At 51.6% G+C, this 101,377-nt stretch overlaps 1 protein-coding gene and 1 pseudogene across 1 annotated transcript; one reads left to right on the top strand and one right to left on the bottom strand.

The window, feature by feature from the left end:
- Positions 1-39,531: 39,531 nt before the first annotated feature.
- Positions 39,532-100,548, bottom strand: UMODL1 (uromodulin like 1). The gene is made up of 22 exons (XM_060149464.1): positions 100,473-100,548; positions 96,776-97,018; positions 89,481-89,642; positions 88,593-88,714; positions 85,765-85,951; positions 83,953-84,093; positions 77,859-78,113; positions 74,935-75,047; positions 73,300-73,519; positions 67,864-68,001; positions 66,520-66,765; positions 66,172-66,390; positions 64,855-65,112; positions 63,174-63,286; positions 60,390-60,603; positions 57,644-57,781; positions 55,779-56,098; positions 47,959-48,104; positions 47,225-47,461; positions 46,809-46,968; positions 44,703-44,787; positions 39,532-39,713 (listed from the first exon to the last, which is right to left on the bottom strand). Exons 1-22 carry the CDS (start codon positions 100,546-100,548, stop codon positions 39,532-39,534), a joined length of 3,975 nt encoding a protein of 1,324 aa, XP_060005447.1.
- Positions 48,122-49,722, top strand: LOC132520783 (ubiquitin carboxyl-terminal hydrolase 1-like; annotated as a pseudogene).
- Positions 100,549-101,377: the final 829 nt, after the last annotated feature.

Raw genomic sequence — 101,377 nt, 5'->3', positions numbered from 1 at the left:
CGGCGGTACTCACCCTGAAGGCGGGGGAGGCGTGTGCCCTGATCGCCAGCTCGACAGTAGCCTGCAGAGTAGAATGTAAACATATAAACATGCACTTCTGGTCGGCTGGCCTGTTTATAATCCCTGATCTGTTTGGTACACTAGATTTTAATATTTCACACTTTCTCTCAAGTAGAAGATGTTTGCAGTTTCCACTATTATGAAAATAATAATTTCTTTTCACCAAGTGTCTTACACATGCCTGGCAGTTCTTGGGCTGCTTCCATGTTTCCTGTACTTCACTCTTTAGGACAAGCTAGAGGTGGGGTATTATTTAGGGTGAGCAGCTGTTGGGTTTTTCCAGGACTGGGGGAGGACGGCAGAGGAGTTCCTGGGACGTGGGACTTTCAGTGCTAAAACCAGCATGAATTGATCACCTATATTAGCCCCATCTTATGGATGGGGCAACTGAGGCTCAGAGGAGTCCACGGCTTGTCCAGGGCACACAGCGTGTGGGGCAGCTGGATCCTCATCATCTTGGTCCCAAGGCCACGGCCTGTGCTCCTGGCCACCCACCACAGGCATGTTCTTATTTATACAGAACCATCAGGACATCTTTCCTAACGAGTTAGACTCAGAGTGGGCTGAGAATGTCTGTTTCCAAGCCTTAAATGAATCCTGAAGACACAGGAGCAGAAAGTGGGATGGACTTGCATGGAGCAAAGCTGCACGTGCAGCCTCCCGCCCCGAGGACACTCCCACACCTTGCTCTGGGCCCCGCGCCCCACGCCATGCCTCCCATCTTGGGGAATGGCCCTTGTCCTGCTCAAGCCCCAGTCCCTGCTTCTGAACCCTGGCACTGGCCCCACTCCAGGGGGCCTGCCCTGCTCAGCCCACCGGAGGACTTTCGGACAGAATTTTTCAGAAGGGGAAAGGAAGAGGAAGACCAGCTTTTAAAACTAAGACAAAGTATACATACTTATTATAACAAAATAGAGATAGATGAACAAATACTTATCCCCGCTTTACCCGCATCACACACACGAGACACGAGTGTAAAAAGGTTGGTGTATATCTGCTATGGGCTGAACTGTGTCCCCTCAACATTTGTATGTTGAAGCCTTAACCCCCATGTGATGGTTTTGGAGGTAAGGGCTTTGGGAGGGAATTAGGTCATGGGGGTGGGGTGCTCACAGTGACATTAGTGCCCTTGTATGAAAATACTCCAGAGAGCTTTCTCCTTTCTCTCTGCCTCTCAGTCTCTCTGTCTCTCTCCCTCTCCCTTGGGCGGACACAGTGAGAAGATGCCATCCGCAAACCAGAAGAGGGCTCTCATCAGAACCCGACCATGCCAGCACCCCGGTCCTGGGCTTCCAGCCTCTAGAACTGTGAGAAATACATTTCTATTCTTTATCAGCCGCTCAGTCTATGGCATTTTGTTACAGCAGCCTGAGCAGACCAAGACAATATCCTTCCAGAACTTTCTCTTTAGTCATAAATTAAGCAACTGTCTGTGTGCACCTGTGTATATGATTTACGTAAAGTATTTGTTTGCTTTTAAATAGATATGGAACTATACTAGACACATTACTTTTTTCCTCACATGAAAGTATTCCATGGCAATATATAGATATCTCCTCAAAGCTTATGCTAGAAAAAAAGGAGAGGCTAAATTGATAATAAAATTTTCCAACATGAGAGATTAGAAAAAGAACAAGCAAATAAACCCAAGGAACACAGAAGGAGGGAACTAATAAATGCAGAACAGACATTAATAAATCAGAAGACAAATTCCATCAGATGCCTTACGCACAGCTCAGTTCAGCCTGGACTCTGTCTGATGTCAGCTGTGGCCTCAGCTTCCGGTTGACGGCCCTCCCCTCATCCCTTCCCAGACCTACACCTCTTGTGTCTTCTCTGATGCCATCAGGATCCCACCCAGCACTTGGAAGTACAGGAGGCTACCGCCCCATGGAGTAATTTCCCCTGTGGGAAGCAGGAGTCCTGGTCCTTCATTTCTTGGGCAGAAAATGATGGGACTGAACACAAGTAACAGGTTCCCTTGCCCACTCCACCCCTAAGGGGAGGTGAGCTGGGTTGAGGGTAGGGGTGTGTCCAGGGGTCAGCCGGAGGGGTGGCTTAGGTGATTTGCCCACCCCTTTGGTGGTGTTGAGTGCAGGGGCCATGCCCAGTACCCTGTTTTTGCTCCCCGCTCTTCAGAAGTGGCAGTTGGGGTTTTTTGGTCTTTTTGTATCTTTGGGGGTTCTTTGGTCTTTTTGTACCTTTTACCCAGAATTTGCCCCTAACTGCAGATTACGCAGTTGTTTTTAGTCCCATAATGTTTCTTTGTATTTTGTTGCTGGAGGACACGTTTGTCCAGGTACAAACATTGCAGCAAAGAGTCCCGGGTCCCAGCCTGTCTCACAAAGTCTGGGAGAATTCTACACCCATCTCAATAGGTCCCAGATGGGCCAAGCTCCAGTTGCGCATAGCAGTGGCCAGCAGAAAATGTTCATTCCTTCAAGTGCACCTGGAACTATGTTAACAATAAGTGAAGTGTTGTTGTTTTTTAAGTTTCAACATGTTTTTAAGATTGCCATCACGCAGAGCACATTCTTAGACCTCAGTGCGATTAAATTACGAACCAACAGTACAAACACTTCAAAAGTGTTTAGAAAATTTCAGTGTTCTCCTAAATGACTCGCGTTAGGAAATTGTAATAGAAATTGTAAGACGCTGGCTCCACCAGAATGGATGGCTAGAAAGAACACATGATTTCACCATGTCATCCAGTCCAAGCTCATACTGCTAACCAATAAGTCTAGAGACGAGGTGTTGGGGCAGGAATCGTGACTTTATTTGGAAAGCCAGCAGACCAAGAAAACGCTGGACCTGTGTCCCAGAGAGCCACCTTACCAGAGTGGGGTTAGAACTCAGGCCTCTTTTATACTAAAATAGGAGGGAGTGTGGTTAATTGTTGCAGACTTCTTGGAGACGGAATCCTCTGTTCTTGCAGCTGTTCAAGTAGGTCTGGTTGTGATGTTTCTATAAACGTCCAACGAGACAAATGTTATTCTCTGTTCTGCAACTTTTTATCTCTATGTGAATAGAAAAGTGTTATACTCTTAAAGATCAGATCCTATATACTCTTTTTTTTTTTTTGCTGTATGCGGGCCTCTCACTCATGCACAGTCTCAGCGGCCATGGCTCACGGGCCCAGCCGCTCGGCGGCACGTGGGATCCTCCCGGACCGGGGCACAAACCCACGTCCCCTGCATCAGCAGGCGGACTCTCAACCACTGCGCCACCTGGGAAGCCCAGATCCTATACTCTTAAAGGTCAGATCCTTTAGAATGGTCTACCCTGTATATTTCAGGCTCTAGGCAACATTCTTAACTTGTAGCAAAAGCAATAGAATACAAAGGTTAAAGTAAAAGAAACAGATCCAGTATGGAGTCAGATTTGTTCTTGCCTATTACAAAAACAGTCAAATAACCCTGGAAGCAAGAACAACAAATCAACAAACTTAAAAGTGAGTTCTTTGTAAAAACTAAGAAAACAGAGAAACCTATAGCCAGAATGCTATAGGAAGAGGCGAGGGAGGGAGGGGGGAGGAGGGAGAGAGGGGGGAGGAGAACAAATTATGGTTCATAAGAATTAAAAGTGGGATTGAATTGCAGTGCAAATTAAACACACATTTAAGAGATTCTATGAAGAACTTTATCCAATGAATCTGAAAACAGCAATAAAATGGATAATCTTTGGAAAAGCAAAAATCATCAAAATCGAATTAAGAGGAAAACAAAAGCCTGAATAAACCTATAAACGCTTTTAGATTGAGGCAGTAGCTAATCTTCCCACCTTCCCAGGTGTCCCAGACAGATTTTCAGGTGAATTTTATCAAATATTCAAGAACTAGATCATCTTCACCTTATGCAAATTGTTTCAAACAATAGAAAAAGAGGGAATGCGATACAGTTCATTTTAAGATGCTGATACAAGTTTGATAAAATCAGACTAGGAAACTACATATGTGCAAGCCAACCACAAAGAGTACGTGGACTAGATAAAGAAATCCTACACACTAATAGCAAAAAAAAAATCCAAACAATCTTAACATTTAAAATGTGCAAAGTAGATGAACAAGAAATTCACAGAAGAAACTCAAGCATCAGATAAACATACGAAAAGATGCTCAAATTTCTCAGCCGACACGGAGCTAGAAAGTAAAACAATGAAATACCATTTCACACTCGTCAGCCTGGCAAATGTTTTAAGTCTTTAGATAACAAGTGTCCCTAAGCATGTGGAGAAACAGGATTTCTAGCCCGTTTTCACGGTGGTATAAAATAGTACAACCACTTTGCAGGGCGAATTGGCAGCATTTGGTGAATTTGAAGACTCCTGTCCTCTACAACATGGCCCTTTTGAAGCTAAAGGTCCAGGTACATCGTCAGCTCAGGGCAGGTCCAGGCTCTGTCCATCAGACCATCTGCCTCTCAAATCAGGGGGTTCATGCCGTGTGGTGATCAGTGTCTAACGGCACTGCGACATTTTAATAAGGCAAGGTTTTTGCTCACTCTAACCATGTCTCATAACTTAAAAAGAAAACAAACAAACAAAAAAACCCACTTCCAAAGTGTTTAATCCAAATAGAAGATCTAACCATCAAATGCCATAGTGTGTCAATATAAAGGATGTCAAAATTGCAAGTGGAGAAAAAAAAAAAACAGTGGGTGTGGTTTTAGCTTTAATGCTGACAGGAAGCACCCAGTGCAATCATGTGAAAATGTTTCCAAGAACATTTGAACCCCTTAAAAAAATGGCCTGTTTTCTAAAAGGAAACCAAGGCTGTTTTGCTGGAGGAGATCCATGTTTCTAAGAAGCCGAATTGGATTTTGGGTGAAGGGCATCACATAAGGGACCGCTTTTAGGAATTATCTTCCCAGATCCTGCACCCATAGACTGTGCTCTTGAGAGTCAGACTTTTTAGCTGGAAGGAACGTGGGGAGCCTCTGGCCCGGGCTCTTTATCTTACAGATAAGGAACATCACTGAGGCATTTCTCCTGATTCACTGTGAGTTCTTGGGGAGACTTTGGAGAGTCTCCCCAGCTACCTGGTCATCTTTCTCTACTTTGGGGGAGCATAGTGTCCCTGGGAGGAAAGGCACCAGTAACCCTGAGCTCTTCCAGAGACGCATGGATACCTCACTGTCCTTGGGTTTTGTACGTTCAGATATTGGACCTTAAAGTCGGCGCCACATCGAGGTTCCAGAAAGAATCACGAAAGCAGTTCTATCATTGCCCCTCTGTGTCTGTGCGGTTCTGGGGGCTGAGAGGGCGCGAGAGCAACCTGATGGATGGGGACTGTGGGCTCTGACCTGTCACGGTGACGTACAGAGCGGGGAAACAGGACACGGGAAGGAAGAGACACATTAGTAAATGCTGAAATAGGGCTTGAGTTCATTTAAAAGCACTTCTCAAGCACCGGCTCTGATGTAAGCTGTCTTCCAAGGCAGGCACCGTGAGGATACCGAGCTGGGGGATACCTGGTCCCCAGCCTGGAGTTTTACAAACTCACTGACAGTTACACTCTGCAAACACGTGACAGATACGAAAACACATGCACAGGTGCCCACGTGCATCCAAAACGTAACACATCTTTAACCCGCCTTTGCTCACGCATCAGTGTTTTGTAGAGGCCCAAAGAAGAAAGTACTTGCTGTGAGGTGGAGTAGCAGGATGGCTTCCAGAAAGAAGTGGGAGTGTGGCAGGTGTGTATCGGAGTTAAATTCGCAGGAGTTAGACAGCCGTCGTGTGCAGGGAAGCAGGCTCTGGGCGGAATCACCAAACGACACAGGGTAGGGTCCCTGGCTTTGGTGATCCAGAGCAGCTCATCCCTGCTTTACAAAGCCAACTTCACAACTGCCACTGAGCTATGCGGCTGCTTCCCACTAGCTATCATCTATTTTACGCACAGCACAGGGAGATCAGCTCGGTGCTCTGTGACCACCTAGAGGGGTGGGATAGGGAGGGTGGGAGGGAGGGAGACACAAGAGGGAAGAGATATGGGGACATATGTATATGTATAACTGATTCACTTTGTTATACAGCAGAAACTAACACACCATTGTAAAGCAATTATACTCCAATAAAGACGTTAAAAAATAAAAACAAAAACAAAAACCTGCCACTGAGGTCATTGCTTATAAAAACACATCAGATTAAAATATCTAAATGGCAGCTAGAAGAAGGCACAAGGAGCTAAGAAGCTCTGAGAAGTTGTGATGGGGAGGTGATCACGAGGTCTCTGCAGTGCGCAGACGGCCCAGGATGAAGGCGTGCACGCAAGGGCTTCACAGCTTTGAGAAAAACAAGACTTTTTAAGAACATTGCCAGTGGTGAAATAACATTTATATTTTAAAGCAGGATGAGAAAAACATCCAATTCTCCCTCTGTTTGTTTGGGCCTCCCTCCCTCCCTCCCTAATGTGTAGGATTCCTCTGCATTACACATTGACCGACCTCCTCGAAGGTGGGAAGGTCTGCTCAACTGTAAAGGTCCACTTTTTTCCTTTCTTCTGACACCAGCAATGTAACTTCTTGAAAGAATTTAGTTCCTTCTCAACTCCACAGGGGGTCCTGGTGACCTGCTTGTTTTCTTGGTACGAGTTTAGCTGGGCTATGTGTCCTTGGTAAACTTGATGTAAAATATCAATATGTCATCTTTTTTTGTTTTTTTTTTTGCAGTACGCGGGCCTCTCTCTGTTGTGGCCTCTCCCGTCACGGAGCACAGGCTCCGGACGCGCAGGCTCAGCGGCCATGGCTCACGGGCCCAGCCGCTCGGCGGCATGTGGGATCCTCCCGGACCGGGGCACGAACCCGCGTCCCCTTCATCGGCAGGCGGACTCTCAACCCCTGCGCCACCAGGGAAGCCCCAGTGTGTCATTTCGATGGGCGATCCTTTGACTCGAAAGTGTTTATGACTGTGCCTTGACTTCTAACAGACAGAACCGTCCCCAGAGATTATACTTATAATCTGGCTCGAATAAAATTCCCTTTTTTTTTCTTCTTAACTTGTTGGTTAATTGAAATTTCACCGGGAAGAACAGGAATACCCCTCCCGGCAGGATGCAGGTGGTGTGGCAGGGAATTCAGGTAGCCAAGGGGAGCAGGGGGAAAGGTATAAGCTGCAAAGACGTTCCAGAGCTACAGCTCCCTCCTTGGACGTGTTGCTCAATCTCTCTGAATTGAAATCGAGGTTGAGAGGATGTGGCCAGAACAAGTGGGCTCTACCTGCAGCCAGACTGAAAGTGAAATAGGATTAAAGCACCGGCAGCAAAGACAGCAGGCAACAAGGTTCCTACCGGAAACACAATGTGTATTTACACACATGTGGATGGGTTCCCAGACTCGCTCCAGAAAGTGAATGGTGCTATTTGTGGGCCTGGACAAACCAGGGGCTGAAAACCAAGCTCTAACTCTGGCAGACGTTGTGTGTCCAGCACCCTTCCTGCCTCCCTTCAAGTTACCAGCCCCTGTCCTGAAAGGAGTCCCTCCGTCTGACTTCTCTTTTTTTTTTTTTTTGGTACACGGACCTCTCACTGTTGTGGCCTCTCCCGTTGCGGAGCACAGGCTCCGGACGCGCAGGCTCAGCGGCCATGGCTCACGGGCCCAGCTGCTCCGCGGCATGTGGGATCTTCCCGCACCGGGGCACGAACCCGTGTCACCTGCATCGGCAGGCGGACGCTCAACCACTGCGCCACCAGGGAAGCCCTGTCTGACTTCTTGCAAGCGTGTGGTCCAGCTCTGAGCAATCAGAGCCCCTACCTCTCGGTGATTGGTTGGAACGTGCTCATGTGACTCAGCCCAGCCAATCAGAGTCCCTCCTGGGCCTCTGCCACTGGAGCCAGTGGGAAAGCTGTCTGTGTGTGCCCTGATGATGAGCCCAGGCTCTGCCAGCCTTCGCCCCAGCCCAGCCTTGAGAGAGGACATCATCAGAGCCCTCCCGGGCCCTGCGTGCCCCTGGACTTGCCACTTCCGGGAGCCAGGAAGCGCCCTGTTTTGCTTAGGCTAGTGTGATGTGGTTGCAGCTCAGAGAGAGCCCTGAGCAACACAGCCTTTTATAAAATGGCATTTTAAGGGAATTACAGCTAATAATTGCCCAAAATAGAATCAGAACTGGCTGTTAATTAAGGCCATCGAGAGAGGAATGTTCTACATTTTAGACGTACAAATAAACCTTTGCGTTATACATTATTTCCCCAAACACTCTCTCCTTCTCTCTCTCTTTCTCTCCCTCTCTCTCTCTCTCTCACACGCTTAGAGAGTGTTATGAGATGAAATCAATTTTCCCAGGTGCTAGGATGTCATTAAGTACTAGAGAGTAGTAATTTACTAAATGGTACCGTCTCGCTTTGGAAGAGTTGATGGAACTTCTAGAACAACACCTGGCTCACTTTCTCAGAGCAGGGGGAGAGCTCTGAAAACAAGGCAAGAGCGGCCCAGGAGTGACCAGACCCCACATCCAGACCAGCTCTGCCACAGGGGGCTGTGCAGCCTTGGACAAGTCACTGAGCCTCTCTGGGCCACAACTTCCCCATGGAGAAGTGAAGGAATTGGACTAGGTCAGTGCTTTTCCAACAGTCACTGCCCAAGGCTGGGGCCAGGTGGCAGGGCTGGAGAGCAGGGGGCAGAGCCGCAAGTCTCCTCCCCGCTCTGCAGCCAGGCGGCTACTCTTCCACCAGAATCGCTGGGCCGTGGGCTCCTGGGCTGAAAGCAGTTTGAAATCCCTCACAGTACATTATTCTCAAAGGCCTTTCCAAGCTGTGATGCAGTGAGTGGGGAAACTGACGGCTTAACCGTCAGTGCACCGGAAGACAGAATCAATCCAGAGAGAGTCGGTGATCAGCTGGGGGGCGTTGGTCCCTGCCTGTCTCTGGCCTAAAACACAACCGCCTGATTCCACAGTAACGTCATCACCCCATCCATGAGTGCGTCGTACATATGTGCTAAATAAAATACGAAACAGGAAGCCTTTGTTTTCTGCTTGTTTGGTTTTAGGAAGCTTGTTGAATTTAATTTCACATTTGAAAGAGAATTCTTCAGCTTTATAAAAAAATTTAGGTATGCATTAAAAATCCCTCTTGGGGATAAGTTTTTTTCCTATAATAGAAGGTTAAAACTAGCTGGAAGGGGGAAATATTATTTCAGGGGTTTTATTTATTTATGTGGAAATTTTTTTAAGCACAGTGTTAACATTTGTATAATTCTCCCAACATTTTAAGAATTAGAAAATTACAGAAAGGTCAGCAAACAGGGTAAAATCCATAATGCCCTGATTGTTCTATCAAAACATGAGCAGAGAAATCTTTCCACACCCTCATTTTTGGAAGAACTCCCTGTAAGCCAGCTTTGTCTGTTCCTGGGTCACCCAGCCGCTTCGGCAAGTGCTCAAGATACAACTTCGAATCTGCAGGCGTGATTCCACATCCCAGACCACTATACAATCTGCACTGTTAAGCAGCCTCTGCTCTAGCTCAGCTGCAGAGAACTCTCTGCATTGATGAAGCTGCTCTGGGCCTCAGTTTCCCCAATGAAGTTGGGAGCGTTCAGGGCCACAGAGCCTTGAGCAGCAGGCATGGCCTCCAGGCCACTTCCCAGGCCGACTAGAGCTCATCTCAAAGTGACCCGCTCTCGCTTCGCATACCCACCCACGGGCACCTTTGCTCACAACACAAACACATCTGAGGCCTCCAGACACAATGACGTATCCAAGGGGGTCCTGGAAGGTAGCCAAAGCCTGATTCCACCCTGAGTCCTGACCTGAGACCTGTTAAGGTCATGTCTCTGTTTTTTGTCGTTTTTGTTTTTTGTATTTTTTAACCAAGCCCAAATGGTTTTATTGGTGAATTCTACAAAATATTTAAGGAAGAAAGAATGCTCACTCTCCATAATCTCTTCCAAACAATAAAAGTGGAGGGAAGACTTTCTTTGTTGTTTTATTTTTTTTCCAGTTTACATATACATGTATCTATTCTTTTTCAAATTCTTTTCCCATTTAGGTTATTACAGAATATTGAACATCATTCCCTGTGCTATACAGTAGGTCCGTGCTGGTTATCTATTTAAAATATAGCAGTGTGTGCACGTCAATCACAAACTCCTAGATTGGAAGTTTGGGAGGTCATGTCTTTTTGAAGCGAGCTTCGGAAACCCATGTTTTCCTTTTCCCGCCTGTCAAATTTTGAATGGGAGGCTGATGGTGAGAGTGAGGGTAGCGGGGAGAAGGTATCTGTATAAGTAGTTAGAAGGTGGTGTGCACACCTGTCTACCTGCTAAAGTGTGCTCCACCTCTGTTCAGTGTCTGTATGTCAGCCATCTCGTCGTTCCTTCATCCAGCAGGTCAGTTGGGAAATTAGCTAGTGGTAGAACGTTTGTTGAACTCCTCCGGAGCCGCCACAGGCACTGTGCTAAGGTTACCAGATGAATAGATACTCTTTCGGCTCTCAAGGACTTTATTGCCTAAGGTGGGAGAAGGACAAATAAATAATAACAGTGTAAAAACCCTGCAATCACAACACAAACTGTACATTCTGGAAGCAAGAAAAGAAGCAATGCACTTGTGTCATTTTGACATTTTGCATGAATGATATTTTTATTTGAAATGTATTTTTTTCTTTAAATTGTGATTTTAAAAGATCTGCTTTAGAAAATGATGACCACTTATTGTGGGATTCCTAATATGTATGCAAGTTAAAGGTATGAAAACAGTATTATTACAGAGGAAGGGACGTGGAAAGGAAAGCACACAGTTGTAGGTTCTCACACTCTGGGCAAAGTGGTGTAATGTTATCTGAAGGTTAGACAGTGACAGATTAGAGATACAAGAGCGTGTAACACTAAAAACAGTAGCGTGAACAAACAGGGGAGCACAACTAAAAAGCCAGTAGTGGAGAGCAAATGGAATTCTAAATAGTACTCAGTTTAAAATGTTATGTATAATTTACAACAATTTAAAAAAAATACCCAATGCTCAGCTGATCAAATAAGGTAGGAAAAAAAAAAGAAAAAGGAAAAAGATGATAGATTTAAACCCAACTATATCCTAAATTATCTCAGCTATAAGTGGGCAAAACATTCGCACTTAAAAAGGCAGATATTGTCAAAGTGAATCAAAAAGCAGAACCTGAATATACGTTTCTACAAGAAACCCATTTTAAATATAATGACATAGATAGATTAAATGTAAAGGAATAGAAAAAGATATACCGTGCATATGCTATACATGAGATTAGCTGAACTAGCCATATTCATATAAACAAACTAGACTTCAGAACAAGAACTACCACCCGACACGAAAGGTAAATTTCAGAATGATGATGGAATAAGTTCATCATGAGGATATAACAATTCTAAATGTGTGCATACCTCATTACAGAGCTTCAAAAATACATAAAGGAAAAGCTGACAGACCTAAAACGAAACACAGACAAACCAACAATTATAGCTGAACATTTAAATGTTTCTCTCTCAATAATTGATAGAACAAGTAGAGAGAAAATTAGCGACAATATCACCTTTGCTCTAGAACACAGTAACAATGCACTTCCCTAATTTACAGTTTCAGACACTCCACCCAACAACTGCAATATGCATTTGTTTCAAGTACGCATGGAACGTTCACCCAGAGAGACCATGTGCCAGGCCATAAGTCATAATAAATGGAGTGGTTCAAATTAGGTAATCTCCATTCTTTGACCATAAAGGAGTTAAACTAGAAATCGATAACAGAAAATTATGTAGAAACTCTCCTAATAGAAAAAGAAACTCTCCTAGATACTTGGAAATGAATAATGCATTCCTAAACAGCCCATGGGCCAAAGAAAACCTAACAGAGAAAATTAGAAAACATTTTAAATAGAATGAAAATAAAATTATAGCATATCAAAATTTGTAGGATGCAGCCTAATTAGTGTCTAAAAGGAAATTTATAGTTTTCAAGGCTTTTATAAGAAAAGAATAAAGGCCTCAAATAATTGATCTAAGTTTGCAAGTCAAGACTCTAGAAAGACAACAGTGAATTAAACCCAAATTAAGAGGAAAGGAAATAATAGGTGGAAATCAATGAAACACAAATAGAAAAACAATAGAAAATTCAATGAGAGCAAAAGTAAGTTTTTTGAAAACATCAGTGTAATTGATAAATCTCTAGCCAGAAAAATCAGAAATAAAAAAGGAGCAAAGACGTAAATCACCAACATGAGGAATTATAAAGAGAACATCAGTATAAATACTACAAACACTAAAACAATAATACAGGAATGTTATGAACAACTTATGCCAACACGACTGATAAGTTACTTTAACAGATTTCTTGAAAAATACAAAGTATCAAAGTAAATAAATAACCTGAATATTCTCATATCTATTAAAGAACTTGAATTTGTAGTGAAAAAACTTTCCTTAAAGAAAACTAATTCCAGATGGCTTCATTAGTGAAATCTACTAAATATTTTAGGAAGAAATAATATTAACTATGTATAAACTCTTTCAAAAATTACTAGCAGTCTTTTTTGGAGAAATTGGCAAGCTGATTATAAAATGTCATAAGGAAATGCAAAGCACCTAGAACAGCCAAAAAAATTTTTTTAAATGAATGAAAGCAGAGGACTTAGACTACTTGATTGTAAACCTCACTAAAAAGCCACTGTGACCAGGACACTGTAGTTGTGTTGATATGAGGACAGGCGTAGACTCACGGAGCAGAATGCAGAGCCTATAATGTACCCTCACATATTCAGTCGATTAATTTTCAACAAAGATGCCAAGGAAATACACTGGGGGATGGGATAGTCTTTGCAGCAAGGGATGATGGGACAACAGGATGTCCATATGAGGGAAAAAAATGAACCTCAAACCTTACCTTGAATCATGTTTATCGGGTGTACTGTTGGCTATGTAAATTATGCCTCAGTAAAGTTAAGTGTTTAAAGAGCTGTTTATTTGTAACTGATTGTGTCAGGATTAAAAATTATCCATCCTACTGAATCCTTAGTCTTACGGACTAAACAAACAAATGTTGATACACAAATTTTTACCTGGCAAAAAAATCCATCTTATTTTTTTAGTTGATATAGGAAGATATATGAAGGTCTAAAATGCACATGAAAAAATGTCATTAGTCATTAGCATGAGTCATTGGGAAACTCCAAATAAATCACAAGAGATCACTGCACGCCCACCAGAATGGCTAAAATTTAAAAGGATGGCGACACCAGTTGTCGGTAAAGATGTGGGACCACTGGAGCTCTCATACATTGGGAGGTGAAACAGTATAACCGCTATGGGAAGATGCCCAACAGTGTCTTATAAAATTAAATGTACATCCACCCCATGAGACAAACTCCCCCTTAGATATTTACCCATAAGAAGCAAAGGCATCAAAAGGATTATATAAGAAACAGTGGGTTTGTCCTAATGCTGGAATCAGCTTGGGAGCCCACCATCAGGCCCATGCACAAACAAATGGTGGTACCTTCATACAGTGGAATAATGCTCTTTAGGACAAAGGTCCGCATCACTAGTACATACAACAGAGTGGCTCTCAGAATATGATGTAGGAGGAAAGAACCCTTACACACAAGAGCACACACCATGCAGTTCTGTTTACATGATGGTCTAGAACTGGCAAAACTATCTATAGTGGAAAAAATCAGAACTGGGTTGCCTCAGTTGGGGGGATGGGCCTGGGAAAGACCATGAGGAAACGTTCTCTGTTTATTTTTTTAGATGTAGGGATTTTTAAAAATTTTATTTTATTCAAGTATTTTATTCAAGTTGATTTACAATGTTGCGTTAATTTCTACTGTAGAGCAAAGTGATTCAGTTACACATCTATATACATTCCTTTTCATATTCTTTTCCATTATGGTTTATCACAGGATATTGAACAGAGTTCCCTGTGCTCTACAGTAGGACCTGGCCGTTTATCCATCCTATATGTAATAGTTTACATCTATTAACCCCAAACTCCCAATCCATCCCTTCCCCACCCCCCTCCCCATTGGCAACCACAAGACTGGAAATTTATTTTGATAGAGGTTTGGATTAGGCTTAAATTTGATACACTTGGCTGTTTAAAAATTTATCTTAAAAAACCCATAAACTAATAATGAACTCTAATGAATGTTATACATGCTGAAGCACTTAATGTACTGATATCTACCACTTGAAAATGATCCCCAAACAGTCTGGATTAATAGATGGATAGAGGGATGGACAGATGTGTGATAAAGCAATTATAAAAAATGTTAATTTTAGAATCTAGGGCAAGGCTTGGTAAACTTTTTCTGTAAAGGGCCAGATAGTAAATATTTTAGACTTTATGGGCTGATCTGATCCATGCACTCAACTCGTTCATTGGTGCAAGAAACCCGCCATAGACTATACGTAAATGAACGCATGAGCTTGTGTTTCCATACAATTTTATTGAGATGCTGAAATTTGAATTTCACATAATTTTCATGTATCACAAGATAATTGATACTTTTCTTCTTTTGATTGATTTTCAGGCTTTTTTTTTTTTTTTCCTGTGGTACGCGGGCCTCTCACTGTTGTGGCCTCTCCCGCTGTGGAGCACAGGCTCTGGACGCGCAGGCTCAGCGGCCATGGCTCACGGGCCCAGCTGCTCCGCGGCACGTGGGATCTTCCCAGACCGGGGCACGAACCCGCATCCCCTGCATCGGCAGGCGGACTCTCAACCACTGCGCCACCAGGGAAGCCCCCAGAATTGGGTTCTTAATGGTTAAGTTTATTCCATTTATATTTAATGACCCGACGTCCGTTTTCTCCTAGTTCTCTCGTATGTGTGTAGGTTATGCTTTCTACATATTAACCTACACACAGGGGTACCCGCGCAGAGGTTCCTCATAGTGTGGGCTGCCAGGTAATTCCTCACACAGCCCCACTCGCTCTGCTTCTCGGAACCATAGTGGGTTTGGGGAAGCTCCCCTGCCAGCGCGTGGACCTCCTTTCCCTGCCCCTGTGAGAGGCCTTGCCTCTGCCACGCGTGCTTCCCCAGCCTTTTCGAAGACTTGCAGCTACCGGAGCCTCTCCTGTTTCTCCTGCACCATTGCTTTCAACATCCCTTCCACCTGTGATGGCCTGAGGCCTCATGTGCGGCCTCGTCTCCTTAGAGATGGAGTTTGTACTTTTGCCCTCTTTTCCCTTGTCCTTTGTGGCTCTCCCTGGACAGCAAGGCGGGGCGTGGGGGGTTGCTGACTTGGACCACTTTTTTTTTTTTTTTTTTTGGTAATGTATTTATTTTTGGCTGTTTTGGGTCTTCATTGCTGTGCGCGGTCTCTAGTTGCGGTGAGCGGGGCTACTCTTGGTTGCTGTGCACAGCCTTCTCATCGTGGTGTCGCAGAGCACGGGCTCTAGGCGCGCAGGCTTCAGTCGTTGCAGCACGCGGGCTCAGTAGTTGTGGCTCACAGGCTCTAGAGCGCAGGCTCAGTAGTTGCGGTGCACGGGCTCAGTTGCTCCACGGCATGTGGGATCTTCCCGGACCAGGGCTCGAACCCGTGTCCCCTGCATTGGCAGGCGGATTCTTAACCACTGCGCCACCAGGGAAGTCCTCGGGCCACCTTTTTTGAACCGGAAGTCTGGCGGTGCATTTCGAAAGTATATGAGCTCTAATCACCATTCACATTTTCACTGCATTTAAATTTTTTTTTAGCTAAGAAGAAAGACAGTGTTTCCTTATTCTGAGAAAATCTAAAACCACTTTTTCGTATTGCCGCTTAGGTTATTAAAACAGGATGATCTGTAGGTTAAACATGATAAGGTTCGTGAGTCAATCCAATTTTTGATAATGAACAAAATATGACTAAATATAATCTCTCAGCACGAATAAGTAAAACAAACATCAGAGTCTCCGAGTGAAGAGTGAGCTAAAATAAACCATCGTAGTTTAAATAGCATTGCACAAGGAAGCTCCTTGCTCGTAGAGACTCCGTTTTACGACAGCAAGACACAGACTAAAAGCAGATTTAGTTTTAAGCACGACCTCAGAGAGCTACAGTTCTTTTTGTTCACAATTTGTACATGTTTCCTGCTTGTCTACCCAACACCAGACGGTGTCCATCCAGGACATTCTCGAAAACACATATGTCCGCCACCTCTTCTCCCAAGGTTCTCATCGGTGTTGCGACCTGTGGCCTCTGGTTTCACCTGTAATTCTGCCCACACGAAACCAAGGTCTGGGGAGTCAAACTAGTCAGTTTCTTTCCCCTTCGTCTGGTCACAGCTCCTTGACTTTGGAGGGATGCCCTTGACCACTGACCGCTGTGGGCAGGAATAAGGGGCCATCGTCAAAGAGCTCTGGCCCCTGGCCAGGGTGGGGCTTGGACACAAGCTGGCCAGTGGAACTCTCAAGCCTGGGACCCTGACCAGGGTGATGGAGGGGTGGGCACAGTTCCTCCCAGGGGCAGTGGCCTGGACCCCTGGGGCCGCCTGGAAACTGCCCCTTCTAAACTTTATTCTTTGGCTGTCCCACCAGTTCTGTGAGTCCCTGTATCCTGACCAGGCTGGCTGATCGCTAGCTCCGTCCTTGGTCCCAGAGACCCACAACAAACACCAGGGCCGGCCGTTAGGTGTCCTCCTGGGCGAGTCTGCAGATGGTGGCTGGGTTTCCTTCTGGGTTAAAGATGGCTTAGACGCCAAGGACTGGAGGGTGGGGCGGGAAGGGGGCTGGCGGAGAGTACTAGATGCTAGCTTTAGGGGAAATGGGTGGGTACATGTGAGATCTTTCTGAGTTACTTCTCATAACTGCAAGTGCATCTACAGTTATCTCAAACGAAAATTTTTTTAAATAACAGAAGGTCATCGCCCTCCGTCACTAACTGCCCACCAGGCTGCCCAGCCCCGCTCTGAGCTGTGGCCTCACCTCTACTGCGCTGGGCAGCGGGCCGGGGGCTCGGGCTGCTAGCCCAGCTTCCAGCCACACTCCCCTGAAGCCTCTTCCTCCCTCCCCCCTCCCCGCCCCCCTTCTCAGTTCAGAAGCTGGCAGTGCCCCCTTGTTCTTGCCACTGCCCAGGAGTTGCCTCCACTACCCCCTCAGCACCCCTCCCCTCTCCCCACTTCCTGCCAGGCAAGCCTGCTCCTTGCCCCACAGGCTGAAACAAAACCTTCCTTTAAACTGAGAACATCTGTAGCAGCTGGTTTTTCCTTTGTCTTTCAAGGCCAGACTCCCTATGAAGCAATCCCCCTGCCTCCACCCTCGATCTAACCCAGCCACCTGAACGCGCCCCCTCAGCTCAAGGCCCCTTTGCAGAGTCCCAGCTGCCCCTCTGTTCCACCTGCAGGGCAGCCTCCCCCCTCTCTCCCTCCCCTCCCCTCTCCCCTCCCCTCCTCCCCTCCCCCTCTCCTCTCTGAACCCTTCCCTGCCCCTCCCTCCATCTCTTCTTCCTGCCCTGTCCCCTCCTCACAGGGCTGTCCTGAGTCTTTATTTTTCATATGAAAAACAAGTGGGAATAATAGAGGCTTCCTGCAGAGACGGTTGGAGTGAGGCGATTATAACCGCAAGTATTTTGAAAACTCAGAGGGGTTGTGTTTGGTAGTGTTTATGCAAATGGAAGCAGCCTTGTGAGCAGGGTGGCAGTTCAGCTGTCGTGGCCGCGGGGGGTGGTGTGCGTGCCCGTGTGTGTCTGTGTGCGTGAGAGGTGCCCCGCTGAATAAACAAACAACCGGGTAACCTCTGCCCATGAGCTGGTGCTTCCTCAAGCCCATCGCGTCTCTGATTGGAAGCAATTCGAGTTACATTTGCAGTCGTGGAAAAATCCGGCACTGTTCCCAGCCAGAGCTGCTCCAAGAATGCTTCTTGCCCCTACTTACGACCCTGAATTTCTTTGGATTGTAAGAGAATGTAGCTCCTGTGGCCACAGGAATCTGGTCTCACCCCGGAGACGCGTGAGGGCGTCTGGGAGAATCCTGCAGCCACGCAGAGCGCTGGTGCCGAGGCTGCTGTGCCTACGACTGGCAGGCCTGTCCCCCCGCTGTCTCCCCACCTGTGTGTCTCCCCACCTCTCCTTCCTGACTGCCCCGGGTCAGCAAGTTTTCCTGGCCTAAGGAGAACTGCTTTCCCGCCGCTTCCCAAGTCCAGGAAGAAGCCGAGAGCCCTGCTCCTCGTCAGTTACCTAAATTACCACCTGCCTCGCTGCTGGGCTGGCATTTCATGGGTCCGTCCTGATGGGAGGATGGACAGACGGCAGGGAGGCCCACAGCTGGGAAGTGGGTCCTCAGGGACCCAGTGGTCCTGCTGGCCGCCCCGCCCTTTCCAGGTGGGTGCCTCCGCCTGGGTGTCAGGCAGGGACAGTAGAGGAGCCCCAGTGAATGACAAGGACAGAGCAGGTTACAGGGCGTCCCTTGGGAGCTCTGCAGCCTCAAGCCAGGCCAGTAACTTGCAAACGGCACCATGGTCAGGAAGTATTTGGCGGTGGTCTCAGAGGCTGGGTCTACAGGCTGTCCTGGCGCCGACGTTCACCAGAGACAAGCCTCAGGCTCCCATCGGTAAAATGAGTGACCCTGAGGGTCGCCCACGCGGGCTTGCGTACAAGGAAAGGGCCCGGCCCAGCGCCTGGCATGGCAGGGTGCCAGCCAGTGCAGCCGAGTCACCACCACCTGACTTGGCGTCTCTCCTGGGATCCCATCTGGTCCTCCTTCACCTCCACCCATCACCCCGCCCACCAGGAACTACACAACCTCCTGAAGCAGGTGAGGCCCTGCTGCTTTCATCAGCGCTTCCCACCAGCTGCCCCAGTTGGGGAGGGGAGGGGAGGGGAGGGGAGGGGAGGGGAGGGGGGAGGGGAGGGGGGAGGGGGGTGAGGGGAGGGGGAGGGGGGAGGGGAGGGGAGGGAGGGGAGGGAGGGGAGAGAGAGGGGAGGGGAGGGGAAGGGGAGAGGAAGGGGCCCACCTGGACGGATGGCCTCCCCGTTTGCGCTGGGGTCTCCCAGGAGCTGTCTCCCCATTAACTGCCTCCCTTTGCTCCTGAGCACACCTGGCTCAGGATCTCAGCTCCCAGGATCCCCTGGGGAGGCCACTAATCTGCCCTAAGGCCCGGGATCCCCAACCCCCGTGGATTCGCATAAAGAAGCCCTTTGTGGGGGGGGGAGCACAGGGCGGGTTGGCAGACATGGAAGCAGAAGGCGGGGCTCCCTCCAGACACAAGGGGATGGACGGGGTGGGGCTCCGTTCTCTCATTTCCCCCAGTGCGCCCAGGAGACCCCATCCCCTAGGGACCGGCTCCCTCCACAGCTGTGTCTACATCAGGGCTTCCTCCTGTGTCCCGGGAGACACTCAAGGCCTTACCATGTCAAGAGCAAGCCCAGCGCCTTACGTGGATGTCTGTGGAGCACCTGCTACATAGGGACGGTGCTGGGCCCTGCACAGCCAGGGCCAGTGGCAGAGACAGAGAAGCAAGCCCGGGTCTGGGTGGGGGACGGGGGCGGTAGGAGCCCACAGGACGGGCACTCCGCCCAGCCCCGGGCCAGGGCAGCCTCCTGGGCAAGGTGGCTTCTGCATGGTGCCGCCGGGCAGTGGGCGGGTGGGGCGGGCAGGGGTCAAGCCACACTGTGCAAACAGCATGTGCACAGCAGGGAGGATTCTGGGAAACGTAAGAGGTTCACGGGCAAGGGCACAGAGCACAGGGGCTGGCAGGTGGGGCTCGGGGAGGGAGGGGTAGGTGCTGATGTGCTGATACGTGATGAATGACCAGCTGCCTGACAAGAGAAGCATGAGCACACATGCGTATATCAGTTTATTCTCCATTTTATTGAGATAAAGGACGTATAGCATGCAGTTTACAGATAATAATAAAACAGACGGTACTTTTTATTGCGACGTCCCCACGGCCAATTGATTCGCACGGAATGCTTCGGTTGATTTTTGCCAAACTCTTGCATTTGTAGCCAACCTACAGTTGCATTTCAATCCTGATGGGACAATGTTTTGTGCTATTCACGATGTAACGGTTACAAACACCGCAGCCTTTTAGGTCAGTCTGCATTACTTATATTTTCTCCACCGCTTTCTAAAGACTAAACCATCAACAAAAATATCTCAAGCTCTGATTTGTAGCATGTGCTGAATCCCGTGGTGTAAACGGCTGATTTCAGGCCACTGCCACGCAAAGCTGGGAAGAATTGTGCAGTGGAGGTGTTGGCGAGGATTTCCGCCCCTCAGATGCAATAGAGGCAAATAACTGAAAAGGCAGAAATGATAGTAACATACAGTAATAGAATTAGGACGTGATGAGTTTTGAGCATTTGTTACCTCTGTTTTAATGTATTTCATTGCACGTTCATCTACATCATTAATAACAACCGTTTAACACCCAGTTCTCAAAAGCCAGTATAATAAGCCAGGCCAGCAGCCCCTGCAGGTAGAGACGGGACTGTGGAGTGACGGCCAGTCCGAGCAACAGAGTGGAAGGTGGCCGCGGAGGGCGCAGATCTGAATGTGCCACCCTCCCGCTGACGCCTCTCTGGGTCCTGATCCTGGAACCCGTAAATGTATCATCTTACATGGCAAAGGGGATTGAAGGTAGCAGATGGAAGTGAAGTCGGTAATCAGCTGGCCTTACAATAAGGAGATGATTCTGATGATCGGGGTGGGCCCAGAGTAATCAGCAGCGTCCTTAAACGTGGCAGAGGAAGGTAGCAGAGGGGCTCAGAGCGATGTGAGGAAGACGTGAGCTGACCTTCAGCCCTCGCAGACACAGTAAGCGCCACCCCGAGCCACGAACCGACGGCGCCCCTCCAGCTGGAATAGGCAGGAGACGGGGTCCCCCCTGGAGCCTGCAGGAGGGGCCAACCCTGCCGACACCCTGATTTGAGCCCAGTGAGACTCGTGTCAGACTTTTAATGCCCGGGCATGTAAGACGATCGATTTGTGTAGTTTTAAACCGCTAAGTTTGTGCTGATGTGATATAGCGACAGGAAACTAGCGCACAACCTGCCGTATTTCTAGGTCCTGTTCTGTGACCTCTGTGAACGGCCTGGGGGGCGACAGGTGGGGGTCTGAGCTGACCCACCAGGGCCTTGGGTGGGACTTAGCTTCCGGAAGAGGACCAAGGAGAGCAGTCTTGATCTGGTTAGGCTGTTATGAGGAATAAGGAAGTTCATGGCGGGTGAAGTTCCGGGGGCCTGTGGTCCTTAATTATCGTCAGGGCTGCAGAAACTGGAGGCAGGAAGGGGCCCGTCTTTATTAATCCAGCCCCTCTGGGCAAGCTGTTCCTCTTTGCCCAGAAACAGCAGCAGTTGAAAGCCAGTCCTGGGCTGTTCATTGTTTCCCAACAGACGTGACGCCCAGATCTGCCTAATTCTGACGGTGGCTTGGCCCCAGGCCAGCAAGGCCAGCAGAAGTGTTTGTTTGCCTTTAGTCCCCTAATGACTTGGGAGAAAGCCACCTTTGGGCAACACGTCCTTCAAACAGATCAACAGAGCAGAAAATGCTCCTTTTCTCGGCCACAGCTGGGTGACGCAGGGGTGGGGTGGCGGGTACCAGGCCTTCCCCCCAGCCTCCGAGCCCACACCCTGGGTGCCCAGTGCTCATGTGGAGGTGCCCACCTCCAGCCCTGTGTGGCCTCACCTGAGAGCAGGTGGGGGAGGCAGGGCAGGTGTAAGGCTGGGACGTGAACGAGCGCGTCACATGGTCACCAGAGCACCTACACCAGGCCTCAACAGACTCTAGTCCCGGCCAAGTCAGAGGCCCTCCGGGTTCAAAGATACAGGCCAAGGGGTAAGGCGGGGAGAGGGAGGGATGGATTGGGAGTTTGGGGTTGGTAGATGCAAACTATTAGATACAGGATGGATAAACAACGAGGTCCTGCTGTAGAGCACAGGGAACTCTATCCAGTCTCCTGGGATAAACCCTAATGGAAAAGAATATTGACAAAAGAATGGATACATGTGTATAACGGAGCCGCTTGGCTTTACGGCAGAGACTGACACACCATTGTAAGTCGACTGCACTTCAATTAAAAAAAAAAAGATACAGGCCTCCGAGTCTGGAAAAATCCACAGAATGGACCTGCTGCTGCAGGGCCGACTTAGGGCGAAGTAGGGAGGTGGGGGACAGAGTTCTGGGGCGCGAGGCTCCCCCTCCCACCTGCTCCGGGGTCTCAATCTGCTGCCCCTCCCTCTCCAGGCTGAGGAGCGTCGCGACGGGTGGGGGGGAGGCAAGACCCTCGCCACTGAGCGTGGGGGCCTGGGGCCTGGGCTGCCTCTGCCCCTCAGCCCCCACAACTGCTTTCCTCGGGGGACGCGTGTGCCTCGGGGGAAGACGGGGTTCTGCTTGGCAAGACATCGGGACGGTGCCTGTGCTGAGGTCAGACCCTGGCTGCGCCGCCAGGGCTTCGGGACCATCTGACACTTGGACAGGGTCTGAGGTGTGCTCAGGGACCCCAGGCCCAGTGTCCGTGTCACCCACAACCACAGGGACCCCCTCGGCCTCCCATTTCTTCAGCCCTGCCGAGGGCGACGTGCTGGCTGCCAGGAAGAGGGGAGACCCCCAGACCCACCCCCAGGAAAGGCTCCCTCCACTGAGGGCCGCCCGCCCTCACCTCCAGCGCAGCCAGGCTCCCTGCCCTGCGCTCTGGTTCAAGTTCACGCTCTCCCCCGTGCCTGTGAGAGGGCTTCGCGGCGGGAGGGGCTGCCAGTGCCCCCTTGGGCCCCAGAGACCACCAAGCGTCGCTGATGCTGAGGACCCATCAGCTGGCCCTCACGCGGCTTGGCCTCCGTGGCTGTGCTCTCCTGACGCCCAGCCTTTGGCTCATTTGAGGCCATAGAACTTTCTAGACTGCATTGGAAGGAGCGGGCAAAGCCATAGGAAGGAGACTGTGGGCCTTGCTGTCTGCATTTTCTAAGTATCCTGAGACAGTTTGCACAAAACATTTCTTCTAAGGCTGCCAGCTCCAGGTAAGCTGACGCCAACAGTGCGTGCATGCCCGGCCCTGAACCCTCGGACCAGCCAGGGCTGCGCCCTGGCCCCTCTGTCCTCCCTCCCCGGCCTCTGTCGTGTTCCCTGTCCCCTAGCTTCTCTGCCCCACCGTTGTTTAAGGCTCTCCTGCATCTGTCTCTCATGACAGGGTGCAGAGGACACACCACTGCATCTTAATACAGACACGGCGTCCAAACTCAGAGTCAGCCCACAGGGGTGTCCTCTCTCTTACCTCAGCTGGCGTAAATATGATGAGCTGAGAGCTAGTTAGAACCTTTACCGACGGTTGTAATTAGAGCTGCACAATTTGTGGAGGTGCATGTTGTCGATGATTTGGGGGACATTTACCAATGATAATTCTGCATATGCTAATTATATTTTTCTCTCCCTCTTGGTTCCGTGGGGTTTTGTTGTCGTTGTTCTTTTTCTCATTCTCTCTTTTTTCTGTAATCACAAAATCCACAGAGAGAATACTGGAGTGAGCTGGTCAACTTTGCAATACTTGGGCTTCCCGGCAACCCCTTCGTGAAAAAGAAACGCAAACAGATCATTGGTTTGGGCCACAGGGAAGGAAGCCTGACTGTGCTGCGTGCAGGACTCTGGGCCCAGGTAGGCAAAGCTGGTGCCCAGAGAGCCGGGTGTGGCCTCGCGGGACCAGCGTGGGGCTTCAAAGGTTGTGAAACGGGACGGACACCCTGCAGGAAGATGAGAAATACTGTGAAAGTCTCAATCCGATCGATTCCACCCGGAATCAAACCCCAGGATGAACATATTAAATCCTCAGTCTGCCTGAGGGGGTGTCTACCCCTGCGCTGAAACACCCAAGTCCCCGTGGTGACTGACATGTTTATTTTGCTGAGCTGATGGCGATCTCTGCTACGCTCAAAAGCGTATTTGTAAGCACTTTGTGAGGTGTGTAAAGTACGACGCAGCCCCAAACGGTGGAGAGAACGTCTTCCCCTGCTCGCTCTTGTTGCCTTCACTGGTCGGTGCTGGCTGTTACACATGGCCGGGGTCGGGGGTCTCTGAGCTGAGGCCCCTGACCCCCTTAGCCCAGAGCTGCCTGGGTCCTGCGGTGACTTCCCTGCTCTGTAAGGAAATCAGAGCTGGAAGCAGGGAGGGGCTGGCCTCCCAGTAGCCTGGGCACCTCTTTAGGAGGACTCAGCCCTCAGAGGGGCCCACGGGTGCCCTCAGACATCTACGCCCTTTGGCACCCCTGGTCCCTGTGCAGTAGAGGGTTAGCTCAGCGGAGGTGGGGTGTTAAACCCTGCACCTTGCTAAAAAGGGCCCGTTTCTGCTGGGTCCTGGGAATGTCCAGCCTGCTAAGAGGGTGTCTGTGCACCTGGGGCCTGGGACCCTGCCTGGTATTTGTGCTAATGGTGCGATTGATGGCGGGGTGTGGGGGGACTGAGCACATCCGTTTTTTCTTTTTTTAAAATAAACTTATGTATGTATTTATTTTTGGCCGCGTGGGGTCTTTGTTGCTGCGCGCGGGCTTTCTCTGGTTGTGGCGAGCGGGGGCTACTCTTCGTTGTGGTGCGCGGGCCTCTCACTGCAGTGGCTTCTCTTGTTTCGGAGCATGGGCTCTAGGCGTGCGGGATTCAGTAGTTGTGGCACATAGGCTCAGTAGTTGTGGCTCGCGGGCTCTAGAGCACAGGCTCGGTAGTTGTGGCGCACGGGCTTTGTTGCTCCGCGGCATGTGGGATCTTCCCGGACCAGGGCTCAAACCCGTGTCCCCTGCATTGGCAGGCAGATTCTCAACCACTGCGCCACCAGGGAAGCCCCTGAGCACATAAGTTTGACCTGGCGACGGGAGGAAGCTGCGGTCTGAGTAGTTCAGGTCGCCCACATGGGTGCCTCACACCTACGCAACTGACCTCCAGTAAAACCCTGGACGCCAAGGCGCATGAGCTTCCCTGGTTGGCAATGCCCCACACAGGTTGTCACAAGCCGTTGCCAGAGAATTAGCAGCGTCCGCAAGCCTCCACTGGGAGAGCCAAGGCGAGCTCAGCCTGCTGCCTCCTGGCCTCCTCTCTGCACTCCTCTCGCTTGTAGATTCTCATCTGCATCCTTTCACTATAATAAACTGTAACCTCTGTGTCCTGTGAGTCTTTCTAGAGGGTCATCAAACTTACAGGTGGTCTTGGGGACCCCGGCACATCCTTCTCCCCAGAAACGTCCCCCACTGGAGCCTCCGTCAGAGCAGGATTAAGATGATTCCTGCCCTTTATGGGAGAAAGGGACCTTCTAAAATTCTCATAACAGGAGGATGGATGGATAGCTGTGCAGGGGAGGAAAATGACGTCACCTCCTTTTGCTGTCACTGAGACTTGAGGTCCAGCAGATCCAGCCCAGCCCTAGTGCCCAGCGTGAATCCCAAGGGAGGGTGTTGGGCCTTTTGTCTCGGGTTCTAGGACAGTCAGAGCAGCGTGGTGCCCGTCCTGTTAACAGCCCCGGTGTTGCTTCAAGCTGGGTTCCTACACTGAAGCCGCCCATGGTGGTCGGCCGCTCGGAAGCCTGACGTCCCCACCACCCATGGGCCTCGTGCGAGGTCCTTCCTCTCTCTGGGCTCAGTTTCTCCACCTGAAGAATGAGCAAGCAGGGTTCCTGCCTCAAAGGGTAGATGAAGCCGTACGACCTATGCGAAGCACATGGTTCAGTGCCCAGCATGTCCGTGTTAGCATTGGAAATGGTGTCAGGGGTACAGTCTCAGCCCTGAACCCCGATCAGCAGGGCTGGCCGCTGTCACACCCTCCCAGGTTGCTCAGCTTCCCCCGGCTTCTGTGCTACCTGCGAGACGGGGACGGTAACAGCTCCTGCACAGCGCTGCTGTTGGGGGCCATGAACCCCGGCACACACCTGAGACGAAGTGCGTCTCCAATAAAAGCCGGCTGTCGTTATCCGAGTTCTAGGCACATGTCAAGTGTCTTAGCATCAAGCTCCTCACCTAGGAAACCAGGAACACGCCCACTCCTCACCTGGTCTTTGTGGGGCTGGGTGAAGCTTAGCCCACGCCTGCCCGGCTCCAGGACCCTCGTCCCCAGGGTGGGCCTGGGGGAGGGGTTGCCACCTGGGAGGATGCTCCAGGGGTGGGGACTATGGGGCAGAGCCCTCGACGGTGATCCCAGGTCTCTCTCTGAGCGGGTCACTGGAAGCACCTGAAGTCCACCCTGCCCTGGACTTTTCACTTGCAAGAGGTCGTAAATTATCGTTAACATTAAAGCCTGTTCGAGGCGATGCTTCTATGACTTGTAGCCTCAAACTCCCTGATTAATGCTAGTACCATCCCTATTTCACAGGTGAGAAAACTGAGGCTCAGAGAGATCAGGTGCCAGGCCTGCAAGGCAGAGCAGGTGCCTTCAGCCTCCACAGCACCCTGACTCCCACAGTCCCTGCTACCTTGTGAGGTGCAAACTCTATTGCCTGGGCTGAGGAACCCCAAGCCCTTACTGTCCATTTCTTTCCACCAGAATCGCTTTGGTGTCCGGGATCTCGACAAGCAAGAACCCACAGTCCCTGATGATGGAATGACCTTTCCCTGCCCACAAGGGCGCAATGTCCAGGCCAGAAGCACTTCCACTTGTGACACAAACGTTATCCTCCTCACGCCGGCTGGACCCCCAGCTTTGCTGGCGGCCCGAGAACCTGCTTCCCCACCACACCCCGGTCCTGGTCCAGGGAAGCTCACTCACCCACCCCCGGTTCCATGGCACAGAGACACCGTTTCCTACTGTGGCTGCCCTTTTCCTCCCAGAGACAAAACGGATGAGAGAGAAGGCGTCCCCTCCCTCGGGAAGTCCAGGCAGGAAAGCAGAGTCCACGCGGGCTTGGCCCCTACAATTGCCCAGACCGGCACCTCTAGTTTCCCTCCTCTGAAGGCACTGGGTCTGTCCACCCTGAAAGGCCAGTGATGAAATAAAAAATTCCCCTTTTGAGGCAAGACAAGTAAACTTTAAATATAAACCTTTTTCTCTGCTGTTTGGCCTGTTCCCTCCCTTCCCTCCAACGTGCATGGTGTGTTAACCAGACCTCCGCAGAGCAGAAATACCTGCTCAACCATAAAGACCAAATTTTCTTCTCCTGACACGAGCCACATAACTCCTTAGAAGACAGCATTCCTTTCTTAATCCTGTAAGGGGTCACGATGACCCGCCACTCAGCTTGTACACGCAGACATCTTCGGCGACTTTTATGTAAAATGCCAATGTATCATTTCCCTTAAAGATAGCAATTAGAATAGACTGCTCAGATGACCTGGGGAGATACTGGGCCGCACTTCATGGAAGTTCTTAGCTTAAATACTTACTCATGACCTTATTGATGTTACTAGCTGTACTACTTGTGTTCTGTCTGTTTTATAAGAGTATCGTTTCTTCCATCACCAAATGTGTCACTGAGCCTCACATAAAACTAATGACGACCAGGTGACCTAAAATGATTGACAAATATATAGTCCTATGAGATCAATGATTGCAATAGTGTAGCTCTAGCTGTGGGAAAAAGCCAGAGGGACCATTTCCTGGACCATAACAGACCAGTAAGACAGGTGGTCCAGAGGCTTTCAGCCTCTGCTAACAGGGTCTAGTTCAGGGAGAGCACGTTGAGGGGCCGATCAACGAAGTCCTCGCCTGACCTGGGAACGAGCGTTCCTAGCGCCGTGGGATAAATTGGTCCGGAAATGCCTCCCACACTTCGGTTGAAATTAAGACCGAAAGGGAGGGAATTATAAAATAAAGAACGTTGCCCACCCTCCGGTTCTACAAGAATCAAGCCCTCAGCCACTGCAGTCGCTGACCTCCAAGGAATTCGGGGTGGAGATCAGGAATGAGGCCCTCTGGGCTCTGGGAAAACTGGCAGAACCGGCCTTCGGATAGATATTTCAGGAGAAATTTTGTCTGATCCTGGATTCTTGCCTCTGCCCGTACTTAGAAAAGCACCCAAACCATTAACTGAGATGCCGGTTCCTGGTGACCAGTGGCAGCCTTCTACCCACATGCGTGCTGGGTTGCACGTACCCCTTCCCCCAAATCACACATATGCTGACCTCCCTGCCACCTCCCCGGAACAGTCCCCAGAGCTCCTGAAAGGCTGTCTCCTGGGTTATAATCCTCAGGTTGGCTGGAATAAGAGTTTTCATTTCTTTCATTTATTTCTTAGAATGACTGTTGATTACTTTTTCTTGTTACCACCAGCGTGGTTATCTGAGCCTTACGCCAGCATGCACGTGCGCTGGGAAGCTCTGTGGAATGATTTCGGATTCCCTTCGTTTGCAGGCAAGAGGCTCAAATTGGGCGAAAAAGAACAAACCGGAGAGGCAGGGCTCTGGTTGCTGTGGAAACAACAGGACTCCCGCCCTGGTCTGCGGCGCCATCTCGTGGTGGCCCAGGGGTAGTGCAGCCTGGGCCGGAGAGCGCGAGGCAGGCGCCGGTGGGTCTCCATCGACCCTCCGTTTCCATCAGACCCTCCGCCACAGAGCAGATCGCAGCGCTTTCAAGCAGGCAGGCCTGGTTTCAATTCCACCCCCTCCACTTATAAGCTCTTTGACTTCGGGAAAGTTGCATAACGTCCCCATTGACTCCATTTTAAAGTGAGAAGGCGAGTAATTAATATCTGCATGGTAAGGGCACAGCGCGCACACGATCCCCGCCCCTCACTGGCGGGAGAGCCCACTCAGTCCGTGAAGGGATCTTCTGGAGGGTCTCCACGGCTCCCAAGTCTGGCCTCACAGGTTCTGCCTTGCACAGCCCTGGAGGTTACCGCTGCATTGGAGAGCAGTGAACAACCTCTACAGACGTCCAGGGCCACCCTGGATCCCTCCCTTCCTTCTTCTGTTTCAATATGCTTTCAATCTAACTCCGGAGCCATGGCAGCAGAAAGAGTCTGAGATCAGAGGCATTAAACTACAAGCAATATGCAGGCGGAGTCTATTCCCACACAGCAGCCTTGACACAGCAGCAGCCCAGAGCCCTCCTGTAGAAGTCTGTCTCCCTCCCTCCCTTCTTGGCCTCCCTGACTTTACTGCATGTAGTATTCACAGGGGTTTTCTTTAGCTGGATTTTGAGTTGCCCAGGGCAAGCATCCTACCTCATTCTTTTTGTCTTCCTAATGTCAGCCTAAGAACTGGAACTCAACGACATTCCTTGGTTGGATGGATGAATGGAAGGAAGGACAGATGGATGGATGAGTAGATGGATGGATGGACAGATGAGTAGACGGATAGGTGGGCAGATGGATGGATGGGTAGAGACGAGAATGGTAGATGCTTAGATGAGTGGAGGGGTGGACCAGGTCAGAGTACCTCACAGCACACATGCACTTGTCCCTCTCAGCACATGACCCCCATCACCTGTTGATCTGAGTAGCTCTCTCTCCCCCACAAGACCACGTGCTCTGTGAGGGCAGAACCAAGCCTGCCTCTCTCACAGTCATCTGTAGCACTGAGCCCAGGGCCTGGTGCATGGTGTGTGCTCAGGAAATATTTGTTGAAAAAGAGACTGGGACAGTGGAGGGAAAAGGGGGTTGGGGGGGAGACCAAATTTTCATAATTACAGAAAACACAAATGAATGGACACAGTAGTTACTGAGATTACATGAACACTGTAGATGGAGTTTTTAAATGCACATCAACTGCTTTACCTGAGATCCAAAGAGCCACACGGTGATGGGGCTCAAGCCTGGGTTTACTGAACACTTACTGTCTCTTCCTCGAGAAAGGTAAGTGAGAGGTACCAAGCTGATGTCCGAACAAGTGGACGCAGCTCAGGGAGAGCCAGAGACGGGCTCTTGGTCTCCCTGAAACGCACAGCACAGCGTCCGCCCTCTTGGATGCTGGGTGAGCACGTGACGTGGATGGAGCCAGACAGAGCAGTCAGCACGGTCCCTTTTCAGTGTCAAAGCAACTTATTCCTCTTGCTCCGAATTGGTATCCACGGTATTACATGTCGTCATTCTGTACTGACTGTGAGACTATCCAATAAATCAAAACAGTCGCGTTTCCCAAACGCTCCGTATTAATGGCAGTTAATTACATTTGACAAAATTAATCTCATCAACTAAAAACTAAGACCAGGTGGAGGCCGAGTCAAGAAGGCAGTGAGGAAAGATGGGGAGTTGGCGTCTCCCCACAACTAGGGCGCCTGCCAGCTGCTGGTGGGGGACTCTGACGCCCAAGGAGACGGGAGGAACCCCCAAGTGAACCGGTAGGATGTGGGGGGACAGAGCGGGGAGAAGTGGAGGCCAGACCGGATCGGCGCCCCTGAGACCGGGGAGATCAGGAGAGGCAGGTGGGAGGGGCCCTCGCAGACGGGAGGAGCAAGAGAGGAGAGGAGGGCGTTTGCCCCGCCCACTCGGTCCCAGGAGCCTGCTGGGCTCCCAGGTGAGGTCCCTGCCCTCTGAGACCAGGGCTGGGGGGCACGCCTGGGCCCCATCTGTTCCTTGAGCCTAAGCCCCGCCCCCCACAGCCCCCAGCGCCTTTTCCACCCCTGTGGGTCCTGAGCATGGGCCCCACCCACCACCCAAACCTTGCCCTTGCTTAGGCCCCGCCCTACACAGCCTGGCCTTTCCCCCCCTTTTTCTTCTTTTCCCTCCTTCCCTTTTTTTTTTTTTTTTTTTTTTTTTTTGCAGTATGCGGGCCTCTCACTGTTGCGGCCTCTCCCGTTGCGGAGCACAGGTTCCAGACGCGCAGGCTCAGCGGCCATGGCTCACGGGCCTAGTTGCTCCGCGGCATGTGGGATCCTCCCAGACCGGGGCATGAACCTGTGTCCCCTGCATCGGCAGGTGGACTCTCAACCACTGCACCACCAGGGGAGCCCCCTCCTTCCCTTTTTTATTATTGTGGTACTGATGTACCTTCTAGTTGTTGATTCATCTATATTTTTATTTTCATATTCTTTCTAACATATCTGTTAGTTTCCTAGTCTAATTTTATTTTTTACTTTGTTATTGTTCTTTTTTTTTTTTTTTTTTTTTGCCACCCCACGTGGCTTGTGGAATCTTGGTTCATGAGCCCGGGGTTGGGCCAAAGCTCCTGTGGTGGGAGCTCCAAGTCCGAACCACTGGACTAACAGGGAAACCCAGACCCCAGGGAATATTCATCAGAGTGAGGTCTCACGGAGTACCTCATCTCAGCACCAAGACCCAGCTCTACCCAACAGCCTACAAACTCCAGTGTTGGAAGCCTCAGGCCAAACAACCAGTAACACAGGAACACAATCCCACCCATAAAATAAAAAAATAAAATGAGATGGCAAAAATTATGTCACAGATGAAGCAGCAATGTAAAAACCTCCAAGACCAAATAAATGAAGAGGAAATAGGCAATCTACCTGAAAAAGAATTCAGAGGAATGATAGTAAAGATGATCCAGAATCTTGGAAATAGAATGGAGGCACGGATGAGAAAATACAAGAAATGATTAACAAAGACCTAGAAGAACTAAAGAACAAACAAACAGAGAGGAGCAACACAATAACTGAAATGAAAAATACACTAGAAGGAATCAATAACAGAATAACAGAGGCAGAAGAATGAATACGTGAGCTGGAAGACAAAATGGTGGAAATAACTGCTGAGGAGAAGGACAAAGAAAAGAGAATGAAAAGAATTGAAGACAATCTCAGAGACCTCTGGGACAACACTAAATGCACCAACATTCAAATTATAGGGGTCCCAGAAGAAGAAGGGAAAAAGAAAGGGTCTGAGAAAGTATTTGAAGAGATTATAGTGGAAAACTTCCCTAACATGGAAAAGGAAATAGTCACCCAAGTCCAGCAAGCACAGAGAGTCCCATACAGGATAAACCCCAGGAAAAACACACCAAGACACATATTAATCAAACTAACAAAAATTAAATTCAAAGAAAAAATATTAAAAGCAGCAAGGGAAAAACAACAAATAACATACAAAGGAATCCCCATAAGGTTATCAGCTGATTTTTCCACAGAAACTCTGCAGGCCAGAAGGGAGTGGCAGGATACACTTAAAGTGATGAAGGAGAAAAACCTACAACCAAGATTACTCTACCCAACAAGGATCTCATTCAGATTTGATGGAGAAGTCAAAAGATTTTCAGAAAAGCAAAAGCTAAGAGAATTCAGCACCACCAAACCAGCTTTACAACAAATGCTAAAGAAACTTCTCTTGGCAGGAAACACAAGAGAAGAAAAAGACCCACAAAAACAAACCCAAAACAATTAAGAAAATGGTAATAGGGACATACATATCAATAATAACCTTGAATATAAATGGATTAAATGCCCCAACTGAAAGACACAGACAGGCTGAATGGATACAAAAACAAGACCCATATATCTGCTGTCTACAAGAGACCAACTTCAGACCTAGGGACACATACAGAGTGAAAGTGAGGGGATGGAAAAAGATATTCCATGAAGATGGAAATCAAAAGAAAGCTGGAGTAGCAATTCTCGTATCAGGTAAAAGAGACTTTAAAATAAAGAATGTTACAAGAGATAAGGAGGGACACTACATAATGATCAAAGGATCAATGCAAGAAGAAGATGTAACAATTATAAATGTTTATGCACCCAACATAGGAGCACCTCAATACATAAGGTGCTAACAACCATGAAAGGAGAAATCGACAGTAACACAATAATAGTAGGGGACTTTAACACCCCACTGACACCAATGGACAGATCATCCAAACAGAAAATAAATGAGGAAACACAAGCTTTAAATGACACAGTAGACCAGAAAGATTTAATTGATATTTATAGAGCATTCCACTCAAAAGTGGCAGACTACACTTTCTTCTCAAGTGCACATGGAACATTCTCCAGGGTAGATCACATCTTGGGTCACAAATCAAGCCTTGGAAAATTTAAGAAAATTGAAATCACATGAAGCATCTTTTCTGACCACAACGTTATGAGATTGGAAATCAGTTACAGGAACAAAACTGTAAAACACAAATACATGGAGGCTAAACAATGTGCTACTAAATAACCAAGAGATCACTGAAGAAATCAAAGAAGAAATTTAAAAAATACATAGAAACAAATGACAACAAAAACATGATGACCCAAAATCTATGGGTGGCAGCAAAAGCAGTTCTAAGAGGAAAGTTTATAGCAATTCAATCTCACCTCAAGAAACAAGAAAAATCTCGAGTAAACAATCTAACCCTACACTTAAAACAACTAGAGAAAGAAGAATAAAGAAAACCCAAAGTCAGTAGAAGGAAAGAAATCATAAAGATCAGATCAGAAATAAATGAAATAGAAATGAAGGAAACAGTAGCAAGGATCAATAAAACTAAAAGCTGGTCTTTGAGAAGATAAACAAAATTGATAAACCCTTAGCCAGACTCATCAAGAAAAAAAGGGAGAGGACGCAAATCAATAAAATTAGAAATGAAAAAGGAGAAATCACAACTGACACTGCAGAAATACAAAGGATTATAAGAGACTACTACAAACAACTATATGCCAATAAAATGGACAGCCACAAAGAAATGGACAAATTCTTGGAAAGGTACAATTTTCCAAGACTGAACCAGGAAGAATTAGAAAATATAAACAGACCTATCACAAGTAATGAAACTGAAACTGTAATTTAAAACCTTCCAACAGACAAAAGTCCAGGACCAGATGGCTTCACAGGCGAATTCTATCAAACATTTAGAGAAGAGCTAACACCTATCCTTCTCAAACTCTTCCAAAAAATTGCAGAGGGAGATATACTCCCAAATTCATTCTATAAAGCCAAAATCACCCTGATACCAAAACCAGAAAAAGATATCACAAAAAAAGAAAATTATAGACCAATATCACTGATGAACATAGACGTAAAAATCCTGAACAAAATACTAGCAAACAGAATCCAACAGCACATTAAAAGGATCATCCACCATGATCAAGTGGGGTTTATCCCAGGGATTCAAGGGTTCTTCAATATACGCAAATCAATCAACGTGATACACCATATTAACAAATTAAGGAATAAAATCCATATGATCATCTCAATAGATGCAGAAAAAGCTTTTGACAAAATTCAACACCCGTTTATGATAAAAACTCTCCAGAAAATGAGCATAGAGGGAACCTACCTCAACATAATAAAGGCCATATATGACAAACCCACAACAAGCATCATACTCAATGGTGAAAAACTGAAAACATTTCCACTAAGATCAGGAACAAGACAAGGATGTCCACTCTTGCCACTCTTATTCAACATAGTTTTGGAAGTCCTAACCACAGCAGTCAGAGAAGAAAAAGAAACAAAAGGAATACAAATTGGAAAAGAAGAATTAAAACTGTCACTGTTTGCCAATGACATGATATTATACGTAGAAAATCCTAAAGATGTCACCAGAAAACTACTAGAGCTAATCAATGAATTTGGTAAGGTTGCAGGATACAAAATTAATGCACAGAAATCTCTGGCATTCCTATACCCCAACAATGAAAAATCAGAAAGAGAAATTAAGGAAACACTCCCATTTACCATTGCAACAAAAAGAATAATATACCTAGGAATAAACCTGCCTAAGGAGGTGAAAGACTTGTACTCAGAAAACTATGAAACACTGATGAAAGAAATCAAAGATGACATAAACAGATGGAGAAATATACATGTTCTTGGATTGGAAGAATCAATATTGTGAAAATCACTCTACTACCCAAAGCAATCTACTGATTCAATGCAATCCCTATCAAACTACCAATGGCATTTTTCACAGAACCAGAACAAAAAACTTCACAATTTGTATGGAAACACAAAAGACCCTGAATAGCCAAAGCAATCTTGGGAAAGGAAAACAGAGTTGGAGGAATCAGACTCCCCAACTTCAAACTATACCATAAAGCTACAGTCATCAAGACAGTATGGTACTGGCACAAAAACAGAAATGTAGGTCAATGGAACAGGATAGAAAGCCCAGAGATAAACGCATGCACATATGGGCACCTAATTTACAACAAAGGAGGCAAGAACATACAATGGAGGAAAGACAGGCTCTTCAATAAGTGGTGCTAAACTGGACAGCTACATGTAAAAGAATGAAAATAGAACACTACGTAACACCATACACAAAAATAAACTCCAAATAGATTAAAGACTTAAATGTAAGACCAGACACTATAAAACTCTTAGGGGAAAACACAGGAAAAACACTCTTTGACATAAACCACAGCAAGATCTTTTTTGACCCACCTCCTAGAGTAACAGAAATAAAAACAAAAATAAACAAATGGGACTTAATTGAACTTAAAAGCTTTTGCACAGCAAAGGAAACCATAAACAAGACAAAAAGACAACCCTCAGAATGGGAGAAAATATTTGCAAATAAAACAACAGACAAAGGATTAATCTCCAAAATATGCAAACAGCTTATGCAGCTCAATATCAATAAAACAACCAATCCAGTTAAAAAATGGGCAGAAGACCTAAATAGACATTTCATCAAGGAAGACATACAGGTGGCCAAGAGGCACATGAAAAGATGCTCAACATCACAAATTATTAGAGAAATGCAAATCAAAACTACAATGAGGTATCACCTGACATTGGTCAGAATGGCCATTAACAAAAAATCTAGAAACAGTAAATGCTGGAAAGAGTGTGGGGAAAAGGGAACCCTCCTGCACTGTTGGTGGGAATGTGAATTGATACAACCACTATGGAAAACAGTATGGAGGGTCCTTAAAAAACTAAAAATAGAACTACCATATGACCTAGCAATCCCACTACTGGGCATATACCCTGAGAAAACTATAACTCAAAAAGAGACATGTACCACAATGTTCATTGCAGCACTATTTACAATAGCCAGGACATGGAACCAATGTAAATGTCCATCGATAGATGAATGGATAAAGAAGATGTGGCACATACATACAATGGAATATTACTCAGCCATAAAAAGAAACGAAACTGAGTTATTTGTAGTAAGTTGGATGGACCTAGAGTCTGTCATACAGAGTGAAGTAAGTCAGAAAGAGAAAAACAAATACCGTATGCTAACACATATATATGGAATCTAAAAAAAAAAAAAAAGTTCTGTTGAACCTAGTTGCAGGGCAGGAATAAAGAGATATAGAGAATGGACTTGAGGACATTGGATTGGAGGGGGAAGCTGGGGCGAAGTGAGAGTAGCATCGACATATATACACTACCGAATTTAAAATAGATAGCTAGTGGGAAGCAGCCACCTAGCACAGGGAGATCAGCTCGGTGCTTTGCGACCACCTAGAGGGGTGGGATAGGGAGGGTGGGAGGGAGACGCAAGAGGGAGGGGATATGGGGATATACGTATATGTATAGCTGATTCACTTTGTTATACAGCAGAAACTAACACAGTATTGTGAAGCAATTATACTCCAACAAAGATCTATTAAAAAATTCTTTTTAATAAAATAAAAGCTTGAGAAATGAAAAAAAAATACTAAAACCCTGTTAGATATAATTCTGTCTAAGTTCATCATGGAAAAACACTATCCTCTCAGGTGTTAGGTATCAAATACAATTCCATTTGCTTTAAATAAAGTGAAAAGCATTACCAGTTAGCATGGTGTAATGAAGAAATTTCTAGACTAAAATACTTAGATTCTAGACCTATTTCCTCATGAACTCATTTTGTAAACTTATGTAAATAGCTCACCCATTCCTTCTCCGGTTTCCCATTATGCAGTGGGTAAATAGTGCCTCACCCCTGGTAAAATTATTTATTTTAATATCTGTGAAAGTGCTTGGAACAATATAAAATAAGGATATATATAATGTTATTTCTACTTGCTATAAAAATTTTCATATTAATAGAGTGCCTTTTGAGTCACTGCTGTGTAAATAAAAACAATATCCTTGTAATGCAGGACAAAAGTTAAAGAGTACAGGGCTTCCCTGGTGGCGCGGTGGTTGAGAGTCCGCCTGTCGATGCAGGGGACGCGGGTTCGTGCCTCGGTCCGGGAAGATCCCACGTGCCGCGGAGCGGCTGGGCCCATGAGCCATGGCCGCTGAGCCTGCGCGTCAGGAGCCTGTGCTCCGCAACGGGAGAGGCCACAGCAGTGAGAGGCCCGCGAACCGCAAAAAAAAAAAAAAAAAGTTAAAGAGTATATATGTCTACTAAAAATCACATTGGCAGTATTTTTATGACTCACCTATTTTTATTTTTTATCTAATTGTATTTTTTTATACAGCAGGTTCTTATTAGTTATCTATTTTATACATATTAGTGTATACATGTTCAATCCCAATCTCCCAATTCATCCCACCACCACCGGCCCACCCCCGCTTTCCCCCCTTGGTGTCCATATGTTTATTCTCTACATCTGTGTCTCTATTTCTGCCTTGCAAACCGGTTCATCGGTACCATTTTTCTAGATTCCACATATATGTCGTTAATTTGCAATATTTGTTTTTCTCTTTCTGACTTACTCTGTATGGCAGTCTCTAGGTCCATCCACGTCTCTACAAATGACCCAATTTCAATGACTCACCTATTTTAAAAAGAACTTCAACTACACTGTCCAATAGTTTCGAAAATGTGAAATGTTATGTATTTGACAGAGGGTCAAATGGATGGATGGAGGGGTGGGTGGTAGGTGATAGATGCCGATGGTGAGCAAAGCCAGGAAGGGCCGCCTGGACCGCTTAGGGTGGTAAGGGGCCTGGGAGCTCTGTGTGGTGGAGGCGATGGCGTGACGGCAGAGCTGCGTTCGAGCTTGGTTCGAAGACCCCTGTGTCTGAAGCTCTGGGCATTCAGCTCCTGGCCTGCTTCTCCACCAGCTCCGCTCGCCCACCTGGTGCTGCCTTGTCTGGGACCCGGGCAGAGGACGGGCCTCCTGGGGGCAGGCAGAGGCTGTGTTTCCACCACTTCTGGAGCTCATCCAGGCTCTGGATGAGGGACAGGGCAGGCTGCCATCGACGCCTGAGTGGAGACTGGAGCTTGATTCACGGCTACCTGTGTGGGGAAGGAGACTGCCTGCGTCAGTCTGCAGCAGGAAAGGTGGGGTTGATGCTGGAAAGCCCAGAGTGGGTCGCGGAGGTTACCGCCAACCCCCAGGACATGACATCTGTGCTTGCCGAATGGTGAGAGACTGAGCCCAAATAAAAGGGCAGCGAATCCCAGGAGGCACAGGAACCCCGGTCTCCGGTGAGTGCAGCTCCCGCAGCTCAGCAGTCAGGTGAGACAGGTACACACACCTGAGCCAGACGGCCACACCCTCGGGGCTCTGTGCCTTTGCGCTATCTGTGGACCACCCACCCGGATACGGGGCTCATCACCGAGCGGGGTTGTACCAACTGCCAACCTTGGAGATGTTTATTTGTTTGAGATTTTCAAAAAGCAGATTTTTTCAGGAACTTGAGAACCAGATATAGATATTTTTTACTTTGGAAGACAGAAGTCTCAGGAGAATAAGAAAAGAAAAGGGACCAATTTTCCCTGTAGTGTTTTAATTTCGAGGAGGGGGCCATCCAGCACGGCTGAGGCACCAACACACAAGATTTCCTTAGAAATTCTCCAGGACAAGTGTTGGCCTCCTTGTTGGAATTCATTTTCTAAATATTAAGTAAAAGTTGCTGAAATTCTCTTGCGATTCTATGCGGGGAGGTGAGTGGCCCTGGTCCAACCCTCCCCATCCAGGCTGTAAGGGCTCCGAGGCCCTGGAATCACGTGAGCTCTTGGGTCCTCGGAGCAAAGGGGGCTGAGACAGGGCGAAGACATCACGTTTCCAGTGTCTGCAGGACCAGCCCCTGAAGGAGGTGACATTTTCTCTGACGACGCTGAAGTCACCCAGAAAGGGACGTTGCCTTGTGGGGAAGTGCGCTGTAACCCGCCTCTGCTGTGTGATGGGGGTGATTCACTTGAGATCTCTGAGCCCCCTTTCCTCATTTAAGGGATGAAGCCAGGAACTGCCACACTTTGAGGAGTTGTATCAAAGGTCCGTTATCTCGAGAGAATGAAGAGCTGAACGCGGGGAAGGTGGCCCAGCGGGGGACGCTGCGGACCCAGGCAGGAAACAGGGACCTGGGCCAGCCACTGTGGGGCGTGTCCACGTGACAGGACCCCCGACGGGGGCAGGATGGAATAGGATGGGGAAGTGGGAGGGTCTTCGTGACCAAACCTGGCGGGCCCCCAACCAGACTGGAAGGCACCCCGCCAAGGCAGCTGTTATCTTTATTATTGGAGGAAAGTTGAGCTGAAGTTACTGCCGTTCGCCCCCTATCTGGAGCCTCAGCAGAGCACGTCTAGCCCTCTAATCACGCCGCAGTCTCTCCCAGCAACCGGCCCCCCTTCTAAGGCACAGGCCAAAGGTCCCCTCACTAATATAACAAAAACACCTTTACCGCCCTCAGCACTTAGGAAATTCCAAGGGTTTCAGGAGCTCTGTGCCAGGAGCAGTGGGTGAAGACCAAGCACATATTCCTGATTATAAATCACGGTATCCCAGGCAGGAGCCGCCGAAACCCACAAATCTACCCTTTGCCGAACCCCGCGGGACGCACGGTGTAGGCACCTCGGCGGCAAAGGCAGGGCTGGTGCCTCAGACGAGACGGGCCTCCCTCCTCACCCACCTGCGGGCAGCCGGGCTCCTTATTCGTGGAACACCTGGTAGCGGAAGTTGTCGGACTGGGTTTTGAGGTTGTATTTCCCGGTCGTTCGCTGGTAGCGCATGATGAGAAGGGCAGCTGGCCCCGCCACCAAGGCAAAGGCAGCCACCAGCGTGAGGACCAGGTAACTGGCTCGCAGGCCCGGCTTTGCAGCTGGAGGTTCTCCTGCAGGGATGAAACAGGCGCAGGTGGGTGGTCTGCCCAAAGCAGCTCGGCCTGGTCGCAGCGGGGTCCCGGCATTGCCCCTGGATGGAGGGCTCGGGACGGGACGCACCCGCGATGGAGCAAGCTCTCACGCATCAGACGTTCAGCGTGCCCGTGCCCCCGCCCCAAGCCCGGGAGAGCACAGCAGCCAGGACAGGTCTGCCTGCCCACGTTCTGGATAATCACTGGCCAAGAGGAAGGAGGCCATGCGGGAGCCCCAGGATCTCCAGGTCGGGGCAGAGCGCTCAGCGTGCCCTGCACAGAGACACACGGTGCCCACACACCGCACAGCACCGGGAAGCTGGCCTTCCCCGCACTCAGGGACAGGAAAGCACAGGAGAGCCTGGACCCCAAACTGCTGAACACAGGGACTCAATAAACACTCATACACGCGGCCACATAGCAGCATATCCAGCACAGCCGAAAGGGGGAAACAGCCCCCAAATCCGTCAAAGGACGAATGAATAAACAGCACGTGGTCCATCCACCCGGTGGAATAATATTCGGCCATAAAAGGAACGAGATTCGGCCACAGGTTATGACATGGATGAGCCTGGAAAACACCCATTGTGCTGAGTGACAGGCATCGGTCTCCAAGGACCACACGTTGTCGTGTGACCCTGTTTCTAGGGAAACTAGACAGGAAGCCAAGCCAGGTAGTTTCAGGGGCAGGGGAAGGGCTGCGGAGTCACTCCCTCCTGTGGGCACGGAGCTGCTTCGGGTGATGCAAATGTTTTGAAGCTAGAGAAGGGTGGTGAAGGTGCTGAATTCTGCCCAATTATTTATTTTAAAACCGTTAACTTTAGATTAGGTGAATTTTATCTCAATTTCACCACAGGAGCTTATCAGAAAGGTCTGGGTAGGAAAGCATTCCTGGACAATAAGGGACACTGGAGATCCCGTTTTCCATTTCTGGGGCTGTTTCCGGAAGTGGCCGCCGCTCCAGGTCTCCCAGTCATGGATCAGACGAGTGCAGACACCAAAGTGATTCAGCAATGGCCTAGAAGAGGCTCCCACCCGACTGCCTGGATGGTGGGCCAGCTGGAACCGGACAACCCCCTCCTCCAGAGGGAGGACCACACTGGGATAGGGATACTGGGGACAGTTGCTGGAGCGGCTGCAACCTCCCAAGGAAGCTGAGGCCTCCAGACTCTGGGGCACCAGCTTCCTGACAACCCCTTCATGGCTGGATCTTAAATCCATCCTCCAGTGGGTGCTACAGTGAACCCTTCCCCCTCCTCCTGTGCCTCACGTAGGGGACCAACTTGTGAGCACAAGGGGGGCTGTCTGCCCTGAGGATGCTGGAGCAGAAAGGCAGAAGAGGCCCCCTTGTTGGCCCCGTGGAGCCCAGCCCCAGCCCCAGACTGGCAGCTACGGAGATGACCGAACGTGTTCGGTCGCTGCCTCTCCAGCTGGGTTTCTGTTCCCTGCAGCCGAGGACTCTTCACTGGCCACTGACTCAGAGCTGCTCCGAGTGGGGTCCACAGGCCGGTGCCGTCCACTGGTTACCATGGTCCAGGAATGGTTACTGGTCCAGGAGAGATGCTTACAACTAGAGAGGGAGCCTGTGTCGCAATGCAACCCGCGTCATCGTTGGGGGTATTTCCTTAAACATAGTAACCACCTGTCAGTCCACGATAGACGAGATGCTTAAATGAAAGACACTGGTCGTCCCCCAGGATAGCAGGAGCAGGGCTGCTGTGACATCACGGCGGTGACGCACATGATCAGTCTTTTCACAAAAACACTAGCCTATCGCTGCTCTTGTGAAGGGGACACATCTTGGTGAGGGAAAGTGATGGAGGACCTCCTGGCACGCAAATAACCCAGGAGCAGGGTACGTATAACCCCGGCCCCTTGCAGAGGGTCCAGGTCCTTCCAGAGGTCTGAGGTCCAGCTCAGCTGTTCTCTGGGGGCACCCAGGCCCCTCACTTCTGAGCTGCCTCGATAATTGTTCCAGACCCTTCCCCCTGGGACATTTCAGGATCCCACGGACATTAATCTCAAACATTCTCTACCTCTTCACACAAAAAAACTCTAGTGAGTGAGAAATAATGTTCTCTATAAAGCAGATGGCCACGGATGATTTCCAAAAATGAAGTGCAAAAATTACAGTGCCGATATATGATTTGTTGGTAGCACAGATTCAGGAACGATTACCAGTTGGATGCTGCCTTAAAATTGCCAACACACAGTGTTATGTGTTGAAGTGTATCCCTCCAAAACACGTATGTTGAGTCCTAACCCCCAGTGCCTGAGAATGTGACCTTATTTGGAAATAGGGTCATTGCAGACATCTTTAGTTAAGTTATACTCAAGCAGAAGAGGCCCCTAATTCAACGACTGGTGTCCTTGTAAGAAGACAGAGACCTTCAGGAAAAGCCATGGGATACAGAGGCAGAGGCTGGAGGGATGCAACCACAAGCCAAGCCTGCCAGACCAGAACCACCAGAAGCTGGGAGAGAGGCCTGGAACGGACTCTCCCTCAGGGACTTCGGAAGGAACCAGCCCCGCCCACGCCATGACCTGGGACTTGGGTCTCCAGACTCCGAGAGAGTAGTTTCTGTTCTTTTAAGCCACCCGGTTTGTGATTCTTAGTTTCCTGTGTCACTAGCCCCAGAAAACTAACACCCGTGGTGTGAAGGCTGGGGTGGACTGATGCCTGGAAAGGAAGCCAGGGCAGCCCCTGGAGACCAAGGGTGGGTGGGTTAGGAAAAGGCTGGAACTGCTGGGAGAGGCCCAGCTTGTCCAGGTGATAGCTGTGTGAGCTTGGACATGTTCCCTGAGATCTCCCAGAGTTCTCATTCTTCCCCAGAGTAGAAGTGATGTGATAGCAGGGGAGAGGTCATGGGTGCCCAGTGGGAGGGGCAGAGATAAAATCCCGGAGGTACTTGTCTGCCAGCCTCTTTTCACTCTGTCTCCAGCAGTATTTCTGTTACTACACACTATTAAAATGTAATCACCTGCCTACCAGCTGAGAGATTCCAAGTTTCTAAATGATGTTTCTGTATATTTGTATGACACAGTTATGAAGCAGAAAAGCTAATAATACAATGAGAAAGAATGATGAACAAAATGAATAATTATAAACCTTGTCATTGAGCTTGACCGTCTACACCCTTACTGTGTTTGGGGTTCTCTGCAATGGTTGTGTTAGTGAAGTGCACTACCGGTTAGGAAGGATAATAAATAACACTTACCAGTGATTGCTACGGACAAGGCACTGTATGAACTAGGAATTACCATCATCATTATTGTTGTCCCCATTTTACAGATGAGGCAAATGAGGCAAAGGCAGCATGCCCAAAGTCAGACCCAAGTTTTGTCTCCAGGCAACCTAGCTCCTGCATCACAAATTTTAGCCTCACAGAGGATTTTTATTTACTGTAATCTTATTGGCCAGGTATGTAGGACTGTTGTAATAACTCCTATGATGTAGAGAAAAAGCACAGTGCCTGGCATACAGTAGTTAGAGGAGATAATGAATAAGTGGGTAGGTGAGTGGATGGATGGAGGAATCATGGCTGGCTGGACGGGACTCAGAAGACTCGGGAATATTCCTAAGACCACACAGCTCAGAAGTATGAGAGCCTATATTTAAACACAGCCCTCCTGACTCCAAACCCAGTGTTTTTTCCATTCTGGTTTTGACATTATCTGTAATATCTACGAATAAATGGAAGTTCTGTTTCTATAAATAAGAATGCAATTCACATACATTCTCTTTCATATTAGATCCATCAGTTCTCAGCCATTTAAGACAATGAAGAGGATAGGAAAAGCACATTGTCCCAGGACCCAGGCCAGCGATCGTCCGAGGACCGGTGCAAAACACCAGGGCCTGGAATCCAGCTCCAGAGACATTGAGTTGGTTGGCCTGGGGCATGGCCTGGGACCTGGGACTTTTGTTTTCATTTCCAAAATCCTCTGCATGAGAACCAGCAGTTGAATATCACTGGCTAAGAAGACCTCCCTTGGGGCTTCCCTGGTGGCGCAGTGGTTGAGAGTCCGCCTGCCGATGCAGGGGCTGCGGGTTCGTGCCCCAGTCCGGGAAGATCCCACATGCCGCGGAGCGGCTGGGCCCGTGAGCCGTGACTGCTGAGCCTGCGTGTCCGGAGCCTGTGCTCTGCAATGGGAGAGGCCAGAGCAGTAAGAGGCCCGCTTCCCAAGCCCTGGTTAGCACACCCATCCCGGTTTACACCCTGCATCCAAAACCCGGAAGTTCCTGTATGGGAAAATAGAGAGGCAAGGAGGGCCATCCAAGTTAGGAAGAAAAACAATAAAAAAGGAAAGTCAACTGGGATTAGGTTTAGCCGAAAGGAAGAGAAAAACCCAAAAAAGCAGCGACAAGGAAAATGGAAGCTTATTTCTTTCTGGCATAAACATCAGAGGTCAGAGCCCAGGCCTGGCCCTGCAGCTTCGCTCCACGGTGTCCTGGGGCTCCCGGCTCCCGCCTCCACGGCGCTCATGCCCCCAGATGGCGGCTGCCTGCAGCCGCCTCCCCTGAACGTCAGGCAGCCGGGTGGGTACCGGATGTTTATAAGGCAGGCACACAGTGCTTTGTGACCACCTAGAGGGGTGGGAGGGAGGGAGGGAGACGCAAGAGGGAGGAGATACGGGGATATATGTATATGTATAACTGATTCACTTTGTTATACAGCAGAAACTAACACACCATTGTAAAGCAATTATACTCCAATCAAGATGTTAAAAAAAAAAGTTGTCACTTGACACTCTCTTTTGCATCTCATTAGCCAGAGCTCACCCATATGGCCACTCTTGCTATAAGGTCAGTTGGGAATTATAGTGTTTATTCCTGGCAGCCACCTGTCCCCTAAAAACTGGGGGTTCTATTACCATGGAAGGAGAAGAGAACAGATATTTGGGGACAGCTAGCAGTTTCTGAATCAATACCCAAGTTTAGTTGTCTAAACCAAGTCACCAGCTTACCTTCGGACCGAATCAGGGGTCCCCAGGACATCTGGTGCGTTGCAGAGGGCTCGCCATTTCTCAGCGACCTAAAGTCGTCACAGTTCTGTAATTTTAAAAGGAGAAGAAGTACAAATTAGCTGAACAATGTTTATGAGAAATGTATCCACTATCAGGGTTGATACTCTGATTCGTACATGTTCTTTCCTGCCAGAAACGTCAAGTCACAATGGATGAGCTTGGTCAGGGGAGAAGGAGGAAGGGGGAGGCTGGACCACCTGGGCCTCGGGGCTGTGCAGGCAGGGTGCCCAACTGGATGGGGGAGGGCTGGGCAGCAGGAGGGTTGGAGGAAGCAAGATGTAGCCCCCTGTGCTGTCTCCAGTTTCCAGCTCTGGCCCCTTGGCCCCTGGGGGCATCGTCTCAGAGTCACCCTTTGTTCTCCACAGCCCGCGGCAGACACCTGCTCCTTTTAACACCTGGGCCTGATGAAAAGTTTCAATGACATGATAGAATCTGTCTACCATACACCTGCTATGGGGTGCATCGTGTCCCCCAAAAGATGTTGCAGTCCTAACCTCAGTACCTGTGGACGTGACCTTATTTGGAAATAGGGCCTTTGCAGATGATCGCGTTAAGATGAGGTCAGTAGGGTGGCCCTAATCCAATAGGACTGTGTTCTTGCAAAAAGAGAACATTTGAACACAGACACAGATATGCACAGAGGGAAGACATGTGAAGACACAGGGAGAAGGTGACATCGATCAGTCAGGGAGCTGGACCTGGAACAGATTCTCCCACAGCCTCACAAGGAACAGCCCAGCCGACACCTTGATCTCGGACTTCCAGCCTCCAGACTGTGTGAGGATAGATTTATGTTATTTAAGCTGCCCAGCCTGCGGTACTTCATTACAGCAGCCGCAGGAAACCAATACAACACCCATCCTAGAGGAGCTTGGAAAGAAATACATGAAGCTCATAGTGTAGAGAATTTGAGAACTGGCCGCTCCCTGTCAAAGCTGTCATGCTCATTAACACCCTAGGGTTTCTAAGAGGCTGATGCAGGCTCGGAGCCCCTCAGCGGGCAGGCACCAGGAGTCTGTGTTCCTTTCCAGTAGACCTGCTGTTTGAGAAAAAGTGACAGCAAAATGAGGGCTCACTGGATTTCTTCTGCTGTGCATCCTGACTGATGGCTGGCCCTGATCACCCAGGAAAACTGCCCAACTTTTGTAAGGAGCACAGGAACAAACGTGTCCCCAAAGGAGAGAGAAATATGCGGTTGCTGAAGCAAAGGCCAACAGAGCCCTCCATGCCTTCCCCAGCCGCAGGTGACACATGACAGTCACTTCACATACTTGTCTGTGGATGAAGAATAACTCTCCAACCCAGAAGTGCAAAGCACATTTCAAATTCAAAGTTCTGAGGAAATGAGAATGTAAAGTTATTCATAATCCCAGCATAAACGCTGAACGGGAAAGAACAAAAACCTGATGAAATAACCTAGTGGCTAGGATTCAGCAGTGTGCCACCGACTTGCTAAAAATAATTTCAGATTAAAATAACATTTTTAGGGCTTCCCTGGTGGCGCAGTGGTTGGGAGTCCGCCTGCCGGTGCAGGGGACACGGGTTCGTGCCCCGGTCTGGGAAGATCCCGCATGCCGCAGAGCGGCTGGGCCCGTGAGCCATGGCCGCTGAGCCTGCGCGTCCGGAGCCTGTGCTCCGCAACGGGAGAGGCCGCGACGGTGAGAGGCCCGCGTACCGCAAAAAAAAAAAAAAAAAATAACATTTTTACACCTAAGTATGCATTCGATCACCTCGAAGGAGAAGCATTACAGCACCATGACCAAGGAAGCATTACAGCACCAAGGAAGGTCTGATGTGATGGCCAGTGGAATGGTATGGTCTAAGGAAGGACTCAAGTTAGCCCCCCAGTGACACTGGTCCTCACCCAAGACTGCCCACCATTAAAACCTCATTTCATGTCTTTTAAGGGCCAGGTCTGCAGGGCCCGGCACCTCCTCCCTGAAGTCTGGCCCCAGAAATGCCCAGGCCCTGGGCTTCTGATCACAGAGCAACCCTCCTCATAACAAAGAGGGTGAGTCCAGAGGTTTAGAACAGCAAAACACCTACTATTTTGCACGTGGTTCCAGGGGATTCCATGCAGATGCGGAGTTTGCAGTGCAGATAGACTATGGAGTTGTTGATGAAGGAAAAGATTTTCAGCTTAAACTGGGCCTTGTTGGAGTTCCCGTTCTCGATCACATTCGTGTGTGTGTTGGGGATAGGGCAGCTGGGAAGAGACAAAGCGACTCATTAGTTCTAAACTGGCCCTCCTGTCCTTGTTCCCAGGTGAGTTTCCTTACCGTGCACCTGAGTGCACACGGAGCATCCCCACTAGGATACAAGAAGGCAAGGATGGCTAGATCTCTGGTTCCCAAGAGGAGGCTCTCCTGAGGGCGTCACCTAAAACCCGGGTCTGCATCCATGCATGTCTGGAAATTCAGAGGGTCCAAAGAAGGCTACACAGAGGGGGTGGGTGCCCCTACCTGTTGTTAATGAAGCCAAACATGACCGGGTCCCTGGCATTGCTGGATGGCGTTGCCCAGCACTCGGTCAGGACCACCTTGAGGTTGCTTTTCTGTTTATAGAGCCCTACTTCAATCTTGACGTCATCACTGGCAGACACGGTATAATTTTGAGGAATAGGAGAGTCTCCAATAAATAACTGCATTTCGGTGACAAAACTTCCAGCGCCATGGAGGTCCTCGATGACGGTGTAAACCCTGCAAGAGGGAGCGTTTGCGGGCGGGGGGTCTGCTTCTGTGACCCTCCTGTTCCCATTTCTCCCCAAAATACTCCAAAGAAAGATGGAATTAAAAGAAGACCACCCAAATGAGAATAAGAAAAGAAAGGCTATTTTTTTTTTGAGCTGGCTAGAGCTGGGGTCAGCCCCGGACACTAGAGTTTGGTGGAGACTCAAAGGCAGGCAGAGGAGGGGTGAGCTTCACAGGGGAAAGGGGGAGAGAGGCGTGCCCTGACGGGGGCGTCCTACGTGACTGGCTAGGGGAACAGATGTGGCTTTCCCTGGTTGGTTCTAAACTGGAGATGGGGACAAATCTAGGGAAGCTGGTAGTTATTAATCAAGTCTTGGCCACTGCCTTTGGTATGTTCAGTCTCTCAGAAGGGTCCTCAAGTGATTAAAACCCTAAAGAAACCCCCAAGTGATGGTGCTGGGAGGAACGTGAGCTGCAGGGAATTGGGGAGACGCCTCTGCACTTACCCCCACTCCGGGGTGTAGCCCGATGACGTCAGGAGGTCATTCTGGAAGGCGCAGTGGATAGGGCTCAGGATCTTCAGGTGATGGATGATGCCCTCTGGGGACATGTCGTTCCTCAGCGTGGTCCTCACCACCGTATTCGTCATGTTCTGAACGCAGACGGGACATGAGTGAGCTCCCGGGCCCCAGCAGGCCCCCAACATGTCTATGGACCACAGTTCTGGGTGCAGGGGTTGTTTAAAGCTTATCCCCCCAAATATGAAAACCTTGACAACTTTTTCCCAGTATAAATTGCAAAAGAGAACATAACATCGTGACATCTGGTTTAGCCTACTTCCTGTACCCGCTTTCTTCATTAAAAGAGAACCAGAGACAAACTAGATCAGACGATACCCCAAACAATAGATTAGATTCTTCCCCAAATAATCCCCAGGTACACTTCTGAAAATTAGAGAGCAAGCCCTCACCAAAGAAATCGAGTTAAAATAAATCGGTTAAAGCCTGCGACTCATCAAACTGCATTCTTTCTAATTCTAGGGACACTAACACAGAACCAAGGGTCCAGAGGGCAACCTAAAGAAAATGAATGTGGTCTGGAAGAGGACTCAGGGGTGTGAAATGATAACACAGCTCTGGCCTGTGGACACAAGTCTCCAGGGAGAATTGTGATGCCCGTTAGCGTTAATGAGGTTAAGGCCATTAAAAAAAAAGTGCAGAGCTAATCAGTTTCATGCTAGAGAAACGCTGCCAGGGTCAGCTGGTATTAAGGACTGGATACTCAGAATGTGAACGTTTATCAGGAAAAAGAGAAGATTTTCAGGCCGTTGTATACCAGTACAAGCAGATGGGCTTGCCAACATCAAAGAGAGCTCCAAAATTTCTCCAGAGCCAAAAATAGTGATGAAGACCCTGGGATGGGCAATTTCATCATTTGATTCAGTGGAGAGCATTGTAGGAAGAGATTAAAATGTCTGTGAAAATTGCCACCATTATACTGAAGCTAAACATTTTGTTTGACAAAATGCCTGAAGTTGTAGCCACCCATTTGAAGTGCTCTACTTGCTAGTGGCTTGGAGTTTGACTGTCCTGGTGGTGGCTTCTGCAAGATCAACACCCCTTACTGACATCTCCAAAAGTGTCACTAGAAGAACAGAGCACAGGGCCAGTCAAGGACAGCCTAGATGACCTGCGGTTGTAATGCTTACTATGCATAACGACTGGTAGTGGGCATTGCCCTGCTTCTGTTAAAGTCGCTGGCCTTAACAGTTTAGAACTAGACAAGGGGAATTTTGTGTGAAATAGGTAAATCAGAGCCATGGAATGAAGAGGAAACAAGAGGCATGGTTGAAAATTACGCCAGTAAAGAAGTGTGGATTAGAGTTTGTAGAAATACACAGCCAAGTAAAGTAGAAGTTATTGGACTTCTTGGAGGATGAAAGAGCAAAGCAGAGTACGAGCTACATGACAAAGGGTCTAATCCCGATAAGGTTGCCAGTAGAGCGTTTGCTGAAAATAGACATTTTGACACTAACAATGCTAATGGAACCTGTGCATCTGACAGACGAGAAATCTAACGGCCAAATAGGCCTTGACATGAGTGGGTCTGAGAACAAAACATCGTCTGTAGGGCAAAGCTTGGAGGAGCAGGAAGGGAATTGTCTACTCTCCAATGATCTGAAAGTCCCTGAAGAGAAGGACCTTTTGATTCTCTTTCCTTCTACAGCTACTGCATCTACTCCTTACTTGCTGTTTTTTAAGAAATTATAGAACAAGTGCATTTTCCTTGTGTGCATATTAAACAGACCTGGACAAACTGATAAAGTTGTTTACATCAAAGAGTCTATGCCTCTTGAACATCATACTCAATGGTGAAAAGCTAAAAGCATTTCCTCTAAGGTCAGGAATAAGACAAGGATGCTCACTGTCACCACTTCTATTCAACATAGTATTGGAAGTCCCAGCCACAGCAATCAGAAAAGAAAAAGAAATAAAAGGAATCCAAATTGGAAAGGAAGAAGTAAAACTGTCACTATTCGAGAGGTAGACTCTGGTAGACACAGAGATGTCCCATTCAGATCCCTCTTCAAGGAAAGACTTGCTGCCCAGCTGTGAGCTGTGCAGTCAGCAGATGGTCTCCAACTGTCAGCTTCTTCAGGGTCAGTCTCACCTGAGATCATGCCCTTCCCAGGGCAGGCTGCTTCAGGGCTAAAAGGATGAGGACATATAAAGGAATGGCTGTTTTGTCCTGCGAGCTTCCTGCTGGGTTGACCCAATGCTTGTGTCCCCATAAAACCTGTTTGTTGAAACCTAATCCCCAGTGTGATAGTGTTCGGAGATAGGGCCTTTGGGGGAGATTAGTGCCCTTACAAAAGAGACCCCAGAGAACTCCCTTGTCCCTTCTGCCATGTGAGGTTATAGCAAGAAGACAGCTGTGTGACCCAGGGCTCTCATTAAAACAAACAAAAAAACTGTCACTGTTTGAAGATGACATGATACCATACATAGAAAATCCTAAAGACACCACCAAAAAACCTCATCTATGAATTTGGTAAAGTTGCAGAAACAAAATTAATATATAGAAATCTGTTGCATTTCTGTACACTAACAACAAACTATCAGAAAGAGAAAAGAACCTCATTTACAATCACATCAAAAAAATAAAATACCTAGGAATAAATCTAACTAAGGAGGTAAAAGACTTGTACTCAGAAAACTGTAAGACACTGATGAAAGAAACTGAAGACAACACAAATAGATGGACAGATATACGTATTAATGGGTTGGAAGAATTAATATTGTTAAAATGACCATGCTACCCAGGGCAATCTACAGATTCAGTGCAATCCTTATCAAAATATCAATGGCATTTTCCACAGAACTAGAACAAAAAAATTCTAAAATTGGTATGGAAACACAAAAGACCCCAAATAGACAAAACAATCTTTAGAAAGAAGAACAAAGCTGGAAGTGTCACACTTCCTGGCTTTAGACTATACTACAAAGCTACAGTAATCAAAATAGCATGGTACTGGCACAAAACAGACACACAGATCAATGGAACAGAACAGAGAGCCCAGGAATCAACCTACAGTTATATGGACAATTAATCTACAAGAAAGGAGGCAAAAATATACAATAGGGAAAAGTCACCTTCTCCAATTAATGGTGTTGGGAAAACTGGACAGCTACATGCAAAAGAATCAAACTGGACTTCTCACTCACACCATGCACAAAAATAAATTCAAAATGGATTAAAGACTTAAATGTAAGACCTGCAACCATAAAACTTCTAGAAGAAAACATAGGCAGTATGCTGTTTGACATCAGTCTTAGTAATATTTTTTTTGATATGTCTCCTCAGGCAAGGGAAACAAAAGCAAAAATAAACAAATGGTACTACATAAACTAAAACTTGCACAATGAAGGAAACTATCAACAAAACGAAAAAGGCCACCTACTGAATGGGAGAAGATATTTGCAAATAATATATCTGGTAAGGGATTAATATCCAAAACATACAAAGAACACATATAACTCAACATCAAAAAACAAACAACCCAATTAAAAAATGGGCAGAGGATCTGAAATATATACATATTTATACATATATATATATAATGGAATACTACTCAGTCATATAAAAGAATGAAATCTTGCCATTTGTAGCAACATGGATGGACCTAGAGGGTATTATGCTAAGTGAAATAAGTCAGACAGAAAAAGACAAATACTGTATGTTACCCCTTATATGTGGAATCTAAAAAAAACAAAACAAATGAACAAACATAACAAAACTGAAACAGTTATAGATACAGAGAACAGGTGGTTGCCAGAGGGAAGAGGGGGAGGATGAGAGAAATAGGTGACGGAGATTAAGAGGTAAAAACTTCTAGTTACAAAATAAATGAGTCATGGGTATGAAATGTACAGTGTGGGGAATATAGTCAATAATCATGTAATATCTTTGCATGGTGATATATCGGAGCTAGACTTACCGTGGTGATCATTTTGAAATGCATAGAAACATGAATCACTATGTGTGTAACAGGAACTAACACAGTGTTGCAGGTCAATTATCCTTCAGAAACAAACAAACAAACCCACAGAAAAAGAGGTCAGATTTGCGGTCACCAGAGGAGGGAGTGAGGGAGGGGGAACTGGATGAAGGTGGTCAAAAGGTACAAACTTCCAGTTATAAGATAAAGAAGTACTAGGGATGTCATGTACAACACGATAAATATAATTAGCACTGCTGTACTTTATACATGAAAGTGGTGAAGAGGGTAAATCCTCAGAGCTCTTACCCCCAGGAAAAAAATTTTTTCTATTTCTTTAATTTTGTATCTATATGAGATGACAGATGTTCATTTAAACTGCAATAATCATTTCATGATGTATTAAGTCAAATCCTCATGCTGTACACCTGAAACTTATACAGTTTGTGTGTCAATTACATCTCAATAAAACTGGAATAAAAACTTTTTTAAAAAGAATCTTTAGCTCTTGGTTATTATTACTCTCTCTAAGTTTTTATACAAATGCTGAAATTAGAATGATTGACAGTCATGATAATTTTTAGAATTCATTTTCCTTGGTAGAGACTCCTGATGCGTTAGCTTCTGGGCACAAAGGTGTATAGGTTCTTAATTGAACGATCCACAATGGGAACATTGACACACTTTTGAATTGACGCTGTCTTCTTTGTTTGCTTTTTAAAATAAAGCGCTTGTGTTCATAGCTCATATTTTTAATTATCTGCATGATGTTTACAGGCCCTGTGGTTTCTTCAGCTCAGAAGCAGACCCTCATTCAGCACATTTAGTTTTACAATAGCCATGAAGCCACATCTCAGATGGGCTGTATTAGAGACACCAAGTTTAGAACATGTGTCCTCACAGTGGTGGACATTATGTGCCTTGACTCACTTTGAAAAATGCCTCAGAAAACCTGGACAGTCCCCGGCTATCTTCACAAGAATTTTACACGTATTTATGAAGATGATTCTGTACTTCATGACTCTTTGGGGCACGGGCTAATCTCTCTCTTCCTAGACATACTCTAAACCATCTGAATATGGTACATCAAACTGAGAGGTGAGACCTTAAATTTATCGTAAACATAGATAGTATGAAACATAGTTTGATGTATATAGTACATTAAACTGAGAGATGAGACCTTAAATTTAACTTTTTTAAAAAACAAGGAGGGCGATAAAATTTAACCCCCTTCTCCCCAAAAAGGAGGAAGAACCTGCTAACTGTACGTAATCTGTTGTATTTGTATAAGTAAGTCTCCAGGGGGAATCTTAGTTTTTGACAAATTTCAAAACACAGAAGAGCTCCTGTGGTTTCCAGGGCCTGGATGACTCATAAGAGATGAATTTCCCTCTGCTCTGAAAGGACCCTGAATTTTACTGAATTTAATTGCTAAACCAGGTGTTTGTCTAGCTCGGAAAAACAAGCAAGTGGGAGAGCTGACCCCTGCAGCCTTGTGTCTGTGCCTCCGTGTAGGAGGTGCTGACTCCCCCGAGGGCAGCCTGGCCAGCCCATCGCACCTGAGCACTGCCGGCAAGAGTGTCTTATTTCCTAGCATCTCTCACTTGAGGTCTGTAGGTCCTGCACCAACGTGGACCTGAGAACCACAGCGGCAGCTCTGCCAACACCTGTGCCCGCCCCCCGCCAGCTTGTGTGCGGACTCTGGCTCAGAACTGGAGTCGCCCAGAAGCTGCGGTCCCCCGCACTCTGCACCCCCCACCATGGCTGCTCACCCCCTCTCCGTGCGCCCACCTCCAGGTGAGAGTCTTAGGCATGTTTAAGAAAGAGAAGCCAAACCCTGGTTATTTTTCAGCTGTGCTGGCTGAAGGGGTTGGAGGGGGACTGACGAAGGCTGTGGTCACTGGAAACGTCCCGGTTGGTCCATCAACCCAGCGGCCCTGTGTGTGGGTCTGAGGGCCACCCCACTCCCGTCAAGGGGAAGGTGGAATCACGCCTGAGGGCGGCCAGCCGGGCCCACAGGTGCGCGTGGTCTTCCAGCTGCCCGGCCAGCCCTCGCCCTGGGTCTGGCCTCCAGGCAGGCTGGTACCTTGGAGCTGCCTTTGCCCCGTGCCCCGTGTCCCCTGCCTGTCCTTCCCGGGTCTCTTCTGCGAGAAGTCTCCCACTGTGTCTCCCCTGCCTCCCCTCCCCAGGGCTCTTCCTACTGAAGCCCACACCAGCTCTGAGCCTTTCAGCCCGCGATGTCGCCTCCCTGTGCCCTTGACCTGGGGTCATCAGCAAGCCTAGCCCATCCAGTGCCTGGGCTCACCTGCCCCACGAGGGAGCTCACCCCGGGCTCCAACCAGAGCCTCTGAGGGTGATGGTCCCTTGCCCAGCCCGTGCCGTCAAGGCCCCTGGAGAGGCAGAGTCGCAGAGGCCTCAGGGCTGGTCCTCGGAGGCCAGGAGACCTTGACTTTGACCACCGGCCCCATAGACCTTGGTGAGCCTCCAGGTCCCACTGGTGAAACGTGGATGACAATACCTGACCTGGGGGTGATGAGGGGGCTAGATACCCAGCCAGCAGGCCCTTGGGGTTCTCAAGGCCCGGTTCCCTCTCCACCCCTGTGCTAGGAAGCAAAGCCTAGCCCCACCCCCGCTCAGCACAGCAGCACAGCATCCCTGAGGACCACCTTCCCCACAGTGCCACGGCCGGGCCCCTGCTGAGACCCTCCCCCAGCCCACCTCCCACAGGAGACCCTTCCCCTTTGGGCCGCCGTCCCACCCAGGGCCCAGCCGTCCCGCTGGCCAGAGCCACTCAGACACCCTCCACCTTGTAAATCCTCCCCCACTTCTGGCCTCCCTCATCCAGCTATCTGCACTTGCCCCCTGGGGTCGTGGTGCACCCCCCGTACACCCCTTGGGACCACTTCAGCCTCCTTCCAGAAGGCCCCTCCCCCCACCCCCGGGGCCCAGGAAGCCCAGCCCCACCCTGCTCTACTGGGTTATGGTACCTCCTGTGCCAGGACCTCACGTCTCTCCAGGGACAACACCGCCCCATGCTGCTCCCGCTTCCCCCGTGCCCAGCACTGGCTGAACCCATGGAAGGTGCTGCGTCTGCCTGGCATGGCCTTGAAAGCAGGGGCCAAGTGTGGGGAGCGGGAAGGATGGGGGGTGAGGGGTGCAGGAGTGTCACTGTGGCCTAGAGGCAGCATTTGAAGACGCAGGACCTGGAGCCATCAGCCCACCACGTGACGAACGCTGCAAACTAGAGATGCTGACATGGCCCGGGACCCCCAGCACGTGGGGGAGGCGTCCCCACCAATGCACGGGCACACACAGCCATTCACACATTCTGCACAAACACACTCCCACACGCACACGCATACACACGCTCGCCGACATACATGCACACGGGCACGTTCTTATACACATGCACCCGTGCGTGCATGCACACACACATGCTCACTCACCTACGCACGTGCACACGAACATGTTTTCATATGCATGCACACGTGTACACAGGCACACACGTTCACGCACAGGCTCCCGGCTTTCCTGCCCTTTCTCCTCCCCCACTGGCTCTCCATCCCGCCTGTGCATCAGAATCACTGGGAGGCTTTTGTAAACCCTGACTTTCCACCAGAATCCCTGCACCAGGGCGCAGCCTGGTCCCCGGTGAGAGCTCCGTCCTATTCTAACCCTTGGCTGGGTCCTCCTGCGCTTACAGTCGGAGGCCTCGGGGTGCAGGGTCCTCCTGGCCCCCCAGGCCACACACGGACCCTCCCCGGATCGAGATCCAGACTCCCGGAGCCCCCTCCCCGCGCTCCATGGTGGGTCTGAGCCCGGCCTCACACTCTGCATGACGGTTCCGCACTCGCCCCACGCGGCCACCAGGATCACGTGCGTGCTGTTGTGGTCGCTGACATTGCAGGACGGGTGTCCCAGGTACAGGGAGGATTCAGGGATGGACTCCTGCTGCAGGAAACGCTTCTGGATGGCGATGGCCACCTTCTCGATCTCACAGAGCACCCTGACGGCCCCGGTCAGGTTCAGCCGCGGGGACAGGCCCTGGGGGGATGGGCGGGCACCCTGCACTGAGGCAGCCCCAGGTCCTGCTGGGGTAGGGGGCTGCTCTGGGCCGGTGGCCTGGGGTGTGTTGCCAGGAGAGTCGCCTGCAAGACACGAGGAGACAAAGGCATAGGGTGGGTCTGTGCTTCGGGACAGCCATGTGAGCCTGGCCAGCGACGTGGTACAAGGCAGGGGCGGGGCAAGGGACAGACAGCAGACGGACCACTCCGCACCCTGCAGCAGCGCACCCCCGAGGTCGCACATGCCAGCAGAGCCACACACATGCGTGTTGCATGTTCCTGCCAGCCCAGGCAGCTGGGCCTGCCCTGGTTCACTGTGGCCCCCGTGGCTGGGGAACTGAGGGGTCCCCTGCCCTCCCAGACTCTCCCAGGCTGACATTGGGCATGTGCTGAACCCATGGGCTTGGGATCAGCCATCACTCCTGGGGGCCCCTGAGTCTTATCTCTAAAGTGGGTTAATGAAGTTCACTCTCTGGACCCTTGCGTCCCTTGTTCCTACTCCAGCTTCCTGCTTCCCTAAAGCATGCTGGGTTTCGACCTCTAGAAGAACACGAGCCTCTGTAAGAGCATCCACCGTCCTCGGAGGGCAGACCCAGGACACACCTCAGCCCTCCCTGAGCCTCCTCTATGGCCCGGCTCTGCTGCCTGCCGCCCCGGCACCTGCCCTCTCATCTCAAGGTGCTGCTCACCTGGCTCCCCGGCCCCAGGATGCAGTCCAAACCCCTGCTCACGGCGTTCGCAGCCTTCTCGACTGGCCTCACCCGGCCTCGCTGGGTGGGGTACTCCCCCTCTCTCCCACCCACCTCCTGTAGGCATCACGCTGCAGCCAGCCCATGCTGCGTGCCTGGACCATGCCCACCTTCAACAGCTCTGTTCTTACTGTTGCACCCACCCACCACACCCTGCCCCACCGCAGCCCCCTCTGCTGGTGCCGTCGGAGCCATCCTTTAAGACTAGCTCAAAGACACCTCTTCCAGGAAGCCTTCCCTGACCACACTCAAGGGACTGAAACAACTTAGTCTCCTCGGGGCCTCCTGCTTCTGCCTCAAGTACAGCATATTCCATATTCCTTCAGACACTGTGTTCACTCCTATAAACATGTCTCCTCTACTTGACCGCAGATCCCCGGATGGCAGGGGCCATCTCAGAGTCAACAGTGAATCCACGAAGGCCCCATTTAATGGGAAAAGTGCTGCGTGGACAGTGGGTCTGAGTAGAAACGCTTCCATGTCATGTGTCATTTGTCACACAGGCTGTATGTTTTGCAAGATCATCTTTTAGCATCTGAGAGGACGCACCTGGGTTGATGTGTATATTTTCTCATCAAGGGCATCAGAAGAAGCACTTGGAGATGAGGCACCACCCAGAAGGTTGGAGGGATGTGGAAGGATGGGGCGGCACAGGCATGTGCACACGTGCACACACACGCGCACACACATGCATTGCACACGTGCACACACATGCACGTGGGCACATATGCATGCTTGCACGTGTTCATACACACGGAAACTTGCCCAAGACATAGAAACATGCCAATCTCGTTTAGAAAAGACGCACTTTGGGGACGAACGTCCTTCAAAGAACAGACTACCTGAGCGTATTCCAGACAAGGGATCCTGAGACTATTACCTTCGCAGGGTCTTCCAGAATATTCCACGGGGAGGTCGGGGGTGCCTCCCTCGCAGCTGCAGGTGAAGGACCCCAGGCTGTTGCGGCAGGAGGAGCCCGGGGCGCAGTCATCCTCCCCGCTGTCGCACTCGTCGTAATCTGGAGCGTTTAGGAAACAAGACAGGAAACCCTCACAGGAGGCTTGAGCACCGCGGCTCTGCCCACTGTTTACAGGCAGCCTGCACCTCGGGAACCAAGGTTAAAATTATCAAATGATAGCAAAGATGGCCAGTTCTGCAGGCTTCGGGAGACAGGGTGGTACCCTGATTTTCTGCCGGGTATGGGGGTGAGAGGCGGGTGGCAGAAAGTCTGCAGGGGCTGTTCTGGAAGGAGGATGATGGGGGCGGATGGGAGGGGGGGAGAGTGAAGGCAGCTCAGCATCCCCTCAGCTGCCTGGAGACCAGGAGACCAATGGGCCCCACCTGGACCCTGGTATCAGGCAGAGGGACCCCGGCACACACTTGCTTTCACCTCTAAGCTCAGTTACTTACCTTATGAACCACAATGCGGCTTTACTGCAGAAAATGGATAAAAACCAGGACAGCTTAGCAAAGAAAATAAAATAACCCCTTGAGGCCACCTCCCAGACGTAAGTGTTTGCATGTTGGTGTATTCCTTTCCAGCCTTTCGAAAGGCAGACTGCAATGCAGCTAAGATCACGTTTTATACACAAATGTGAGTCCAGCTTCCATCCCATTTCCTTGGGTCAGGAATATTTTCTATCTCAGCAAACCTCATTTTTAATAATTGCCTGACAGTCCATGGCATGGATTACCAAAATTGACTTACTATCTTCCCTATTACGGGACTGTGGGTTATTTCCGATCTTCTGCTTTTAAAGTAGCAATGAGATGAATGTCTTTACATGTAAACTATAGTCCACACTGAGTTCTGTTTCCTTAGGATGGAGTCCTGTAAGTGCTGTGATACAGGGGCTACGTGCAATGAGCAGGATAAAACATTAAGGAAGAAAGACAAATATCATATGATAGAGCCTATCGGTGGAATCTAAAAAATTGGTACAAGTGAACTTATTTACAAAACAGAAACAGAGTCACAGATGTAAAAAACAAACTTATGGTTTCCCAGGGTGTGAGGAAGGGATAAATTGGGAGATTGGGATTGACACATACACACTACGATATATAAAATAAGTAACTAATAAAGACCTGTTGTAGAGCACAGGGAACTCTATTCAATACTCTGTAATGACTCTATGGGAAAAGAATCTAAAAAAGAGTGGATAGGTATATATGTATAACTGATTCACTTTGCTGTACAGCAGAAACTAACGCAACATTGTACATCAACTGTACTCCACTAAAAATTAAAAAAACAAAAACACAAAGTAAAAAAAACCCAAAAAAACAAAGTGGATGAAACATTTTTACAGCTCTTGACAAATACCAGGAAGTGTGAGCAAATCCTGTTCTCCCAGAGCTGTGTGCAGGGGCTGCTTCGCTATCAGGATTATCTTTAAAAAAAACAATTCCTTGTAGATGGGCAAAAAGAGTAACTCATTTTAATGGGAATGCCTTTGATCCTTCCATCTTTGTTAGTCGCGTGGGAGTCATCTTTCACATATGGTCTATTTGGGTCTTTTGTGCCTGTGTCTATTGGGTTCTTAGTATTTTATCACCAATGTGTGTGATCGCTCTTTATTTAGGATATAATTCTTCATCAGATTGTTGAAATTACTTTTGGTTCACTGCTTGCTTTACAATGGTGACTGTTTTGTTTGACATGAGAGCTTTAACTTTTTATAGAGTCAAATAGTCCAGGCTTTTCCTCTGCAGGCTTAACCCTTCTCATTCCAAAGATCAGAAAAATATTCATCTATATTGTCTTTGATTTCATCCAGACATATAACTATAAGCCTTTTATCGTTTATTCTCAGGCATGCTATGTGCTAGGGTCTGAACCGTGTGTCCTCAACATCTGTGTGTTGAGGCCTTGACCCCAAGTGTGACTGCATTTGCAGGTGGACCCTTTAGGAGATAATTAAGGTTAACTGAGGTCGTTAGGGAGGGGCCCTGATCCGACAGGACTGATGTCCTTATAAAAAGAGACAGCAGAGCGCTCCCCCTCTACACACACAGAGGAAAAGCCAGGTGAGGACGCAGCAGGAGGGTGGCCGCCTACACGTCAGGAGCGGGCCCTCACCAAAATCAGCCGGCACCTTGGTCTTTGGACTCCCAGCCTCTAGAACTGTGAGAAAATAAATGTCTGTTGTTTCCATCCGTGGTATTTTGTTACAACTCCAGCTGACTAATACAATATGAGAAGAGACTCTAAATTGCCTTTTCTCCCGGCTTTTCTTTTCAATTATTTTTCCTAGGATTTTCCACAGTTTCCTTGGAAACTGTGCTTGGGAGGAAATCTGCCAGCAGAGAGGGACCTGTCTGCCCTCAGCCCATGGAAGAGCAGCAAAGGAGGGAGGGGCAGGATGCAGCCTGCAGAAAGGATGCGGCATCCCCGGGAATCTTTGCAGGTTCACCCGAAGATTTTTCAACCCTTAAACCTTTTTAAACAAAAAAAAACCATAGGAGCAATAAGAGAGATGAGGGTCCTATCTGTTTCGCATTTTCATCTAATGCAGGGAAGCCGTCAAGAGGAGGCGCATCTTTCAGAAACAAAGCCAGTGGCTAGGATTTCACTGCCTCTCCCTTGCAGAGCGAGCCTCCACCGGGGTCCAGCCTCTGCCTACCCACTATGAAGGGGTCACCTCCGACCACCTCCAGCAGAGAGGCATTCTGAAAGGCGGCCAGGAACGTGGCAGACACCTCCCGGACGTCCACGTCTGCGATGACCAGCAAGTTGAACTCCACCACGACGCTGCCACTGGAGATGCGGGTCACTTCCACCTGCACCCCACCTGTGTCCAGGTGCTGAAGCATGGAGGCTGGCAAGGAATTCCGCACCTTTAGAGAAACAGGTCTGGTGAGAAGAACCGCGTGCCGAGAGAGGAAACGGGGTCCTCGTCCTAAGGTGGCTCCTCTGGGGATCGCAGCCAGCAGCAGCGCTGGCCTTGGGAAAGATGTCAAGGCCGCAGGTGAGTTCTGCCGAGTCCCCAGGCCCAGCACGAATGCCGGTGGGGCCTGAGACACGGAGCCCTGTCCCCCAACCAGAGCCAGCCGGTCAACGTGGGGCTAAGTGCCAAAGCCCCACCCTATGGGGCTTGTAACTTGGTAGGGGGCTCACAGCGGCATTTAGCATCTGCTGCTCTTAGCTCAGAGCCCCGGAGGACAGGGCTGAGCAACTGGTCCTAGGGAGGGACACCACCTCTCCGACTCCACTTTTTCCGCGACAGTGCTTATGGCCCTCATATTGCGGAACATTTCCCCTTCCTTTCTTCCTGCTGCCTTTCCGAAAACTGCTTCCCCGTGGGCATCCTAGTGAGACAGGTAGTTCCTGCCTCTAAAAGCCTTGTTCATTATTCCATCAATCTGGACAGAATCCTACATCACACACCATATTATTCCATTCTAGCCCATCATGGCCAAAATGCCCAGAAAGGTACCCAACCTTGTAATGAGCCTTAAATTGTGCGTATAATGCAAATGTGCTATGGAAGAGCCCACCTCCGCGGTTTGCCCTCACAGAGAAAACCTGGTCTGCATCCGAACTGCATGAGGTTCAAGGGACAGGCTCGTGGATTCCCAGCCTTGGGACAGCCAATGTGAGCAAGTCTGTTGTTACCCATCAGAGGGTGCAGATGCCCCGGAGACCCCAGAGCCGCCTGCAGTCACATGGCTGCCACCTTTTTCATTGGAAGAGCTGGTCTTCTCTCTCTCTGTCTCTCTTTCTCTCTGGGATTTCCAGAGAGGGATCTGCCAGAGTCTTGGATTAAAATCACTTTTATCTGCATCTCAAGCCAGTCTCAAAGAGAAGTTCCAGGCCCCTTGCTAGGAGCTGACAAACAACAAAGTGACACATTAACCCACAACCTCCCAAAACGTGTCCTAATGTCCTACGTAGGTGTTAAATTGCATAATTATTTGCTATCCTGAAACTCTAGACAGACAAAAACTGTCCCCCTAAATAGGCAAAAGATGAAAAGTTTTAAAAAGGAGAGATTAATCAAGGAACTTGGGGTAGCAGTGAAGCTGCCTCATGTGACCACCAGAGCTATGTGAACTGATTTCAGTGATTGTTGTTTAATATGATGTGTAACTATCATTTAACCTAAGGAAGATTTGATATACATATGAATGAAATCATCAACAGCTCTTGAATCCACACACTGGGCCAGAAGCTGGGGACCTCAGAATAAATAAAGCAGGACCCCAGATTCTCAGAATAAATAAAGCAGGACCCCAGATCTAGAGGAGTCCCAGTATGACAGTTCCTGGAGGCATGACTTTTATCGGGAACGCTGGTGGGATTGAACGGAATCACCAAACAGCGCGGCCACCAGCATTGCTAAGGCGCCACCGTGTTATGACTCCACCAATAGGTGGCGCTGCCGAGCTCTCTCTAGTCTGTGTCTTAAACCCCCAGAACAAGGAAAAGCTAAACTGTATGAGACGTCCTCTAGGCAAACAAGATCATGACAAGTGCATTCTCTATTCATCAGAGGATAATCTAACCACCAGCAAAAAGAATACTGAGATTGCTCCTCTAACTAAATTGTAACAATATACCATCCCAAAGAATGCCAGTGGGTTGGCGGAGGGCACTGCAAGGGAGAGTAGGAAAAGGAATTTTTTTAAGGTCGGATCATAGTGGCATTATTCACAATAGCCCAAAAGTGGAAGTAACCCAAGTGTTCATCAATGGATCACGGATAAAGAGAATGTGGTCTGTCCATACAGTGGAATACTATCCAGCCATAAGAAGGAATGAAGTTCTGATGTTGGTACAACATGGATGAACCTTGAGGACATTATACTCAGTGAAATAAGCCAGACCCAGAAATCACACATTGTAGGATGCCACCTCTACGAAATACCCAGAACAGGCAAATCCACAGAGACAGGAAGCACACATCTGGTTCCAGGGGCAGAGAGACGGGCCGATGATGAGCTAACGGGTTTCTTTCTGAGAGGATGAAAACTTTCTGGAATTAGCTGGCGGTGACGGTTGCACAATTCTGCAAATACAGTCTAAACCACTGAATCGTGCACTTTCAAAGCGTGAGTTTTGCGGTATGTGAAATCGATCTCAATTTTTAAATTGTTTTCTTTTTAAGGCCGGGGGAGGTTTTCTGCTCTACGGGGTCCCGCATCAATAAAGAAGTTTCACTGAACAGGAAACAACGTGACGTAAGGAAGCAGCAGAGGAAAAGGCATGTCTCCCACCTGCTGATGTGTCTGCTTAATGGCAGATCCAGGACACAAGGCATCACACCAGAGCTGGAAGTCCCAGCTTCCTTCAGAAGCGAGAAGTCTGTGGCACCTGCAGGTCTGGGTCCGTTTGGCTGCCGCTAAGATGCTACCACCTCCCTCCTTCACATCCCAAGAGAAAACAAAGACCGATTCCACCAACTCACCATCCGAAAGAACAGCTCCAGGAAGGCCTGGTACTCCTTGCTGCTTGCGTTGCGGAAGGATTCTAAGTACTTGACGTTCACTATTCTGACTTTTCCACTGAGCTTCTGGGCCACTGCAGGATGGAGAATAAACACGTTTGCAGGGGTATCAGGTAGCAGAGCATCATCTTATCTTAATAAGAGTATTTTTACGTTGGCCAGGAAGAACATCGAACCGAGGCTGATTTGCACTCTGTAGAGAAGGAACAGCACCTGGTACGCACAGACGCAGCCTCCAGCTCCAGAGGACGACGGGACAGAGGCTGGGCGCAGAGGGAGACCCTGCCGGGGGCCGCGGAACCAGCTCAGCCCCTGTGTCTCTCTCCTGCCTGCCTGCAGAGAGGATGGTGACAACTGGAGGGTGTGCCCTGACCTAAAAGCCATCAGGAGCACGAAGGTGCACAGGTGAGAGCAGAGGTGGACCCATCTCAGGCCGGGGTCACACAGACGCGCGGGCCACTCCTCCCTCTAAGCACGGGTGAGACCTCCAGATGGCAGATGTACGCGACAGCCCAGCACCAGCTCTCCTCCGGGGCCGCCCTGCCTGACCGTCCGGCCAGCAGCGACCTCCACTTCTCCAGCTGGCCGTGAACTTGCACTCGCCTTCCTCACCCACATCTCCTCTCTAGTTTCCCAGTTCACAGCTAACTCGTATTTTCAAGCATATAAAAAGAAGTTCTAAACGTTTATGACTTAGGCATCCCCCAGTGGGTCACCTTAGGCGTCTCCCAAGGGACGTGCACCCCATCTCGAAGACCACTGTTATCAACTCTTAGACAGTTGCCCAAGATGTGAGGACTAATCTGCAACATCAGGTCTGCCCTTGGCTGTTCAGGTAAGCTGGACATTCAAGAAGATATGTGGATGACAAATGCTAATGAGGAGAAAAGAGGAATTTTTTTTTTTTTTTTGCAGTACGCGGGCCTCTCACTGTTGTGGTCTCTCCTGTTGCAGAGCACAGGCTCCGGACGCGCAGGCTCAGCGGCCGTGGCTCACGGGCCCAGCCGCTCCGCGGCATGTGGGATCTTCCCGGACCGGGGCACGAACCCGTGTCCCCTGCATCGGCAGGCGGACTCTCAACCACTGCGCCACCAGGGAAGCCCAAGAGAAAAGGAGTTTTATCTGAATATATAACTATCGACAAGGCTCAGCTCCACCTTACGTTTCACTTGCTCAATTCTACTCCCCTCCCTTTAACTCTGCGGGTCCCAGGCTCAGTGGGCGGGGAGGGGGGCACTCACAGATCTGTCCATCATCATCCTTCCTGAAAGCCAAGTCCAGGTCTGTTAGGAGTGAGGATGGTCACAGGAAATGGGTAGACCAGCACTGCACCCATTTCCCTGCCACGTACCTACGAGGACCCAGATGGGCGAGCGTCTGCAGCCTCTGCAGAGTCTGGAGCGCTTTGCAAAGCAGCCTCTTTGTCTACCACCTGTCCCTGAAGTAAGCCCCCTCCTGTGTGGCCTTTGAACACCAGCTGAGTCTGAAGTGAGCCAGACATTCCTACACTGAGAGGAAAACGGAATCCCTGCATCCACAAGTTCACACAGCTGTTTTAAACCTTAAGCCACCAAAAGTCCTTTTCATGCCTTTTCTCATCCCTTTAAGAACCAGTGGCAAACGCGTCTCTGAAGCCTGTTACCTGTCCTCACTTTCAGGTGGGCTCTGGAACTTTCTTTTCCACATGCTTTGGCCACGATCTCCACCAGGTACAAAACACCAGGCTCTAGGCCAGACAGTGTCAGGCTTGCGTTCTGGCTCTCCAGGTGCACAGTGGGGGTCCGCGCAGAAACCAGGGTGAGCTGGAAAGTGGGGCGCAGGGTGAGATCCGCCACCCATGCCACGTGAAAGCCCGTGCTGGTCACATTGGAGACGGTGACCCTTCCGATGGGCGTGGGAGCTGAGAAGTGGAATATAAGTGCCCTGATTAAAATCAGTCCAACGTTCCCAGGAGACAGGAAGGAGAACCGAACCCCCCCCCCGACACGGGGACACGAGAGTCCTCAGGGGAGTCCAGCCCAGGGGAGTCAAGTCCCCCAGCTTCCAGCTGCACATGTGGATGCAGAGTCCCTGGACAGCCCCTGAGCCCTGGGCTCCCAGGGACGGCACCCCTGCCCCTTAGGTTTGCTCTGTGCCCACCCCTGAGGTCCCGGGACCTCTGGAAACAAAGTTTTCTTGAGCAGGTTCTGGGCGGCTCCTCCAGAGCGCTGCCCCCCTCGACCCCTGGGCGGACTCCCCAAAAATCAGCCTGGTGGGCCTTGCTGGCTACAGACCATTCCTACAGGGGACTTGGGTGATGTATGTGGGCTGAAGAGTTTAGTTTCGGATCTAGCCCTGTGCAGCAGAGGAGATGCATCAACGGAGCTGCTTTCAACAGCTGGATGCAATCCAGGGCCAGGCCAGCTCCGTGAGCTCACACGGGGATGCCAAGGCCACCTCCCTCCTTGGGAGGCGCAGGCCAGGCCCGTTCCCTGCACAGAGTGGCTGCCTGTCTCCTGGGGTATCACCCAGGGGTCTTGGTGATGGCTCAAGCCTCTACAAGTGATGGGTGATGTGGAACTGCCGGGGGTCAGTACGGCTGGGAGGGTACAGAGCTGCTGGGGGAGCTGCAGCAGGCTTGGGGATGCAGAACTTCTGGGGAGGTACAGAAAGGTTGGGGGCCCAACCCCGCAGGGGGGATGCGCCCCGTGCCCAGTGCACTTAATGCAACACATGCCCAGCTTCCTGCTCCAGCTATTGGCAATCGGGAGGCTTAGGAAGGGGGAGGACCGGGCTGGAGGGAAAGCGGGGAGACCAAATTCTCACCCTTACTAGGGGACAGAGCTGCACGGCACTGGGTTGGTCTCACCCAGTGCTACTGGACTGCCCTGGACTGGACGACTGCGTGAGCCTTTGCTGAAGGGAGCTCACACACCAGCAGCTCCCCATGGCCCTGGGACGCACCCTTCCTGCCACTCACCGCAGGCTGGGGTCTTCAGAGATGCAGGCGTGGTGGCCGAGGGCAGGTCTGGGGAGCCGGAGGGTCCAGGGTCTGAGTTTTGTGGCCACGCGGGGTCCAGAGGTACTGGCGGCGTGTCCCTCGTGGGGAGGCTGGCGTGCCACTCAACGTGGTCCATGGGGCCCTGGGTAGGAGCGGGCCGGAAGAGCGGCTCCGTGGTGGAGTTTGGGGGCAGCCATCCTGGGGAGGCTGGTAGGCTGTCCATGGCCCCAAGAGGGGAGCTGTGGGCGGGCCCCGGAGCCCGGGAGGAGAAGGTGCCAGCCACCCTGCTGGCCGCCCGCTGGCTGGTGCCCAGGCCTGGGGCCACACTGGGCTCCCCCTCCACGGCTGGCCCAGTGCTGTTCCTGCCATGACCGAGCACGCTGCTGGCCCCTCTCCTGGGCGGGAGCCCTGGGGTCCAGGCCTGGCCTGCTGCAGTGGTGCGCCGTGGGTATCCAGGGCTGGGGGACAAGGCGGGGCTCTCCAGGTCGAGGGCTGTTGTTTCTGTGCTGGGCCCTGGGGCTGTTTCGCCTGTCACCGGAGATGGTGCACCACCGGTGGGGCTCACCACGTCACCTGCCGAGACACATCCTCTCTCAGACGGGGCGTCTGGTCTACTCTGGTCAAGAGCCCCCCCCCCCAGATGACTTCAAGAGGGGGCACAGGCTATCCCCACGGGTGGTTAAGAATGTTTGACACGGCCCTTGTTTGTGGTCTCCCAAGAGCTCTCTCGGAAGGCCCTGGAGCCTCTCCATTTGATCAGTGAGGATGCCGTGACCCTGAGATTAGGGGGTCCACCTGGGAGGCTGCAGAACCAGGACGTAAGTGCGAGGCTTGGCTCTTGCTGGCCTCAGATGGACCGTGGAGCCGCGGGCCTTTGGAAATGGGGATAATTTCCCCCAAATGTGTGCTCAGTGTGGGGCTAGGTTCTGGTCACTCTTAGCAGCTCGCTGGGCGACACAGGTATAAGAAAAAGCATGGGAGAAGAGAAGCTGTGTGGGTCTTAGGAAGTGGGACACTATACACAGTAGTTAAGGACTAGAGGCTTTCTCCCAGGGAACCATTCTCTTGCTTCCTCCAGCCAGAAAGCCTTTGCAGGGATGGCAAACAGGTAGCTGAGCACCTATGCTGCCCACCCTGTGTCCAGAGCAGACATTGCTAGTCGATCACAGCATTTTAAGTCTGTATGTGACCTCCTCCGGCTTCTGAACTCAGCACGCCAGGTGGCCCTAACAAACTGATCAGAACTTGCCCCCAGAAACGTTGGGGCAGAGACACGCCAAGAATGGGGCTCAGAGACCCCACATCAAGGCCTTCTCCATGCTCACCGGGGCTCCTACACCATCTTGGGGTCCAGTCCACCCAGGGAGGGACCCCTGCCCCCAGGGGTTTCATCATGACTTTCTCTGACCCTTTTATTCGTAAAAATAATTTAAAATCATACTTTAAAACTGCACTGGTATAAAGACTAGATTCGTAATTGATATTTATGGTTATTAGATTCTTTTTTTCTTTTGATATTAAAAGCAATTAAATCATTCTCATGGGCCCCTAACAGTATGGTGGGCCCCGGGCACCGTGCCCACCCTGCTTGAGGAGAGCCAGCCCTGCTCCACCCCAGGTCCTCAGGGAGGGGGCTCAGCCCAGAGCTGGGGGCTTGGGGACGGGGCGCACCATCACAGGCCCGGCCCGGTCTGGAGGGGTGGGCATCCCTGGCCGTCCGGCACCGGCAGGTGTACGAGCCCTCGAGGTTGATGCACTGGGCGGCCGGCGAGCAGTCGTGCTGCAGGCTGTCTGCGCACTCGTCCCAGTCTGTGGGCGGGGAAGAGACAGAACACGAGCGGGTGAGAAAACGGCCAGGGGCTGCTGAAGCAGAGCGCCATGGTGGCAACTTCCTGCTGACCAGAGTCTTTGCAGCGAACGACAAGGGGTGGAGCAGGGCGTCGGTGAAGCCCTCGGCATCCAGCACCCGGGGCTGGCGGTGGGGTTCCCTGCACGGAGCCCTCCCTGCAGCTCCTCTCTGGGCCAAGGCGACAAACCAAAAGCCCGCCCTTCCCCACCTCCACCGCTGGCTGGCTGATCTGGGGGCAGAGGTTAGGGGACGTTGGGATTCCTGTGGCGGTATTAGCACCCACAGGTGTGAATATATTCCCCTCTTGTTTATTCTTTGTTCATAAGGTGCTTTCTCTTCCCTCTGATGAGCCAACATCCCTTCATATTTAGTGTCTCAAGAAAGAAACAGAAAAGTAACTGAGCCAGGAGGTGTCCAGTTAGTATAACATGAACTTTCCAAGACACAGATAGGACGGCTGTAAATACCTCCCCCCCGAGTCTGGGAAATGATTGTGAGAGACCCCAAAGCCCCGTGCCCCTGGGAAGCCCTGACCCTTCTGACCTGGGCAAGGAAGGCTCAGTGAGCCCCCAACCCTATAAATCCCCCCAAACCCTTCCCTGCCACAGTCCTTTCTCGGCCTCTGAACTTGAACTTATTTACAAAACAGAAATAGAGCCACAGACGTAGAAAACAATCTTATGGTTACTGGGGGGAAAGAGGGGAGGGATAAGTTGGGAGATTGGGATTGACATATACACACTACTGTATATAAAATAGATAACCAATGAGGACCTACTGTACAGCACAGGGAACTCTACTCGATTCTCTGCAATGACCTGTATGGGAAAAGAATCTAATAAAAGAGTGGGTATACGTATATGTATAACTGACTCACTTTGCTGTACACCTGACACGAACACAACATTGTACATCAACTCTACTCCAATAAAAAATAAACAAATAAAAATAAACCCTTAAGCAATCAGTACTCGAGCTGTATTTCAGGCTGGGAGGAGCCGGGGGTTGGGAAGCAGTCTTCCCACAGCTCTAGAAATCCATCCTTCAGCCCAGGTCCGGCTCTACGGGTCGCTGCCCGTCCCATCCCCGCCCAGGAGAGCAGGTGGCTCTTAACAGAGTTGCCTTTGCCAGCGGGGGAGGCTGGGTGCCTCGACGGGGTGAGGTTACCCTCGAGGGGTGGCTACCAGGCTTCCCGAGAGCTGCAGGCGGGGTCCCCGAGCCAGGCTCAGGGCACCAGCGAAGCCCGGACTTGGCTGGACTTCAAGTCAAGATGAGGCATGAGTCCAGTTTTGTGCAGAGAAAACCCCGCCACTGAGCGCTCAGAGGCCGGTTTCGTGGGTTTCAGTTTCGCTTCTTGTGATCTTTACAGAAGCAGCTCCCCCGAGCCCAGCAGACTCATCAGCCGATGCAACAGTTACACCCTGACCCAGATCCCCCTGGAGCGCAGCCTGACCTCCAGGTGGCTCGAAGGTGCCGGGGGCTTAAGGCCGGGGCTGGAGCCAGGCCCGCCGGGCAGCAGGGCCACGAGGAGAGCGGAAGCCCCCGTGGAGACCTGAGCTCAAACCGCAGAGCCCTGGAAGCTATCTTGGGGAGGTGATTCCCCACCCCCTTCGCTCCGCCAGCACGTGGCTCAGGGGTAAGTCTGAGGAAGATGCAGACAACTCTGTTCTGTCTTGTATAGAAGCCCGCGGCCTGGCAGTTCCTGGGTTCAGAGCGGGAGGCGGGCCTGCGAGCCGTGACAGCTGCCAGGCGGCCTTTGCGCCTCCTGGGCCGCCAGACGAGGATGTGGGCAAAAGCTGCTGGTGCAGGACCTGTCCTCTGCTCCTGCCGGCCCTGAAGCGGGGATGAGGACGTAGCCCACCTCCCGGAGGAGGCGGCAGCTGCGACAGAGCCAGGACTCCTGGCACATGTAAACCCCCAGGAATGAGGTGGGGAGGCCCAAGGACGAGCCGCCCCATCCCTGAAAAGGCAGGCTCCTCGGGAGCCCCAAACTGTCTTTGGGGCCCAGGTGGCCTTCAGAAGTGAAGCCTGGCCAGAGCCCTCGGCCCTTCCTGGGGGCCAGATTCTCACTCAAGGAGGAAGATGTCACAGAGAACTGGGTTCTAACGGCGGCAGGAACAGAGGCTGGACCAAAGGCAGTGCCACCGAGCATGGAGGAAGCAGGCCCACCCCCGCAGGCCAGGTAGACAGTGACAGGCCCGGGGCCAGGCTCCCCCGCTCGTCCTCCGCCACCCACTGCCCACAGAGGCCACAGGAAGGTCCACTGCACCTATGATGCTGTCAGGGGTGCGCGGCCGACTGGAAGCTTCGGGGAGCGTGGCTAGGCCAGTCCTGAGATCACAGAGAGGGCGCTGCCCCCCAGTACTGTGGTGACCCCAGGGGAACCCCTCACACAGAACGGCACCGCCATCAGGCCTCGTCTGGCTGGCGTCTGCACAGGGCACTAAGCACGAAGGGGCCACATAGATGCACGTGGAGGCCCAGGGGGTTGTCTGCGCGTGGAGCAAATGAGCAGGACGGCCCTTCCTGAGCAGATTTTAAGGAAGGGGAGGGGCACGGGTGGGAGATCCAAGGGGAGCGAAGGGAAGTGGGGCGGGACGGAAGGACTGGTGAGGGCTCGGGGACCCTGCAGGACCTTCCGGGCCTGAGAGCTCACCCGAGATACGAAAGGGCGTCCTAGAGAAGACTTAAACCGAAATGTCGGCGGCGCTGTCAGATGTGCGCCGGGCACCCCGCTAACCCCACACCTGCAGGGTCCCTTTATTTACCCTCCGGGGGGATGGGTCAACCTTCCTGTCTCTCAGCTGAGCACACCGAGGCCCAGGAGGCGACGTGCCTTGTACAGGGACCCACGGCGGCGAGGGAGTGTCGGAGCTGGGATTCCAGCCTGTCCCGTGAGGCCCCCTCCCGCCAGGCGGTGTAAGCAGGGCCGGAGGCCCGGGTTGCTACTCAGCACTGAGCCTCCCCGCACGGGGCACGGCCCCCCTGGAGGGAGACCAGGACGCGTGGCCACCCAGTGACCCGGGTGGGGTTGGTATGGGCCTCGGGGAGAAGATGAGGTCGTGACAACATGACCGCCACGCTGCTGGGACACGTGGATTCACAGCAGCGAGAGCTCGCAGATAACCCGGGAAACTCAGCAGTGCCAACACCACCATTTCTGTGGGGTCGCTGAGGAGAGGAGCTTTCCGTGCTGCGGTTTGTTGAAGTTTTGTGGAATGACAATGAGTGTGCTTCTGCAGTCTCGCGGCTGTGCCTGCCGGGCTGGGGGCTCTGGGCCGGTGGGGAAGGCGGGGGACTTCGGTTCGGGCCTCCCCGGATGAGGGTTGCGGCCCGGGGGCTGCCCCTCGGGCTCTGGATCAGGGGACTCTGTGCAGGGCAGAGCCATCTCGTCCACCAGTAAACAGCTGAGGCCTCCTCGTGGCCCTGGGAGACCCTCCCACCTTGGCCCTCAGCTCCGGAATGTGAAGCAAACAGCCTACCGTTTTTCAGGGATGCTGCAAGGTGAGAGCCTGCTCGGGGCTCCCAACTTCCAAGGATACTTCCAGAACTTTGTGGGGGGGGGGCTTCAGAATGATGAACCCTGGGATATTAGCAATGCAGGGCACCTCTTCTTCCTTTGTATGAGTTTGCTGAGGCTGCCATCGCAGACTGTCACAAGCTTTCGAGCTGGCTTAAAACAGAATTCATTCTCTCACAGTTCTAGACGCCAAAGTCTAAAATCACGGTGTTGGCAGGGCTGGGCGCCCTCGGGCTTCCGGGGAGGGTCCTTCTTGCCTCTTCCGGCTTCTGGTGGCCCTTTGAGCTCCTCGGCCTGTGGCTGTGTCACCTCTGCCTGCATCTTCACGTGGTGTCCTCCACGGTCCCTGGGTCATCTCCTTTTCTGTCTCTTCTAAGGGCACTGTCATTGACTTTGGGCCCACCCTGATCCAGAATGATTTCTGATCCTTCATTTCATCTGCAAAGACCCTTCTTCCAAATACGGTCACGTCTGAAGTTAGGTGGGTACTTCTCTTTTGGGGCCACCATTCAACCCACAGCATCACTTGACAAAGCTCTGGAATAACCTGAGCCCTGATGCCAGGGGATGAGGCTGGGAAGCATCTCGAGGTTAGGGCTGGATCTCCAGAAGACGGCTCAGATCTGTCTCAGGTGGGCCCTGGGGGTGCAGGCTGAGGGTCCACCCACAGGCTGTCCGGCGTCTGCCCAGCACTTATCCCCTGAACCCAGGCAGGCAGGCCCACCAGGTGCAGAGGGCCGCCATCATCTCCATCCCCGAGGGGGTGAATGACAGAGGAAGGGACCCCAGGCTCAGCAGACAGGTGTTTCCCAGGCGTGACTTCAGGTGTGACACTCCCACGGCCCCTTCTCTGCATTCGTGGGCTGGGGGAGCTTGGGACAGCAAGCCGGCAGGCGACGGGGCTCAAAGGAGTTGACAGCGCTCACTCTGGGACCTGCTCCACTCGGGGGTGGTGCGTTCCATAGATTGAGCCCCAAACAGGCTCTTTGATGTAGAGACTGCAGTGCCCTCACCGCACAAGGGAACTTCATCCCTGCTTTGACAGCAAAAGCTTCCTGACGTGACAGCTCGCTGTCTCTCTATGTCTGTCTCTCACTGCCCCCTCTGCATCCCCTGCATCTCTCCCTCTCTCTGTCTCTTGATGTCTCTGTCTTATCTCTGACTCTGTCTTATCTCTGACTCTGTCTCTCCCTCTGTCCCCATCTCTCTCTCTCTCTCACTGCCCCCCTGCCCCCAACCCCCTCTCCCCGCCTCTCTCCATCTCTGTTTCTCCATCTCTCCCCCCATCTTTCCTAATCTGTGACTTCCTGTATCACCAAGTAAAATTACAAGCCTTTGGGCTAATGAAATAGATCTCCACGTTAACAAGGCGCAGAGCAGCCAGGCCTGGCTGGGCCTCGATGCAGACACAGTAAGCTCCCATCCCTGTGCCCTTCGTGGACCCTTCAGCCCGGTTCCACCCTGGGTTCTGGTGGCAGCTGAGAAACACCATCGAAGGGAATAAGCGTCCCTGAGCTCCGAGGGGTGCTTCTCCCATCAGGAATTGGAGGTGTGGGACACAGGTGGGCTCACTGTTTCGGGGCGGCAGCCCCAGGCCCCATGGAAGAACACAGAATACGGACTCAAATTTCATTTGCTTCATCTTTTGGAACAAAGGGAATGTTGATCAGGACTAACGCAGCCTGGACTTTGGAGGGCATCGGGGCGGCACACCCTGGGCACGGAGAGGAGGACCCACCTTGCACAAGCGTCTCCGACTGGTCCACCTGGAACACGGTGCTCGCCCACAGAGGCGGGAGCATGGGGGACAGCGTGGACACGCCCACCGGGAACTCGGGGTCCTGCACCGTCAGTCTGAGCCTCACCACCACGCTTCCGGCCCGGAGAGACACGACCTGCATCCTCAGCTTCCCTCTTCGGTACAAGTCAGAAAGCGCCGGCGGAAAGGAGGTTGCAACCTGGCCCAGAAGAGGCAACAGATGCTCAGAGGCAGCAGACTTTTCCATCACAGCCTTCAAAGCCAGTCAGCGGGGCCCCGGGTGTGACACGTGGACGGTGCACAGAATCCACGTGTCCTCTTCCTGACCAAGAGGGGGCGCCCAGCCACCCTCCTCGGGGACAGCAGAGTTACCCCCTCCAGCTCACTGCAGCCCTGGGACAGGGGGCCGGGCCTGCTCCGTCTTGGTAAGGACTCAGAGACCATGACAGTCGGATCTCCATCCTGCAGCCCTAGATGCACGGCCCACTCTGGGTGCCCTGGAAACCAGTGCGAAGATAATGTGTGTGTGAGAGAGATGGCTGGATGGACTGATGGACGAAAGCGGCAATCCCGTGGCTCCTCAGAGCTGCCCCCCTCCCACTGGGCTGTGTCCCCAGGAAACACAGGCACAGCCAGGTGATCGGGGGCACCTGTGCCCGAGCAAGGAGACCCAAGCCTCGCCCACATTCCTCCTACACCACTCCTGCACCCACAGGCGAATGACTGCCAGAAACAGGGAGAATTCTCCAGGAAAGTTCAAAAACCAACTCCTCTCTGCAAGTGAACATTGAGAGGCGACCCTCCTTCCATCCCTCCCATGTGCACACATTCTGCAAGTAGAAGCCTGGACTGCCCTCTTGTTTCAGAATATCTTTCCAAGACGTTTCTATGATGAACAGCCTTGGGAGAGAGAGGATGGCCCCGTCCAGAGCAGAGCAGATCTGTTCACCGTCTGATGTGGTAAAGATAACGTATCTCCGGAGCAAGGTTTAGGCAGGTTTGCATGGGGGTCCTCAGCTGTGATGCAGACGCACTGCATGTGCGTCACCCACCGGGCTCCCTCTGCATCACCCCCGTGGGACTTGGGGGCCAGCAGGGGACCTGGCACCAACGTGATGCTCGTGCCGCCCGCTGTGCTGTGAGGGAGGGAGTCCTTTGTCTCTGACCCAGGCATCTCGTGTCCTCTGCCAGCATCCATGCCACAGGCTAACTTACTAGCTTGCAGGAAGGGCCAATTCCTAGCCCTCTCCCAGTTACTGACAGGTTGGCAAGTCGCTTTTTTCTCCAGCTCAGCATCCCAGGATAGATGATAGCTGCTACTGGCCTGGTTCCCCCAAGCCTCATGCTGGTGCCCGCCTTCAGCCCCAGGGAGGAACGGATGCTTTGATCACTGGTAAATGCTTACGCAATGAAGCTGCCCCAAAGAAGGAGGGCAGAGGCCCCAGGTCCCCCAAACAGAAGGTTCGACAAAAAACCCAGCCGAGCCATCAAGTGGTCCAGCCCGTTTGAATCAAAGTTGGTTTGTCCCCAAACCTATTTTAAGTCACGCATGCAAGGGGGCACAGGGCGGGTTTCTGGCTCCGGCTCTCGGAAAGCTCCTCGGCCGGGCTTTACCTCGTGCAGCAGCTGCTGGGAGAAGTTCTGGAACTCGGGGCTCCCACGGTCCAGCAGCCCCTCTGTCACGTTGCGGTTTAGGATCCTGACAGTGACTTCGAACACCCGGGCATCTGAGACAGACGATGACACAAATTAGCTGAAATCCGGGGAGCGCGAGTCACACGCTTTTCTGTCAATGTTTTCCAATCTCCCCTACTCTTTGGAGGAGAATTTTTTGGAAAACAGATTGAGGCATGAGTCTTAGGTTTGGTAGCCACATTGGGGGAAATCAGCGTGAGGAATATATGCCTCTACGCTGGAGTGAAGGGAACTCAGACATAGACACACACTTTTAGAGCCAAAGCAGGGGGACAAGTTACAGACGTCACATGGCTCACACCGGCGGGAACTGGGGTTCAACCAGCCACGTAGGGTCCGAAGGCCCCTCCCGCGATTCCTCACCCAGCGTGGCCGCTGCCTTGGCACACGCCCCAGCCAGGCCCCTGACACTCAGGTGACAAGTTCATCCTGATTTCTCTGGGACTTTCCAATTTTCCCACCAGAAGTCCCACCTCTCAAGAACCTACTCTGTCCCGGACAAAACGATAGGGTTGGTCAGCCTGTAAGGGACGTGTCCTTTTCTTTGGACATAAGCAAACCTGGAAAAGATTCAAGATGGGACATGGGAGCATGTCTCTTTCGATACCAAGAATGAAACCCACGTCCACAGCAGACCCTGCAGCCACGATCTAAATTCTAATGATCTGAAGGCACTCACAGCTTGTCCCACCCTGGTTCTGCACCAGCCAGTGAGCTTCGGGCCGGTGGGGCAGAGTTTATCACCGCTGCACGCACACAGCCCCAGAAATGACACCAACGTTGTATAGCGTACATTTCTAGACGGGGGCCCCTCTGAACCTTCTCCCACCTTAGCAAGAGGAACGAGTATCCCTTAGGGTCCGGGATTCCCAGGCTCCGGTCCTGCCCACATCACAGAGCCTCTCAGGAGGTGGGTATCCACCAGTGCTTCGGGAATCCAGACTTACCGTGAGGCCCCGGGTCTCCCCTGCTACGATAATCTCTATGGCCTCCAACACGGCAAGCATTTAATAATGTCAAATGAATTAGCTAAGACCTTTAAAGTGAATCGAGCTTCTTAAAAAAAAAAATAGGGCTCTGCAAACATAAGGCATTTCTACAATACAGAGAAGGAACGAGAATCCAGCTGGGGAAGGAATCAGCTTGTAATCAGGAGTCTTATGGAATCTTCCAAATTATCTCCTCTGCGTTGGAATGTAGGTATTTTTTCCTGAGGGCACAGAGTCCATGGGGTTGGGGCAGAGCTGCATGTTCCTACCGCCCGTCCCAACTGAGATGAATTCGCGCTGGGATGTTGGTCCCACCAATTTTCACTTCTGAGATGAGTTGTGGGGGGACAGAGGGTGGAAGTGATCTGTGGGGATGGAGCCCCTCACGGTCCCAGTTTCCTCAAAGGGAAAAGAGTGTTCCCCCCATTTTCTCCGTGGAGCAACTTGAAAATAAAACAAGAGGGTAAGGTGGCACAGGTTTGGAAATTAGAGGCTTGTGCAAAGTCGAGGGCTCGAGTGTTTGCATGGCTGGGGTTCTGGGGGCCCTCTGGGGGCCAGTTCTGCGTGTTTGCCCTTTAGCAGGGGTCGGCCCCCAATCAGTGCATAAAGGGTGTAGGCCAGACCCCCCCAGCCCTCACTCACTCACTGCCACCATCACTGTCACTGGCGTTATCCCTACCCGTGAGACAGAACCCCCAGAGGGTGCTTTTATTTTAAATTTTTATTTTCTATTGGACTACAGTTGACTAACCATGTTGTGTTAGTTTCAGGTGTACAGCAACGTGAATCAGTTCTATGTATACATGTATCTACTCTTTTTCAGATTCTTTTCCCATTTAGGTTATTACAGAGTTCTGAGCGGAGTTCCCTGTGCTATACAGCAGGTCCTTGTTGCTTATCTATCTTAAATATAGTAGTGTGTTTATGTCATTCCCAGACTCCCAATCTATCTCTCCCCCCAACCTTCCCCCCCACCATAACATCTTTCATACAGTGATTTCTGCCCTCTGCCTGCTCTGAACCCCCAGGCTGGGTCTCCCCCCCTACTCCGGTCCCCAGACCAGAATGTCTCAGAGCCACACTGTCCGTACGCACACTTCCACGTCCCGCTGCCAGAGGCCAGCCTAGGAGGGAACTCCCCGGGCCGAACCTGACAGAGGTCTACACCACCGGGGTAGCACCACGACCAGGCAGAGGGGAGGTGGCATCACGGGGCAGGGCCAGTGTCGGCCACCTGGCAGAGTCACGTGGGTCATGCCAGCTGCCTCCTGGACACTGGAATCCCCAATGCATGCCTACGCTGTGTTTATTTGGGGCAAAAATTTCTTCAGGGCTCCGATGCAGTGGGCATCATGTTAGCTTTGCAAGTGCACGGCATGGGAAATGAGGCATACTTCGTGAAGATCTTACAGATGCTCAGCTCTTGGGTTTGGGGAAGTTATACAGACTCAGCTGCGTGGAATTAAGTGTGGCAAACGTTCCTTCGATGCGTGCGAGCCGCTACCTCTTCTGCTCTGCTATACTTCGGGCTTCACTCTCTCTGACTGCATTATGCATCCTTCAAACCACAGCAAGATGGGATCTTCACAGAGCCCTCATCACCCCAGGTGTCAGAAGAGCCCCCAGTCAGGATGAGACGCAGGGGAGCGAGGGGAGCCTGTGCTGGGCCACGAGCACCGTGGCACTGCTCCGGGACACAGAGCGCACTCACTGCCCCCCAGGAGAGTTGGGGCCAGGTCAGTGACGGCCCCTGCCCTGCTCGTAGGAAGCACGTGATTGGAATCACCAGGGCCAGCAGACTAGGCTGGAGAGACAGACTCACAGGTCATGTGGATTTCAGACATGTGGCCTTACCGGTCTTGACAGTGACCGTGGTGGTGACGTTGGCCCAGCACCCCTGGTAGCTGGTCCTCACCGCATACAGCACTCCGGCCTCCAGCCCAGCCACCTCCAGGCTCGTCCCCCGGGTGCTGGCGTTCCTGAGCAGCTCCTCAGCCTGGTAAACCTGCACCTGGAAAGTGCAGTTCTGGGTGGAGTTTAAACTCCAAGACATTTGAAAGCTGCTGCTGGTGACGTTGAGGACCACGAGGTCTCTGATGGGAGGGCAGTCTGCAAAAGGGCAGAAGGAGGAAGACGCAGAAAACGTCAGAGAGAAGCAACAGAAACAAAAGTCAACAAGTGGGCCGACATCAAAGTGAAAAGCTTCGGTCCCACTTGAAACCATCCACAAAATGAAAAGGCAGCCTACACACCGGGAGGAAAATCTGCAAATCATATATCTGATAAGGGGTTAATATCCAAAATATAAAAATCATACAACTCATTAGCAAAAATAAAAACAATAATCATAATCCCATTTTAAAATGGGCAATGGATCTGACTAGACATTTTTCCAGAGAAGACACACAGATGGCCAACAGGCACGTGAAAACGTGCACAGCATCACTGACCATCTGGGAAATGCAGATCAAAACCGCAGTGAGGTAGCACCTCACACCTGCTAGCATGGCTGTTATCAGAAAGACAAGAGGTAAGAAATGCTGGAGAGGGTGTGGAGAAAAGGGAACCCTCGTGCGCAGCTGGTGGGAATGTAAATTGGCGCAGCCACTATAGAGAACGGTATGGAGGTTCCTCAAGAAATGAAAAAGGAAACTACCATATGATCCAGCAATTCCTTTCCTAGTTATTTATATGAAGGAAACAAAATCACTAACTCAAAGGGATACCTGCACCCCATGTTCATTACAGCATTATTTACAATAGCCAAGCCATGAAAACAACAAGCTGTTTTTGTAGCTGTGGTCATTATGGTGTGTGATGGGCTGAACTGTGTTCCCCTAAAACTCGTGTGTGGGGTCCTAACCCCCCAGTGCCTCACAATGTGGGAGACAAAGTCATTAGAGAACTTGTTAAGTTAAAGTGAGGTCATCAGGGTGGCCCTAATCCAGCCTGACTCGTGTCCTTATAGAACAGGAGATGAGGACACAGCCAGGTAGAGGGAGGACCACGTGAGGACACGGGGAGGAGACGGCCGTCTGCATGCCAAGAGGCCTCTGAAGGCACGAGCCTGCCAACACCTTGCTCTTGGACTTCCAGCCTCTGGACTGTGAGAGAGTAACTTCCTGTTGTTTAAGCCCCGCAGTCTGTGGTGTGTGTTACGGCAGCCTGAGCAGATTAACGCAGGGTGTGATGTTTCTGGGCTACGTTTATAAATGCTGTCTCAACACAGGTTCAAAGGGCCTGCTCTTCTGAGTCACAAGTACTTGATCGTTTGCCCGAGGTCTTCTGCTCGGCTAATTCTTCACCAAAACAATGGCCCATGGGGAAGCAGGACTCCGGAGTCAGGCTGAGGTGTCCTGCGTTTTCATATCGACATTCATGCTTTAGGGAGTAATACTCAAATATAACAACCAATGTGTATTTTAACGCTCAGATGGAATTAAATGTATTTTTTGGGGAGAGAAATTCTGGCTTCACGGCAGGCACCTGGCCAATATGAATTATACAAAGCCTAGGGTGGCCCTCAGTCTATAGACACCACCATTTTTACAGCAGAATTTGATTTCTATAAGAAACAAGCGATGAGGAGATTTTTTCTAAAATCTTTTGCAAAACCACAGTAAAGAAAAAAGAATTAAAATATATGTGAAGTTTCCAAAGCCCTTCCCGTAAGGATTCATAGGATATATGCTTTCTAATATTACAAAAAAATTGTCTCTCCGACAAATGTGTACGCTTCCTTTCAGTAAAAATTAAAATTGGCACAATTCAACCCATTTCCCTTTTTGCCTTGGCTGCCAAGAGGCTCAGGATCAAGACTGGTGACCCAGCCTCATCCTGCAGCTCAGCCCTGCTGGGTCCTCCCTGAGCTGCCCTTTAGAAATGGCAGTGCCCTGTGGATGTGCTCCCCTACCGTGAGCCCCTGCAGGTCCCCGCAAAGCACGGATATAAACTGGTGGATGCTGGAGAGACAGGTGAACCCAACCCTCCCTCCATCTAAATTCTTGCAGCTTCCTGAAAACTCTCCTTGCATGCAGAGGTAGCGTGTGCTTTGAAGGAGACGCGTTTGTCCTTTTCACTGAATTGTCCAGTATTTTTCTGTGCCTTTGTCTCACAGGTGGTTTTCATTCTTTATGACACTGTCCTTTGTTTCAGCTGAGGACTGGACAGCAGCTCAGGCCCTGAGACCGTGGGTCTCACCCCTACCTCCCGGCCACTGGGACCATGAAATCAAGACAATCACCTTCTGGGGGTCTAATAACCACGTAACTTTTCGGTCTGTGTCCCCAGGAACGTGTCACTGAGAAAGTAAGGAAAAGCTACAACTTTTCTAAAAATCTGCTAAAAGCACTGAATGTTCTGATTCACGCAAACCATACAACACCCAACATTCTTTCAATCCCGCAGGTGGCCACACGACACCTGGCAAATAGGACAGTGAGGCTGAGAACGAGGCCTGAGGCCTGGTTGCCGCATGCAGCTCGCAACAAGGTTGCAACCCCACGTCCTGGTTGCCATTCAGGCATCACTCGATGTGGAACGGCAAACGAATCCGTATTATGGGCCAAGCACGAGTGCCTCCAGGCTGAGGGGAATTAAAATAGGAAGGGTCCCCTAGGTGTTGGAAAGAACTCCGGGACTGGCGTTTAGGAAGTCTGAGAGGGTATCAGGCTGGCTGGAGACATATTCACTGTTTAAATTAAGACGCCAGAGGGTCCCTAGAACACTGGGATAAGGAGCCACCAACAGGGTGGTTTCGACGGCTATGAAACCCTCAGAAGCATCTGCAGAAGCTGCCGTCTGCCCATGGTCCCTGCAGCTAAGGCGCTGTGGGCGTGTGGCCCTCTCATCCATAGAAATAAGTCCTCCCTGCAGAGAATGCTACAGCCGAACATTTGTGTAGCTCTTTCTCCAATTGATTACCTTGAGACGTTTACAATTGTCCGGATCCAACCGTGTTTGACCAACCACAGTGGCGATTTCATACGGTTTGACATTTACTGAGCACCTACTAGGTATCCAGCACAGTGATGGAAACAAGGATGGATTAAGGTCCACAGCGATGCCAGACACACACATGGGATGTCCAAGCCAGCGTGGCCAGTGTCGTAGCAGCAGTGGGGACACGGGGCTGTGGGGACACCCACGGCGCTATGGGCACCCCCTCCCACTACAGGCACCATGCTGCCAGCCAGGCCATCAGTGACACACTTAGAGCTGCCCTTCTAACAATACCAGGTAATAGGTTCTACTGTACTATGATCCCGTTTTACAGAGGACGAAACTGAGGCCCAGAAAGGTCAAGTCGAGAGTCAATGGCAAAGCCGTCCAATCACTCATGACCAAGTTCCCATGCTGCACTCCTAAACTGTCCCACCACCGGCAATAGACTGGGTAATGACCTCCAAAGAGAGCAGCTCCTAATCCCTGGAACCTGGAAATGTGACCTTATTTGGAAAAAGGGTCTTTGCAGGTCTGATGAAGTTAAGGATCTCAAGAAGAGACTGTCTTGGATGATCCAGGTGGGGCTTAAATGCGATCACAAGAGAGAGTCGGGAGAGAGGATGCACGCGCACACACAGAAGAGAAGGCCACGTGCAAAGGGAACAGAGAGAGGATTGAAGACGTTGGCCTTGAAGATGGGAGCGATGTGGCCACGAGCCAGGGGATTCGTGCAGCCCTCAGAAGAAGGGTGAGGCAAAGAAGGGTCTCCCCTACAGCCTCCGCAGGGAACCTGGCCCTGCCGACACCTGGACTTGAACCCAGTGATAACGATGGTGGGCTTCTGCCCTCCAGAACCGTGAGAGAATAAACTTCTGTTGTCTTAAACCCCCAAGTGTGTGCCGTTTTGTTACACAGGCCCAGGAAATGAATCCACCTACCCACGCGTCTTTAAGTAGTTTTCAAGGCCGCTGTTGGTGAGAAGGTACAACTTGTTGGGAAGGTCTTTGTGTTGCTGTGAAATCAGCCAACTTCTGACACACCAAGGCTAAGCCCTCTTCTGGAGGACAGAACCTGAGATACTCTAAGCCGGAAATAATGCTTCTTTCCTGACCCTTCCTTCTTCCCTCTGACTTGGATTTCAGTTCATTGGCCAGGACGCTTTCTGTCACTGCCCTTCGGCTTGGCAACGTCCCTCCCTCTGAAAATGCAGCCCCAGAAGATAGACCCAATTCTTGACCGGGTGTGATCCCTGGGTGCCACTGCCCTGCGGCCCTCCCCGGGCTGCGGCTGTGAACCTGAATTCAGGAGTCGACACCGATCTGAGGGAAGCATGTCAGATTCTCTGTGTCCACGGGTCTGGGCCTTTGTTCCTTCCGGGCAGCCCTTCCCTGTGTCTGGTGGGGCAGGAAGGGCGCTGCTGGGGCAGTGGGCTTTCCCGTGATCTCCCATGTCAGTCTCTGCTCCTCTTTAAGCCCTGGACCTGTCAGCTGGACACCTGAACCTTGTAAAGGTAGAAACACTGGGCGTTTGAGCCAAGATGCTGAGCATTCAGTCGTCGAAAACCTGACTATAGATCAGGTTTGTGAACTTGAGCGGTAATCCTTCGCAGCCTAGTGGACTCTCCAGCGGCGGCCCTGCCCTCACCAAGCAGCCACCTCAGAAGATGGTTCTTTATGGAGCTGAATAGCTATCAGTCTTCAGCTGGGTAGGGGACCATGTCGGAGGGAGTTAGGATGACCCTTGAATACAGTTCCACTCCATCCTAAAAGCAGAACGTGTTCCTGGAACATGAAGTGCAAACCGGGCAATATTTCTTAGGGGTTTTCTTGTGCAAGAATCCAGCTGCCCTGTGTGTCATTAACTGGGTGACTAATTTCACAAGAAAAGCATCTGAAATTTGCGCTGTATTTTCCACGGGTCTGTACCTCTTACCCGTTCCAGCAGATAGCTCATTTATTATATTAGCTTCTAAATTTAAAACATGTGCTGTTTCCCTTCACCATATGCGATTGGAATTCGCTCTAACTTTCTGATCGGGAGACACCGGCTTTGTCTTTTCTGCCCTGTTGGAACTGAGGTCGGGGTGGTGTGCTTTCCCTGTTTATGTTGAGCTGTCAGCGTGGCAGTTTGGCAGCACTCCTGCCTGTGAACAGAGTCTGATGTCTTCTCAGATAACCGAGCAGAGTATTGTCAATAACTGTATATTCCAAACTTCTGTTCACATGGCGGGTCGGGTTGCTCCCCTCTGAGGCCACAGCGCAGGAGATCTAGGACGGGCTGCTGGGATTCTGTGCAAAGCTTTGTGGGTACATCGTGCACAGAGGAGATGCACAGTTCTAATCGGACAAAGCCCCCAGGGCACAGGACAGGCGAGTCTGGCTGCAGAGGTGGGGCTGGTAGGTGCATTTTTAAAACTCCAGAGACCCTAGGAATAGCCACCACTCAATCACCCCTCTCCCCTTAAAGGGAAAAGAGCATGAGGATTAAATCACTAATTTATTCCAACTCAGTTATAACAAGGTTCTCCCCAACCACTTCACAATGCTAGCGAAAGTTGTAGTGTTCAGAGAGGAATGTTGGAGGTGACATACAAGTCCCCCACGAGGGAAATAGCTAAGAGCATTGCATCCCTGCTATAGCATACCACTGTTACTCGAGCATTGAAAATCGTAATTATGAAGACAAGGTTGCTTCTTGGAAACCTTTACATGACATAATGGGAAGTGAAGAAAGCAAGATACAAAATTGAATATGTGGCAGGATTTAAATAAGGTCAAAAACAAAAAAACTGGAAGGAAACAGGAGAAAATAAAAACAGTTGGCCACGGTGCTGAGACTGGGAGCGACTTATCCTTGCACTCCCGTAACAATGTTGTTAAAGCCATAAATCAGGTTCCAGAAAGAAGAGAGAACTCTAGAGGCCAAAGGGGATAAGGTGTGTCTGCATCTCAACTGAGGCTTCCTTAAGGCCTTCCTTCCCCACCTGGAGAGCCCGGTCGCTCACCTTCACAGCTGCCATCCAGCTTCTGGGGGGACAAGGTGGGCGACTCCGGGTGACCGAGGCACTGGTACGAGCCCTCCATGTTTAGACACCGTCCCCTCCCAGCGCAGGCGTTGAGTTCGTCATAGGAACATTCATCTACGTCTGTGGGAAAGGAGAACAGGTGAGAATACTCATCAGGGCCATCGGTCCTTCCCATTAACCTCTAGATGTGTATCGCACAAGCTGAGGAAGTGGTTTGGGCTGCGGTCCCCAGGGGCCTCTTGATGCCCTGCCTCAGAGGCCCCATCGGCCACAACCCTCTTCACCGGGGCAGCTGGCCCACGGCTCAAGGCACAGCTCCATGTGCTTGGGTGGGCGCTGTGGCCCGAGCAGATCACTTTGGGGCTGTGTTGAGTCTGAAATCATGAGGTCCAGACATCCTTCCCAAGCATCTATCCTGTGGACGGCAGTGTATGGATGGAGAAATAGGGCAGAGCAGCCCTTGACCTGCAGAAGGGGCCTGGCCCTCTCCTGTCGGGCAGGTGCACCTGCTCAGAACAGGAAGCCAGGCTTCTCTGCCGCCAGGACCGAGCAAGGCCATATCACCCTTTTATCTAAGCCAGACGGAAAAAAAAGGCCACCGTCACCCACCGAGCACCGACCGCTCTCTTGGCCGCAGTGAGGGGCTGTTCCTTCTTTACTAACCCTAGCTCGTCTTCATGCTGGTTACCCCTCCCCGCGGAGGAGATTGATTGAAATACCCAATCACAGAACTGCCTCTGCTTTCTGACAGCATCCAACCTAGAACAAGCCCCACTCCCTTACCCCTCCCTCTCCTCAGCCACCCGATCAGAGCTGCACCCCATAACGGAGTCTCTCTGACCCCCTCCCGCGGACGCGCCCGCGGGCCCTGCCGCGTGCCTTCTCTCTCGCTGCCTCGTGAGCTAACCCCTCCTTGTTCACCTGCTGGGGAGTTTCTAGGGTCTCCAGACGGAAACCTGTCAGAACGGACGAGACAAGCACTTGGTTTAAGGGCGCTGTGCGGTTTGGTTTTCAAGAACATTTGTAGAGTTGAAGGGAAGGCCATCACTAGAGCTTTCCCTGGGCTCCAGACCCTGGCGTCTTTCTGTGTGACCTTCAGCGGCATAGAAAGAGCTGCCTCACGAGAGCAGCCATCCTCCTAAGGGTGCAGCAAACTCCAGCTGCCTTCTGTAGCGGGAAGGAAAGTGCTGTTGGAGCCCAGCCGTCTGCTCACGGACTGTCCAAGGTTACTTTCATGCCACTTTGCAAAGCTGAGCTGTTGAAACAGGCCATGTGGCCCACAGCCAAAAATATTTACTATCTGGCCTTCTTCAGAAAGTTTGCCAAACCCTGACATGGACAGAAAAAAAAAAAGAAAAGAAAAGCCAGGTAATTTCTTCCAGAAACACATCTATCTGCTGCACCAAACTCAGATTTGTGCCAACTCTGCTTTAAGAGCCTTCGAGACGTAAGGATGTCCTTAGCGAGGGTGGGAAAGAGGCCACAAGGAAATATGGGAACCCGAGAACTGAGCAAATGGGTTATTTGTGTGCTGTTCTAGGATTTGTTCTCCAGCCTCCACCTGGATGGAAGGAGAAACTGGACGTGAGAGGCTTAGGAGGAGGCCGCAAGGAGGGAAGGGGAAGGGGATGCTAGCACAGAACGAGTTCTCAAAATCTTGGCTTCGGAACTTGGAGTTTCAACTCTGGGCTGGGATGAGATAAAGGTGGGTCTGACCGCCCCTCACCCACTGGATGATTCTCCCACTCCGGCGGCCCCCGCCCCCAAGGGGACAACAAAGGGAAGCCGCACCTTGCACCCGGATGTCAATCACTTCATAGATGCGTTTCACCACGCCGTCCAGCGCCGCGGAGATGCGGGCCACAGGCTCCGGCTGTGGCAGACCCAGCAGCAGCCGGGACACCGTGATTGAGGTGTCCCCCCCGGCCGAGTGCAAGTGGTGGACAGCGGTGTCCAGTGGCTGCAGGGCACTGGTGACCTGTGAAACCAGAGTCAGAGCATCAGGTGGTGGAAGGACGCGCCCATCGGACAGACAGGGAGACAGAGGCATAGGGACGTTAAAATTAACTGCACAAACACACACACAACACACACACACACACACACACACACACACCACACACACCATTCTCCTGTGCAGCAAAAAACTCTCTCCAATATTTTTATTTCTGTTGTCATTCCAATAAAGTCTCGCAAACCAGATTATAAATACTTTGGGGTTGAATTGTGTCCCCCTCCCAAAAAAAAATCCCCATGTTGGAGTCCTAATCCCCCAGAACCTCAGAATGTGACCTTATTTGGAGATAGGGCCGTTGCAGATGTAGTTAGTTAAGATGAGCTCATTAGGGTGGGCCTTGGTCCAAGATGACTGGTGTCCTTCCACAAAGAAGACGTTTGGACACAGACAGACACTGGCAGAGGAAACAATGTGAGGACACAGGGAGAAGCTAAGGAGACGCCTGGAGCGGACCTCTGCTGTGTGGTCTGCTACCGCAGCCCCAGGAAGAGACACCGGTCAACCAGGTTCCCCCCACCGGTCCCCGCCCTTGCAGCTGACAACAGAGAATCAGGTCTGGAATTGGGGAACTGGACGTCAAACCACATCTGATATTTTCTGAAATTGAATGATCCCTTTTCTCATTTCATATGAATTCTTTTTGTTCCAGTCTAATATCCCGAAATCTCAAGGTAGCATTGATATTTGCCTTGGGAAGACAGGCAAACAGCGTGACTACCAGGCAGAAGGGCATCACCGAAGCAGGATTTGCCAACAAACCCACAAGTCTCCCCTGGAAACCAGAAAGGTGTTTTGGGGGCCCTGGAGCCCACGCCCTCCTCAGCAGACTTGAAACCCTTCACAGGGGGAGGCAGATCAGGAAGTCAACACTGGCCTCGTGCAAACCCCTTAGTTAGGGCGCCCAGCACCTGCTGCAGTCAGGAGCCCATGTGGACAGGCTCTCCTGAGGGGAGGAACAAAACCTTCACACATGAAGAGGCAAAGGGTGACGAGAACAATAACATTCAAAACTCAACAATCACAGCAGCTCAGGACCTACGTGGACCAGCATCGTTTTAAGCTTTTTAATGTACTGTCTAAACCTCACAGCCACTGTCTCATGTAGGCTTATGATTATTCCTGTTTAATAGAGTAGGTATCTAAGGCACAGAGAGGTTAAGTAACTTGAGCAAGGTCACACAGCTGATGAGTGACAGTATTGGGATTTGAATCCATGCAGTCTGGCTCCAGAGCCATGTTCTTACTGGCCAGCTAGGCATCCCCAGCTAAGAAAAGACAAAAATCTCTTCTAGCTAGGACAGTTAAAGAGGCTTCTGGGTCAAGGTGACCTTTGGGAGTACCTCTCAAGCCGTTTTACTGGACAGCCCAGAGCAAGGTGAGGGTGTGTGCCATCTGTTTTGGGCTCACCCCGGCCAACTCTGGTCTGATTTCATGACCCAGGGGCCACGTCTACGGGACCTGACAGTCAGGAAGGACCAGGCACACAGTGTGAGGGGTCCAGTGCGGAAGGAAACGTGCAGCCCCTCGTTCAAAAATTATTAAGCATTTCAAGAGGCAACAGCAGAGCATTATACAAATGCAGGGCCCTTCCCAGCGTGGGGTGACTGCAGGGCACTCACCTGGGAGGCGGGTCCTGAGGTCAGACCACCACCCTGGGCAGGCACCGTCAGGTGGTGGTGAGCAGTGCCTGCCCCCAGCCGGGCTCCCAGGACCTGGGCGGGGGTGGGGCGACTCCCAGAGCGTGAAGACGTCCTGCTGGTTGCAAGGCGCTGCTGAGGCATCAGCAAGCATGAGCTGTGTCTAGGCTGGGGCTCCCTCCCGGGGGTGAGGTGCGGGCCTTGCCCCTCAGGGGGCCTGTGGCCACATCTAGAGACAGTTTTGGCTGTCACAGCCGGGCACGTTTCTGGCCTCTTTTGGGTAGAGCCAGGCCTGCTGCGAAACCCTGTGGGGACAGGCAGCCCCATGACAGAGCCATGCAGCCCCAAACATCGACAGTGCCAAGGCAGAGGAGCCCAGTCTAGAGGTCCCCATCTCAGCACCTTCCAGAACTCCTGGGACTTCCCTAAAGCAGGAGCCAGAACTCGGGGATGCGTGAGAGAGGTGCTCAAGGGCACAGCTCTGGGGCCTGGGAAGGCTGCACCCGGGCCTTAAGCAACAGACCCTGAAAAGAGGAGGAGTTTCCTGCTTCACGTCGTGATAGGGTAGGGCTTGCACGCCACGTACCTCAAAACACACCAAACTGCACCCTTCCGAGAGGGCATTTTATTGCACAAAAATCGTATCTCTTTCAAGCTGGTTTTTTTTTGTTTTTTTTTTTTTTGCGATACGCGGGCCTCTCACTGTTGCGGCCTCTCCCGTTACGGAGCACAGGCTCCGGACGCGCAGGCTCAGCGGCCATGGCTCACGGGCCCAGCCGCTCCGCAGCATGTGGGATCTTCCCAGACCGGGGCACGAACCCGTGTCCCCTGCATCGGCAGGGGGACTCTCAACCACTGCGCCACCAGGGAAGCCCCAAGCTGTTTTTAAGTGAGAATCCACATTTGGTTCAGAGTCAGTCGGTTGGGGTCTCCTGTGGAACCCCTCCCGACACCCCGACACCTACCATGGAGTGCAGAAGCCTCATGTGATCCAGCAGCCTGGGGTCCGCCTGCTGGAGCTCCGTGAAGTCCATCTTCACCAGGACGGTCACGTTGTACCAGAAACTCGCCAGCTTCCTCTCTGGAGCTGCCCGAGGGCACAGGGATGAGCCTCAGGCCCAGGACGGGCTGGGGCCACAGGAGGCCCCTGGGGAACGGGGTGGCACGCTTCCGCCCCCCTGCCCCCGCTGCTCTTATGCTATATATGGTCCTATTTATACCGTAGAATGTACTATTGTACACAAGGTATATTAGATAACATGACGTATATTACTTATAACATATATACTATAATGTATACAGTATAATAGTATCATTATATATTATATGTAACATAATATTTACATTATGTATACTATTACTTTATACTATGCTAATAAGATATATATTATACTAATACTTCATGTTTTATAATGTATCGTATATTGCACGTTATATATATATACAGTTTATATGTGTTTCCCTGGCTCTGAACCTTGACCACCTCTTCTCCTGGGGGCCTGCACTGACTTGCCAGACGGGGGCCTGGGAAGGATTTCGGGTCCCCGTGGGGCTTCACAAGCAGACGGTCCCAAACCTCCCAGCTCTGACACAGCTCAGCTCCCAGCAAGCTCACCGGGAGCTCTGAGGGCCTCCCCAGGCAATCTTGGGAAACTGGGGTCCCTGCTTTTCCAGGAACGTCTAACCCCCTCAGGGCAGCTGTGAGCACACTTCTCCCCCTGAGGGGTCAGTGGCCGATTTTATGAGTGAAATGGGCCCGTGCACAGGCTGCAGGCTTCCCATCAAACCCGGGCTGCTGCTACCAGAAACTCACTCCTCCCCCCACCTTCTCCCAGATCAGGCCTCAGCCCTACCTCGGGGGGCAGGGGCCGAGCAGCGGGGGCCCCCCGACGAAGGGCAGCACTTCTGAAGACCAGGACAGTCCGCATCCAGGGTGCATGGCGAGGTAGACGCTTCTGGCCTCACCGCCGGGCAGATGCCGGGTCTAGATGCGAACTCCTCAGACCGATTCAGGGCTGGGGGACAAGCGAGCAGCGATTAGTGCTATTGGCTGTGGAATCCCGGATGGCCTGCGTGGCGCTGTGTCTGGATGCCTCCTGGCACTGGGATCTGTCTGCGGTTCCGAGGCGCACAGGGCAGCCCACTCAAGGGCCACCACCAGGCCTGGGCAGGGCCTTGCCCTGTCCTGCAGAGCAGTCATCGAGGCCGTTTGCTCTGACTCTAACGTAGCCTGACCGTCTTTCCTGGGAGGAGGGCAGCTTCTCCCAGGAAGCTGGGGGCCCGGGCGTCCTGTTCCTCTAGGCCTCAGGAGTCCATGTACAGGGCTCTCTACCACGCCCGTAGAGGCCCCCTTGCTGCTCTGTGTCCCGACAGCTCACTCACTCACTCATTGAATATTTATTGAGCACCTACTATGTGCCAGACACAAAGCAAGGTACCCGTGACCCAGCGGTGGGCCTGAGGCAAAGTCCCTGCCTCAGGACACTTAGATGTCGGACAGAGACCAATATGCCGACAGGCCTACCAAAGCTCAGATGAGTGAGAGCTGCGGGGAAGAAGCAGGGCCCAGGGGCAGGTAGGCAGGGAAGGCCACCCTGAACAGGGGGCTCTGCAGGGGCCGGGGCACTGGGGGGACAGCCTGTAGCTTGAGGCCCAGGAAGTGGGAATGCGCTGGGCCCCCCAAAGGTGAGAAGGAGGTCCCCGGGGCTGGTGAGGGCGCGGTGGGTGAGCAGGTGGGCTGGGCCACGGAAAGACCCCCGCGGTGGTGAGGTGGGTGCCCTGGGGGGTTGGGGCAGGTCCGTGGTGAAGGGGACGCTGTGGTGCCCTGCCCAGACTCTCTCACTGCTCTACCAAGCGCTGCGTCCCCACCTCCTAGGACCCTCAGGTGGCCCTTGGGGGCTGGAGCTGCCGCACCCCACATGCAAAGCCCCAGGTACCTGGGGTTTTCCAAACCACCTTCCGACCCGTGGCCAATGCCGTGAAATCGTCCCCTGCCTCTGCCCCTTCCCTTCCCTGTCCTGCGTCCACAGCCTCCCTGCGGGCGGCCTGACTTGCTAATCCCTGCTGTGCTCTGGCAGCCGCGCCTGTCGAGAGCCTATTGTGACGGTCCAGGCGCGCCTGTCCAGAGCCTATTGTGATGGTCCAGGCGAGAGCTGGTGGAGGCCGGACCAGGGTGATGGGTGGAAACGAGCGGGAAGCCTCAGATCCTGAGTGTCTGTAGCTGGAAGTGCCCGCAGGACGTGCTGACAGACAGGACAGGGTGTAAAAGAAAGAGAAGCTTCAAGATGGTTCCAAGGCTTCAGGCCTGGGCATCCACTTGGCACCATTTCCAGGAGAAGCTGCAGGAAGAGTGGCCTTGGGTGGAGCCAGGATTTGGCCGTGCGGATGTGAAGTGTGGCGCGCTTTCTGGAGGCGCACGTGGAGATGGGGGGCAGCGAGGCCCTGTCCCCTCCCCTGGTCAATGCCCGGGAGGTCCGCTGAGGTCAATCAGTGGGGCTGTGGTCTGCACACCTCCAGGGCCAGCACTCACAACGTGCTCGGTGGGACGCAGCTCGGGGCAGACGATGCAGACAGGAGCCTGCAGGAGGCAAAGACGACGGGGGATGTGCAGCCAGGTGTGGTGAGGGCTGGCGGAGGCATGGGCTTCTAAAGCAAAGAGCTTTCAGAGATCTGATAAGAGCAGGAACTATCGGAGAATCCGGGGGCTCCTAGGGGACTAGCCGGGAGCCAGGGTGCTGACATTCAGGGGACAGGAAAGCACAGGAGAGGGAGAGAAGAACGGGAACCCCGGGGAAGCGGGCGTGCTGCTCTCTGCAGGGAGGCGGCCAGGGCACCAGCTGATGCTGCCGGACACTCGCTCGGTGGCTGGGCGTCGGGCGCGGCAGGGCTGACCCCCCTGCCGGGTCTGTGCAGGCCCAGCAGTGGATGGAGCTCAGGGCAGCATGGGATGCAGGAAGCTGGGCAGCCATGAGCGTCCGGGGGCTGAGGGCAGCAGGGAGGGAGCACAAGGAAGGCAAGACCCCAGCACCAGCGTCCGAGGAAGGGCCTGTGTGAGCTCCGCCCACCCACCCGGGGACGAGGGCTCCAGGCCCGACTGGGTGTCACTCAAACCCATCTGCCTCCTGCCCAGGTCCACGTAAAGCTCTGTGTCCTACGTGACATTCAGGAGAGCCACTCTGGGCTCCCCAAACTCCAGGGCAGTCAGCGAAGGCGTGACAGCCGTGCTCTGGAAACGCGCCCTCAGAGCTGGGGAGGGCCAGCCCCTCGGGAGGATGCGTGGGGCCGCCAGGTGGAAAGGAAGGGCCGAGGGGCCGGGGTCCTAAGGGTGGTCCCCTGGGGCTCTCCAGAGTCTCTGCAGGGTTCTCCACAGCCAGAAAGAAGGTGGCGGCCCCTCCTGCTGGGAACACATCCCCAAGGCAGCTGCGTGGGGCCCCATCAGCTCTCTCCTCGCGGAAGCTGAGCCTGGGCTCGGCGGTCACTGTCAAGCGCGTTCTCCTCTCCACGCTGTCCTCGGCCCCCTCCTCACTTCCTAGTTGCCCCGGTGGCTATTCCGATGTCTGACGTCCTGGAGAAGCGGCCATGCAGGGACAGCTTTGGTGCAGCCCGAGAGAGGCTGTGCTGGGATGGAAATGCCGAGACCCCCGGAGGGCCACCCGCCAAGGATCGGGAGCACGTTGCTTTCTCTCCCATTGTGAAAACGAGCTGCCTCGGTTGGCAGTCCCTCTGCCCACGGGACTCTAGCTAGAATGTTCTGGGCCTCTCCTGCCTGGCGGTTAAGAAACATGAGATTAAATGTATCATGGGCTCCTGGGACTGAAAAATGACATTAGGGGGAAAAAAGGGAAATCCAAGTAAAGTGTGGAGTAGAATTAAGCAGTAATGCACCACGTTGGTCCTTATTGGGGAAAATGCTCCCTGGTAACGTAAGAGCTAACATTGGGGACCCTGGGAGAGGGGTGAAGGGGGACTCTCTCTACTGTCTTTGCAAATCTTTGTCTGGAAATTGAAAACTATTCTAAACCAAGAGATTTATCTAAATGAAAGGAAAATAGCCACCAGGAGAAACGGGCTTCCAAAAACAGTGACCTGATCACAACAGAAGTGCTTTCGAGTTAAAGTTCGTCTTAATATGGAGGCTGCTGGGAAACTCCCTCCATCCCTCAGGGCTGGCCGGCTTACGGAGAGCCAGAGAGAACAGTAAATGGTTCCAACTTGGTAGAAAGTCAAAAATCCTCCTCTCCTTCCCTAACTCGACACAAAAAATGACCCAGGACTGCCCAGCGCCTGGCAACCCCAGGTGAGTCACGGTTCATGAGATAAGGCGGAGATTTCTGTCTGAGTCACAGCCCAGGACTCTCTAGGGCTGGGGAATCGGATCGCTCTGGAATAATCAGATAATAACCCTTCCTCGGAATTCTCTTTCCTCAAAGGGGCCCTGGCCATCAGCCTGGGAGAAGGGAAGTTTGGGGTAGGCTCCGGGTCCAGCGGGGTCCTGGGCTTGCCGTGCAGAAGGGCGTGCGGAGGAGACGGACCATGCGGGAACAGGGGCGTCGCAGCAGGTGGTGAGTGCCCACTGAGATGCTCAGTTCTGAGGAATCCATCCTGACTAAATATTCCAACTTTTGTGCAGCAGTGTTTGCACCAGATGAAACTCATCGCAGCGTTATTTATAAGAACCAGAAATTGGAAACCACTAGATGCTAAGTGGTAGCAGATTGCTCAGTGCTGACCCATTCGTGTGATGCGGTGCCTTGTGGGCATTAAATCACGCTGGAGAACACGATTTATGGGCTCGGAAGAGTTCCAGATAAATTGCCAAGGGGTACAAGTGTGCTGCAAAACATCTCCAACAGGGTGACCACCCTTCTGTAAAAGGTCTTCCCTGAATGAGACTAGAAGAAAATGTTAACCGTGGTCATTGTTGCGGGAGGGGGGTTGTTTGGGGGGGCGGGGGGAGGGCAGACTTATGGGCAATTTCCCTTTTCTTTGTTTCCAAATTTTCTACGTTGCTTGTGTATTCGTTTTTGTACTGTAAAAATACACTTAACTAAGATCATATATGGCTTATCATGGCCTTCCCACAACTAAGATCATGTATGGCTTATCATGGCCTTCCCACAGCTAAGATCATATATGACTTATATCATGGCCTTCCAAATGTGGAACTTAAAAAAATTGAAAAAGGCATTGAGACTGAAAAAAAAAATCACGTGTTCTCTTCTCACATAATGCTCTTCCCTTTTTTGGGTTCTTGACTGTTGAGTGGGAAGAGAGAGAAGAAAGGAAAGCTGAGGTTTCACTGCTGCCGGGGATGAGACCGCTGAGCTGAGGTTGCCGAGACATGAGAAACCCCAGCCCCGGGCGGCCCGGAGGCGAGTGCCTTCTGCCTGCCTCTCCGCCCCAGGTGCCCAGGCTGCCACATCCGGGCTGTGGCCCCAGGCTCCTCTGTGCCAATCAACCAGTGGGTCTCAGAGCATCACTTACAGGGACCTCTCACTTCTGGTTCCAGAGAGCCAAGCCGTCGTGAGGCACCTCTGCACCAGCTTTGATCCGAGGAGCCAGGCAGGTGTGGAGAAAGCTGAGCTGCTGGTGCCCGTGGTGTAATACTTCCCACCAGGCACCTTCTAGCTGCCCACGTGGTGTCCCTGAGCTCGGAGGTGGGGGAGACCGAGGCTCACTGGGGGCCTCCCAAGCTGCAGGAACAAGTGCTGCAGCCCCCCATGCTCTCCCCGGCGGTCACAGGGCAGCCCCGCAGCAGCTGCGGTGTCAAGCGGGGCCCAGGCAGCAAGCCGGGACCTGCCCGAGCAGGTGTCCAGTGGGCCCTGTGCCTGGACGTTCCTCCTCACTGTGCCCCTCCCACGCGCGCCACAGCCCCTTCCTCAAACGTCACCAACTAAATACGACAGGGCTTCAAGTCACCCGCCTCCCCAGGTCTGTGTCCCCGTCTGCTCCCATCCCGTAGCGACCAGGAATCTCCCACTGGCTTTCACAGGCCCCTTTTCCTCTCTCTTCTCCTTCCTTCTGGGATCCTGCCTGCGTCCTCTCCACGCTGCTTCCAGAGTGACCCTTCCAAGGCACGGGGGGGACTGTGGACCCCACCCCACCCCAATTCAGCCCCCTCTGCTGGGCCTGGGGGCCTTCAGGGTGAGTCTTCCCCTTGCCCCCAGCGCCTCCCACCCTCGCCCCCCGCCAAACACCGGCAGCCCCATGACCTGCGCTTCCCCAGAGCAGATCTGCCCACGGGACTCTAGCTAGAATGTTCTGGGCCTCTCCTGCCTGGCGAGCCCCTGTTTAAAGGCGCTAACACTTTAAAAGTGGGGCTGAGTCCCACGGGAGGCTGGTTTGCTGGGAAGCAAGATGAGCTTGTATCCCTGCTTCCCAGAAAGCAGGTGCCTCCCGCCTTCTCTCCTGGGGGGAGGGCAGCAGGCCGCACAGACAGGTGACTGCTCAGGCTGGGCGGGGCTGGGGGGCTCAGCCTTTCCTGGGGGCCCCTCTGGCCCTCTGAACCTGTGACCTCACCAGCCCCACGACAGACCGACAGCAGGTGGGGAGAGTGTGGCCTCTGTGGGGGAAGGCGGGCGGGCTAGGGTGGGGCCCCCTCCTTCTACCAGGATCTGATGCTCCAACCCAAGCGCCGTGTGCCCCAGCTGAGGCCTCCCCGACCCGGGACCCCCAGCCCCAGAAGAGCGTGCTCCCAGGGCAGGGGCAGCTCCCGCTGTGCATGGGGCCCTTGGAGGCAGGGACGGCAGACAGAGAGCCGTGGTCACCATGGGAAGGGACTCCTCAGACCCAGCACCGCCCCTGCAGGTGTCCCTTCAGGGAACCAGCGGGAATACACAGCAAGCACCCAGCCGCGGACCTGAGGCCAGCTGGCCCCTCCTGGTGTTTATTGGTGGTGGCAGCATTGGTGGCTACGGTGTCGTTTTAACACTCCCAGAAGAGGTGTGTTCCTGTGACCTGCTCAACGCTGAGCGGTCCGGTCATCTCGGGGCCTGGCCCTCTGAGCTGCATGAGTGCACATGTCAGCCACCCCATCCTCTGCGGGCTTTGGAGGCTGAGGGAGATGCACTCAGGATAACTGCAGGTCCAGCCCGTCTGCAGGCTCTGAGGGACCCAAGACTCTACATCTGCTAGCCCCTAGGGCTGGAGGGCTGGCGCTCCTGGTGTGCCGTGTCCACGCCCGAGCCTGCGGCTGTCCTGCTGCCCGGGGCCCCGGGGATGGACGGGTCACGGGAGCCGCTCCCACACCCCGCGAGCTGGTGCTCTCTGCATTTCGGAGGAGGCAGCCTCACGTCTCAGGGTGCCCTATTGCCACCCTTCCCACTTCCCCTCCACCACGGGGGCGGGTGTAGGCAGGCCTCCTGCCTGTTCAGAAACTCATCTCAGCTCTGAAACTGATTCAAACGATCACCGCCACCCCCCTACATATTCACACAAGCACACGCCTGCACCCTGGCCCCCGGAAGAGGCCTTCTGGAAAGTTCCCTCCGTGTCAAGAGGCTGAGCCCTGAACGCCACACAGCCCCGTCCGCCCGGCCTCAGACGAGCCTGGGACAGCCTCAGCATGGCTGGTCGCCGCCCCAGCATCTTTTGAACCACGCAGAGGGAGTAAGAGGCCTTGGGAGCTCTGGACAGCTAGGGGACCCTTTCTATCTCTTTCAGAGATTGGGGCTCAGGCTAGGGTCTCACAGCCTTTAGAACGACAAGGCTGGCTGCCATCACAGAAGAGATCGCAATGCTGTTCTCAAACTCAGCTGCCTGTTAGAATGGCTGGGGGAGCTTTAAGAAATATCCCAGGGCCCCCAAGCTACGCCCCAGACTGAGTCCATCAGAGTGTCTGAAGGGGGACCCAGGCGTCCTCGTTACTGAAGCTGCCCCGGGGACTTCGGTGTGCAGCCAGGTCTGAGAGCCACCACCCGAAACAGAGGCTCCCAGAGGGGGGCTTGGGCCAGTAGCATCACCATCACCTGGGAACTCGTACTTCACCCCTGCCCCCCGGGCCTGAAATCCGGGGTGAGGCCAGTGACCCGTGCTTAGACTGGCCCTATGGGTGACCCTGATGCACACCTGAGGCTGAGGACCCGTGTTCTAGTCAGTTCAGGGCCAGGGGGCGTGAACAGTGACTATCCCAGGACGGGGCAGGACTCACGCAGGACGCAGTAGAGGCCCAGCTGCTCATAGCCTTCGCAGCAGTCGGTCACGTTCCTCCGCTTAGGAACCTCCACCACCAGGTACTGGGTCCGGTAGACGGTCTTGGGGCAGCGCCGCCAGGGGACCCACCAGCCGCAGGGAACGTAGGTCAGGCGGGATGTGTGCACTGCCTCCACGCTCTGGACGTGCTGGCTCACACTGTAGTTGCACAGCTGGTAGCTCAGCAGGGAGAGGCCTTTTTCTACGAGGGAGGGAGGATGATGGAGAAACAAGAGGAGAAAATGCCAGAATCAAACCAATCTGAGGGGTTCTCTGCAAGTCCTCTGCTTCTGCAAGAGCAGGTGAAACAAGACACCCGCACACGGCGGACCCCTTGGGATCTTCCCACCAGCCCGTATCCGAGAAGGTGATGCAGTAGCATAGACTCAAGGGAGGCAGCATGACACCTGCTGGCTAAGCAGTCCTCCCCCACAGAGCAGGAGATGCCACCCCAGCCCGACCCCGGCTCCCCACACCCAGGGGCCTGACGGTACACATAAGGGGACACAGAGAAACCAAGCTTCTGGGGCTCTTGTCCTGGGCTCTGCTGCGTGTTCTCTGACTCTGCGGGCTAGAGAGCCCTGCGCACACCTCGTACCTCCGCAACAAGGGCTGTCACGTGCGACGTGAATACACAGCGGTTCCCTCAGTGAATACATAGTAAAGGCCCACTAAGTGCTGGGCACGATGGCAGTGACACCATTTTTTTGGAATGAGATGAAAGATAAACACACAAGTCAAATACATGTGAGAAGTTCATAGATGGTAAAGTTCAGTCCGACAGTTGCTGTGGTCAGCGGGAGTGAGGACACAGTGCCCGAGGTGGGACATCCAGCTGGCCTAGGTGTCTCTCACCTGGAGCCTGGTTCCTGGGCACAGATGTCCATGGCCTTTATCAGGATTGTCACTTGGTTCTCGAGACCCCGTATCACCTACTACCTTCATCAGCCTCAGACCCCTGTGTCGTGGACCACCTGCCACTGGGTCCTGGGGTGTCCCATCTGCCCGGGGAGCCTCTGTTGCCTCATAGAGCAGGGACCGCGTGAGGGCTGAAATATGTCCCATCCCAAATTCATAAGTTGAAGTTCTAAACCTCAGTACCACAGAATGTGACTGTACTCGGAAAAAGGGTTTTTGCAGACGTAATTAGTTAAGATGAGGTGATATTGGTGTAGGATGGCCCCTGATCCAGTACGACTGGCATCCTTATGAGAGGGAAAATTTGGACACAGAGACAGGAATGCACACAGGGAGATGCAATAGGAGATGAAGGCATAGGTCAGGTGATGCAGCTACAAGCCAGGGGTCCCTAAAATTGGCAGCAACACAAACCATCAGAAGCTGCGGAGAGGTGTGTCGGGGACAGATTCTCCCTCCCAGCCTCAGGAGGAACCAACCCTGCCAACACCTTGACCTTGAACCTCTGGCCTCCAGACTGTGAAGAAATAAATCTCTACCACTAAGCCCCCCAGTCTGTGGGGCTTTGCTGAGGCACCCCCAGGGATCTGACAGGAGGGCCGTGGGGTGCCTCCCACGTCTGCGGCCAGCGTGGGACTTGCTGCGTTCCTGGGCTGTCAGTGAAGGATGAATGAATGCTTTGAATGTAATTCACGTTTTCAGATACTCAAGCTCTGAGCTCTAAGCTTTAGGAGACTGTACAGCCGCTGGATAGGGGCTCCATGTTGCAGTGTAAACCCTTCAGTGAGAAGGTGGATTTCTGGGGCGAAACTCAGGGGGGGCAGGAGAAATCATCTTCATCCTCATCCCCAGGACAGCACCCCTGAAGAGTTCCACCTTTGGCCTCAGGGTCACCTACAAGCATGCAGAAAGCGAGACTTGGGGGCCGGTGACCCCCAGGAAGAAATGGGGCCAAGCCAGCCCTCACGCCCAGGCTGCTGGGAGAGCCTGCAGCCTTACTCTGGGCAGAATCGGGTGCCGAAGCCCACTGCCCCAGAGCAAGCCCACTCCCAAGCCACGTGGTGGCCTCCCCTGGGGTGGCAGGGCCTCTGGGAGTAGACCCGACCTGTATTCACCAAAGGGCGGGTCCCAGGAAGCTTTGGGAGGGAGTAAGAGGCCCTTGGCTGCATGGGGTAGGGCAGGAGAAGGCGGCTTCCGAAGCCAGAGCTTAGAGGTGACTGGGATGAGGGGCTGGAGAAGACGCCACAGTGAAACGCGGTCACTAGTTGAGCGATGGCGCCTTGCATGTGTTCGCGAGAACACGCACACGTGCGCGCACGTGCACGCGCACACACTCCTCCTTCCAAGTGAAACTGCACTGGATCTCCATGTTTTGTTTTTCCCATTCTGTGAGAGGCCACCAAGGCCTCCCCAGGCCTGGCTTCTTGGCCGAGCTCGCAGTAGAAACCGCTTAGCAGATCCTGCTGCTCGACAAATCCTTTCAGGAGCACAGGAGGCAGGGGCCCTGGGTTCTAATCCCAGAGGTAGAAAATCTTAATGCTCTGGTGGGTTCTGGGGTCAGGACTGCGGTCACACCAGCTTCACTAATACCAGCCGTGTGATTCTAAGCACATTTCCTGCCCTCTCAGTGCCCCAGCCTTGTCATTTGTAGAATCATAGCTGTGCCTGAGGTTGTAGGAGAATTAAATGAAATCGTGCCTGTACCGGAGCATGTGGTACCTGGGGGCAAAGAGACGTGCTGCCCTGACGGACCACCTAGCGCTCCTGCCGGGGTCCTCCCGCACATGAAATGCGTCCTAAGGCCTCCTCTGGCTTCCAGACATTCCCATTCGTTCTGCCACTGAGTATGGTTTGCGTAGTAGTCATTCCAAAGGAAATATCAAGTTGGTTTTTTTTTAATCACAATTCATTAGAAAAAAAAATCACAGAATCCTGCCCATGGGTGAAAAATGTTTAAATTAGTACAAAACTGAAGTCGATGGTAGAAACAGAATGGCTCTGTTTGAATTCCCAACGGAATAAGATGCATTTCTATAGGAAAATGATGTAAAAGGTTTGCAATCTCAATTCTCTGAAATCTGGGGCTTCAGAAATCCAACGTGTTTTTAGCAGCTGACACGTGTCTCTCAAGGGCCTTGGACATGTGCTTGGTCCCTCAGGTCCCCGTGGGCCACTTGCATCCCCACTTGCTGAGGAAACGGGGCTGGCAGAGCCCAAGGTGAGCGGGAAGCCCCACTTCATGATCCCCGCTCTCTGGCGGGCAAAGGAGGTCTGAGCCGGGGTCAAAGGCAGGGGTAGCCCTGGTGGAAACCTTGCCCTCGGCCGGCTTTGTGGCCCTGGCCACTCTGGGTCTCCCTCTCCTTATCTGTAAGTTGAAGACTAACGGGCTGTGGTTCCAGAGGGTTCGATTCTGACTCTCCAGGAATGTGTTACTCTCAGCGTGGCCAGCGGGCCTGTAACATCTGTACCCCAGGCAGAAATGCAGAGTTCCGGGCCCCTCCCAGACCCACTGACTCAGAATCCACACTTGAACCCCACCAAGCCCCAGGTTATTTGGAAGCATTCCCACCACCTCTTTTGTGGTTATGAAAAAGTATGGCCAAGAAGGGGCAGACCCAGCCTCTCAAAGCAGGTGCATCTCTGCCTGCCCAGCAGGCAGGGCTGCCGTCTTCAAGGGGCCCACTCCCAGGTAGCCCATCACCCCTCCGCCATCCCCGCACAGAGCCCGGACCCCTCACCTGTGAAGCCACTGGCCTGGCTCGGGCCCACGGCGGTGACCAGAGCCAGCAGCGCCGGCACAAGGGTCCTGAGCATGGTCGGGCGGTGGCAGTGGCTCTGGCCTCTTCCGAGCGGCAGCACAAAGGGGCCTGGGCCACCTGGACCCAGAGAAAGGGCCCTTCCCTTCCCTGCGCCGCCGACAGTGGCAGTGGCTTCAGAGGATGCGCTCGCCGGGAGCGTTCCCTTATGCCTGCTCGTTAACACCCACCACAGCCGCAGCAGTGTCCCTCGGGGCACCTGCGTGTCACAGCCCATTCTCCCTCCAGGCAGATGGCATCTTTCAGGAAAGGTGAGTACCCAACTGCCAGGCTGCATCTCTGGGTCCCATCTCGTTGTTACGCAGAAAACACATTTCAGACCCGAATCTGACTCCCTCCATCAAGTCCAAAGTATTCTCTTACCTTATCGTCCCAAACTGGCAGCAGAAAACACCAGCAAATCAAAGTGGTGCATCAGATTCAGAAAAGCATCCTTCACACAATTGGACAAAACAGATCAAAAGCCGTAAAAACGTTCCTATGACCCAGTGATCCCTTCCCGAGGCTTGCTCTGAGGGCCATGAAGCTGCAGTCTCAGATGTTTATTACTTGCTAGAATTTAAACCGGCAAAGCGTGGAAGTGAGCCTTTGGGGGAGGAGGGGAGAGTAAGTTGTTATAGAGCATCTGGATGTGGCATCACCCAGATGTGCTCCCCATGAAGACGTTTAGCGGCGTGGAAACGGCACCTCATCATGTGAAATCAGAACAGCACCTCATACAGTTCTGTCCCCAAAAGACAACAACTCTATGATTCTGTAAAATTGGGCCCAACCCAGAAAGGACCAGAGGACTACACCACGGTGAGGGATGACAGAATGATAGCTGA

The sequence above is a fragment of the Lagenorhynchus albirostris genome, chromosome 5, assembly GCF_949774975.1.
Source record: "Lagenorhynchus albirostris chromosome 5, mLagAlb1.1, whole genome shotgun sequence".
In the NCBI taxonomy this organism is placed as follows: Eukaryota; Metazoa; Chordata; class Mammalia; order Artiodactyla; family Delphinidae; genus Lagenorhynchus; species Lagenorhynchus albirostris.
Note: the sequence above shows the minus strand (reverse complement) of the source record. Positions and strands in the feature narration are given on the sequence as shown.

Bases quoted from the DNA above. Each gene is read 5' to 3' on its own strand.
- UMODL1 (XM_060149464.1), bottom strand. From the start codon at position 100,548: ATGCTCAGGACCCTTGTGCCGGCGCTGCTGGCTCTGGTCACCGCCGTG. The intron at 68,002-73,299 runs GTGGGTCCTCCT...CCCCGCCCACAG, and splicing joins GTCGGAGACGCTTGTGCAAG to ACTGGGACGAGTGCGCAGAC. The intron at 60,604-63,173 runs GTGAGTTGGTGG...GTTTCTCTAAAG, and splicing joins TGGAGCTGTTCTTTCGGATG to GTGCGGAATTCCTTGCCAGC.